At 40.7% G+C, this 144179-nt stretch overlaps 1 protein-coding gene and 1 non-coding gene across 2 annotated transcripts; one reads left to right on the plus strand and one right to left on the minus strand.

Moving 5' to 3' along the window:
- Positions 1-29417: 29417 nt before the first annotated feature.
- On the minus strand, positions 29418-115429 carry SEC63 (SEC63 homolog, protein translocation regulator). Its single transcript, XM_038001057.2, has 21 exons — positions 115101-115429; positions 85512-85611; positions 80670-80784; positions 79182-79294; positions 71169-71230; positions 70515-70573; positions 69152-69202; positions 66857-66965; positions 63970-64064; positions 63732-63864; positions 61880-61972; positions 60379-60533; positions 58925-59072; positions 54815-54897; positions 50659-50718; positions 50301-50474; positions 41042-41200; positions 39220-39321; positions 34215-34313; positions 30779-30883; positions 29418-29832 (listed from the first exon to the last, which is right to left on the minus strand). The coding sequence occupies exons 1-21, from the start codon at positions 115222-115224 to the stop codon at positions 29689-29691; spliced, it is 2283 nt and encodes a 760-aa protein (XP_037856985.1). The 5' UTR covers positions 115225-115429; the 3' UTR covers positions 29418-29688.
- On the plus strand, positions 86150-86253 carry LOC119625460 (U6 spliceosomal RNA). Its single transcript, XR_005241656.1, has one exon. It is a non-coding gene; the product is annotated as a U6 spliceosomal RNA (small nuclear RNA).
- Positions 115430-144179: the final 28750 nt, after the last annotated feature.

The raw sequence follows: 144179 nt of genomic DNA on the forward strand, positions 1-144179 counted from the left end.
AATAAAATAAATCAGGACCACATATTCCAGGGCTCACTTAGAATCTCTCTACATTTAGCCATTTCCTTGTGTACGTGTCTTGTTAAATCCCATACATCTCGGAAGTAGCCTGGGATATAAATGCCACAGTCATCCCAGCCAATGTCACATACTCCTCCTTTTTCAGCTAGGATATGATCTAAGGCCACAAAGTTTTAGAGCACTACATTTCTCAAAGCCATCATTCTTATGATCCATTTCCAGTCTCTCGTGTGGCCTTTGTCCCTGCATATATTTGGAATTGTATATCCATACTGTTCCAGAGCTTATCCTGAGTTCCTGACTCTCAGTCTTGGTCTCCCCACCACCACCATCTCTCGGGGAGACATCAGATATCCATACATGGCACATATATCCAGTAGGTAGAATTCGGAGCAGGCCACCATTCTTGACCTATTACCAAGTCTACCTTGTAGGATCTGCATTGAGAGGCAATGGTATGGAACCATTAGGAACCATCACGGTGTTCCAACAACATCTTCCACCTCCTCCTGGGCTTATGAAATGTGTATATCCTGAACAAGGGAGTAGCCTTACAAGGGTGCATGTCTTAGTGTGTTTGGGGGATTGGGAAGCCAGTCATGAGTTTTAAGTGCTTAGATTTTAGGCATTATGGTCCCTGACCCCAGATATGTGAAAGTTAGTAAGCCGAATGCACTTTCGATCACTTCACCTTCACCTCGAGTACAGGGTTTTGGTTGTCCCCCAACACCCATAATGGCAGGTGCCTTTTCTGCCATTTCCTCTTCATTTATGATATTTATGAGGTTTACCACTGGAGACAGGTCACTCAACAGCCTAACTGGTGGCCTATGGCTCTTGCCTGGTTTAACAACAGACACCATGATGGCCCATCCCTCAGGGATTCTGGAGTGAGGGGTCTTTTTCTGACTCTGTGGAAGGCTATTTTCCCTAAGCGTTTGTTGAGTATAGATCAACTGTCATGGTCCTGACTGCCCTAGGAGTGCCATAACCCTGCCTACTGGGTTCTGATTAAATTACCCCTCCAGTTGCAACTGACCCTCTACATAAGACAAGCTATTTGGCTTGCATTATATTCCAATTGGTATCATAGCCCAGTGTGTCCCAGAGTAACCTCACCATTATTACTACTATTTTCTTTCTTTTTTTTTTTTTTTTTTTTTTTGAGATGAAGTTTCGCTCTGTTGCCCAGGCTAGAGTGCAGTGGAGCAATCTCAGCTCACTGCAATCCCTGCCTCCCAAGTTGAAGCGATTCTCCTACCTCAGCCTCCCGAGTATTTGGGATTACAGGCACACACCACCACACCCAGCTAATTTTTGTATTTTTAGTAGAGATAGGGTTTCACCATGTTGGCCAGGCTGGTCTTGAACTCCTGACCTCAGGTGATCCGCCCACCTTGGTCTCCCAAAGTACTAGGTTTACAGGTGTGAGTCACTGCACCTGGCTGACCTTACCATTATTAAGAGGGTAGTAGGGGCTTCCTTAAGTTTCTCTTCACAGGTAACAGGGCAGGGCTCACCACACCTGGTCGGGGCTGTGGCTCTCCAAAGCCCCAGAGTAACAACTAACCCTCCCTTTCTCCCCAGGCAGCAAACACCAGGGATTGCAAAGGAAACCAGATGCCGAGCTCTAGTTGGGGCTTTCGTGAAGCACAAGCACAGGAACTTGAGCCGCACTGACAGGCGTGCTGTCAGGCCACCCTTCCGGCCTCCCCCAGTGTCCCCAAAGGCCTGATTCAAGAGTGTCTGAAACGGACACAAAAATGTAAATCATCACCCTCATAGGTCAGTCAGTAGGAGTGATTCATTCTAAAGTAACAGCGAGAGGAATTCCAGAATGACACTGATACTCCATGATATGCAATGGACCTAGAGAGTTGCCCATCCTTGAGGTATCTCCCCAGACGGAAAAATCAAACAAGGAGGTAAGGCAACGCTTGCAAGTAACAAGAGTTACATCTCTGGGGGATGGTTTAGGGATAAATTTGTGATAGATGCTTAGAAAACCAAACAACAAGAAATAGAGACACATGCAAATATTAATAATTGCATATGAAAAAATAATCACTAAAGATTGATTTCACTAAAAGTTATTCTGTAATTTTATTGGGAGGATGAAGGGAAGAAGGGTAGAATGAGGTATTCAGGAGTTAAGCCCTCATCTTCCAAAGTAGAACGTTAACAAACTATGTCTACAACAAAAACTAGTCCAGAAATAGCAGTTTATGCTGGTTAATTGAAATTTGGAGGCAAAGCCAGGTGTAGTGGCTCATGCCTGTAATTTCAGCACTTTCGGAGGCCAAGGAAGGAGGATCGCTCGAGGCCAGCAGTTCAAGACCAGCCTGGGCAACATGGTGAAACCCTATCTCTACAAAAACACAAAAATGAGCCGGGCATGGCGAAATATGCCTGTAGTCTCAGCTATTCGCGAGGTTGAAGAAGGCGAATCACCTGAGCCCTGGAAAGTTGAGGCAGCAGTGAACCATGATCATACCACTCCAGCCTGGGTGACAAAGACAGACCCTGTTAAAAGAAAAGAAGACAGAGAGAGAGAGAAGAAGAAGAAAGAAAAATGAAGGAAGGAAGGAAGGAAGGAAGGAAGGAAGGAAGGAAGGAAGGAAGGAAGGAAGGAAGGAAGGGAGTAAGGGAGGGAGGGAAGAAAGAAAAAGAGAAAGAAGGAAGAAAAGAGAGAGAGAGAGAAGAAAGAGAAAGAAAGAGACAGAGAGAGAAAGAAAGAAAGAAAGAAAGAAAGAAAGAAAGAAAGAAAGAAAGAAAGAAAGAAAGAAAGAAAGAAAGAAAGGAAGGAAGGAAGGAAGGAAGGAAGGAAGGAAGGAAGGAAGGAAGGAAGGAAGGAAGGAAGGAAGGAAGGGAGGGAAAGAAAGAAAGAAAGAAAGAAAGAAAGAAAGAAAGAAAGAAAGAAAGAAAGAAAGAAAGAAAGAAAGAAAGAAAGAAAAGAAAGAAAGAAAGAGAAAGAAAGAGAGAGAAAAAGAGAGGGAGGAAAGGAGGGAAGAAAAAGAAAAGAATAGGAAAGAAAAGAAAAGAAATTTACAGGCAAATATCAGAAGAACCAACTAAAAACATGATTGCCATTAGAAAGTAGGGATGGAGGAACAGAGAACAACTATGTCTGATAAAAATCTTATAGAATGATTTGCTTTTTAAATCTCCTTATTGATAAAGCTAGACTCATACACAACTGATTTTTAAGAATTAAATTAAAATTTTTAAGCATCCTCGTTCAAAAATGTGGAAGACACAAAAAAGTAGAAAAAGAGAAAATCGGCCGGACGCGGTGGCTCACGCCTGTAATCCCAGCACTTTGGGAGGCCGAGATGGGCGGATCACGAGGTCAGGAGATCGAGACCATCCTGGCTAACACGGTGAAACCCCGTCTCTACTAAAAACACAAAAATTAGCCGGGCGCGGTGGCGGGCGCCTGTAGTCCCAGCTACTCGGGAGGCTGAGGCAGGAGAACGGCGTGAACCCGGGAGGCGGAGCTTGCAGTGAGTGGAGATTGCGCCACCGCACTCCAGCCTCGCTCGACAGAGCGAGACTCCGTCTCAAAAAAAAAAAAAAAAAAAAAAAAAAAAAAGAACCCGGTGAAACCCTGTCTCTACTAAAAAATACAAAAATCTAGCCGGGCGAGGTGGCGGGCGCCTGTAGTCCCACCTACTCGGGAGGCTGAGGCAGGAGAATGGTGTGAACCCGGGAGGCGGAGCTTGCAGTGAGCTGAGATCCGGCCACTGCACTCCAGCCTGGGCGACAGAGCGAAACTCCGCCTCAAAAAAAAAAAGAAAGAAAAAGAAAAAGAGAAAATCATTGGTTCTCTACCCCTGAGAGTGAGGGAGCTCACAAGTACTATAAATATGACTTTTAAAAAAGTTCTTTTTTGTAAAGATGGGATCTTCCTATGCTGCCCAGGCTTGTCTCAAATTCCTGAGATCAAGTAATCCTTCTGCCTCAGCCTTCCAAAGTGTTGGGATTACAGGTGTGAGCCATCACACCCATCCAAATATGACTTTTTAAATATCTAAGTTGTAATTTGTAAAATACATAATAAAATTTAATCCCAAATTAAAATAAAAATTATAAACACAATTTTAAAAATAAACCGAATTTGACTGCTTTTTACTCATAATAAAAATTTGTTATTGCATATGCTTTATGAAAATCCTTAATCATGGCTCTGTAGTTGGATGCTATAATTTTTTTCTTGGAATGTTTCTATTGTAAACAGAGATCCAAGGAAGAGTACGGTGCCTAAAATAGTGGCTGCAACATGGTGGGAACTCAATAAATGTATGTGAAATGGTAAACGAGTGAATGAGGAATCCTAATTCATTAAACACTTGTGAGCATCTAATAACCTACCTTCGGGGCTCAAGTTCATTGAACGCATAGACCGTGCCATATTAATGATTGGGTTCTGGTCTGGGATAAATGATGTGACCCACCAGGTGCCTGGCACACACCTACCACAGACAGGGATTCCATAATAAATATGACACTTTTTGAGCTACCTAACATATTATATCTCACAGATTCCTGAGTAGACTGAGTAGAGTGTCCTTCTAATCTATGATAGCTGAAACAGGGAATCTTCATTCACTTATTTGACAAGTATGCAGTGAATGCCTTCTGAGTGCCAGGCACCGTTCTAGGCTTAGTGTATGAAACACACCCAAATCTCTAGTCTCATAGAGTTTAATTTCTACAGTAGGGAGAGATAATATACAGCACAAATAAGTAAAATATGCATATGTTACATAGTGATAACTGCTACAGAGAAAAATTAAGTAGTGAACAGGGACAGGGAATGTCAGAAATGTGATGACAGGGAGAAGGGTTGCAATTAAAATTAGTCGCTAAAGTCCCATGGAGGTGAAGGTGCATTCAGATCTGAAGGCAGCAAGAGAGGAGCCATCTGAACCCGTGCTGCTCCGAGGCAATGCAGAGTGGGAAGCGGTGAGGTGGTATCCACCTGCTCTGTGACCCCTCATCTACCATACATGGCAGAGCAAGCTACTCAACCTCTCTCTGGAACCCTCAGAGTGGGAGTAACATTAAATCCTAGAATACATAATAGTACATGAAGATTCCAGAGACTGAATTTTTTTTGCTATCCTCTGTGATTTTTGTGATTCATCAGAGAAACATCTCTCCCCACCTACCTACTCAATCCCCAATCACCATCTCCCTCCTCTCAACCATCATATTGCATCATACGGTATAAAATGAAGGGTCATTGGTATTGACCGACAGCAGTAACTTATAAACTGCTAAAAAAAAAAAAAATAAAAAAATGAGTTAACTGGGAGAGGTGGGATGCACCTGTAATTCCAGCTGCTCAGGAGGCTGAGGTGGGAGGATGGCTTGAGGCCAGGAGTTCAAGACCAGTCTGGCCAACACTGCAAGACTTCATTAATAAATAAATAAATAAATAAATAAATAAATAAATAAATAAATATAGTGGAGTTGTAGTCATCACCTTTCTAATAGGTTAACATTCTTGCCCGTTTTATTCTAAAGTGGTTTCAAGTTGTAAATCAGCCAAGTACCACTTATCCAGAGGTTCCCCATGCCAGACACTGTGCCAGCACTGGCGAAATAGCTGCTTCCGTCATGCACCACCTGCTCACAGCTAGAAGTGAAAACACTCCTTTACAGCTGAGCTGTGAAGCCGGGCTGCCTGGACTCCAATCCAGGCAGTAATGTGGCAGATTACTTAACATCTGCATGCTTTCCTTCCCACATCTGTAAAATGGGGATCAAAATAGATTGGTTGTATGAATTATTATAGACAAATACATGCAAAGTGCTTAGAACAGGACCTGGTGTATCATAAGCACTCAACAAATGTCAGCTTTAAAAATGATACAAATAGAATATAGTATTTTTTAAACTATGTTCTACATCTAGTTTCACAGAGATCCTGGGTAGGAGAGGGCTGATACCTCCAAGTCTGACCTGTGTAATTGGATAAAATCCTCCTCCCCTACACACCACTATTTGCATGCACTGATTTTCATAGAGACTTGGGGCTCTTGTGGGAAAAGGTAGGGAGGTTTTTCTCGTTTTAATATTATTGATGTAGGCCTTTTATTATTTCCTTCCTTCTGCTTGCTTTGGGTTTACTTGCTCTTCTTTCTCTAGTTTCTTATGGTAGGAGCTTAGTTTATTGATTAGAGACATTTCTTCTTTTCTAATATAAGCATTTAATACCATAAATTTTCCTCTAAAGCACTGCCTCAGTTGTAATTCATAGATTAGATATAATTTGTTTTTATTTTGTTTACAATAATTTTTTCATTTGCCTTGAGGTTTTCCTTTTGGCTCATGGATTATACGGAAGTGTGTTGTTTAATTTCCAAATATTTGGGGATTTTCCAAATATCTTACTTACTGATTTCTAGCTTAATTCCATTATGCTCCAGGCACATACTTTGTGAAATTCCCAGTTTTTAAAGTGTTTTAAGATTTTCTTTATGGTTCAAAATATGTTCTACCTTGGTGAAAAGTCTACATAGAAGATAAAAAATTATGTATTCTGTTGCTGAGTAGAGTATTGTATACATGTCAGTTAGGTCAAGTTGGTTGATGTTATCCAGAGTACAGTGGCACAATCTTGGCTCACTACAACCTCTGCCTCCCAGGTTCAAGCAATTCTCCTGCCTCAGCCTCCCAAGTAGCTGGGATTGCAGGTGTGTACCACCACGCCCAGCTAATTTTTGTATTTTGAGATGGGGTTTTGCCATGTTGGCCTAGGCTGGTCTCAAACTCCTGATCTCAAGTGATCTGCCCATGTCAGCCTCCCAAAGTCCTGGGATTACAGGCATAAGCCACCACACCTGGCCTGGTCTTTTGTGATTTTCTGTCTACTCTTTCTTTCAACCATTGAGAGAGGAATGTTGGAATCTCCATCTGTAAATGTGAATTTGTCTCTTTCTCTTTTCCATTCTAGCAGTTTTTGCTTCATGTTTTTTTAAGCACCAATGTTAGGTATGTACACACTTGTTATGTCTTCTTGGAGAGTTGACCCTTTTCTTATTATGTAACGTTACTATTCCTGATAATATTTCTTATTCGGAAGTGTACTTTACAGATATTAATATAATAAGCTGTTCTGGCTTTCTTGTGGTTAATGTTTACATGGTGTTTATTTTTCGTTCTTCTCCTTATAATAAATATGTATTTTTATATTTAATGTGAGACAATATAAAATTGCCTAATATGCATACAATCAAAACACCAAAAGGAGAAGAGAGATTGAGAAGAAATATTGGAAGAACAAATAGCCAAGATTTTTTCCAAAATTCATGACAGATACCAAACCACAGATCTAAGAAGCTCAGAAACATCAAGCGAAACACTAAAACAAACAATTGATCAAAAATGTCGTACCTCGGTATATCATTTTCAAACTGCTGAAAGTAGAAGACAGGAAATCCCAAAGATAGCCAGAGAAAAAAGGCATATTATATTTTTGGGGAAAGGCAGGAGACTCCCAAAGAGTGATCAGAAACATTGTTCCAGTGCCCCTTTAAAGGTCATCAACCTGAAATTTAAAAACAAATCTAGAATTGACTTCACCAAACTTAGAGCAACCTATTTTGCACCAATCTGAAAACTTTCAGTAAAGTACCCTTTGACCACCAGGAATTCCAAAGCACAGAGAAGTGCCTTATTCAAAATCACCCAGGAAAACAACTCCCACACACGCACGTACAATTCTGTCACCCGCCCACGTCTTCATCAACCTGCCTGCTCTGCCCACTGGCCCTGCCGGTAATATCTGTGCTGTATCGCCCACAGGCCCTGCGGAGTGGGGACTGCAGAAGAGCACTGCCCCCAGAGACACATTCAACTTTGGGGGAGAAGGAGATTGAACATGTTTCCAGGCAGGGATAACCCACCCAAACTTTCAGAAACCAGTTAGAGGGTGTAGGTAGGGGCTTTACCACACACTGGTGTTCACAGAATTAGGGAGACCCTAATAAAGAGATGGGAAGGTTGGCCAGTGCAGCTGCCAATGTACTGTTGGCCAGCTTTGGAAAATGCACTGTGCTTTCTCCACCACTGACAGGGAGGGAGGGAGAGAGAGAGGGAGAAGCAAAACAAAGCAAAAACAATGGGGGAAATGTTTTTAAAGTTTAATGGCAAAGAGAAAAATAATGATGGCAAATTGGGTGGGAGACGTCTTCAAGGATACAGTATGAAAAGACAGAACAAAATGAGTATGTACTTGCTACAGGAAAGCTAGATGGTAGACAGAGAAAAATTTAAAAATAAAATGTAAACCATGCAACAAATCTATTAAATGATGGGAAATAGACATGAATTTGTGTAAGAGAAAGGGAGACGATGAGTTTGACAGCAAGAAAACTCGATGGGATATTTGTTGTGGAGGGAGGGTGCCAAAGAGGGAAGGCAGAAAAAAGGGTGCTGGTCCCCAAGTACAGAAATAGAATGGTCTTCTATCACAATCTCTTTTTACCTTAAACGTATTAAGAAAAAATTACTAATGCGTTTACAATGTATCAAGAAGCCAATGATTCACATGCTCTGCAGTTGGGCACAGAGACTTATGCCTGTGATCCCAACACGCTGGAAGGCCGAGGCTGGAGGATCGCTTGAGCCCAGGAGTTGGAGATCAGCCTGGGCAACAGAGTGAGAGCCTGTCTCTGTATAATATTTTAAAAATTTGCTGGACGTGGTAGCACGGGCCTGTAGTCCCACTAATTGGGAGGCTAAGGCAGGAGGATCACTTGTAGCCAAGAGTTCGAGATCACAGTGAGCCTCTATCCCCAGCGGGGAAGGCAGGCAGCTTTCCCTCACTGCAGTCAATTCCCCACCCCATTTCTCCTCATGTCAAATTTTGTACCTCTAACACTCAATATATATTTTAGGGAGACTAAGAAATCATCCCTGGCTGAGTGTGGTGGCTCATAACTGTAATCCCAACACTTTGGGAGGCCAAGCTCAGAGGATTGCTTGAGGCCAGGAGTTCGAGACCAGCCCGGGCAATATAGTAAGACTCTACAACAACAAAAAAATGTATAATTATAAGGCCAGGCATGGTGGCTCACACCTGTAATCCCAGCATTTTGGGAGGCTGAGGCAGGCTCATCATTTGAGGTCAGGAGTTCAAGACCAGCCTGGCCAACATGGTGAAACCCCATCTCTACTAAAAGTACAAAAATTAGCCGGGCATGTGGTGCATGCCTGCAATCCCAGCGACTTGGGAGGCTGAGGCAGGAGAATCGCTTGAACCCAGGAGGTGGAGTTTGCAATGAGCTGAGAATGCGCCACTGCACTCCAGCCAGGGGGACAGCGCTAGAAAAAAAAAAAAAAATCTTATCCCCAACATAGTAACACAAAGGATTTCACGTCAGCAAAAAGGATCATCTGAAATTAGGCTTAGAGGTCAGTCTGTCCTAATACAGTGGACCCAGTGGCCCTGACCACCAGCTAACATTGCTGGAGCCTAGAGACGCTCTGGGGCCTGGCGATAGGAGGAGATGGCATGTACTGTTAGCTTGTTTTCACCTTGGCCTTAGCAGCTACTGGAAAGGTGATGGTTCTCCGGAAATTACGGAATGATTGCCTGGATTATTTTTTCTTTAAGAACGAATGGAGGAAAAGGGATTTTCTCACTTGCTTGAGAGATTTCCTGTTACTAATGAGAACATTACAATCTTGAGAGGATAAGGTGACCCAGGTCTGAATTTGAAACTCTTCATGATGATGCTCCCTTAGAAAGAAGTGGACAAGGGTGTTCCTTGGGATCCTCAGATTTCAGTTGTGTGTGACAGAACACAGTTACATTAGAGTTTTATCATCTGAGCAAGAGGATACGGTGTGGAGACACAGCACTTTATGAGACCCAAATTACTGTGAACATTTACTACATTTATATTTTTACCTTGTATCTTCCAGATGTTGGGCCCTTATTTTCTTTCCTCGAACAATGCCTGGCTCCCCATTGAACTTGGGTGCCACATGTGTTGGGCAAATCTGTGGGGAATGTTCCAGCGAAGGTCCTGTCCCTGCAGTGACAGGAGACAAGTGGGCCTCTGATGTGGAGAGAGAAGGACGTTCCCTGAGTGAGCCTCCTGCCAGCAGTCCGGGGCTGGCTTCAGGCTCCACTCTCGCAGAAGACCAGCAGTCCCCAAGTTCTAGGACCTTCCTGGCCAAAGCCTTAGCCTGGCAGCCTGTCTACTAAGAAGTTGATTGGATCCTGAAAAGCGTCTTTGTCAAGCACCAATGAACTCCTCCTCCATCCATCAGAGTTTCCTTGGTGTTATGGGTTGAACGGTGTTCACCCCAAAAAAGGTATGTTGGAATCCTAACACCTAGTACTTCAGACAGTGACCTGATTTGGAAATAGGGCCTTTACAGAGGTAATCAAGTTAAAGCGAGGTCATTAGGTTGGCTCCCATGTGATCAGTGTCCTCATAAAAAGAACAAACTTGGTCACAGAGATGGGCACGCATAGAGGGAAGCAGAAGTGCAGAGACACAGGGAGATGAGAACCATCCCGGAGCCAAGAAGAGTCTGGAACAGATCCTTCCCTCATCAGCCTCAGATGGAGCCAACCCTGCTGACACCTTGAGTGTGGACTTCTGCCTCCAGAACCGTGAGACAATCAAGCTCTGTTGTCCAAGCGCCCTCGATTACGACATTTGTTACATCAGCCCTAGCAGATGAATCCCTTGGCCTCCTCTCCTCTGAGACCCAGGCAGGTCACGGCCAAGGAGAAGAGCACATCTGCATCTGAGCCACCCATCTTTGGAGCGACAGCAACGAACTCGAGCAGGGCCAGGCAATGTTATTAGGAATATTATAGGTGGTTGGGTTCCTTAGGACGTTTTGAGACCCTTGGTCTAAAATCTAAATGTGATAGAAACATATTACATGTTTGTTGTGTGTGTGCATGTGTGTGTGTCCCATAGGATAGTGGGTGTGAAATAGTTACCCAGGAGTTAAGGTCCCCAGGAGGGTCTTGTCTTGAACAAGGTCTTGTTCAGGCTGGTGTACAGGTGGTACCTGTATCATTTCGTCCCTATGTCTACCCCACAGGATCATTCCTATTCAGTGTGGACCCCCATCAAAAAGTAAATCCCTGCCAAAAATAGCAAAATATAGATTTGCCCATAAACAGAAATTAATATAAATATATTCAGCTCCTCTGAAGAAAATGTTCTATAGACATGAAGGGCAGCAGCTTTAGCTACGTGCCATGACTTAAATGATCAGTCACTTCTTTTAAAAATCTGCTAAGAAAACTAATGACTTTTTAAAAAAGTTGTGGGGTGGGGGGCAGTCATGGTGGCTCATGCCTGTAGTTCCAGCACTTTGGGAGGCCCTGGTAGGAAGATTGCTTGAGCACAGGAGTTCAAGACCAGCCTGGGCAACAGAATGAGACTTTGTCTCTAGAAAAAAATTTTAAATTAGCTGAGCATGGTAATGCACACCTGTGGTCCCAGCTACTCCAGAGGCTGAAGTGGGAGGATTGCTTAAGCTGGGGAGGTAGAGGCTGCAGTGAGCTGTGTTCGTGCCACTGCACTCCAGTCTGGGTGACAGAGTGAGACCCTGTCTAAAATAAAAAAATAAAAATAAAGTCACAGACAAGGTTGTACTTGATCTTACCTGAAACAAAACAGAGAGAAACAGGATTTTTAAAAAGCTAGCTGAGTTTTTATAAATGGAATTATATAGACAGATTTTCAAAAGACCAAATAGAAATAAGTACTTTGCATAGTGAGGGTTTCCCACGTTCTTTTATTTCTCCTCAAGCTTCCCGCTCCCTCCCTGCACCTAAATCCGTTCCTGGCTAGAGCTGCCAGAAAAAAATACAGGACACCTAGTCAAACCGGCATTTCAAGAAAAACAGTGAAAGCTTTTTCGAAGTGTAAGTACATCTCAAATATTTCATGGGACATGTTTACACTAAAAATTCATTTGTTGTTTATCTGAAATGCAAATTTAACTGGGCATCTTTTTTGGGGTGCTGGATCTGGGGACCATCTTATGCCGGAACGCACGGGCTGTGTGACGGGCGTCCTACTGAGGGTCCGGCTGACGGCCCGGGACGGTTGTATCTGTCCCCCGGGTAGGAGAGGCTCTGAGGCAATGACTGCAGCTGTTCCCCTCCCCCAGGACGGGGGTCGGGGGGTCGGGCCTTGGGGAGCCCCCTTAGGAGGCAAGGCGCTAGAAACTAGAGAAGCGACAGGGACCCCTTTTTTGCATCTGAGTCCAAGGAGAAACAGCTGGGTCTAGGGGAGACGGTCCGGACTCTGGGTCTGGCTCAACGAATGCCGGAGGCCACCCTGAGCTCCAGAGTGGTGGAGCCCGGGACGCGACTGCGAGGGGTCCGGGAGAGCCGGGGGCACCGCAGCCTCGCTCCAGCCCCACTGGCCGGCCCGGGACTCCAAGAAGAGGCAGCGGATCTCCCAGTTCCTGACCAACCTGGCCGGGCCCCGGTCGGCCACCTCGCGCCCCCTGGTGGCCGCAGAGGGAGAAGCCGCCCGCTCATTTCTCCTGCAGCTGCTGGAATCTGGACTCGGGGGGCTGAGCGCCCGGACCGGAAGGAGGGAGGGGACACGACAGAGTCCTCGAGGGAGCTAAGGCTTCATGGGGCAGGAAGAAGACAGTGGCCGTTTCCACCGAAGACACCACGTGCAGTGTCTTCACGGGCAAAGCAATCCCAGCTGTGAATCCCACGGAGCATCTACCTGCTCACCAAATTCTGGCGGCAGAACGAAGCCTCTGGTTGACGTCCCCAGGGGAGATCCCTCGCCGCTCCTGAGAGCACCTTTGCTGACTCCCCTCTGCAGGCATTAGGCCATTGGGGAACTGAATGCTTTCCTGGCCCCACCAGTTAGCCACCTTGTGTGATAGGGAAATCTCATCTTCTCAAATATAAGACTTGTCAAGCTGTAAGAAAAATGCATGGGTACATCCTCCTCACTCAGCAGTAACATTCTCAGGCTCTTGCTGCTAACCCAAAATGAAAAGATCGAGGTCTGAGAACTTGGTTTACATTATTCACACAATGATTTAATCCTCTTTCCCCTTCCCTCAAGGCTGTGGAAATGTTCTCTAAGAGGGGGAAGAATCCAGACTCACGTGTTCTGAGTGAAAATCAAGGGCAAGAGTTGTCCTTACGACTCACGTGGCTCTTCCCCCACCCCGCCGGTCCCCAAGCAAGTTAAGAGCAGAGTGGTTAGAGCCAACACTGTATTCAAGATGGCTAATTTTATTGGTCAATTTGGCCAGACCAAGGTACAGAGATATTTGGTCAAACATTGGTCTGGATGTTGCTGTGAATGTGTTTTTCAGATGAGAATAACATTTAACGTGGGGCTGAGGCAGAAGGATTACTTGAGTCCAGGAATTCAAGACCAACTGGACAACATATGAGACCGTCTCTACAAAAATTTTTAAAAATTAGCCAGGCATGGTGGCTCCACCTGTGGTCCCAGCTATTGACTGCTTGAGCCCAGGAGGTTGAGGCTGCAGTGAGCTGAGATTACACCACTGCCAGCCTGGGCGACAGAATGAAACCCTATCTTCAAAGAAAGAGAGAAAGAGACAATTAAACCAGTAGATTGAGTAAATTACCCTCCATAATGTGGGTGGGTCTCATCCAATCAGTTAAAGGTCCTTTCCTTTTAAGAAAAGGAAAAAGCTTGACCTTGCTGAGGAAGAGGGAATTCCGCCTCCAGGATGCCTTCGGTCTTGAGACTGCAACATCAGCTCTTCCCTGGGTCTCCAGCTTTCTGATCTACCCTGGAGATTTTTGGACTCCCTGGCCTCCAATCACATAAGCCAGTGCCTTACAAATCAATCAGTCTTTCTCTGCCTCTATTGATAGAAAGGAAAACAGATCTACCCATCTATCTATTATCTATCTGTAGAGAGAGGGACATCTATATGTCTATATGGATAGATTATCTATCTAGAGAAATAGAGGGAGATTTATTAACAGGAGATATATATGCATCTGTGTGTGTGTGTGTATCTGTCAATCTCCTGTTGGTTCGATTTATCTGGAGAGCCCTGACTAAAGGTCCCTAGGGCCTTGGCATCAGCTCAGCCCAGGCCCATTCCCCTCACCCACTCCAGAGCATGGCTCTAGCAATCCCCATCTCCCGTCTTATCACCTTCCTTTCCAGTGGGTGATTTCCTTCTGCGGAAAGCAACTGTTGTTTCTCTCATCCTTGAAAATCTTGATCCCACTTCTCTTCCAGCTACTACTAGTTTTTGTTTTTGTTTTCTATCCTGTCTGCAACAAAATTCCTCTAAAAAGTCTGTACTGTCTCCAAGTTCTCTCCTCCAATTCTCTGTCATTTTATTGTGAAATATAGCACACACAGAGAAAAAGGGCAAAACCAGACACATACAGCTTGATAATTTCTCCAAAACCCTTACAACCACCAACCAGATCAAGAAATAGCACACTGGCAAGAGTTCAGAAGCCTTCCTCATGCCCCTCCCGGTGTCCACCCCCTTCGCCCCCAAGGGTAAACACCATCCTGACCTTTATGATAATCAGTTCCTTGATTTATTTTTTTGTGCCATCTGGGCATGCATCCCCTAACACTGTACTTCATTGTTACCCATTTTTTTGATCTTCAGATAATGAAATAACACAAGATCTTCAGATAATGAAATAACACAATTTTACAGATGTAAAATTTAGTCAACATGTATAACTACATTTCATTTGTTTTTGCTAAATTGTAGAATCTTTTTTGTTGTTGTTGTTGTTTTGTTTTGAGACGGCGTCTCGCTCTGTCACCCAGGCTGGAGTACAATGGCATGATCTCAGCTCACTGCAACCTGGGCCTCCCGGGTTCAAGCGATTTCTTCTGCTTCAGCCTCCCGAGTAGCTGGGACTACAGGCCCCCTCCACTGCGCCCGGCTAATTTTTGTATTTTTAGTAGACACTGGGTTTCACCATGTTGGCCAGGCTGGTCTCAAACTCCTGACCTTGTGATCCGCCTGCCTTGGCCTCCCAAAGTGCTGGGATTACAGACCTGAGCCACCATGCCCAGCTAGTTACTTTACGGAATCTTAATGCATTATTTACCCACTGCTGAGTAATGTATTACCCCAAAACATAGCAGCTTAAGACTAACGTTTATTATTTCACATATATTCTAAGAGTCAGGAATCTTGAGAGTGGCTTAGCTGGGTGCTCTGGCCCAGGGTCCTCTCATGCAGTTGCAGCAAAGCTGCCACCTGAAGCTGTCGTCTCTGAAGACTTAACTGGGGCTGAGGGAGCCACTTCCAAACTCACTCTCAAGGCTGTTGACAGACTTTGGTTCCTCACTACTTGGGCCTCTCCAGAGAGCTGCTCGTGACATAGATTGCCCAGAGCAAATAAGCCAAGAGACAGAGTGTGAGTGACAGAGCTCCCAAGATGGAAGCTGTAATGTCACATTTCCTGTCACATGACACACCATCACTGCTGCCCATAAGCCACTGATCACACAGGAGAACCCTGGCCCACGTGGGAGGGAACCACACGAAGATGTGAGCACCAGGAGGCAGGAATCGTCTGAGAGGCTGCCTACCACAACCCTTGGATAAACATAGAAAAATGTATCCATTCTATTAGTGGTAAACATTTGGGTTGTTTCTAGTTTAGGGCTATTGTGATAGAGCCTCTGTGAACATTCTTGTTCATGTCTATTGGTGCATACGTGCATGCATTTGTTTCGGGTAAATATCTAGAAGCGTAACTAATGGCAAACTGTTTTACAGAGTGATCCACAAATGTATGCTCCCTCCAGGAATATATGAGATTTCCAGTTGTTACATGTTCTCAATTCCACTTGATATGGTCCATCCCTTTAACTTCAGCCATTCTGGTGAGCTTGAATTAATATCTCATCGTGGCTTTAATTTGCATGTCCCTGATGGATAAAGAGCTTGAACAGTTTTTCGTGTATTTCTTGGCCATTAGGATATGCTGTCTTGGGACATGCAGTAGACATGGAGCTAGGGCGTTCAAGTCTTCCTTCCAGCAAGAACTTGCAACCCAGCTGTGGGGAGTGTGGTTTGCAGATGGTCACCAGCTCCTTCAGGGTCTGCCCGAACAGCAGAGAACCACCTTGTCCAAAGTCATGCTCTTCCTGAGTATGACTGAGTGTTGACTGAGCAAGGGAAGGCCAAAGCACAGCCGTTCAGCCTGAATGGGGCAGATTGATAAGCAATTCCACTCCTGAGCCCCACCAGGTTGGCCCAGGCTGTGCTAGGCTACATTGCAGTTCAACTCCTTTCTCTGCTCAATCCTGCTTCTTCCCTCTTGGTTCACAATAAACATCTTGATTCCTAATAAACATCTTGCACCGCAAACTCCTTTTCAGGGTCTGTTTCTGAAGAACTCCATCTGCGGTGTGAAGTGCCTTTTTGAAAAAAAGCCTATTGCCCATCTTCCTATGGGATTGTCTGGGTTTTTTCTTACCAATTTGCTGCTTTTTGTTTAGTGTGGATACAAGTCCTTTGTGAATTACATGTGTGGCAAATATCTTCTCTCACTGTGTCTTGCCTTGTTAATTTCTTTATTGTGTCTTTGAAGAACAGAAGGTCTTCATTTAGATGTAATTTAATTTATCAATTTATTTCCTTTCTATATACGTTCTTTGTATCTTGTTTAAGAAATATTTTCCTATCCTAAGGTTATGAATGTATTCTCCTATATTATATTCAAAAAGCTTGTATTGTTTCACCTTTCAGATTTACATGTATACGCTACCTGGAATTAATTGTTTTGTAAGGCGTGAGGCTGGGACCGTGTAACATTTTTTTCCGAAATGGATATGCTATTGCCCCAGCACTATATTTTGAAAATGCCTTCTTTCCCCACAGTGCTGTAATACCAACTTGTCCTGCACATCAAGTGTGAGTCTGCCCACATATGTGGGTCTGTTTCTGGATTTCCATTCTGTGTCATTGGCCTATCTGTCTGTTTTTGTCCCAGTACCACTGTCCAATACCCACTGGTTTTTTCCCCCAATTTTTAAAAGTGTGGTAAAATACACAAACATAAAATTCACCATCTTAACCATATTTAAGAGTACAGTTTAGGCTGGGCACGGTGGCCCACGCCTGTAATCTCAGCACTTTGGGAGGCCGAGGCGAGCAGATCACCTGAGGTCAGGAGTTCGAGACCAGCTTGGCCAACATGATGAAACCCCATCTCTACTAAAAATACAAAAACTAGCCAAGTATGGTGGTGCGTGCCTGTAATCCCAGCTACTCGGGAGGCTGAGGCAGGAGAATCACTTGAAGCTGGAAGGCAGAGGTTGCAGTGAGCCAAGATTGCACCATTACACTCCAGCCTGGGCAACAAGAGCAAAACTCTGTCTCAAAAATAAATAAATACATAAATAAATACGTACAGTTCAGTGGTATTAAATGCATTCATAATGTGCAATCATCACCACTTCCACTTCCAGAACTCTTTTCATCTTGTGAAACTGAAACTCTACACCAGTTAAACACTAACTCCCCATTCCTCCTCCCATCCCAGCAACCACCATTCTGTTTTCTCTCTATGAATTTGACTACTCTAAGCACCTCATGTAAGTGGGGTCATACAGTATTTGTCTCTTTGTGACTGGTGTATTTACTTAACATAATGTTTAGCATAATGTCCTCAAGGGTCATCTGTGTTTTAACATGTATCATAATTTCTTTCCTTTTTAAGGCTGAATAGTATTGCATTGTATGTCTATATCACATTTTGTTTTATTTATTCATCCATTGATGGACACTTAGGTTGCTCCACATTTTAGCTATTGTAAATAATGCTGATGTGAATAGCTACGCACATATCTCTTTGAGACCCTACTTTTAGTTCTTTCGGGTATATACTCAGAAGTAGAGTTGCTGGATCATATATCATACAGTACCTCTAATTTTAATTTTTTGAGGAACCACCGTACTATTTTCTAAAGCAGACACACCAGTTTACATTTCCACCAATGTTTCACAAAAGTTCCAATTTTTCCATTGTCATGAACACCTGTTATTTTCTGGGTGGTGGTTGTTTTTTTTGTAGTAGTAGCCATCATATCAGGTGTGAGATGTTATCTCATTGTAATTTTGGTTTGTATTTCTTTAATTATTAGTGATGTTCAGCATCTTTTCATGTGCTTATTGGTTATTTGTATATCTTCTTTGGAGAAATTTCTATTCCAGTCCTTTACCCATTTTTTTAATCAGGTGGGTTTGTTGTTGTTATTATTGTGTTGAGTTTTAGGAGTTCACTAAATATTCTGGATATTAATCCTTTATCAGATAAGTGATTTATAAATATTTTCCCCCATTCTATGGGTTGCCTTTTTATTCTGTTGGTAGTATCTTTTGATGCACAAAATTTTTTAATTTTCATGAAGTCCAGTCTATTTTTTATTTTATTGCTTATGCTTTTTATGTCGTATCCAAGAAATAATTGTCAAATCCAATGTCATAAAGCTTTTGCCCTATGTTTTCTTCTAAGAGTTTTATAGTTTTAGGTCTTACATTCAGGTCTTTGATACATTTTGAGTTAATTCCTGTATGTGGTCTGAGGTAATGGTCTACCTTCATTCTTTTGCATGCGAATATCCAGTTTTCCTGGCACCGTTTGTTAAAAAGACGGTCATTTCTCCATTGAATGATCTAGGGAGCCTTGTGAAAAAATATTTTACCATATATGCAAGGTTTATTTCTGGGCTGTATTCTATTCCGTCAGTCTATATGTCTGTCTGTATACTGGTACCACACTGTTTTTATTATGTAGCTTTGTATTTCATTTTGAAATAGGAATGTGAATCCCCCAGCTTCGTTCTTCATTTTCAAGATTGTTTTGGCTATTCAGGGTCCCTTGAAATTCCATATGAATTTTAAGATGAGTTTTTCTACTCCTGCAAGGAAGTTACTAGATTTTGATAGGGATTGCATTGAATATGTAGATTACTTTTGATAGTATTGACACCTTAATAATTTTGTCTTTCAATCCATGAATGTTGGGTGTGTTTCCATTTATTTATATCTTCTTTAATATTTTAGCAATGTTTTATAGATTTCATTGTATAAGAATTTCATCTCTTTGATTCCTAAGTATGTTTTATTATTTTTTTTTTAATTTTTTTAAGACAGGGTCTTGCTCTATCACCCAGGCTAGAGTGCAGTGGCACAATCTTGGCTCACTGCAACCTCCACCTACTGTGTTCAAGCAATTCTCCTGCCTCAGCCCCCCAAGTAGCTGGGATTACAGGCACCTACCACCACGCTTGGCTAATTTTTGTATTTTTAAGAGTTGGGATTTCACCATATTGGCCAGGCCGGTCTCGAGCTCCTGACCTCAAGTGATCCATCCATCATTCTTTTTGATGTCACTGTAAATATAATCGTTAGTCCATTTCCATGCTGCTAGTAAAGACATACCTGAGACTGGGCAATTTATAAAGAAAAAGAGGTTTCATTATAAAGAAAAACAGGTTTAATGGACTCACAGTTCCATGTGGCTGGGAAGACCTCACAATCATGGTGGAAGGTGAAAGGCACATCTTACATGGCAGCAGGCAAGAGAGAATGAGAGCCAAGAGAAAGAGGAAATCCATTATAAAACCATCAGATCTCATGAGAGTTATTCACCATCACAAGAACAGGATGGGGGAAACTGCCCCCATGATTCAATTATCTTCCACTGGGTCCTTCCTGCAACATGTGGGAATTATGGGAGCTACAATTCAAGATGAGATTTGGGTGGGGACCCAGCCAAACCATATCAATAATTTTTGTCATTTCCTTTTCAGATTGTTCATTGTTAATGTATAGAAATGCAATTGAATTTTTGTGTGTTGACTTTGTATCCTGCTACTTTGCTGAGTCGTGTATTGGGTCGAACAGTTTTTTCTTGTTGTGTGTGGAATCATTAGGATTTTCTGCACATAAGGTGATAACATCTATGAACAGAGATAATTTACTTCTCTCTTTCCAACTTGGATGCCATGTCTTGCTTTTTCTCACCTAATTGCTCTGGCTGGAATTTCCAGCACTATGTTTAATAGAAATGGTGAAAGTGCGCATCCTTGCCTTGTTCCTGACCTTAGAGAAAAAGCTTTCAGTCTTTCACCATTGACCATTATGTTCACCTGTATTTTTTATATATTGGTTTTATTAATTCTCATTCTCTTTTAATCCCACTTAGATGGGCCAAATAAAAAGGCCTAAGAATATTAACTTCAGGTTGATTTTTCTGCAATCAGAAAATCAGGAATCTAGAGTCATGCTGGAGTGGGTCTGTGGCCTCACAGCAAAAATGCTGTCTGTAAACGGTCCTCTAGGTTTAGAGAAATCAGAGAGAGACCATCAGTTCTTTCACCGACATCCCTGAATCTTGCCGTGGTTTATATGCTCATTTGAACACAAGTGTTCACCTGTACCACAGGCTCCTCCCCCACCCTGCCCCAGCTCTGTATCCTCCTTAATTGCTCAGCAGCAGAGATGCACTGGCTCCCAGGGGTCAGGGATTTCAGCTTCAGAGGTGTTGGATCACTTGCACACAGTAGGCTGGAGAAATTCTCATGATGCCAACTGGGTCACTAGGCTAGGTTGCCTTGCCCAGGCAGAAAGCCACAGGCTATACCCCAGACACTGGGCAATGATCCAGTTGCTCTTTGAAGCAGAAACTTTGCCTGCTCTTGGGATAAGAGCACTTCCCAGCAAATTTCTGTCTCCAGAGGTGACATCCAAGGAGTAACTGTAATTAGGTCCTTGTCCATCAACTCTTCCACCATGGGTGCACATGTGAATAAATAGTAGACTATTTAGACTGAATTGGGAAAGGCTTATTGGCAGCAATAGGAGGAATCTAACCTTCAAATATTCATTCTGCTAACTCAGAATACCTGCTCAAATTTCAATTCAATAAATATGTGCCATGCAGCAAGTTAGACTTCAGCAACCTTCAGAGTTCCTTCAGAGTTCCCACACTGGTGGAAAACAGAAGCAAATGCAAAAAATTCAGGACACTGTAAGCAGTGTCCTGGAAAATTCCAAAGTGTTTTCATCTTATTTTATGTTGCTATATTGCTAGGGTGCATTTTAGTAACTGGATGGCAGCAGAAAGGATTTGCAAGAAGTAATTTTAGAGTGCTCGAAATTAAGCCTAATAGTCTTTTCTAGAACTCCATTCTTCACAGAACAGGTGTCTTCATTTTCCCTCAGCTTCTGTCCTCAGTCCTGATGTAAAAAGTAATATTTAAATACAATCAAAGAAATTATCCAAGAAACACATATTTGGCCCAGTAAGAAGGCTGCTAAGGTTTAGAATTAGAACCTCAAATAGATCCTTTAGAATCCCCACTCAATAGAAAAAAGAGGGTGAATAGATGCAAGGAAGCCAGACTGGGCAGTCTATGACACTATCTTGGCCTTGTAAGGTCAAAGATTGGACACCCAGGGGATGAAGCCCTGCTCTACCTCAAGGTAATCACATTCAAGGCTGAGGAAGAATATATTGCTTCTGTCAAGACAATTACCTAGAACTGTAACACTTGGAATCATTTTTCTTCAGCAAGCATAAAGCTGCAACGCTTTAGATTGTGATGGATCTTAAAGGTCCCTTTGCCTGTGTGTGTGAGTGTGTGTTTGTGTGTGTGTGTGTTTTAAAAACAGTCTAGCTCTGCTGTCTAGGCTGCAGTGCAGGGGTGCAAACACAGCTCACGGGAGGCTTGACCTCCTGGGCTCAAGTGATCCTCCCACCTCAGCCTCCCAAAGTGCTGGAACTATATAGGTGCATGCCACCATGCCTGGTCCCCCTTCACCCTTTTGGCTAACATGAAGTCACCTAACCTGGAAGCCCATGGGATCTCATTTCAACACAGCATGGGGGCTCTGAGATAGAGGGGAGGATCTGACTCAAGTATAACCATGCGCCCATTCTCCAAGAACATTAGCAGCTGTGGTGGGCTACATACAGCAGGTGGTCACACTAGACCTGATCCGGCCAGCTTCCACTTTAATAAGGGCTGCGTGCGTGTGTGTGTGTGTGTTTGTGTGTGTGTGTGTTGGTTTCCTTCCTGGCCTTCCATAATGGAAAGATGGAGAATGAGGGTTGTGGAACGGGGTGCAGCACGCTGCAGGGGAAGATGCCTGGGTCCCAGCTCCGGTTCATCAGCGGTGCCAAGTCACTCCTCGTCTCTGGGTCTTCGTGTCTCTATCCCCCCTTCGTATCAATGTCTGACCCTCTGTAGGCACAACAGGGACTGCAGTTTGCTCCAAATCAGAGCTGCAGCGTGGGTGCCCCATAAATACAAGTATGCAGCACTTACACACATGCTTTCATTCCCTTCCCATGATGACGCTGCCCATGGAGGCAGCAGTCTATTCCATGTAGCTTACCTCCATGGGCAACATAATCAAGACTAAAGTCGGGGGTTTTGTTTCTATCCCTACATTCCAGCTCTGCTTCTATTAGGCTGTGGAGGGGATCAGGGAGAAGGGACTTGGTTCAATCAGATGCAAATGCAGAGAAAACTTTAGAAATCATACTGAGTGACATAGAGAAAGGCTTGGGTTGTTTTAAAGATTTTTTTCTCACTCTAAAAAGAATTCCTTTTAACACACTGAAACATTCAAAATTCTACTCAAAACTCAGTTTTAGTATTATCAAACTTAAACAGCGTCTACAATGTGCTGTTCCTGAAGTGTCACTCCTGACATTTAGTGTGATACCCTGTCATTAAGTCAGCAGACTTGAAAGATGTGGGGGTTTTCAGTGTATAAAGAAATAACGCTGAGGATCATAACACTATAGTTTCATCCCCCATTCTCAAAAGCACTTTGCTGCTAATCACATTAATCCTTATAATTTCCATGATAATAGACCCAGATCAGTGTTTTGTGAGTAGGGGTGGGTAGGTGGGGCAAGATTTCCTTGGGATCGTGGGAAAAAGAGTGACTACTGAGTTCTGAACCTGGAGTTAGGCTGCGGGAAGAGCAGCAACTCTAAGATACTTGAAAGGGGGTGCCTTGCCATCTTGCAAATTTAGCCACCTCTCCTGGCGCTCTCCCTGTTTAATAGATGCTGTCAGGTCAAGAAGAGGAACAGTAAGCTTTGGGAGGAACTTGGAAAGTGACACAGAGCCTAGCCAATGACTGGAGTCCCAAGAACGTGGCGGAGAATCGGGAAATAAAAAAGCTGCGGAAACGTTGGATATGATTATAAAGCACACAGACTAATCGGACAAAGATACAGATGCAGGCTAAAGCATATGAATGAGGGAGGCTATCACGATCCCACAAACACTACTGAATAATGATGTCTCCTTGGGAATCGTCAAACCTGATTGGAAGATCAGGATTTTTTAAGTCTCTCATTGAATTTTTGTCACATGCCTTTTTTTTTTAAATCAAAATACCCATCAGTGCATTTGATCCCTCCTACTGTGTATCATTTCTAAATGAACTTTTGTAGTTAAAAACAAAAACACATCTCCCCCTAAAGGATGACTGGGTACCAGGAAGACTGTTCAAAATAGTATTTCAAAGATTCCTCAGTTACTTCAACCAAAGGTCTGCAGCCTCCCTAACTTTGCGCAGCATATTTGGAAAATGAACACTAAAGGAATGGCAACTATTCTACAAGGAACCAGACTCCCTTGGAGGCAAATGTTCAGTTTGTCCAGAAAGGAAGGGTATGGGTTTTATGTTTTGCGGGGAGGGGTGGAAGGTTTGGGGAAGGAGTACAGAAAGCAATAATAAAAATCTCTTATGGTTACCACGTAGAAGAGGTATAGTGCTCCTTCTTCTATACACCCTGTTTTGCATTGTCACAATGGACTGGATTCAACTTTAAAAATTCTGGATATTTTTTAGTTGGTGCACGGGTAAGTAAATTATCTTCAATTGCAACATAAACGTGTTTATCTTTGACAATAAAACATTTCCAAGGGGTTTAAATGTACATTATTCTCAAGGAAACTGCCTCAGTGGTCCTAGTTTTCACTAAATAGACCTCATTCCCTTTGAAAAATCAGTGTTCTATATCTCTTTGTAAATACAGGTCCTACATGTATTGAATTCCAACTGTTGAGAGTTTTCCATGGATCTCTCATGTTTCTGCATGCCTGTGATCAGAGGCACACAAGCTTTTGTTCTAGACTATCTTTCAAGGGTGTCTGTATAGCAAACAGCCTTGGAAGGCAGTGTGTCCCTCCCAGAAAGAGGGCGAGTTTGTTTGCTGTCCGGGATAATAAGATCAGACAGGGTTGCTTGCAGGCCCTTGACAGGGTTAGGTCTCCCAAGCTTGGAGTTCCTCAGCTGTGATATGAACAGCATCTGCCTGGCCACTCCACATCGCCTCCATGGGAATTTGGGGGGACAACAGGAACAGATGGGGAACATGAAGCTCATGCCGCCTACTGTGCCTCTGTCTTTGGAGTCTTCTGTCAGCATCCATGACACTGGCAGGTTAACTTGTTAGCTTGCATGTAAAAACTCTGGACTCTTAATAGCTGACACCTATCAAGCAAACAGATTAGATTTTGTAGAGTTAAGGAATTTCCATGTCCTATTTGTCCACCTCTCTCAAGCAAACAAATGCAAATTGCAATTCCAGCACACTGAATACATATGGATTGTCTTTTGGAGTTGGTTGCAAAGGGACTTAATGTTTCCAGACAGTAAATTTAATGGGTTAAAGGACACACAGCCAGGTGCGGTGGTTCATGCCTATAGTTCCAGTACTTTGGGTGGCCAAGGGTTGAGGCTAGTTCAAGGCCAGCCTGGCAAACATAGCAAGACCCTCGTCTCTAAATAAATAAACACAATGAGCCAGGTTAGTGCCTGTGGTCCCAGCTACTTCGGAGGAGGATGATGTAGGAGAATCACTTGATCCCAGGAGTTGAGGCTGCAGTGAGCTATGATTGCACCACTGTACTCCAGCCTGAGTGACAGAGAATGACCCTGCCTCTAAAAAAATAATAAATAACAAAGGACACATGTAAGTAAGACGGAGTTTAGGGGGAAACATAAAAGATCAAGAGAGGGAGGTAATCCCAGAAGATGCAGATAGAAATAAATTACAATGCATTTCTTTAATCGTGGTTTTTAGTCTCAAACGAAACACACCATTCTTTGTTAAAGAAAATTACAGCCCTATCGCCCTCTACTGGAACGAGGCTGGAAAATACAGAGAAATAGCTTGAAGTTAACTCTTAATGGAATCTCTTCACACTGAAGTCCATTGCTGCTATTATCCAGATGTAAAAGTGTAAACCTCAGGTGTTTCTGGTAAGGTATGAGGGATACAGCTCCCTTTGTGTACCCAGGCTGATAGGTTAACCTGAACAACTTCGCGCTGAACAGAGTGGCCAGTCCTTCCCACACGCACCTTCCATTTGCAGCCGTCACTGATTGCCAGGACCAGTAACAGGCTGTGATTTGCTCAAAGTCCCAGCAAGTCGATCCCAGCACTGCTCCTCCACACCTGCTCCACCTGCATTCCACAGAAAACCGCTGTGCAGAATCCTCCCCTTGCCTATCAATCCCACCTCCGGACCTACTCAGCTCTATCTCAGAAAAGTCTCTCTGCTCTTGGGAGCTACAGTAGGGCTGGACGCAGTGAATGCCAACCCACCAACTCCAGAGTACATCACTCTGTGATCTCAGATGGTGTCAAACGTCACCCTATCAATACCACAAAGCAGTGGTGCCCAAATGTTTTGATCATGCACCCAAATCAGAAAAAACAATGTAATGCACCAATAAATGTATATTTATTTATAAATAATAGAAGTGTACAATTGTACAATATATTATGTACATTATAAAACACACAAAAATAGAAATTTAAAAGGATGAGATTAAATACAAATAATCATTTTAATACTTCCTCAATGGATTGATCATCTCCACGCCCCTGGGATGTATACACCCCCACCTGAAACAATAGCCCTAAAGTATGTCAATGATTGTTATTTGGGTTTTCAGCTCAGGTTACAGAAATATGTACAAGATCACATCTTTTAAGTTTTGCAAAATAGCCCTAGCATCAAGTTTAAATGGATGAGAATGCTTGGTGCTAACTTCTTGAGACATATTTGGACTGGTCACTACACAGCTGGTAAAATGTCATGTTATGGTTCGCCAATAGTTATTTCACTTTAAGGCAGTCTAAATAGGGGATTTCATGGAGTTAAATCAGGTTATTTGTGGGAAAGTTGTTTTAAAAAAACATTTTAAAGCAAAGGATCATGATTTGCTTTTTTTTTTTTTTTCCAAAAACACCCAACTGGCTGGGCACAGTGGCTCATGCAGGTAATCCCAGCACTTTGGGAGGCTGAGGAGGGCTGATCACTTGAGGCCAGGAGTTCGAGACCAGCCTGGACAACATGGCAAAATCCCGTCTCTACTAAACATAAAATTAGCTGGTGTGGTGGCACGCACCTGTAGTCCCAGCTACTCAGGAGGCTGAGGCAGAAGAATCGCTTGAAGCTGGGAGGCGGAGGTTGCAGTGAGCTGAGATTGCACCACTGCACTCCTCCAGCCTGGACGACAGAGCGAGACTCCATCTCAAGCAGAAAAAGAGAGAGAGAAAAAAAAAGACCAGCAAATTAAATAGCCCCTAAAGAAATAATTCTTCTGCCTACAGTAGACAAAAAAAAAAAAAAAAAAGCATTCCACACAATGGCCAAGGCAAATGGATTTAAATGGATTGCCACTCATCTACCTGATCTAACACCAGCAAGTGAGTTCTTAACTTTTTTTTTTTTTTTTTTTGATAGCTCTAGTATCCAATCACAGAGCCTGGCACATAGAAACTCAGTAAATATGTGATGAATGACAACTCCTCAAACATTATGTAAGGTGCTGAATTACATTTGAAATAAGAATTGTGACTACAGAACACTAGTATATGGTTTGGATTGGCTGAAGCAAACTGAACAAAACTTGTGGTCAAAAATAACATGCCTAGAGAGCCTTATTATATCTCTCCCTCCCTGTTTCATCATCAGTTGTTTGACATCTACGCCCCCCTGCTTCCACCAGAGCCTGAGCTTCCCCGCACACAGTGGGACAGTACAGCTGGACAGGCCTGTCCTTTTCCAGCCCTCAGTGCAAGCTGGGAGAAGCAGAGCAGAAGGTATTTTCTACACAGAGAACTTCACTCAATGTGCTCCCTAACTTAAAAAAAAAAAAAAAATTCATGAAAAATGTTTAAACAATTCAAAAAGGACATGAACATCTAACTCTGAGATTGACATATTAACACCTCAGGGCCTCAATCAAATATTATAATGCTAAAAATCACAACTGCTACACTTTTAATTGTGGTAACTAAGTCTCCTCATGAACAGCTGTATTTTAATAGGTACTTTACCAATTAGAGAAAAATATCACATAATTTAAGTAACTTTCAATTTCACTTCCTATACACTGTATCATCTATAGGCTCATCAACTGTTGACAACGTGTCAGTTTTTTTATAGGAAGAACACTGAAACTTCACTCAAGTTTCCATTAGATTAAATGCAAACTAGGATACATAGTTTGCTATTCTCATTCCAGAGGAAAAACAAAGGGATGTGGATTTCAGCGACTCGCTGGACAGATAAGAACTATCAACTGAAGGCTCAGTTCTTTCACTACTGCCATATGGAAAGAGGTTACCTAAAGTACTCACTAGAGGAAATTTTATTTTACTTAGTTGGGAAGTACATACACATCACACAAAGAGAAAAGGAAAACCAACTATTGGAATTTTCTGGTGATGGTGGTTTTTTAAGCACTGTGGTGAGTTACTAGGTTACCCTCCTCTCCAGAATCTTAAACCCAGAGAGAAGCCAGCTGTGTGAATGAACTTACAAAGCCTCTTTAAGGCAAAGTAGCCACTAGAAAAAACAGACTTTTCTTGAAATCTTTCAAGAAAACTAGGAAATATGCATTCTACACATTGTTGTGTCTTGTCTGCTCTATTTCCTTGCCTTTGTGCCACACCTGTTTTCTCTAATCCCTCCTTTCACTTGACACCAGCTGGCTCACCCCGCCACCACACTTAAGTAATCAGTAGCTGCCTCAAGACACTAGTGCTTCACAGCAGAACCTGATTTGAAAATTAAACCCACCCTCTTACTTGTTCAATGAAGTAAATGAAAAAAATCCTCAGTGACACTGCCTCCTGCCTGCCAAGAAAGGGTCTCACTAAACTGGTGATTGAGGTTATAGTGAAAAAAACTGCTTTGACCATTTGATAGAAAATATTACATCCTAAATTTAGAACCAAAAAAACCATTCATGGTTTTGGTAATTTTCAATTTTTATTTCCAACTACTGCAGTAATAAGATACCAGTGGTAATTCTGCACTGAAAGTGGCAACCTTTTAAGTAAACAAGGTTGCAAATTGTAGTATTCCAACAATATTTTGACCTATGGAAATTTTGATGGGAAAGGATTATTATAATCAGTTTTATAATACTACAGACTTATGCTTCCTCCACATCTAGGAATAAAAATATCCACCCTCCCTCAATGATTCATCATGTATACATCTCTACTCTTTACAAGCACTATCTTTCCAGCTGTACTACAAGGGGAAATCCCTCTTACTCCTGGGTTTTTCTATACTATACAGAAATAGCAGTCACTTTAGCAGTAATGTACAATACTATTCAATTTTTAGTTGAAAAATAAAGAAATGGATTGCCCTATTTATGCCCTGACAGTAAAAAGACACACACCATTGAAACATAAAATGAGTCAACAAACTTCTATTTTTATTGACAGGAGTCCAAAATGAATACAAAAAAAGCTTCCTTTGCATGTTATACTTACTTTCCTTAAAAAGCTCCTGATAGAGTCAGGTAGACTGAAAACTAAGGATGTAGTTCAGCTTTTAAAGTGAACCTTTTTAATAAAAGGTTTAATAACATAAGCCACCAATATCAGAAAACATATGGTCCCACTATCACTTTAGAGCTACAGCTTATCAAAAGAATTAGATCCTGCACTGATCTGCTAAGATACAGGTTTAGAAATGTTTTAAGCCATTAAAAGCCATTTTTATAATCTGTCCGATAACTGGACAATTAAGAAAATTCCAAAATGTAGCCCTCTATATCATGTGGAATGTGAGAGAATGACAACTTATGACCAAGATAAGTAAAAATAAAAGTTTAAATCTATGAATGGAGCTGTTACAGTCTTGTATCACTGCAAAATGTCAATAATAGAGCTTATCAAGAGATTATAAACTTGAGCAATGTTACTTAAAACATATTTGTGGTGTTTGCTAAAACTAAAGCTGAACAAAGAAAAGTCGCTCATTTATAGACTGTGTTTCCTGCATCTTTACTTTTACTGGGACCACAGACTGATAATACATAGCCCACACTTTTGGACAGTTATAATAACAAAGGATTTATTATCATTTGCAGATGAAATAAATGCACCATCCCATACTTGAAAGGTTTCAATAAGCCTTAACATTTTTCAGGTTGTACCAAGGCACCACTGCCTAGTTATATTATGCACCCATTTCTAGAGTAAAAAAAACTACACCTCCCTCAACATCAGTTCTGTACTGTCTCTGGTTTATTATACACTTCCAAAACAGCAAAAAATTGCAAATATGTGCAAACACTGTGGTCCGTTCAGAGTACTACTTAGTCATCATCTTCCTCTTCCTCCTCTTCTTCCTCAAAGCTATCTTCAAAGCCCTCACTGTCCTCCTGGTCTTCATCCCCTTCTATTGCTGTATCCCACTGTGGGTGATTTTCTGGCACAGGCTTAGCCTCATGAACTTCCAACTAGAAAGAAGAATTAAATGTAGACATCAGAAATTTGGGGAGAAATAATGGAAGAAATCTTGGTAAACAAAAGGTTTTCTTTGACCATAGCAATTATAAAGAAATAGATTTCTATGGATACAATTCTAAATTCAACTCATTCATTTAGAATAGACAATTCATCCCAGAAATAAAACAAGTAAATCTAACCATAGGTAAATGTAATCAAATTTCTAATACAGTTTGATATTTTGATTCTATATGTTATACTACTTATGAATGTATTTCTGTGGCATAAAACAATTGTGATTCTTGAGCAAGAACACTGAGTCATATTTTAACAGAAGCCTTCTGCTTTAAGGAAGAAAAATCTGAGATATTTTGCAGTCGCTAGACTTGTGACGTAAAATTCTACAGTTAATAAAAAAAATATGGAACCCTCATGGAAAAAAAGGTTTGCCTTTACGGGCTACTTTTACCCTTTACAATGCAATAATACTTTTAGCACCATCTCTCTAATATAATAGGACACCTTGTATAAAAAGTTCAAGTGAATTGGTAAACAAAGATCAAAGTGTGCTGCAAATGATACAGAAGTGTATGCTGTAAGATGACAAAAATAAATTAGTTTCAGAAATTAATAAACACTCCAAATAGAATCTGTGGTTTAAAAAAAAAAAAAGTGCCTTTCTAAAGAAAAAAGAACCCATTTGCTGAGGCCTTATAAAGTTACAACACATTAAATGTATCCCTAAAGTAATTTATATTCAATGTTCTAAGTTGTTATACTCCTTAAAACCTAAAACTTTATTATTGAAAGACTAGTCCATCAAGTATATCACATATAAAGCAAGAGATGATTTCTTTTTCCTTCCATAACTCTACATTTCAAAACTAGAATTGTTTTCCTAGTATATTAAACATGTATACAGAAAACTCTTATTTACTGAAGAGTCACTATTCTTACCTTCAATGGTTTAATCTGATCCAAACCCATATAGGAGTCTGATCTCAGAAACACAGTATACTGATAATTTCCAGGCTTGCCTGGTGCGGGAAACTTCAGCTCTACCTAGAAGATAAAATCAGAACTTAAACATCTGTACTATGGGGAGGAAACAGCTCACTCCCTAAAATTCCTAGACCACAGTATTTAACAGCCAGGTTTTTTCTGCAGATGATACAGAAAGCCCAAACAAATGTTACTGAAGTCCTTATAAACAATAATAAAGAAAAGTGAAATGTATTACATATTATAAATACCTCACAAAGAGGAGATCAAATTATGCAGAACTGATGAGGTTAATTTGTATCTCCACAATTTAAGAAAAAAGTACTTAAAGCAACCAAATTCTATGCTATCACCTTGAAGAAATTAAGTAGGTATAAAAGCATAAATGAAATGTTGGGATAAAACAACAGACTTCACTAGATAGGAGATACTTCTTGCCAAATTTTCTTATTTCTAGAATAAATGCCCAATGCCAAAGGTCAAGAAGATATTTTACTTACCATCAAATCATAAACTTCAAATACAAATAACAAACCTTTAAAAAGTTTCTATTCCACTTGGACAAAAGAAGAACAATTTTTTTTAAATGACATTTTAACCTCTGGTGATCTGCCTCTAATCTCCAAAATCCAGATTTTATAGTCAAGATTAAATATTAAAATATGCCAATTTTAAAAAAAACTAGAAAAAATCATGAAGGAATCTTTTTTTAAAAATTAATCTCAGTTTGGCCTAACTATAACACAAACCTAGAAATTATTAAAAAAAAAAAAAAAACTCTTTAAATCATACTACAAAAAATAAATAAGAAAATGGATAAACAAATAGGTATTTATATTTCTGCCTGGTAGAAACAACCAGAATAGTAAAACAAACTGGGGAGAAATATTTGTAACACATATCACAAAGGGCTGATTTCTTAACATTAAAAAAAAAAAATCCCAATTTTTTAAGACTCAAGAAAAGTGAACAATGGCCACAGACACATTAAAAAGATGACTCAAACACACTGAAAGTTAAGTTTCACTCTTCAGAGAAATAAAAACTACACTGAATGGAATAAGCAGAGTAAAAATTGATTCAGACAAGAATCATGAATATATGCTTAAAATGACTGGCTAAAACAATGTTGGAGAATAGGACATTCACACAGGGCCCAAATATCACCCCATAGATTAGAGGGGGAGAAAAATACCTTTACAATAGAGAAAAACCACAGCTAAATGAGCAACCTTAATTAATATCACCAACATAGGGCAGAGGCATATACTGTACCTCTAACATAATGCGGTAAGAAGTACATCACCAACATAGCTTGCTTGCCAAAAACACGAAGATGAATAAAGAGTAACCAACGAGACAAAGTCATATTAAATGATATTGTACACAACACTTTGCCTGGATTCTTGAAAAATGTCAGCGACATGCAAAGATTAAAAAAGAACAAGGACAAGAAAGTATTCAACACTAAAGAGGCATGACAACCAAATACAATGTAAAAAGGTCTTTTTTTCTTTCTTTCGAGACAGGTCACTCTGTTGCCCAGGCTGAGTACAGGGGCATGATCATGGCTCATTGCAGCTTCAACCTCATGGGCTCAAGTGATTCTCCTGCCTCAGCCTCCTGAGTTAGGCTGGGACTAAAGGCACGAGTCGCCACACCAGCTACAATGTGTGATCCTTGATTAGATCCTCAGTTTAAAAATAAAACCAAAAACTGTAACAGACATTAGTGGAATTGTTGAGGAAATTTGAATACAGACTGCATATTAGATAATTATGCCATACCAATGTTAAATTTCCTGAGTATAATCATTGTAGTGGGCCTATGGAGAAGGTCCTGGTTTTTGTTTTTGTTTTTTAAGAGACAGGGCCTCACCATGTTGCCCAGCCTGCTCTTGAATTCCTGGGCTCAAGTGATCTGGCCACCTTGGCCTCCCAAAGTGCTGGAATTACAGGTGTGAGCCACCGCACCCAGCCCAAGGCTCTGGTTCTTAAGGGATACATGTCAAGTAGTTAGGGGTGGCATGTCATGGTATCTACAAGTACCTCAAATGGTTCAGGGGAAAACACACACACATGTGCATGTTTTGTATGTACACATACAGTGAGAGAAAGATAAAACAAGTAACATCTAAATGTAAACAACTGGTGAAGATAGGTGGGGATCTAGGGAGGTTTCATGATACTGTGCTTGTAACTTTTCAATAGGTTTTAAAACTTAAAAGATCAGAGAGGCCAGGCACAGTGGCTCATGCCTGTAATCCCAGCACTTTGGGAGGCCAAAGCAGGCGGATCTCTTGAGCTCAGGAGTTTGAAACCAGCCTGGGCAACATGGGTAAACCCCGTCTCTACAAAAAATACAAAAATTAGCCAGGCATGGTGGTGCATGTATGTAGTACCAGCTACTTGGGAGGCTGAGGTGGGAGAGCCTGGGAGGCGGAGGTTGCAGTGAGCCAAGACTATGCCACTGCACTCCAGCCTAGGTGACATAGCCAGACCCTGTCTCAAAAAAATGATCAGAGGAAAAAATTAAAAAAAAAAAAAAAACCCAAAGATCTAAGATGCTATTTTTCACCTTTCCAACTAGCAATGATATTCAAAATGTATGACATGCTGAGAGGCATTAGGCATATTTAGACATTCATTCTTTTTATAGAGAAATAAAATATCTAGCAATATAGATCAAAATTACAAACATACAGAGCCTCTGGCCCATCAATTCAACCTCTATAAATTTATTATTAACCTATTTCATGCATTTACCACTTGATTACAAAGGGTTAAAAAATATGTACTAAAAATCAACATCATAGGGCTATCTTGAAAAGCTTTTGTCCACCAAGTACAGGCAGACAGAACCTTCTTCCTATAAAAAAAAAAAAATCAAGAAAAACAAAAATGCAGTTCCCAAAGGTAAATATGTTCATCACAATGTTACTTCACTGATGTCATTAACAGTGAACAATATCATGTAATCAAAAATTCCACTCAAAAAATCCACATCATCAGTTCTTATATTTTTTAAGACAAAAGATCTAATACTTAACACTAATCCAATAAGAACAAAAATCCTATTACTAAATTCTGGAGAGGAGGAGGAAAGGCATATGTTCTTAGACACTAACAGTGAAAACTCCCAAAACAAGCTAAGAACAAGTTTTTAAAACATTGACTAAGTTGCCTACCTTTAACAATTATTGATACATTTCCAACGAGCTCACCCCCAAAACATCAGAGAACAGTTACAAAATGCAGTCAACGAACAGAATACAATATGCTAAATATGATAAACTGCTTTTTTAAAAAAAGATATATGAAGATATATGAAGCAGCATGATGGTGACAGCTGTGCCTCGTTAAATACTGAAATCATGTTGTGTGATAGTTACCTCCTCTGTATCTTTCAGTGTACACACATGATATGGCATAGATATTAATGTCTGCTCCTTCCTATCTGCAATGTAAAGCCACCACCATTCTTGTTTTTCCTGGAAAGAAAAGAAGAAGAAGAGTATAAATAATCAGAAAGAACTAGAGAGAACACAATTTTGGCCTCTCTTATCTTAGAGATTCTCTGCACTGACAAAGTGCTTGGTACAAAATAGGTGTTCAAATGAACATTTACTGAAAGAATAAGCTGTTCTTAACATTTGTAGAGCCATTGCCTAAAAACATTCCGTATCCAATTTTGGGGATTTCAATAGCTCCTTGAAACCTATTGATTGGCCTTCATATTAAAAACCCCATGACTAACCTTAAGGAACAAGCATTATTCTAAATATATACAACTATTACAACAGCATGTAGCAAATAATCTTAGTAATCTTACCTAGAATAAGCAAAAGCCACAAAGTAGGAGTGGAAGGAACTTGGGCAGCCAAATCAAAAATCAATACATTAAATACTTTATATACTTTTAAGAGGATATTTCAGATTATAAGAGTCTATTTATACTTTCCACTGCCCATGATTGTACTAAACTTGGCATTTCTAGCTGAACTCCAAAAAAATTAGGAACAGAAAAAAGAGCTGGGTTTAAAAAAAAAAAATTCACCAGAATATCAGAATGTACACAATGACAGCAAGGAAAAATCAGAGAACAAGAGACAGAAAAGTATTAAATATATACATAAATTTTAGGCAGGGTGCAATGGCTCACGCCTGCAATCCCAGCACTTTGGGAGTCCGAGACGGATGGATCATGAGGTAAGGAGATCGAGACCATCCTGGCTAACACAGGGAAACCCCGTCACTACTGAAAATACAAAAAATTAGCCAGGCATGGTAGCAGGCGCCTGTAGTCCCAGCTACTCGGAAGGCTGAGGCAGGAGAATGGCGTGAACCCGGGAGGCGGAGCTTGCAGTGAGCCCAGATCGCACCACTGCATTCCAGCCTGGGCAACAGAGCAAGACTCTGTCTCAAAAAAATATATATATATATACACATAAATATATATGTATGTATTTTAGAAGGCCAAGTCTAAAAGCACCAAACCTCCGCGCATTCAGCAACAACTGCTCTATTACAGTACACTTCAGTTAACTATTTAGTCATCTGCTTAGTAACACCTGTTTAAGAGTTGGGTAGGGAAGTATCTTTCTAAGATGGTTTAAAGAAAAATGTTTTACAGCTTAAAACAAAATAAACTCTAGGATGTTCTAAATATTTATTTAACCAAAACAGTACTAGACTATTCTAAATTCTCAATTGTCTGAAATGGGTTAAAATATCATCTTACTGAAACAGTTTCTTTGAGAAAACATGGGGGTTTTTTGTTTTGTTTTTTGTTGAGACAGGGTCTCACTCTGTCACCCAGGCTGGAGTGCAGTGGCACCATCTCAGCTCACCTCACTGCAACCTCTGCCTCTGGGGCTCAAGTAATCCTCCCACCTCAGTTTCCCGAGTAGCTGAGACTACAGGCATGCACCACAATGTCTGGCTAACTTTTGTATTTTTTATAGAAACAGGATTTCATTTATTTTGCCCAGGCTGTCTTGAACTCCTGGGCTCAAGCAATCCTCCCACTTAGGCCTCCCATAAGTGCTAGGATTACAGGCATGAGCCACCACACCTGGCCCATATTTATGTTTTTAAACTAAAATTGCTGCACTTTCTATTTTAACTATAAAAATAGATTAAAATTTGGTTTATCTTTCAAACATTACTATACTAAGCACAACTAAAAACTCTTCTGTTTAAATACCTTAGGAGATAAAGCACTGCAACATTAATAAGCCTAATAAATGACAAGTACATGTTGACATGAGCAGCAGCTAAAAAGAAAATTAAATTCTGCTTAAACCAAGGGTTAGGACTACTACCGTAGGCATATTTGTATATATAACTTATGTGTGTAAATACATAACAGCCTCAAAGTGGAATATTAACACCTCTGTTGTGGCTACTCAAATCTGCCCTTGCAGCATGAAAAAAATGAATGTGGCTGTATTCTAATAAAACTTTATTTACAATAAAGCCTCATTGACAAAAACAGGAAGGGAGCCAGATCTGCCTGTAGACTGCAGTTTAAAAATATCTGTTTTAAAGACACAGAAACCTGGGTTATTTCACCTCCCTAAAATCTCATTTTCTTTTCAACAATCAGTGCCTACTTCTGGCCACGTTGCAAAGATGATCTGAGAAAATACAAATAAAAAATGTATATTATAAAGCCTAGCACATGCAGTATAATAAATGGCAGTTATGATTATTAGTGACATGAGGTACAATAACAGTTCTTTTACTTAAGTCATTTTGACATTTGTCAGAAACATCATTACCACAACAAGTAGGGAATGTAAGCAGCACAGGATTATGTTGAAGATTATGCACTTCTTCACCTCCCTACTTAGAGAATGCCTTTCCCTGCAACCTCTCAGCCTATTTAATTACAATGAGATGCACTCAATATTAAGGGCCAGCCACGGTGGCTCACACCTGTAGTCCCAGCACTTTGGGAGGCCAAGGCGGGTGGATCACCTGAGGTCAGGAGTTCAAGACCGGCCTGACCAACACGGAGAAACCCCGCCTCTACCAAAAATACAAAATCAGCTGGGCGTGGTGGCAAATGACTGCAAACCCAGCTACTGGCTCAAAAAAAAAAAAAAAAAAAATTTATTAAAAAGCCAATGGATATCAGTTAATGGCACTACACTTGTGCCTAGACTCTGATGCATATGTTAAAAGTGAAACAGATGTTCTATGAGTTTGCACTTTAGACAAAACCATTTTTCTTGTGTGAGATTCCCAACCATTCTTAACACATTAAATACAATAGATGAATTTCACTAACATGTAAGTCAAATATTACTAAGTGTGTAGTTTGGTAGTTAGGTTACTTAGGTAAGAAACATGGAAATGTAGATACATAAAGAGGTTAGGAAGATCCTAAATAAATTTTGTTTGTTCATTTGTTTTGTTTTGTTTGAGACAGAGTCTCGCTCTGTCACCAAGGCTGGAATGCAATGGCACAATCTTGGCTCACTGCAACCTCCGCCTCCCAGGTTCAAGCAATTCTCCTGCCTCAGTCTCCTAAGTAGCTGGGATTACAGGCACCTACCACCACAGCCGACTAATTTTTTGTTTTTTTGAGACAGAGTTTCACTCTTGTTGCCCAGGATGGAGTGCAATGGTGCCATCTCGGCTCACCGTAACCTCCACCTCCTGGGTTCAAGCGGTTCTCCTGCCTCAGCCTCCTGAGTGGTGGGATTACAGGAATGTGCCACCATGCCCGGCCAATTTTGTATTTTTAGTAGAGACGGGGTTTTGCCATGTTGGCCAGGCTGGTCTCAAACTCCTGGCCTCAGGTGATCCACCCACCCACCTCAGCCCCACAAAGTGCTGGGATTACAGGCGTGAGCCACTGAGCCCAGCCCTAAATAAATTTTACCTGATAAACAATGATCTTAAATGTTTACCATGCAGATGCAGATTAAATATGAAAAAGGCATTTTGCTGATAAAAATTATTCTTATTTTTTTTGAGACAGGGTCTCGCTCTGTCATCCAAGTTGGAATTCAGTAGCACAATCATAGCTCACTGCAGCCTCAATCTCCTGGGCTCAAGTGATCCTCCAACCTCAGCTTCCCAAGTAGCCTAGGACCACAGGCATGAGCCACTAATGTGCATTAGTGGCATTTGGCCACTAACAAATGTTCTGAGGGAGTGAATGAATGTTTCTCTTATTAACTAAGCATGGTCTAAAATGAAACTGTCTGTTATATGGGTACACACTAGGCAGCTTTGAGCACCCCATGGCACTTTTTACACCAATCAATGAATGGAATTTACTTGCTTCATTTCAGGATGCCTGGTGTTGGCAGGCTACCTCTGCAATGGGCAAAATGCTCCTAACAGATGGACTAAAGCTCAGGACATGCCAGAAGATCAGCATGTGCATTAAGATGGAATCCTGGGCAGACTTCTCTCCAAGTCAAAACAACAGTCTGTGCAGAGCCACTCATTTATTACTAAGAGAGCCAAATTATTTAGGAATTTGCCTTAAGCAGTCCCCAGAAACTCTAGATTGACATTCTCAAGCAGAAAGTAGATTTATACATGAAATCACCTGCCAAACACAAGTGGTGACCAGAAGGTTCTGTGGCAAAGCTGTGAGGTAGTCTGTGGAACAGTTTCCCGAACTGAGGGAACCAGTTCTTGACCTCTGCTCCAGACAGAATTATACTCTAATGCAAAATGTCAATGGAATCCCAAGGTAATTTGAAAGATGAACAACACAGGTTATCAAGGAGATCTAAAGTTGAGCAGGCTGCAATTACAAAGTAAACAAGGACAAGGCAACAAATAGCATTGTAATGACCTGTTCTGAGCCTGGGGCTCAGTCATGATCAAGCTCTTATGGAACTTTATTTATTAGAGCCAAGAACACAGTTGGTCCCACAGCCATGGGCTCACACATTTCCATGGACTGGGACAACAATAACCAGGGTCAGAGCAATTCTAATGGTTCCATGTGGCCAGCAGGATCCTCAGAGGGAAAATTTAAGTATTTTTTTATCCTATTTAAAACTTGGCAGAGGTGAGAGATTCACAATAGTTAAGTATTCAAAGGCAAAGTACGCATTTTTCTGATGAAGACTGCCTAATCTGCTAATAAGAAATCACCATTATGCACAACACTCAGTAATTAGGGCACAGAAAAGATAGCAGCAAACCACAGAAATACTTAAGAAGCTAACCATCTCTTTTATAAGCAACACGTTCACTAAGTATAATACCTATTGTAATATTCCCTTTAAAAATGTGGCCTTTCAGGACAGACCACATTTAGCACATATGAACTAATATACACGACAGAGGGCTAAAAGTCAACTGACAAATCCCAGAGGAGAAAGTGAATGGAATAAGGAACACACTAGCCTGTATATAACTCACCTCAGGAAAGTAAAGGCTATACACAGGATGTGTTATTTTTGATTTGGTTTCCAGTAGAGCTCTCTCTTTTCGCTGTATGCTTTGTTGTAATTCTTGCCACTCCTAGTAAACAAAAAAATTAAAATATTTAAAATCTAGTATGTGTTTTATCACTTTGAGGAGTTTCCAGGTATTATTCCTGATAATGCTAATTAACTACTTAGGATTACAACAAGTTCAGTTCCACAAATCTGATCATTTCCCTGCTCATCCTTACAATGCCTTTTTAAATATATTAAATCAAACCACTGTAGTATCAACTACATAGCCGTTAATTATCTGACCCTAGTCTGCCTCTCTTTGGTCTCCTGTCACTGCCTCCCTCCTTGTGCTTTTTATTCTAGTCATTTCAAACTACCTATACTTCTCTAAACTTACCAAACTATTTTACTCCTCCTAAACCCTGTTTAGACTTTGGTTTCTCCCTTTCTCTGACTACTCATTATTATTTAGGACCAGCTAAAGCCCAAAGTATGAACTCCTGAGTAAAGCCTCCCATAAATTCCCTTCTATCTCAGGACTGAACTGATCACTCCCTCCTTACGTACCTTGCATAAGATGTGTATAATTTCATATGTACTATAATATTTATTTACAAATCTGCCTGCTCCATTAGCCTACATATCATTCAAGAGCTGCAGCTGTTTCACATTTGGCTTTGTAATTCTTTAATCTCAGATAGCCTTGGGATGTGACAGATAATAAATAATGATTTGTTGACTTAATGAATGTATTTTTGGTCATATGAAGAAATCAGTCTGTCAACACCCTAAGAGTCACTGCTACTAACCCTAATATACTTAGGAATATGTCAATTCTCAAAGTCAGGCCAGGGATATAAGGTATTTGACAGATTTTAGTTTCCTGGCAATCAATTTAATTCTCCAAGTACAAAAACAGCCAAGGTCCTGCAAATGCTAACAGTAGTCGTCTTTGTTTTCTACCATTCCCAAGGCCAAGTGTGTTAGTACTCCCTTATACTTTTATCCTTTGCCCTTTACCTCCTTCCTCCTTTTTTGGCCTCTCGTTTGCCTCTGAGGCTATTCAGGCAATCCCTTTTTATCTCCTAAACTACAGTGTTACTTTTAGATCAATGGCCACTCAAAAAGAACAATGCTAACAAAACCTAAAGGAAATGGCCAGTTTATTTGCAGTGAGACTCTAAGGACCACATTCTTCTCTATAATTCTCCCATAAATCATGTGCAACTTAATGCCATGAGATTTTTCTTCTATACTCTGTACTTTCACACCATATTAATAAATTCTCTAAAGACTTCCCCTGTCCTTAATATATCTTATATACACCCACGAAACAAGGTGGTATTCTACAAAAGTTAGCTTTTCCCTTAACCAACCTCTTGACATCAGGGTCCACAGTACTGTTTCTCTACAGTAAACATGACCTGGAGCTCGTGACACAGCCTTCCAAGTAAGCACTATCCATTTCACAAACACCTTTCCCTACTCATATTTCCAGAGATATCCCCAACACTGAAAATCCCCTTATGAGATCAACTGACCTAACCTCAAAACCAGGTCCTACACCACCTAACAATTTAATATTTAAGAAAATGAGGATTTCCAATCCTTGTTAGAAATCATTTTTCTTTATAACCTTGACTACCATTCCTTAAAAACGTTTTTCAAAGTAATAAAATTATAAAATATACAGGTAATATTTAAAGCAAGCAAGCGAGCAAGCAAACAAATGAACAACAACAACAAAACCCAAAGCTATCATCAGAGGTATAATTCCAATTATTTAAACCTATAAGGCTTACTGCTTCATCATCTTTGTTTTGTTTTTCATCTTGCTCTCTATCAGAGTCTCTGTCACTACCATCATCTTTTTCACTTTGGGAATCTCTATTGGTTTCTTCTTCTTCAGAATCACTGCCCTTATCTGAAACTTCTTCTTCATCTTCCTTTACTGCAGCTTCCTAAAAGGAAAAAGCAAACACAAAGATTCTGCGTATCTCAATGAGCACATATTAATCTGAATCCCTGAAGTTAACTTATTGTCAACAAAACTAAACTGACTCGATGACAATTTCACTATTCATATATAATTTTTTAAAATTATAAACATTCCTACTTATAAAGATGTGGGAGTCAGACTGAAGAGTTTAGTATCTGGCTAGTCTGTCTATTGTTAGTTATTTTATTCATTCTTCATAATTTGTCAAATGAAAGTATTTCTATTTGTAAAGCCCAGTAACACAAAGGCTAAGATGGTTCTGCTTTCAAAAACATCAATTATATTTTATTTAAGGAAACAGGTAGTTTATAGAAAAGTATAATGTTGGGGCTAGCCACAGTGACTAATGCATGTAATCCTAGCACTTTGGAAGGCAGAAGCAGGAGGACTGCTTGAGGCCAAGAGTTCAAACCAGCCTAGGCAACATAGCAAGACCTGATCCCTTTAAAAAAAAAAAAAAATATATATATATATATATATATATTTTATATATATATCACTAGGCATGATGGTACACATTTGTAGTCCCAGCTAGTTGGGAGGTTGAGGTGGGAGAATCACTTGAGCCCAGGAGTTTAAGGCTGCAGTAAGCCGTGACCATGCCACAGCACTTCAGTGTGGGTGGCAGAGCAAGACCCTATCTCAAAAAAGGGAGGGAGGGAGGGAGGGAGGGCGGGTGGAAGGAAGGAAGGAAGGAAGGAAGGAAGGAAGGAAGGAAGGAAGGAAGGAAGGAAGGAAGGAAGGAAGGAAAAGTGCTTCTTTGGAAGTATAGAATCACTTTCTTTAGCAGGGTATGATGCAGTAAGGCAAGGCAGTATCTCTAGCAAAATACTAGCTCACTTCAGGAATCAAAGAGAACAGCAAATTAAATGCAAAGAAAGCAGAAATAGGCAGGACACGGTGGCTCATGCCTGTAATCCCAGCACTTTGGGAGGCTGAGGCAGGTGGATAATTTAAGTCCAGGAGTTTGAGACCAGCCTGACCAACATGGTGAAACCCCATCTCTACTAAAAATACAAACAAAAAAACAAAAAAAAAAAACAAAAAAAACCTAGCTGAGCATGGTAGCACATGCCTGTAATCTCAGCTACTTGGGAGGCTGAGGCAGGAGAATCACTTGAATTTGGCAGGCGGAGGTTGCAGTGAGCCACTGCCTGAGTAACAGAGTATGACTCTGTCTCAAAAAACAAACAAACAAAAAAAAGCAGAGAGAGGTATAGAAAAAGAAACTTAAAACTAAAAGTTGGTTCTTTGAAAAGGTTAATAAAATTGATTAAACCCCTAGGCAAGAATGATCAAGAAAAAAAAAAAGAAACAATAAAAATTACCAATATGATGAACAAAAAAGGCATAACTATATCCAACAGACAATAAAAGAAAATTATGAATAATGTTATGCCAACAAATTTAATAAGAGGAAATAGACAAATTCCTTGAAAAACACAATTTGCTAAAATCAATAAGAAAAATGCAGAATATATATTAAAGAAAGAAACTCCACAAATAAACTCCCTTTGAAAACTCCAGGCCCAGATGGTTTCCCTGGAGAATTCTTCCACAGACTGAAAAAACAAATTGAAGCTTACACATACTCTTCTGAGCAAAAAAGGGAATACTTCCTAGCTTGATTAATAACGCCAGCATAAATCTGATACAAAACCTGACAAGGATATTACAAAAAAAGAGAATGACAAACCAATATTTGCTCTTAAAATTAGATGTGACAATACAAAGAAAATACCGTCAAATACAGATAAATATAAAAAAGGATACTAAGTTATGGCCAAATGATATTTGTTCCAGGAATGCAGGGATGGTTTCAAATTTTTTAAATCCATCAATCTAATTCAACAGAAAGGAAAAAAGTGAAAAACAAACAAACAAACAAAAAAAAACCTTTAATAACATTCACTATTTGCTAGTGATAAAAATTCTCAGCAAACTGGAAATAAAAGGAAACACTTCCTTAACCTGACAAAGAATAGTTACAAAAAACTTACACCTAACATCACATTTAGTGGTAAAATAATGTTTGCTTTCTTCCTAAGACCAACAATAAGATAAGGTTTCTACTATCATAACTCTGAATAAATATTATACTGAAAGTTCTAGTCAGCACAGTGAGGCAGAAAGGAAGAAAGGGTATAAAGATTAAAAAGAAAAAAGTAAAACTGTCTTTATTCACAGATGGCAACACTGTATATGTAGAAAATCTTTATTAAAATATCTACAAATGGTTAGAATTATTGCCAATTCATTAAGACTCTTTGATACAAGGTCAATATTTAGAAGCAACTATTTCTATACACCAGCAACAAACACCAAATAAAAATTTTAATGACATTTACGGTGATATCAGAAAGGATCAAATACATAGGGGTAAATCTAACGAAAGATGTGCCATACCTCTGCCACTGGAAATTACAAAACACTGCTGAGAAAAATTAGGGAAGATCCAAATTAATGAAGATAAACCACAATCATGAATAACAAGACTCAGTATTGTTAACATGTCAATTCTCCCCATATTGAACCATGGATTCAGTGCAATACCAATGTAAATTTCAGCAGCTTTTTCGGGGGGAAATTGTTAAGCTTATTCTAAAAACTGGCAGGAAATGTAAAGGAATTAAAACAGGAAAATTTTGATCAGGAAAATTTTGATCAGTAAAACAGTTGGAGCACTTACACTACATATTTTGAGACTTAACATAAAGCTACAATTAAAACTGTATGGCACTGGCATAAGAATAGACAAATAATCAATAGAATGAACAGGACAGTCCATAAACAGACCTACACATCATATACAGTATCACCTGTTGTTTTCTTTTTAAATTATACTTAAAGTTCCAGGGTACATGTGCAGAATGTGCAGGTTACATAGGTACACACATGCCACGGTGGTTTGCTGTACCCATCAACCCATCATCTACATTAGGCATTTCTATTAATGCAATCCCTCCCCTAGCCCACCACCACCTGACAGGCCCCAGTGTGTGATGTTCCCCTCCGTGTCCATGTGTTCTCATTGTTCAACTCACACTTACGAGTGAGAACATGCCAGTGTGTGGATTTCTGTTCTTGTGTTAGTTTGCTGAGAATGATGGTTTCCAACACCATCCTTGTCCCTGCAAAGGACATGAACTCATCCTTTTTTATGGCTGCATACTATTCCATGGTGTGTATGTGCCACATTTTCTTTATCTAGTCTATCATTGATGGGCATTTGGGTTGGTTCCAAGTCTTTGCTGTTGTAAACAGTGCCACAATAAACATACGTGTGTATGTGTCTTTATAGTAGAATGACTTATAATCCTTTGGGTATATACCCAGTAATGGGATTGCTGGGTAAATATTGCTAGTTCTAGACCCTTGAGGAATCGCCACACTGTCTTCCACAATGGTTGAACTAATTTACACTCCCACCAACAGTGTAAAAACGTTTCTATTTCTCCACATCCTCCAGCATCTGTTGTTTCCTTTTTACTGATTGTCATTCTGACTGGCGTGAAATGGTATCTCAATGTGGTTTCGATTTGCATTTCTCTAATGACCAGTGATGATGAGCTTCTCTTCATATTTTTGTTGGCTGCATAAATGTCTTCTTTTGAGAAGTGTCTGTTCATATCCTTTGCCCACTTTCTGATGGAGTTGTTTTTTTCTTGTAAATCTGTTTACGTTCTTTGTAGATTCTGGCTATCGGCCCTGTGTCAGATGGATAGATTGTAAAAACTTTCTCCCATTCTGTGGGTTGCCTGTTCACTCTGATGATAGGTTGTTGTTTTTTTTTGTTTGTTTTGTTTTTTGTTTTTTGCTGTGCAGAAGCTCTTTAGTTCAATCAGATTCCGTTTGTCTATTTTGGCTTTTGTTGCCATTGCTTTTGGTGTTTTAGTCAAGAAGTCTTTGCCCATGCCTATGTCCTGAGTGGTATTGCCTAGGTTTTCTTCTAGGGTTTTTATGGTTTTAAGTCTTAAGTCTTTAATCCATGTTGAGTTAATTTTTGTATTAGGTGTATGGAAGGATCCAGTTCCTGCTTTCTGCATATGGCTAGCCAGTTTTCCCAATACCATTTATTAAATAGGGAATGCTTTCCCCATTGCTTGTTTTTAACAGGTTTGTCAAAGATCAGATGGTTGTAGACGTGTGGCATTATTTCTGAGGCCTCTGTTCTGTTCTATTAGTCTATACATCTGTTTTGGTATAAGTACCATGCTGTTTTGGTTACTGTAGCCTTGTAGTACAGTTTGAAGTCAGGTAGCGTGATGCCTCCAGCTTTGTTCTTTTTGCTTAAGATTGTCTTGGCTATGCGGGCTCTTCTTTGGTTCCACATGAAATTTAGTTTTTTCCAATTCTGTGAAGAAAGTCAATGGTAACTTGATCGGGATAGCATTGAATCTATAAATTACTTTGGGGAGTGTGGCCATTTTGACAATATTGATTTTTCCTATCCATGAGCATGGAATGTTTTCCATTTGTTTGTGTCCTCTCTTATTTCCTTGAGCAGTGGTTTGTAGTTCCCCTTGAAGAGGTCCTTGTAAGTTGTATTCCTAGGTATTTTATTCTCTTTGTGGCAATTGTGAATGTGAATTCACTGATGGCTTGGCTCTCTGTTTGTATGTTATTGTTGTATAGGAATGCTTGTGATTTTTGCACATTGATTTTGTATCCTGAGACTTAGCTGAAGTTGCTTATCAGCTTGAGGAGATTTTGGGCTGAGACGATGGGGTTTTCTAAATATACAATCATGTCATCTGCAAATAAAGACAATTTGACTTCCTCTTTTCCTAACTGAATACTCTTTCTTTCTCTTGCCTGACTGCCCTGGCCAGAACTTCCAATACTATGTTGAATAGGAGTGGTGAGAGAAGGCATCCTTGTCTTGTGCTGGTTTTCAAAGACAAGGCTTCCAGTTTTTGCCCATTCAGTATGATACTGGCTGTGGGTTTGTCACAAATAGCTCTTATTTTGAGATATGTTCCATCAAGGCCTAGTTTATTGAGAGTTTTTAGCATGAAGGGCTGTTGCATTTTGTCGAAGACCTTTTCTGCATCTATTGAGATAATCATGTGGTTTTTGTCATTGGTTCTGTCTGATGGATTACATTTATTGATTTGCATATGTTGAACCAGCCTTGCATCCCAGGCATGAAGCCGACTAGATGGTGGTGGATAAGCTTTCTGATGTGCTGCTGGATTCGGTTTGCCAGTATTTTATTGAGGATTTTCACATCAATGTTCATCAGGGATATTGGCCTGAAATTTTCTTTTTTTGTTGTGTCTCTGCCAGGTTTTGGTATCAGGATGATGCTGGCCTCATAAAATGAGTTAGGGAGGATTTCCTCTTTTTCTATTGTTTGGAATAGTTTCAGAAGGAATGGTATCAGCTCCTCTTTGTACCTCTGGTAGAATTCGGCCGTGAAACTATCTGATCGTGGACTTTTTTTGGTTGGTAGGCTATTAATTGCTGCCTCAATTTCAGAGATTATTATTGATCTAGTCAGGAATTTGACTTCCTCCTGGTTTAGTCTTGGGAGGGTGTATGTGTTCAGGAATTTAACCATTTCTTCTAGATTTTCTTGTTTATTTGTGTAGAGGCATTTATAGTATTCTCTGATGGTAGTTTGTATTTCTGTGGGATCAGTGGTGATATCCCCTTTATCATTTTTTTATTGCATCTTTTTTATTCTTCTCTCTTTTCTTCTTTATTAGTCTGGCTAATGGTCTATCTATTCTGTTGATCTTTTCAAAAAACTAGCTCCCAGATTCATTGATTTTTTTGATGAGTTTTTTGTGTTTCTATCTCCTTCAGTTCTGCTCTTAGTTTCTTGTCTTCTGCTAGCTTTTGAATTTGTTTGCTCTTGCTTCTCTAGTTCTTTTGTGATGTTAGGGTGTCAATTTTAGATCTTTCCTGCTTTCTCTTGTGGGCATTTAGTGCTATAAATTTCCCTCTACACACTGCTTCAAATGTGTCCCAGAGATTCTGGTATATTGTGTCTTTGTTCTCATCGGTTTCAAAGAACATCTTTGTTTCTGCCTTCATTTCATTATTTACCCAGTAGTCATTCAGGAGCAGGTTGTTCAGTTTCCATGTAGTTTTGCAGTTCTGAGCAAGTTTCTTAATCCTGAGTTCTAATTTGATTGCGCTGTGGTCTAAGAGACTGTTTGTCATGATTTCCGTTCTTCTGCATTTGCTGAGGAGTGTTTTACTTCCAATTATGCAGTCAATTTTGGAATAAGTGTGACGTGGTGCTAAGGAGAATGTGTATTCTGTCGATTTGGGCTTTACAATTTGGTATGTTTTTGCAGTGGCTGGTACCAGTAGTTACTTTCCATGTTTAGTGCTTCCTTCAGGAGCTCTTGTAGGGCAGGTCTGGTGGTGACAAAATCTCTCCGCATTTCCTTGTCTGTAAAGGATTTTATTTCTCCATCGCTTATGAAGCTTAGTTTGGCTAGATATGAAATTCTGGGTTGAAAATTCTTTTCTTTAAGGATGTTGAACATTGGGCCCCACTCTCTCTTCTGGCTTGTAGGGTTTCTGCCGAGAGATCTGCTGTTAGTCTGATGGGCTTCCCTTTGTGGGTAACCCGATCTTTCTCTCTGGCTCCTCTTAATATTTTTTCCTTCATTTTAACCTTGGTGAATCTGATGATTATGTGTCTTAGGGTTGCTCTTCTCAAGGAGTATCTTCGTGGTGGTCTCTGTATTTCCTGAATTTGAATGTTGGCCTGCCTCACTAGGTTGGGGAAGTTCTCCTGGATAATGTCCTGAAGAGTATCTTCCAACTTGGTTTCATTCTCCCCGTCACTTTCAGGTACACCAGTCAAAAACAGATTTGGTCTTTTCACAGAGTCCCATACTTCTTGCAGGCTTTGTTCGTTTCACTCTTTCTTCTCTAATCTTGTTTTCTCGCTTTATTTCATCGAGTTGATCTTCAATCTGATATCCTTTCTTCTGCTTGATCAATTTGGCTACTGGGACTTGTGAATGTTTCACTCGTGCTGTGTTTTTCAGCTCCATCACATAACTTATGTTCTTCTCTAAACTGGTTATTCTAGTTAGCAATTCGTCTAACCTTTTTTCAAGGTTCTTAGCTTCCTTGCATTGGGTTAGAACATGCTCCTTTAGCTAGAAGGAGTTTGTTATTATCCACCTTCTGAAACCTACTTCTGTCAGTTCATCACACTCATTCTCCATCCAGTTTTGTTCCCTTGCTGGCAAGGAGTTGTGATCCTTTAGAGAAGAGGCATTCTGGTTTTTGGAATTTTCAGCCTTTTGGGGCTGATTTCTCCCCATCTGCATGGATTTATCTACCTTTGGTCTTTGAAGTCAGTGACCTTCGGATGGAGTCTCTTGAGTAGACATCCTTTTTGTTGATGTTGATACTATTCCTTTCAATCTGTTAGTTTTCCTTCTAACAGTCAGGCCCCTTTGCTGCAGGTCTGCTGGAGTTTGCTGGAGGTCTGCTCCAGACCCTGTCTGCCTGGATATCACCAGCGGAGGCTGCAGACCAGCAAAGATTGCTGCCTGTTCCTTCCTCTGGAAGCTTTGTCCCAGAGGGGCACCCGCCAGATGCCAGCCAGAGCTCTCCTGTACGAGGTGTCTGTTGTAGGAGATGTCTCCCAGTCAGGGTACATGGGGGTCAGGGACCCACTTGAGGAGGCAGTCTGTCCCTTATCAGAGCTTGAATGCTGTGCTGGTAGATCCGCTGTTCTCTTCAGAGCTGCCAGGTAGGGATGTTTAAGTCTGCTGAAGCTGTACCCACAACTGCCCCTTCCCCGAGGTGCTCTGTCCCAGGGAGGTGGGGTTTTATCTATAATTCCCTGACTGGGGCTGCTGCCTTTTTTTCAGAGATGCCCTGCCCAGAGAGGAGACAGGCCGCAGCAGCCTTGTTGGGCTCAGTGTCATCTGTTTTACAACGAAGTGCCATTACAATTTACTGAGGAAAGAATGACCTTTTCAATGAATGGTGATGGTGTAAGTGGTTCATACCCCCTACCTTGCACCATTCATGAAAAGTTAATTCAAGATAGTTTTATCAACTAAGGTAATGTTTCCAGAAGAAAACAGAAAAATACCTCCCTGACTCTGGAGTAGTCAGGATGTCTTAATTTTTAAGACACAGAAGCATTAGCCATTGATGAAAAATGACCTCATTGATGAAAAAAAAAGACTAATGAAATTGACCTCATTAAAATAAGAACCATTAGAAGCTACCAATAAGAGAGTAAAAATGTAGGGACTCTTACCCAGAATATATACAGAATTCCTACAAATTCAGTAACAAGACAAACAACCGAATAGAAAAAGAAGTTATCCAAATAGCCAGCAAGCACATGAAAAGGTGTTCAACATCATTAGTCATCAGGTAAATGCAAACAAAAATCACATGAAGAGATATCACTACAGATCTACCAAATGGCTAAAAGACTGGTAAAACCAAGTATTGGTGAGTATGTAGAACAAAAGACTCACGTATGTTGTGGTAGGAGCATAAAATGGTACAACTTTGGAAAATAGGCTCTTTTAATGAGTTAAGCATGCACCTACTTTATAATCCAGCAATTCCACTGCTAGGTGGAAAATGACTGTCCACAAAATGCCATGTATAAGAATAAGCATAGCACCCTTTATTCATATTAGATTAAGAACTACAGACAACCCAAATGTCCAACAACCACAAAACAGATAAATGTGGTATATTCATACAATGAAATACTATACACATATACACACACACAAACACAGAATTAACTACTGCTACAAATACAGAGGTATTATCATGAACATAACGCTGAATGAAAGGAGTCATACATAAAATATGACACTTACATGACCTTTAAGAATAGGCAAAACTAATCTATGGCGATTACAGACAGAATAGTGGGAGGTAGAGAGATGGGGAGATGGGTGGAGGGCTCATTGAGAAGGGCACAAAGGAGCTTTCTAGGGTATCACGGGTGCATAAATATGCAAAACTTTTGAAGCTGTACACATAAGATTTGATCATTTTAGTGTTTGTATATTTTAGCTCAATGATAATAACGATAATAATAAACTTACATTCCCAACAACTCCATTTGCCTGCTTTTGTTTCTGTTGCTTTGACTGTGGTAACAGCACAGGTGTAGGTTTTTTTTTTAAAGGTTTCTTTTTTTTTGATTTAGCAGTTTTCTTGGGTCCTTTACTCTTCTGTTGCCATCCTCCTTTTGTCCTGTTCTTGTTAGTTTCCCCCTGCTGTAAATCATAACATGTCACACTTGTAAGTTATAGCAATAGATATTCAATTGAAGGTTACAGTAATTTTTAGGTGGAAATGGCTAAACTGAGTTACTCTCCCAGAGCAATATAAGTCAACTGGAGAAGTAAATAAAATATTTCTTTCACTAGGAAAGATAGGTTCGGAAACCCAAGTTTTTACCCCATCTTCTGCTGGCTGTTCCTCTGCAGCACAGATGGACTGCTCCTTTTCAAATACTTCCTAAGGGGTAGCAAGAAGAGAAATACAAAATCTGTCAACTTATATTTATCTTTCAGACAAAGCAATCTTTCAAACTGTATTTTTAAAGTATTTTTAACTGGCTACAATTGAGGAAGAAGGAGGAGACATTTAGCAATTACTAGCTGATGACTGTGTGCATATGCAAGTAGATACCTTGTATCTCACATCTGTCTTGAACAAGTTTTGAAAGTACAGTCTACTCAAGTTTACAAATGGAGTAAGGATACATACAGTAAAAATATTTAAAATTTTCACTTTTATTCTAATAGCAAGCAAACATGAGTATTTTAATGTTATGAGTATACTATTTTCTGCATTAAAACCTTGACAATAAGACAGTGTGATGTGCAAAATAACAACAACAACAAAAAACCCTTGAGACTAGTATTAGTTTATTCACTATTGTCAGTGATACTACTTAATGGACCTGAGACCTGAGACTAAGAACTGAATCATCACAGGTGGGGCACGGTGGCTCATGACTATAATCTCAGCACTTTGGGAGGCTGAGGCAAGAGGATTGCTTGAGCCCAGAAGTTTGAGACTAACATGGGCAACATAGTGAGACCCCACATCTATTAAAAAAAAAAATCACCAAGAAAATCTACATATCCTAAAGCTATATCCACCAACCATACAATCCATTTAGAATCAGTACAGAACCGATAAATTTAGGATTTAAATCCCAGTAAGCATCTATACCAGATGACACACAGACTATGTTTAATAAACTCCCTAGAATTATTAAAGCTAACAAGTAAAAACAGTTATAATTGTTAGGCTCTATACAATAGAGAGAGCCTAATTCAGAAGTCAACTCTGAACAGTCCATACCACTTGCCCTTTTTTTTTTTTTTTTTTTTTTTTTTTTAAAGACAGTGGTCTTATTATGCTGCACAGGCTGGTCTCGAACTCCTGAGCTAAAGGATCCTCCCACCTCAGCCTCCCAAGTAGCTGTGCCACTGTGCCTGCCCTGTCACCTGCTTTTTAAAACAAAGCTTTACTGGAACATGACCACACCCATTTGTAAGTTCAGTAGTTGCTACAAACACTGTATCACTTATAAAACCTAAGATACTTACTATCTGGACCTTTGAAGAAAAAGGTTGCCACTCCCTAGTCTAATTCTATCATAACTTCCTCCTTTCACTTATTAGCTGGGTTCTGCTACTTGATTACTCCAAGGGACAGTTCATACAAGAATGGGAAGATAAAAACAATTCTTTTCTTTACTCCAGGGCAGTTCCATTCTTTTTTCTACCAATCACTCCAGAAACGTTAATAGTTCAAGAACAAATTTTTGCTCATTTTTCAGGCTGGGAAGTCCAAAGGATATGGGTAGTCTAGATTTGGATTCTAAACCCAGTTTTAGCATTGGTTTCGGTTCCTCTTCTCCCAGGAGGCACCTCTCTCACCCAGAGTCCACGACAAATGCTTCCTTATCACTTGCTATAATAAAACCAACATCTTGGATTCAATATATCCTACTACAAAATATGATTTTCAAGCCGGGCTTGGTGGCTTACGCCTGTAATCCCAGCACTTTGGGAGGCTGAAATGGTAGGATCACTTGAGGTCAGGAGCTCAAGACCAACCTGGCCAACATAGTGAGACCCCCATCTCTATAAGAAAAAAATATATATGTTTTTCCTACCAGCAATTTTAGGCATGGGATACAAATGTGGCATATATTTCTTGCAGATGCTCAAAAACCTCAGGGCAAAAGGCTAAAATCTACCACTAGTTGAATAAATTGAGTAAAAATACTTCAGTCTCTACCAGTTGACTCAGGAGAAAATATAAATAAAAGAAACTGAGAGCCAAGCATGCTGGCTCATGCCTGTAATCCCAGCACTTTGGGAGGCCAAGGCAGGAGGATCCTCTGAGCCCAGGAGTTTGAGACCAGCTAGGCAACCTACAGAGACCCGCATCTCTATTTAAAAATACATAAATATATTAGGCCAGGCATGGTGGCTCATGCCTAAATCCCAGCACTTTCGGAGGCTGAGGCAAACATATCACTGAGGACAGGAGTTCAAGACCAGCCTGGGCAACATGGAGAAACCCCATTTCTACTAAAAATACAAAAAATTAGCTGGGCATGGTGGTGCACACCTGTGGTCCCAGCTACTCAGGAGGTTGAGGTGGGAGAATCATTTGACCCTAGGAGGCAGACGTTGCAGTGAGCCAAGATTGCACCACTGCACTCAAGACTGGGTAACACAGTGAGACCGTGTCTCAACAAAAAATAAAATAGGCCAGGTGCAGTTGCTCACGCCTGCAACCCCAGCATGTTGGGAGGCCAAGGTGGGTGGATCACTTGAGGTCAGGATTTCAGGACCAGCCTGACCAACATGGTGAAACCCCATCTCTACTAAAAATACAAAAATTAGTTGGGCGTGGTGGCATGTGCCTGTAATTCCAGCTACTAGAGAGAGGCTGAGGCAGAAGAATCACTTGAACCTGGGAGGCAGAGGTTGCAGTGAGCTGAGATTGCACCACTGCATTCCAGCCTGGGTGAGAGCTAGACTCCATCTCAAAAAAGAAGATGAAGGAAATATATGCAAAATGATTGCATCAGATTTAACAAAAAAGCATGAGACAAGTATCAATCTACATTTAAGTGCCTATATGTACGTATCCACTATAAAGATCCAGATGGTAAATATAAGCATGGAGAAAGATAGGAGAAGATACAAAACAACAAGATTATGCATTCTGGTCATTTGAGGCTGAAAAGGGGTTTTCCTAAAGAAAATGAGAGATGGGCTGGGCACGGTAGCTCCTGTAATCCCACAACTTTGGAGGGCTGAGGCAGGTGTATCACCTGAGTTCAGGAGTTCAAGACCAGCCTGGTCAACATGGTGAAACCCCATCTCTACTAAAAACACAAAAATTAACCAGGTGTGGTGGTGCGTGCCTGTAATCCCAGCTACTCAGGAGGCTGAGGCAGGAGAATCACTTGAACTCAAGAGATGTAGGTTGCAGTGAGCCAAGATCATGCCATTGCACTCCAGCCTGGGCAACAAGAATGAAACTCCGTCAAAAAAAAAAAAAAAGGTGAGGGAGGGAGGGAGGGAGGGAAGGAAGGAAGGAAGGAAGGAAGGAAGGAAGGAAGGAAGGAAGGAAGGAAGGAAGGAAGGAAGGAAATAAATGGGAGAGAGAAGGGATCCATGACAAAAATATCATTTAGCTCTACAGGTATACATGCATTAGGCTACATTACAGTGATGAGCCTCAAAATGAATCATCTCGAAGTGGTGGGATTTTGGGTAATTTTAATTTCTTCCTATACTTTTCTGCATTGCCTAAATTTTTTCCAGACAACATAAATGTTTCACATTATCAGGAAAAAAACATGTTATTTTTATTGTAATTCTTAAATTTTGAAATGAAAAATAAGAGTCGGCCGGGCGCGTTGGCTCAAGCCTGTAATCCCAGCACTTTGGGAGGCTGAAATGGGCGGATCACAAGGTCAGGAGATGGAGACCATCCTGGCTAACACGGTGAAACCCCGTCTCTACTAAAAAAAAAAAAACACAAAAAAAACTAGCCGGGCGAGGTGGCGGGCACCTGTAGTCCCAGCTACTGGGGAGGCTGAGGCAGGAGAATGGCATAAACCCGGGATGCGGAACTTGCAGTGAGCTGAGATCCGGCCACTGCACTCCAGCCTGGGCGACAGAGCGAGACTCCGTCTCAAAAAGAAAATAAAAAATAAAAAAATAAATAAAAGAATCAATTCTCTATAGAACTGACTAAAAAGAAATGTGATGAAATTCTCATCAGTAACAACTTCTGTATAGCACTTCACAGCTTAAGAACTATATCCACATTACTTTGCTATGATTATGTTTTATAGAGAATTAAACTATCACACAAAGGACTATTTTCCAGGTTTTTTTAGTGTATGTGAAAACTGTTTCATGAAAATTAATTGAAAATTTCAAAAGAGTTAACAGAATTTGCAAAATTAGATCTTGGTATTACAACAGTTTTGACTTTGAGAATGACGGAAATAAATATAAAAGCCTTGACACACAACTTAAAGCATAAAAATACAGATAAGACTACTTACAGCCATTGTTTGCCTTGTCAACTTAACCAACACTGTAACTAAGGATCCTACTGTGATGTTGTTGCTATCTTCATCATCTAACACTGTTAAGATGGAAGAAAAAAAAAAAAAAAACAGCAAAAAATAAAAATCAAGTTCTATGTCAATACAAACAGCAAAACTTGGCTTACCTAAATTAGTTTGGCACTTCAGTATTTCAAGCATATTGTATTTTAAATTTGTTTAAAAAAAAAACTGATTGACTACTCTGTATAAGGCTCTCTAGTAGATGCTTTTAATAATTCATTTAATCTCTAAAATAGCGCTACAAAGTATAGAAACTACTTAGAAACTTTTAGAAACTAAGGTTTAGCTAGGCGTGGTGTCTCATGCCTGTAATCCCATCACTTTGGGAGGCCAACGTAGGCGGATGGCGTGGGCTCAGGAATTCGAGATCAGTGGGACAACATGACAAAACCCTGTCTCTACAAAAAATACAAAAGTTAGCCAGGCATGATGGTGCAAGCCTGTAGTCTCAGCTACTCGGGAGGCTGAGGTGGAGGACAGCTTGAGCCTGGGAGGCAGAGGTTGCAGTGAGCCAAGATAGCGCCACTGCACTTCAGAGCAACAGAGTGAGACTCCAGTTCAAAAAAAAAAAAAGAAAGAAACCAAGGTTCGGAAATATTTAAGTAAAATACCCAAACCCAAACCAACACAACACCTGCATTCGCACGCTAAGCTTCAAACCCAGGTTTTTGAAAACACAGTATAATGTGAGACTTACCATAACACAGTTCTCTCATAGTGACATAAAAATAGGGTTCTGTCACCCTATTAAACTGTGCAAACCTTACATTCACAAGATTTTACCTGTATGATCAATGTCTGTCTGAATAAAATAATGAAAACTAGTATTCCTAACCACACAAAAGAGACTTATTTTTTTAAAGGCAGGAACAAATATATCCTCTTTACACTAAAAAGCACTTTTGAAAAAGTATTTTTTCAATAAACGGTACTAAATACATGTTTTTGCAATTATTTAATTTTTAAAACCACATTTCCCACGCATATCCCCAAAAACTCTACTATAAAGTTAATAAAACAAAATAAATAAAAATAACTCAAATATACGTTCCATTCAAATGTGATCATTAATTTATTTTTTCTACAGATTTTATCTGTAAGATAGTTCTTCTTATATATTTTTACCTACAATTTTAAGTTTGTTACGTTTGCTTTTCATACTGGTCTGGCATTTACTAACATACCATCAGTTGAAAAGAATGACCTCCAATAATCTACAATTGCTATCTCCATTACTGGCTATAAGGTGCAGCAGCTGGGTATCAACAAAGGGTATAATATCCCTTCTTCACCCTGGAAGTCTCCATTATCAAAAATCAAATCTGGGCCACATATTCATCTATATTTTTCATTTTGCACAGTTGTATGTGCACAAGCATGTCATGTGAAATAACCACATGAATGCTGACCTGCTGTTTGGTGCTTTAAAGTGAAGAAAAGGACTACAAGAGATTCTATTACAGATTCTTGCAAGGTAGGGAAGGAGATCCACCATCTCCAGTATTACTATCAGGCAGATGCCCCTTTCCTGCTTCTATACTTCTACTCCTCCTTCATCAACTATAGCACTATTATTAGATAATTAGGCAGCATTGTAAAAATATAAACTGTCTATACAAGATGCTATGGAGTGGAACATATGGTAATATTCGTCGGTGAGGCTAAACACTCTTAAATTTCTACTTCTTATAAGAAAATCTCTTCTAATATTCATTTTTCTAAGAAGCATGTACTTTTGGCCAGGCATGGTGGCTCACGCCTATAATCCCAGCATTCTGGGAGGCTAAGGTGGGTGAATCACCTGAGGTTGGGAGTTTGAGACCAGCCTGGCCAACATGGTGAAACTCCATCTCTACTAAAAATACAAAAATTAGCTGGGCATGGTGGCACATGCCTGTAATCCCAGCTACTCGGGAGGCTGAGGCAGGAGAATCACTTGAACCTAGAGGTGGAGGTTGCAGTAAGCCAAGATAGTGCCACTGCACTTCGGCCTGGGCAACAGAGCAAGACTGTCTCAAAAAAAAAAAAAAAAAGAAAGAAAGAAAGAAAGAAAAGGGTGTATTTTAACAGTTCTTAATATCAAAAAGTATCTCTGTAAGTACCAAAATTTTTATTTGGACGGTTTCATTAAATCAGCACAGTCCTAAATATAGCTTTTACATTAGTATTTTTAAAGTCTGAAAACTCATGGCCCCACGAGGCAACCCCAACTCCTCACCAAAGCAAACCAAGTTTTCTTTTTTTTTGAGACGAAGTCTCGCTCTGTCGCCCAGGCTGGAGTGCAGTGGCCGGATCTCGGCTCACTGCAAGCTCCGCCTCCCAGGTTTACACCATTCTCCTGCCTCAGCCTCCCGAGTAGCTGGGACTACAGGCGCCCCCGAGCTCGCCCGGCTAGTTTTCTGTATTTTTTAGTAGAGACGGGGTTTCACTGTGTTAGCCAGGATGGTCTCGATCTCCTGACCTCGTGATCCGCCCGTCTCGGCCTCCCAAAGTGCTGAGATTACAGGTTTGAGCCACTGCACCCAGCCAACAAACCAAGTTTTCCTAACACGTATGCTACACTCCAGTCAAACTGAAACCAAACTGCACTGACTGCCTTCCTTTACCAAACATGCCAATCTTTGGGAGCCATTTACCTCTCCTCAATTCCTATTAGAATACAAGCTCAATAAGGAGAGGCTTTGTCTTACCACAGCTTCCCCAGGACCTAGAAGAATGCACAGCATTCAATATTTGCTGTATAAACAAATGGTACAACGTCTGTATCATTCATTTTAACACTTAGCATATGTTATCTTGGTTTGTGTGTGTGTGTGTGTGTGTGTGTGTGTGTGTGTGTGTTTTAAATTTTATAAAAACAGGGTCTCCCTATGTTGCCCAGGCTGGTCTCAAACTCCTGGGCTCAAGTGATCCCCCTGCCTTGGCCTCCCAAAGTGTTGGGATTAAAGGCGTGACACCACTGGGCCCAGCCCTTATCTTGTTTTTAATCCTATTGCTTCAACGAGACAATAAGCTCTCTTTAAAGACACAAACCAGGCACGGTGGCTCCCACCTATAATCACAGCACTGTGGGAGGCCAAGGCAGGTGGATCAGTTGAGCCCAGAAGCTCGAGACCAGCCTGCGCAACATGGTGAAACCCTGTCTCTACTAAAAACACAAAAAATAAAATTAGCCAGGTATGGTAGTGTGCACCTGTAGTCCCAGCTACTCAGGAGGCTGAGGTAGGAGGATTGCTTGAGCCTGGGAGGCAGAGGATGCAGTGAGCCAAAATCGCACCACTGCACTCCAGCCTGGATGACAGAGTGAGACCCTATCTCAAAAATTATTTATAAATAACTAAATAAAATAAAGACAGAAACCATTATTAATACATCCCTGTATTCTTGGTAACTAAAAGAATGTTCTCATAATGGTAACTTAGCGAATGTTAAAGCTCAGACCGCCACCACAATGGAAGAATGGAGCAGATAGTCTCTAATTCTCTCAGTATTCTAAGACCATTCAGATATTGAAACAGAAACACAGGGCAATTATATAGGTAGAAAAATAGCCTTTATTTTTTTTCCTCAAAGAAAATATAGAGGTAGAGTAAGAAAAACACGTGAAATGTGGCATAAAACACAGTAATTTTCAACATTTAATTAACATAAACAAGTTGGGTTTTAAAAATTTAATTTTACAACTAAGCAGCTATTTCTTTCATACTAATAATATATTTCAAATATCTCATTCTTTTATCATGCCTGGAAGTCTTCACCATTCTTTGGAAAGTTAAGAAATTGCTAGAAGTTGAACTACAGAACAGAGTTCTCAGGCTTCATCCCATTATGAGGATAATAAAAGTAGGACTCCATCAGTGTTCTCAAACTATTAGGTATAAATCATTTTCCAACACACAAAATCTAACAGGTAAACTACAGTTCTGCAAAGTCTAATAACAAGTTCTGTTATTAAGTACAGTGTTTTGAGAATCTTGAGTCAAATAAATGAGAACCAATCTATCAAAAGGGAAGCAATGTTCAACAGAGAAACCTCCCACTTACCCTGTGATTTTATATCCATGGTCACATATGGAAAACTCCCAAGGACAGCCATAACCTCTTCATATTTTTCATCTTCAAGGAAGTGCAGTAGAGTGTGACGATCTGATTCTTTTAAACTCACCAAATCCTGGATAGTTTTAATTTTATACTGAATTAAAAAAAAAAGAAAATACATAATTCCCTAACTCACAAAGCTTTTCATAAAAAGAAAATTACTCACACCTTAACTACAACAAAATCCAGCAACTTTTAGAAAAATGTTGATTAATGTGCATTTCAAAGCACAAAATAACCACATGGCATTTCATGACCTTTAACTCCAAGAAAATTTGAATTAAAAATTTTTTAATTATAAAGTTAATACAGGCTTATTTTTTTAAATTAGAAAAAATAAAGTTGGAGGGGAAAAAAATAAGAATCTTGACTCAACCAAAAACTTTGTCAACTCATGTCCTCAGTTAATTTTCAATTTTAATAACAAAAACCTTTAATTGCAATTAATAGGTTTACTATTACCAAACCTTTACTAATAAACCTTTACTTTTACCTAACAAAAGTAAAAATAAACCTCAATAAAGGCGCACCTTCAAGGTTTTACTACACAATATTCTCATTTTTGTTATTCTTAAAATATAGCTGTTACTGCAGTAATACCCATCTTGGCAAAATGGTTACTTAGGAGCATGTTCTTTAATTTTCCAGGTCTTTGGTGCTAGTTATTTTTCACTTTCAAAGACACAGATTAGATCATGAGGCATGTAAAATCTCTGCTTTTAGATTCTAAAGTGTTTAATTATGAATTAGTATATAATCAAATTTATAAGGGGAACATGAGTACTTGAAAGGACAGAGAACTCTGATATAAATTTCCAACATGCATTTATTAATTCTACATTAATATACTATCAAATCCAATGTCTATTCTCTGCTTGTTTTATCTATTATATACAAAATAATGTTTAAAATCTCCTACTAGAATTGAACTTCAGTTTCCTGTATTTCCTCATTTATACAAATTTTTGTTATACCTTAAGATTCATTATCATGTTTGTACTATAGATTACACATTCTAAATAAGAATGGTCTTTATTTATTAAATGTTTTTGTTGTTCATACTTAACCAGTAAACAATTGCCCAACGTTTAAGCCAAGAATAAAATGATTGGAAAGTAGACAGTACATTTATTTTTGGTAACATAATATAAGGACCTAACTGTTGACTGTTTAAATGCACCAACCCCCAAAATAGTAAAGCCACTTACAATAGTAAAGTACTGTAAAACAGCTACCTAGTCAAGAAAATGTTAACAGAACCACCTGAAAGTTTTAGAATATTTAAGACATTCTAAATCTAAAAAATGCATAGTAACTATTTCCAGAAAACTTTTATTCATGTTACCTTTAAGTGACAGGACAAACTGCTCAAAACTGACTTTAAAGTAGCAAAGAATTACCTTCTTATGATTAGAAACCCGTCTAAGATTGTCCTCTTCAATATGAGGGAGCTGCAGAAGGGGAGACTTAAATTGCTGAAGTCCCTGAACAGCCATCTGAGAGAGCTTCATGCAGTTTTCTAGGGATGCCAAAGTTGGAGCACGAAACTCCCTTTCTTAGAAAGAATAGGAAAAAAAGAAACAGGGCTGGACTTTTTACATGTTCAGGAGTATACAATTCATCACAAAAAACACAATTCACACTAAATCCTTAACATCTCAAATTTGAGGATCATAATGAAGATTTTCCTTTAAAAGTTATCAGAGAAGATGCTAAAATTACACAAACTTGATCAAATGAACATTTTCCAGCAACAACCATTGATTTTTAAAAGAAAACTTATTTGCCTCACCTCAAATAATAGTAATTTATCAGACATTATCAGTATCACCAACATATGACACCATGACAAGAACCAACATCGCCCGTAACAACAAACCATACCACTATCCTTTTTTAAGGGTATTCCTTTCCATTACTGACCACAAATTTCCTCATTCTTTTCCTTCTATACAAAAAAAAAAAAAAAAAAAAGGCTAGATGCCTATAGGCATGTGGCTCATGACTATAATGCCAGGGCTTTGGGAAGCTGAAGTGGGAGGATTGCTTAAAGCCAGGAGTTGGAAACCAGACCAGTTGGGCAACAAAGTGAGATCCCACCTCTACACAAAATGTAAAGTTAGCTCTGTGCTGTGGTATGCGCCTGTAGTTCTAGCTACTCAGAGAGCTAAGGTAGAAGGACAGCTTGAGCCCAGGAGTTTGAGGCTGCAGTGAGCTATGATTACCCTACTGGACTCCAGCCCTGGTAGATGCTGTCTATAATTAATTAATAAAAATTACATAACATATGAATCACTATTATATCAGTTAAATAATTATTTGAAATTCACTGTTAGAAAAAAATAATGACTCAAAAATTATTCAAAGAAAAAGGAAATTTTAAATCTTTGCAAACAATTGAACAATAAAACAATTAAATTATCATGCCTGTAATCCCAGCACTTTGGGAGGCTGAGGCGGGTCAAGGTCAGGAGCTCAATACCAGCCTGACCAACATGATGAAACCCCATCTCTACTAAAAATACAAAAATCAGCCAGGCATGGTGCCACGCGCCTGTAATCCCAGCTACTCAGGAGGCTGAAGCAGGAGAATCGCTTGAGACCGGGAGGCAGAGGTTGCACTAAGCCAAGATTTTGTCACTGCACTCCAGCCTGGGTGACAAAGCAAGACTCCATCTCAAACAACAACAACAACAAAAACCCCACAGTAGGCTGTGATATAGACTTTAAATAACAGAAAATATAGAAAAAAAATATGAAAAGCCATGAGTAAAACTGAAAAAGTTCACTGAACTGGCAGACAGAATTATACTGAGTACCTATAAATCCTAAAATATGAAGTATAATCTGCATATGCTTGCAATAAAAAGTATAACATAATTAACTATATTTCCTCCTCACCTTCACGGTTCCGGGCCATTACTATCAGTTGGCAGATTACATTAACCATTTCTTGAAGTAGGGCAGGACACTTTTTTAGCATGAATTGCTGATCTACAAAAGAATAAAAAACCTGAAACAGATCATTTTAATTTTACAGTTAAAGCATCTTTACCACTGTGACCCAAAACTAATATTCATGTTATGCCACAAATATTTCACATGACCTCAGAATTTTACAGATTGAATGGAAGAGTTTCTCCTCAGTATCACTATGTCAAAAATCAGCCATAAAACCCTAGCTCAGATTAGACATTTCAAAGACAAATTTTTAATATCATAATGTTAGGCTTAATAAACCAACTCCCAGCCGGGCATGGTGGCTGACGCCTATAACCCCAGCACTTTGGGAGGCCGAGGTGGGCGGATCAACTAAATATGTCAAAATAAATATGTCAACTAAATACAGGGGGAGAAATGAGAGACATAGAAGAGAAGAAGAGGGCAACTTAGAGAAAGAGAGAGACTCTTTCATTTATACTGCATTTAATAACAGTTAACTATTAAGACCACATTAACCTATGGATTTGATACTCAACCTAACAACGATTTGTTTCCTGCTTCTTACAGGTAAGTAAAAATAGAGATGCTTATGCATCTGTACAGAACATTAGCAACAGAATTACTAGTTAATTCAATATTTCAAAGCAACTCCAATGATAATGCCTAAATAGTGCTCCTTCATTCCACCATAAGCATCCTGTCCTATCACCAATTACTAAGTATCACATGGCCTTGTTTTCAGAAGCATTTAATTGCATTACTGCCTTAAAGGAGGTGGGGGATGGTAGGATATCATTCAAAAAGAACATTTATTTCCTAGAGATAATAACTGTCTTTTAAAACTGTAATTCAAATAATGTTGGTGAAAAAGAGATAATTAATGACATCCCTGGAAACACTGTTGCCTCAATCAACTACTTTTCTTTTAAGCAAAATACATGGCTTCAAGTACTTATGAAGCTTTAAATAACCATAAAACAGACACTATTGGTAACCACTGTTGGAGGAAGCTTGCAGATGCTGAGGTGAGAGGTGTCGGTTGTTGTGAAATCCATTTTGCTCCCTCCAAAAACTTACAGAGTCATTTAAAAAAAAATCATTAGGAACTTTTGTATGATCTGCAACTAACTGAACATTTCTCATACAAAGCATTCTCTCACCTTGAAACACTAAATTTTAACACCTGCCAAAATATCTGACTGACTTAGATCTTCAGACCATTTGTGAAGTAATTATACAGCATATACACTTCTTTTTTAAAAAGTCCTTGAGCAATTATTTGCCCAAAAAGGAACAGCAACAAAAAACATTGCACCACCATGCTATGGTTTGGGTCTGTGTCCCCACCCAAATCTCATGTTGAATGGTAATCCCCAATGCTGGAGGTGGGGCCTGGTGGGAGGTGATTGGATTGGGGGGCGGAGTTCTCCCTTTGGTGCTGTTCTCAAGATTAGTTCTCACAAGACCTGGTTGTTTAAAAATGTGTGCCACCTCCCCCAACTCTCTCTTCCTCCTGCTCTGGCCATGTGAATCCGTCTGCTCTGCCTGTGCCTGCTCTGGCTTTGCCTTCTGCCATGAATAAACGTTCCCTGAGGTCTCCCCAGCCACACTTCCTGTATAGCCTGCAGAACAATGAGCTTCCTGTACAGTCTGCAGAACAATGAGTCAATTAAACCTCTTTTGTTTATATATTACCCAGTCTCAGGTATTTCTTTAGAGTAATGGAGTACAAACTAATACACACCATTAAGTCTAATTAAATCTGTTGCTTTCACCCCACTAAAACTGTAGATACCAGAATCACAAATACCTTCTTCAAGGGTCTCAGGAATTTTCATTCTAGCAAGATGAGACAGTAAAAGAACTCTGGCCTTCAGGCTATATGGGCAGGTAAGTGGAGGCTCATTCTTCTTTAAATTAATGCTGCCAATTTCTCTGATTAGCTAGAATAAATAAAATAATTATTCAAAAACAAAGGTTTTTTTTTTAAAAAAGTATTCACTTTAATATTTAACTGCTCATCGGGGGATTTGGGAAATTAGCCTAACCTGTGGTATTAGAATATTATCCGTTGGTCTGCTTGTGGCATCTTTATTATACTGAGGATCAAATTCAGAAGCTCCAGCCAAAACCATGATAAGACCTAAGAAAACAAAATATGAAGGTTAATAAATATGCTCATTTATTAATTCCCCCTCCTGAGATACTTAATTCACTTGAAAGTGAAGCACTTTTCTAAACATGCACAATGCTAAAAATTATCTGAACTCCACTGACAAGTATTCATTCCTTCCATAAAAAAAGTAACATCTCCCTTTTTAAAATGTACACAGTATCAACCACCACAAGTGAACAGAAGTATAGATCAAATAAAGCACACCAAAGCAACCAGAGGCATTAAAATCACTGAAAGTTCCCCAGAAACTTTCTATAGAACATTAGTATTCTGTGTGGTATTAATAACTTACTTGAAAAAAGGGGGCCCTATGGTTAAATAAAGCTGAAAATAATGTAAACAAGTTAAAGTTTCTTTACTACATGACTTCTCAAGGCCTTGTGTAAACTAATATGCACTGTCATTTTCCAAAAAATTGTATTATGGAACCCGAGAGGACTTTGTGGAAATACACATGATTAAAACCCACAGGCCAGTGGTGGCTCACGCCTACATGCCTCCCAGCACTTTGGGAGGCCGAGGCAGGCGAATCACAAGGTCAGGAATTCGAGACCAGCCAGTTCGAGACCAAGCTGGCCAACATGGTGAAACCCCATCTCTACTAAAAATACAAAACTTAGCCAGGCAATAGTGGTGCACGCCTGTAATCCCAGCTACTTGGGAGGCTGAGGCAGGAGAAATCACTTGCACCTAGGAGGCGGATGTTGTGGTGAGCTCAGATTGTGCCACTGTACTCCAGCCTGGAAGACGAGAGAAACTTTGTCTCGGAGAAAAAAAAAAATTCATGTAATGTACTCACAAAAGGCAGGATAGTATAGAAGTTAAGTGCACAGACCTCGGTATTTTGTTACTTCCTAGCTAAATGACCTAGGATAATATTCTTCGTATCTGTGTATCTCAGCTTCTTCATATGTGCCTGACACACAGCAAGCACAGTACTTGTGTGAGCTATTGCTATTACTACCCTCAAATGTTTACTTAATAAAAATTGTTCTGCCGGGCGCGGTGGCTCACGCCTGTAATCCCAGCACTTTGGGAGGCCGAGGCGGGCGGATCACAAGGTCAGGAGATCGAGACCATGGTGAAACCCCGTCTCTACTAAAAAATAGAAAAAAATTAGCCGGGCGCAGTGGCGGGCGCCTGTAGTCCCAGCTACTCGGGAGGCTGAGGCAGGAGAATGGCGTGAACCCGGGAGGCGGAGCTTGCAGTGAGCCGAGATCGCGCCACTGCACTCCAGCCTGGGCGACAGAGCGAGACTCCGTCTCAAAAAAAATAAAATAAAATAAAATAAAATAAAATAAAAAAATAAAAAATAATAAAAAATAAAAATTGTTCCTAAAACAGCTAAAATAACCTAGAATGTCTAAAGAAATCCACCAGCTAAACAATGCTTCCTGACAAAGCTGTGTAAGGATACCATCCTCAGAAAAGAAACAGAAATCAAAATGATTGAGGCAAAAAGCACACTTAAAATTATAAACATGAAACATTTTCATAAGGGAGTAAGTTTCTGTATTAACATTTCAATCCAGCTTTAGGAAGGGTAATATTTTTGGTAAGGCAAAGTAGTATTAACTCATTCAGAAATGTAAAATCTGTTCACACACAGTCATATATGATCGTAAGTCTCTCTCATTACTAATTAGTAAAATTGCCAAATCCAAAATACAGAAAAGTCCATTTTGGTCCCAGAAACACAATTTAAAACTTACATTCTTTTATCACTTTTTTTTAAGGAGGGATGGAGAAGCATCTATGATTTTTGCAGAGCCATCATTCTGAAAGGCAACACTCTATCTCCCAGGGATAAACTACAACGTTTGCTTTATATAATCAAAGAAAGTGAAAATTTTTTTCTTAAATTTTTAAATAAGAAATGGGAATGATATATTCTAACAGTTTTCTTTCAACACACCTAAGACTTTTTATTTTTACTACAATTAATACAATATGACATAATGGTTTAAGGCTCAAGAACCAGACTGCCTGGCTTCAATCCTGGATATCACTTACTGTGTATCCCTGAGTGTGTTACTTTTCTGTGCCTCAGTTTCCTCATCTATAAGATGTACTTAAAAACAGAACTAACTTGGCCGGGCGCGGTGGCTCAAGCCTGTAATCCCAGCACTTTGGGAGGCCGAGACGGGTGGATCACGAGGTCAGGAGATCGAGACCATCCTGGCTAACCCGGTGAAACCCCGTCTCTACTTAAAAAATACAAAAAACTAGCCGGGCGAGGTGGCAGGCGCCTGTAGTCCCAGCTACTCAGGAGGCTGAGGCAGGAGAATGGCGTAAACCCGGGAGGCGGAGCTTGCAGTGAGCTGAGATCCGGCCACTGCACTCCAGCCTGGGCGACAGAGCGAGACTCCGTCTCAAAAAAAAAAAAAAAAAACCAGAACTAACTTACGGGAGCACAGCAAAAATTAAATGAGTCAAGACATGTACAGCAACTAGCAGTGTCTGGCATACAACAAATAATAAATGTTAGCTAGTATTACAAAACTTGCACGCATAAGGCTTCTGGTAAAATTTCTGATGAAATACACGAGTAAACGTGAACAATGGAAATATAAATTAATAAATGTGATAAAGGGTGCTGCTGGCATTTTTCTCTAGCTTTAATTATATAAATTAACTATTTATAAAACTGTACAATGGAATCTCACCAGCACAGAGTTAAGGAATATATATATATCAACCCCACATAAGTGAGTCACAAAATAATGTGATTAATAGCAAAGTTACTTAAGTTTACTTACGTTTCATATCCATATTTCGGGTTTTATAAACAAAGTATGTATAAATCTGTGTTGTGCGTATTAGAATCTGGTCTCCACTATAGCGTATTGAGCGATACCACCAAGACCCCTAAAACACAAATAAAATTAAGAAAGAAAGTATAAAAACTACGATAGGCTGGGAGAGGTGGCTCATGTCTGTAATCCCAGCACTTTGGGAGGCTGAGGTGAGAGGACTGCTTGAGCCCAGGAATTTGAGACTAGCCTGGGCAACATAGTGAGACCCTGTCTCTACAAAAGAAAAAGAAAAATGCAAACATTAGCTGGGCATGGTGGCACATGCCTCTAGTCCCAGCTACTCCAGAAGCTGAGGTGGGAAGATTGCTAGAGCCCAGGAGGTCAGGGCTGCAGTAGCCATGATCACACTACTGCACTCCATCCTAGGTGACAGAGGGAGACTCTTGTCTCAAAAAAAAAAAAAAAAGCAAAACAAAATCCTGATAAATGTTAAGTTTGATGCAGAATATGTTTATGGTCAAATCTTCTAAATATTCATAAAACAACAAAAATACCTGAGTCTTACAATAAGCACCTCTTTGTTGCTATTTCAAGTGATTTCTTTAGCAAATATTTATATTGTCTGAAGCCTAAACACTAACCTAAGTCACTGCATATATATAATTAAAACATTTACCATTTTGGATAGAAATTCCTTAAAGACCAAAAAGGGATAAACTACCCACTGCTATAAGCACCAAGCTGGTTCTTGACACAAAACATGTCTTCAGTAAATACTTGATAAACAAATGTAGGCGTAATTTTACAAGTGACATGAAACTTTCATTCATATTACTCAATATGATTGGATTCTTGCAACAATCCTTTGAAGAAGGCAAAACAAACAACTTAATTATTAGGTTCACTATGTGACTAAAAGGAACTCCAGGATCAGAAAGGACACAAGTAACAAAAGTAATAAATGGTAAAAATCAAATGGTATCTCCATATTATAGTATTATACAGCTGCTTTAAAAAATGAGGCTGTTCTATATGTTGCGTCCTCAATATATTAAGCAAAAAAAACCCAGAATAATGCATACATACAGTAAAATCTCATTAAAGGTTAATTTTTAAATGAATGTGTGTACATGAATGCATAGAAAAAGATTTCAAAGAGAAAACACCAAACTTGGCAATGATTCCTAAATAAACGAAGTTGAGGGTGGTAGTGCAGGAAGACTTTCATTTTAAACTTTAAATGTATCTGTGTCAGCCAGGCATGGTGGTTCACACCTGTAAGCCTAGTACTTTGGGAGGCCAAGGCAGGATAATCATTTGAGTCCAGGAGTTTAAGACCAGCCTGGACAACATGGCAAGACCCCATCTCTACAAAAAAAATCAAAATATTAGTGGGGCATGGCGGTACACACTTGTGGTCTTAGCTACTTGGGAGGCTGAGATGGGAGGATTTGCTTGAATCCAGGAGGTAGAGGCTGCAGAGAGCCATGTTTGCAGCACCTTACTACAGCAAGACCTTGTCTTAAAAATAAATAAATAACAAAAATAAAATTATAATGGACAGTTTTCCCTGTATTTAAAATATATATACATAGATACACATATGTATGTATGTTATATATATACACATATACACATATGTATATGTATACGTACGTATATATGTATCTGTGTTAACTCAATTGTAACTTTTGTGAGTTTTGTTTTTTCTTTGAGACAGAGTCTCGCTCTGTCACCCAGGCTGGAGTGTAGCGGCACAATCTTCGCTCACTGCAACCTCCGCCTCCTGGGTTCCAACCAGCATGTCCAGTTAATTTTGTATTTTTAGTAGAGACAGGATTTCACCATGCTGGTCTCAAACTCCTGCCCTAAACTGATCTGCTCGCCTTGGCTTCCCAATACGCTGGGATTACAGGAGTGAGCCACCATGTCTGGTCAGTTGTGGGTAACTTTTGAATTGGGAGGATATACATATTCTCATGCTTGAGTAATGTCACCTTTAGAAGACTTTTAATAGTATAGTTATATAATTTTTTTTTAAGTTGGGGTCTCACTCTGTGGCCCAGGTTGGAGTACAGTGGTGGGGTCATGGCTCACTGCAACCTCAAACACCTAGGCTCAAGTGATCCTCCCACCTCAGCTTCAGTGTTGGGATTACAGGTGTGAGCCGTCTCACCCAGCAAGATTCTTAAATTCAAGGATCAATAGTCTAACATACATTAAAAATGTTATAGGGAGACTCCAAAACATGTCAATCTCCTTTCCAAATAAACGTTAACTTAAAAAGCTACAACTTACCACCACAACTGGAAGGATAACCATAAATGCCAATCCATACACAAGTAAAACCTAGAATTGAAGACAAAAAGAATTATGGCCTTCATCAGGTAAATTAAAACAACATCCATGAATTTATTTTGAGGCTTACAATGGGGGAGCCACTATTAAAAGGATTCCTCATGTATTATCTTGTTTAATCCTTATTCTCAAACTCCAAGAGTAAGGTACCATTATTAACCTTTCTTTTGTAGGTAGAAAACCTGCAGTACACATTGTTTACAAAACTAGTCCTAGGACACAGTTAGTAAATTGTACAGCCAGGATTTGAACTCAAGTAGTTCAGCTCTATAGCCTATGTTCATATCCACTATAATAAATTACCTTTTAATTTGTCATTTACTGACACAATACAGGTAACACCACTAAAACAGTTTTGTAAATTACATTTCTCTTCCAGTCAGGCAGGTACTTACATAGCCATAACCTCTCAGTAGTGTGCCCTGGGAACAAATGAGATAAGAAGTCCCTGGCCAAACGTTCCTTTAGCGAAATATCAAGAAGCCACTTCATAACGTTGACCAGCAATTTTTATCTACTGATTTTTCTCCTATTACTTGATCCTAAACCTGGTAGTAACTTATTGCTTTTCAACTATTCCTACTAAGCAGAAGCATGATAAACAAGCTTAAGCAACAACTGTATACCCCTCAAGGTAGCCAATTTTAATCTGCCACAAAATAACTTAATAGTCATTTTCAAAACAAATTACAGACTGTGTGGATTTTGTTTTTATTGCCTCAAAGACAGCCTTTAAACAATTATTTTCAAGAAAGTTGAAGTAGGAATGTATCCCTGAGTAAGATAATTCCTGCCATTTTAGGGTGGCAGTACTATCACTGATTGAGACTGATATCCTTCCTCCTCCTGAAATACCATATGGAATATATACAATTTAATTTATCATACATTAAAATTAGGCATAGTGCTCACACTTGTAATCCCAACATGGTGGGAGGCCAAGGCAGGCAAATCACTTGAGGTCAGGAGTTAGAGTTTGAGACCAGCCTGGCCAGCATGGCAAAACCCCATCTATACAAAAAATGCAAAAATTAGCCAGGCATGGTGGTGGGCACCTGTAATCCCAGCCACTCAGGGGGCTGAGGCAGGAGAATCACTTGAACCTGGGAGGCGGAGGTTACAGTGAGCTGAGATCACACCACTGTTCTCCTGCCTGGGCAACAGAGCAAGACTCTATCTCAAATGAATGAATAGCACACCAGTATTTTCTCTGTAATAGTTCTTCTTATATTACCAAGACAGATTGTACACAACAAAAATTTTGTCTAATACATTATAATATATCTTATTTAAATGCACTCACCAGAATTGAATTTTTCTGGTCAACTATCCAAGCAGGCAGGGCAATTCCAAAGCTTGTGGCTGAAATAGAAAAAATACGAGTTTCTGAAGAATCTCTACTTTCAGTCTTAATAAATATATTAAATATATTGGGGATCTATAATATATCCCAAAACTCTCCCCCACAACACAAAAACAAACTTTGAGAAAGACGATCTTATTAGTAGGTCCCCATTACACAAAAGTTCAGGGACATAGTGTATATCTGAAACTTCAAATTTTTCAAGAAGGAAAACAAAACCCTGTGTAAGTACAAATTCCTTCTCTCAAGAAAATGTAAATTATTTTATATGTCCTGAGTTTACATAAACACTATGAACACATAAGAAAATATGAAGTCAGTAAAGAAAAATAGATTTTTTCCTCCAAATTTTTATCAACTAGTAATTGGAAATGATAGTGATTACTCTTCTCTCTGGATCAACTTAAATTATATCGTTCAAACTAGTCTTTAGAAAGAAAAATAAAGCAAAAATTAATGAGAGCTCAATTTATCTATGTTAAGCTCCACGTGAGTATAAGTTTAGTAAGAAAATAATATTATTCCTTTAATCTGGTTTACATTTTTATAATATATATCATATCGCCAATATTTTAAAATCATCATTTACCATACCTTGAGGCCCATCTGGATTTCCAAATTCTTCCCAATTTTTCCGGGACTCTTCATCAGTTAAACTAGCATCAAAAGAACAAAGTTGCAAAATTAGAAAGCCACATCTGAAAAATAAGCACTCATGTAGACAAACTCCATTAGCCAACCAACTCATTTCTTAGAAGATACTGATTCCATGAATCAAAAACAGTCTCTCTGAAATCAGGAGAAAGGGAAAGGGAGGAGTAAGAAATGCTGCATTAACAGAAAATGCTAACTACTGCATCTTGATACTAATTCCTAGTTGGCCCATGGTTCTCAAGCTTAGTCAGTTCAACCAGACCAAACTTTCAAGGCCACCACATTTTCCAAGAAGGCAGGGAGAACTGTACGGAATTTTTTTCCCCCTTATACTCTCACATATTTTCCAAAATTTCTTCAATGAGCATGTTTATACATTAATAATGATAAATACATATTTTTAAAAACATAAATTTAAATCATAATGGTAGCTTCCCTACAAAACAACAGCACCACATTCCGAAAGAAACAAATGACCACCACATGTAAAACTCCATTGCTGTGGGTAAGGTAATTTGCACTGTGCTAACATCATAATTTTCTCCTAAGCCAATTGCCAGAAGAACTAGGAAAATTTCTCCTAAATAGCAGCTTCCTAACCCAGGGAATGTGAAAGTTAAAAGAGTAATTTTTAGATACCTAAAATTTAACCCCTGACTTTGACAATGGCTCAAGGTACTGAGTCAAGAGTAGTTTTATTCCAGTTCCCAGTGAAGACGATAAAAGGCATTAAAATAAATTCCCAATTCCTTAGAAAAATTTACAATGTAGTTAAGGAATATAAGGCAGAACCCCCTCCCCGTCCCAACACACATGCTCAAAAATGACCAATTACATAATAAGGAAGACATTCTTAGAGACCAATTGGTAAAAGATTTTGCATATGGTCAAATCTAATTTTAAGCATACTTCTGCTTCTCAAAACTTAAGAGTCAATGTAGTTTCTATTTAACAAAACTCCAATCTGAGATAGGCGATGCAGAAATACCTTTATAAAATAGCAAAAAGGACATTCATCAGTTTTCAATGACTTGAAAATATTTTTAAATTTATCAATTTAGTCATGTACGCAAACAGGTGCCTTGATATCTTTAATCCTTATTTAATTGGTTTTTTTTGTTGTTGTTGTTGTTGTTGTTGTTTTGTTTTTTGTTTTTTTTGAGACGGAGTCTTGCTCTGTCGCCCGGGCTGGAGTGCAGTGGCCGGATCTCAGCTCACTGCAAGCTCCGCCTCCCGGGTTTACGCCATTCTCCTGCCTCAGCCTCCCGAGTAGCGGGGACTACAGGCGCCCGCCACCTCGCCCGGCTAGTTTTTTGTGTTTTTAGTAGAGACGGGGTTTCACCGTGTTAGCCAGGATGGTCTCGATCTCCTGACCTCGTGATCCGCCCGTCTCGGCCTCCCAAAGTGCTGGGATTACAGGCTTGAGCCACCGCGTCCGGCCTATTCCTTATTTAATTGTAACTCCACTTACACTATTTGATTAAAGGCCACAGAAAAATACAGGGGCCAATGAAGAGCATTACTAGACAGGTTGCAAGTTAATAAGGAATCGTGTTAAGATTTTCTTTTCAAAATTGACGGATGTTTCTGAAAAAAATTTGTCCTAGATTCCCTGTACAACTGTCCATCCAACTCAGAGTTTTAGCTATTGTTTCTTTCACTATTGTCTAATTGGATCCTTCTGCCTAAAATAATCATCTCTGTCCCCTTCTGCCTTTGTGATTATGGCAACAAAACAAAGTGCTCTGTCCTCTATACAATACTCCCAGATTTTGTCAAATAAAGCACAGCTCATATCAGAGACATTCTGATTTTGCAACCTACACGGACATACGAGTTATGATTACATTAACTTACTCATTAAACTGACTTCTTTACATTAACTCACTCATTAAACTGACTTCTACAACTGCTGTGTGATGGAACCACGTTGAACATTCAATCTAATAAAATAAGTCAGCAACTTAAAGTCAGTTTAAGAAGCAAATGATTTTTTGTTACTGAGTATTTCAGTATAATACCACTTCTAAGAGTTAAAATACTTAAAACTTGTGTAATTTTAGTATAATTCACATTTAACAAGCTTAAACAAGATTAATGATGCTAACAGAATTTTTGAAAATTTAATGAGTGTAGTTTCCTAAACATGATTATAACCCTTAACTTTTTTGGGGTTGGAGGATGATTACAGATTCTCTTATGAATCTAAGGAAATCTATGACCCCTTTGCCCTGGGGAAAATGCACATTACAAAGACACATAAATTGTGTATATAATTTCAGGGACTCCAGATTACAAATCCTGATCTAGAGAATGCTTTCACTAAACTGTAAACAAGTGACCGTGAGTTGGCTATGCATAGTTATTATAAGTTACATGCTCATCTGTAAAAACCATATGCTTTTATAAAAATTAACATATCTTTAAGGTAACAATGCTGCCCACTTGCTATAAAATAGCTTTAAAGACAGGTTTTACATCTGAGAGCAAAATCTCAATTCTATCTAGATAATGAACCAGAGAATTCAATGGCATAATTCCTAAAAAATAACCAGACTTACTTTCAAGTTAGAATCTGATAAAAAATAAAAAATAAATGAAATGACCCAGCTGGTTTATTATAATAGGCAACTAAGGAGAGAGAAATGATTTCAAATAACCTACGCAAGTTCTAAAAAACTTTGCACATCAAAGCCTATATAACTGCATTCCAAGGCTGCTAGAGTTATTCACGAGATAGGAACTTCAACTCAAGCACTTAGAACTTATAGTTAGTAAAATATACACCTTTATCTAATTTAGTTATATTTATGCAAGTTACATAATCTCAAGGTTCTAGATCCCATGATCATTTCACTTTTTCATTGGTCTGATAGAAAGTCAACTATTTAAGATATTTTATACATAAAATATTCTATAGTTTAACCACAAAACTGAGTTAAAACTAAAGGCCTTATATTATTCTTGTGCATTTTTCAGAATAGTGACCACACATCACAGATTTCCACAAATCTGAGAACAAAATCATAAACTTGAAAATGTTAAAATACCTTAAGACTGGGGGGATAGGGTGGGGAGATTTCACCAAAGCACTAAAATTAAAGCTACTAATTAAATAATCTTGGCTATCTGACTTCCTCTGGAAATGTCTTTTTAAATTACCTGAAGACAGCAATCAAGGCATACCAATACTTGTGAAAAGAGAGTAAATGCTTGAAGGAGACACTAACTGAAAGACAGCAACCTCAAGGACAACTGCTATGCAGAAAATGTAATACACACTTCAGAAATCCTAATGGCACTGCTTTATGACAGAATCATATAGTAATCCATACAGATAAACAGCAAGCCACAAAACAAGGGAAGAGAAGGGACATAGTCAATATCCTCTAAGTACAAAAATAAGTAAGGTGATATCTCCCAAACTTCTGTCATTCACATGCCACTTTCACAATTTGCTATTATAACTTAGTATCCAATTACAAGTAAACTTCTTATTGCATTTTGCAGATAATCATGTGGTTTTTTTGCCATTTGTGGCAACCCTGCATCAAGCAATTCTATCAGTGCCATTTTTCCAACAGCATGTGCTCACTTCATGTCCCTCTGTCACATTTTGGTAAGTCTCACAATATATCTAATGTTTTCACTATTATTTTATCTGTTATAGTGACATGTGATCTTTGACATTTCTATTGTCATTGCGGAGCTGGCACAAAAACTGCACCTGCAGAAGAAAAAGAACTTAATACACATGTGTTCCGAATGCTCCACTCACTGGCCATTCCCCCATCTCTCTCCCTCTCCTCATGCCTCCTTATTCCCTGAGACACAACAAAATTCAAATTGGGCAAATCACTAACCCTAAAATGGTCTCTAAATGTTGAAATGAAAAAAAGACTCAAATGTCTCTCACTCCGAATCAAAAGCTAGAAATAACTAAGCTTAGTGAGGAAGGCATGTCAAAAGTCAAAACAAGCCAAAAGCTAGGCCTCTTGAGCCAAACAGTCAAGTTGTGAATTCAGAGCAACAGTGCTTAAAGGAACTTAAAAGTGAACACACAAATAAGAGGAAAGTGAAACAGCCTTGTTGCTGATTTGAAGAATGTTTCAGTGGTCTGGATAGAAGATTAAACTAGGCACAACATTCCCTTAAGCCAAAGCCTAATCCAAAGCAAGGCCTTAACGAAGGCTGAGAGAGGTGAGGGAGCTGCAGAAGCTAGCAGATGTTGGTTCACGAGATTTTCCAAAAGAAACCATCTCTACAACAGAAGTGCAAGGTGAAGTAGCAAGTGCTGATTTGGAAGCTGCAGCAAGTTATCCAGAAGATCTAGCTAAGATCACAATGAAGGTGGCTAAACAACAAATTTTCAATGTAGACGAAATAGCCTTATATTGGAAAAATAACGCCATTTAGGACTTTCACAGCTGGAGAGAAATAAATGCCTGACTTCAAAGCTTCAAAAGACAGGTTGACTCTCTTGGTAGAGGCTAATGCTGCTGGTGACTTCAACTTGAAGCCAATGCTGATGTGCCATTCCAAAAGTCCTAGAGTTCTTAAGATCTATGCTAAATCTATTCTACCATGCTCTATAAATAGAACAACAAATCCTTCATGACAGTACAAGTGTTGACAGCACGGATTACTGAATATTTTAAGCCCACTGTTGAGACCTGCTCAAAAAAACAAAACGATTCCTTTCAAAAGATTACTGCTCATTGACAATGCACCTGGTCACTCAAGAACTCTGATGGAGCTATACAAGGATTTTAATGTTGTTTTCACACCTGCTAACACAACATTCATTCTGCAGCACACAGATCAAAAAGTAATCTTTTGACTTTTAAGTCTTATTTAAGAAATAATAACACTTGCACTAAGCAATTTCAGAGGCTGAGGTGGGCAGATCGCCTGAGGTCAGGAGTTCAAGACCAGGCTGGCCAACATGAAACCCTGTCTCTACTAAAAATACAATAATTTGCCAGGCACAGTGGTGCATTCCTGTAGTCCCTAGTACTCGGGAGGCTAAGGAAGGAGAATTGCTTGAATCCAGGAGGCAGAAGTAGCAGTGAGTCAAGATTGTGCCAATGCACTCCAGGCTGGGCAACAGAGTGAGACTCCATCTCAAAAAACAACAACAACAACAACAACAACAACAACAACAACAAAAAACCACAAACACTTTGTAAAGCTATAGCTGCTACAAACAGAGTGATACCTCTGATGGATCTGGGTAAATTGAAAACGTTCTGGAAAGGATTCACTATTCTAAATGCCATTAAGGACATTTGTGATTCACAGGAAGAGTCTAAAATGTCAGCATCAAGAGGAGTTTGGTAGAAGTTTATTTCTTTTTTTTTCTTTTTTTTTTCGATATGGATTCTCACTCTGTCGCCCAGGCTGGAGTGCAATGGCACAATCTCAGCTCACCACAATCTCCACCTCCCGGGTTCAAGCAGAGTCTCCTGCCTTAGCCTCAAGTAGCTGGGATTACAGGTATGCGCCACCACACCTGGCTAATTTTGAATTTTTAGTAGAGATGGGGTTTCTCCATGTTGGTCAGGCTGGTCTCAAACTCCTGACCTCAGGTGATCCACCTGCCTCAGCCTCCCAAAGTGCTGGGATTACAGGCATGAGCCACCTCACCCAGCCAGAAGTTGATTTCAACTTTCATGGATGACTTGGAACAGTTCAAGACTTTAGTACAGAAAGTCACTACATATGTGCTAGAAATAGCAGGAGAACTAAAGAAGTGGAGCCTGAAGATGTGACTGAATTGCTGGAATCTCACAATCAAACTTGAACAGATGAGTTGCTTCTTATAGTTGAGCAAAGAAAGTAGCTTCTTAAGATGGTATCTATTCCTGATGAAGATGCTATGAACATTGTTGAAATGACAATAAAGGATTTAGAATATTACATAAACTTAAGTTGATAAAGCAGTGGCAGAATGTGAGAGGATTAACTCCAATTTTGAAAGAAGTTCTGGCCAGGCACAGTGGTACACACCTGTAATCCCAGCACTTTGGGAGGCCGAGGTGGGTGGATCACGAGGTCAGGAGATTGAGACCATCCCAGCTAATACAGTGAAACCCCATCTCTACTAAATATATAAAAAATTAGCCGGGCACGGTGCCGGGCGCCTGTAGTCCCAGCTACTCGGGAGGCTAAGGCAGAAGAATGGCGTGAACCCAGGAGGTGGAAGTTGTAGTGAGCCAAGATTGTGCCACTGCACTCAAGCCTGGGCAACAGAGCAAGACTCCATCACACAAAAAAAGAAAGAAGTTCTGTGAATAAAATACTATCAAATAGCATCACATGCTAGAGAAATATTTCGTGAAAAGAATTTAACTAATGTAGTCAACTTCACTGTTGTCTTATTTTAAGAAATTGTCACAGCCAGCCCAACCTTCAGTAACCACTATCCTTATCAGTCAACAGCCATCAACATCAAGGCAAGACTCTCCAACAGCAAAAAGAATGCAATTTGTCAAAGGCTCAGATTACTAGCATTTTTTAGCAATATGGTATTTTTAAATGAAGGTATGTACCTTGTTTTTTAAGACATAAGGCTACTGCACACTTAATAGACTATGGTATAGTAGAAACAACTTATATGCAGTAGGAAACAAAAAAATTTATGTGACTCACTTTATTGCAATATTTGCTTTATTGCAGGAGACTGGAACTGAACCTATAATATCTCCAAAGGATGCTTGTATTTACTTGCATGTTTAAAATGAGTTTACAAAATTATACATCACTGAGTCCTCAAAAGACAAACAATCTCATATTTTACTCTTTCATTCAATATAAGAGCTGTGTGGGGATGTACTTATCAAGAGTCCTGAAGAACCTAGTTAAGTTTCATCTCTTGGAAGAGTAATACCCAAGAGATCACTGCATCTAATTTTAACATACTCTGTTTCCCAAAACATATTCTGTTTCCCAAAAGTGTGCACAAATGTTCCTCAAACTTTATAAATACACAGACATATGTGTGTGCATATAATGTATATGTGAATATATGTATCTCACAATAACAATGCAACTTACCTAAGGTGTAAGACCAACAAGAAAAATTATTTGGAAGTTCTAAAAAGATTTGTGAAGAAAGTTTCTGAGCAGTAAAAAAGGAGACCTTAAAAATCCGTATCTCAACAAGCACAGTAGTTATTATCTTAGAATAATCTTGTGTAAAGAAATTCTAAGAAGAAAAAGACACCAAAAATGAAGTACTTAAAAGTCCAAATTAAATTTGTCTTTAAATAGTTTAAATGAGATAAGCTATACATTGTCAAAACAAGAGAAACAGATCAAGCTTAAAAAAAAAAAAAACATAGAAATGATAACAAGATCTAAGTATACCCTCCTCTAATCAATATGCTAATAAAACAGCTCAATTAACTTATCATTCACCACTTAATTTAATCAAGTTTACATGGCAAAAATTAAAGTTTAATTAAATTAAATTACCACGTTAGTGCTGCTGTGTAGTCCCCTAAATACCTGGTAGAATCAACATGAAGTAAGTACTTGGACAAAGTGTATGACAACTATTTTACTATTTTATTAAAACAGAAAACTATCCTTTTTCTTTTTTTTTTTTTTCTTTAGAGATAGGGTACTACTCTGTCATTGAAGCTGGGCTGCAGTGGCACGGTCACGGCTCACTGCAGCCTTGACCTCCCAGGCTCAACCAATGCTCCCACCTCAGCCTCCCAAGTAGCTAGGACTACAGGCACCCACCACCACACAGGGTTAATTCTTTTATTTATTTTTTTTTTTTGTAGAGATGGGGTCTTGGTCTGTTGCCAGGGATGGTCTCAAACTCCTGGGCTCAAGCAATCCTCCTGCCTCAGCCTCCCAAAGTACTGGGATTACAGGCATGAACCACTGCACCTGGTTTATCTGTACCATTCTTAAAAATCTGTAATGGATCCTGATACTTACGCAGCATAAGCTTTTGCTATCCTCATGAACATAACCTCATCACCTCCTTTATCTGGATGATATTTAAGTGACAGCAAACGATATTGTTTTTTAATTTCTGCCACTGTAGCTCCCTGGAAAAAAATAAATCAATAAAAAAAAACAAGCTTTCTGTTAGCAAAAATAAGTACAATTCTGTAAAGAAATAATCCTATTTTGAACTTAAAATATGAACTACTCAGTATTTTGAGAAATATAAGATCCATTTTTCATCCTATATATTTTCCCATAAATTTCATCCCATACATTTTTAAATAAAAACACTTATATTGTCCAATATATGTATTTTATTGAGCACCTATGTGCCATGTGATCATTTGAAAGTGAAAACAGATGACACATTTACATAAAATAATACTGACATTTAAATATCAAAAAATAGGCCGGGCACAGCCTATAATCCCAGCACTTTTGGAGGCTGAGGTGGGTGGATCACCTGAGGTCAGGAGTTCATGACCAGTGTGGCCAACATATGGTGAAACCCCATCTCTAGCTGGGTGTGGCTCTCATCTCAACCTTCTTGGCTCAAACTATCCTCTCACTGTGGCCTCCCAAGTAGCTAGGACTATAGGCATGTTGCCACCACACCCAGATAATTTTTTTTTATATATATAGAGCTTGGGTGTCACTACGTTGCCCAAACTCCTGACCTCAAGGGATCCTCCCACCTTAGCTTCCCAAAGTGCTAGGATTACAGGTGTAAGCCAACGTTCCTGGCTGATATTAGTTATTTCTAAGATCCCCAACCTAGACTTTACCACACTGCTTAAGTGTCAATGAATACAAGGTCATAAGATTTTTATCATTCAACTAAACACAAATTAACCTCCCAGTTTTAACTTTGCATTAACCAATATTACAGATCTCTCTTAAAAATATGCCTTTAGTCCGGGTGCAGTGGCTCACACCTGTAATCTCAGCACTTTGGGAGGCCAAGGCAGGTGGATCACGAGTTCAGGAGATCGAGACCGTCCAGGCTAACACAGTGAAACCCCGTCTCTACTAAAAATACAAAAAATTAGCCAGGTGTGATGGCGGGCGCCTGTAGTTCCAGCTACTTGGGAAGCTGAGGCAAGAGAATAGCATGAACCCAGGAGGCAGAGTTTGCAGTGAGCCAAGGTCGGGCCACTGTACTGCAGCCTGGGCGACAGAGCGAGAGTCCGTCTCAAAAAAAAAAAAAAAGAAAAGACAAAAAAACACCTAAAAAAAATGACCTCTCCTCTCATCTTCAAATACTTTCATTATTTCAGCAATTGAAAACCAATTATTAATAACAATCAACAGTTATAGCTTAAAACAGAATAACAGAGGATTAGACGTCTTATTTTAATAAACAAACTGACCAAAGTCTGATTTCTGTAGGAATGAACAATTTCTTTTAGAATGAGGACCTATAGCATTTTCATGGGATCATTAAACTAATATGCATTATATAAAAATACTACTTACGGGATCCAAATTTAATACTTCATAAGGATTGTATTCTTGGTATTCTCGGTCTGTTTTGGAAACTTTATATGCAAGGAATAAGAACAATGCCCATCCTGCAAGCAGAACTATTTTCCTGTTTAGGAAAAAGGTAAGTGAATCATCAACAAATACATCTGCATAAAGTCTAAAGACATTATGGCAAGGTCAAGGCAAAAACTCTAAAGTAGTACCTTATCACTACGCTACTGACTCAAATTCTACAATCACTGGGTTACAAACTCCTGTTACAGCAAGGACAGTGTCTTTTTTACCTTTGCATTCTTTATAATCTAGTACAGTGTCTACTATGTCATATTTTCTCAGTTACTATTTGCACAATTTTAAATATAGAAGTGAATTCAACTTATTAACTTATTGGACCTATTAAATTAGATCAAAATATATAAATACTAAGTAAACCATTTAATGGAAAAAAGAATTGCTCTGACCCAGCAATTACACTTTTATTAAGGTAAACTAGGAAAAACAATTGGTCAGTTGTGCAAAAATAAATACATAGCCTTGTTTATAGCAGTAAAACTTTGGAAACAACCTAAATGTCCATTCATAGGAACTGATTAAATAAATTATTTACAGAGAAATAATTAAATAAACCATGATACAGTCACACAATGCAACATTTTGTAGCCAACAGTTATAGAAGGATGTTCATAATAGGTTAAAAGTATAAAAGAATGTATCATTTGAAAATAAACTAATTTCTGCTCCCTCCAATGTGTTCTAGTGAGTAAAATTATGTGAAAGATTAACATTACCAGCACTGGAGAGGTCAAAGAAAAAGAGAAACTCTCATACACTATACACTCTAAAGTAATATCTGGCAATAAGGTATTAAAAGCCCAAAGAAATACATACAAATGGATTGTTTTTCTATCAACCCATTTCACTTCAAATAATTTGGAAATAAGTATAAAACTGTGGTCACAGATGTAAATAAGAGAAAGTATTTCACCGTAGAGATGTACCCATTAGTTTATTTGTACATTCAATGAACCTTTTTTTTAGACAGAATCTCGCAACCAGGCTGGAGTGCAATGGCACGATCTCAGCTCACAGCAACCTCAGCCTCCTGAGTAGCTGAAACTACAGGCTCACACCACCACATCCGGCTAATTGTTGTATTTTTAGTAGAGATGGGATTTCACCATGGTGACCAGGCTGGTCTCAAACTCCTGACCTCAAGTGAACCACCCGCCTCAGCCTCCCCAAGTGCTGGAATTACAGGGGTGAGCCACCGCACCCAGCCTCCACAGTGAAATACTTTCTGGCCACTAAAAATATTTGCTGTGGATGACTATCTTATATTGTTAAATTTACAAAATAGCTTTCAAAACTCTATGTATATAAAAGTTATATTACAAATAAGTGTACAAAGTAATATTCTTAATAATAATTAGCTTTAGGTGATGAAACCGAATGACTTTTATTTCTTATACCCTTTGTATGACAATGTTACACTGAGCAAGAACTGTTAGACGACATCAAATGAATCTTAAGAGGCCAAATTAAACAAAATTGGAGTGACCTGTTTTTAAATCACGATTATGGCTCACTGCAGCCTCGACCTCTCAGACTCAAACAATCCTCCCACCTCAGCCTCCCAAAGCACTGGGATTAAGGCATGAGCCATCGCAGCCAGCCTACAACAGCAAACTTTTTTTAACACTTTTTAAACCCAAAATTTCGTAACAGCCTCAATATGCTTAAAAAAAAAAAAAAAAAAAAATTTGAAAATATGCTTTATTCCCACATGAATTAACTCCCCTTTTGTTTTTCCAACTCCTCCAAAAGGCTAAAAAAGCTCACAAAACAAAGATAAAATGAAATTGGAAACCAAAAAAACAAGATTTAAAACCAAGCAAGGTAAAAGGAACAAAACACCTAGGATATGCTAAACCCTATGTTTTACATAGAGCATCTAGTTCTCCAAGCCAAGGAATGAGAAGAGGAAAGGAGAAGCTCATAACAGAATCCCAAGGCTAATGAAAATTACCACAACCAATAAAGCCATGCTCTAGTTTCCTGAGAGCCAAAGCAAAGATAGAAACATAACAGATCACATCATGCTCTGTGTTCAATTTTTTTAAAAAACCCATTTGGTTCCTCTGAAAAGATAAGCGTTTTCCCCACACTTGGCTTCAGTAATTAACTTGAAGTGTCATCTTTTTTTCTGGGTGGGGGACGGAGTCTTGCTCTGTCACCCAGGCTGGAGTGCAGTGGCACAATCTCGGCTCACTGCAACCTTTGCCTCCTGGGATCAAGCCATTCTCCTGCCTCAGCCTCCCAGGTAGCTGGGGGACCACAGGCACGCACCACCATGCCTGGCTAACTTTCTGTATTTTTTTAGTAGAGACGGGGTTTCACCATGTTGGCCAGGCTGGTCTCAAACTCCCGACCTCAGGTGATCCACCCACCTAAGCCTCCCAAAGTTCTGGGATGACAGGCTTGAGCCACCATGCCCAGCCTGAAGTGTCATCTTTAGAAGCAACTTTCAAAAATTACATGCCTTAGTTTTGCAGATGATGTCAGAAGAAAAGCATTACACAACAACTGTTTAACTTTGAAAGAATGTTTCAAGATTAAGTAGTAAAAGTTTTAATGGTTTATGACCTTTATCTAAATTGTTACCAGTATATATTTAATTCTTCCTTATCGAAACTCCCTTAATCTGTACTTTAAGTAAATCAGTTTATTAATCACTAAAAGAGCTTCACAAAGTTTTTCTCCTTGAAAACTGAGGTTCAGATACCCACAAAGTCTTGAACAAAGCCAGACAAGAGACTGGGAGGCCAAAAATACAGGCATCCCTTGGTATCCTCAGGGACTGGTTCCAGGACCCCACAGATACCAAAATCTATGGATGCTTAAGTCCCCAGTATAAAATGATGTCACATTTGCATATAACCTACTTACATCCTCCCGTGTACAATAAATCATCTCTAAATTACTTATAATACCTAATACAATGTACACTGTGGAAACAGTTATTATACATTTTTATTTATACTTTTAATTGTTGTATTGTTATTTTTCTTGCTTTTTTCCCCCAAATATTTTCAATTCACAGTTTGTTGAATCTTCCAATGTGGAACCCGCAGATACGTGGGGGGGGGGGGGGGGGGGGGGCTGTTTTTTGTCTTGCTGCTTTATGAAAATTTAATTTAAAATGAGAACCAACAGCAAAGAATAAACAGTTGAGAGAAAATTACTCAAGACTAACTTTGCCTTTAGTTTCACCTCATTAAAGAACTCAACACCAAAGCTAGAATTTCCCCCCTCCTACAAAGAAACTAAACTGGGTGGCTCATGCAGGGTGGCTCACACCTGTGATCCTACCACTTCTGGAGGCGAGGGCGGGCAGATCACTTGAGCCCAAGAGTTCAAAAACAGCCTGGGCAACACGGTGAAACCCCATCCCTATAAAAAAATACAGGGAGGCCGAGACGGGCGGATCACGAGGTCAGGAGATCGAGACTATCCTGGCTAACACGGTGAAACCCCGTCTCTACTAAAAAAACACAAAAAACTAGCCGGGCGACGTGGCGGGCGCCTGTAGTCCCAGCTACTCGGGAGGCTAAGGCAGGAGAATGGTGTAAACCCGGGAGGCAGAGCTTGCAGTGAGTTGAGATCTGGCCACTGCACTCCAGCCTGGGCGACAGAGCGAGACTCCGCCTCAAAAAAAAAAAAAAAAAAAAAAAAATTAACCAGGTATGGTGGCACACACCTGTACTCCCACCTACTCAGGAAGCTGAGGTGGGAGGATGCCTGAGCCCCAGGAGGCTGAGGCTGCAGTGAGCCAACATGGCACCACTGCACTCCAGCCTGGGCAACAGAGCAAGATTCTGTCTCAAAAAAAAAAATAAAAAAAAGAAAAGAAAGAAAGAAAGAAAAAGAAACTAAATTAGGTAAAGTTAAACCTTACGAAGAAAAACTAAATCCCCTGAAATTATGCTGAAAAAACTATCATTTAAACCAAGACTTTTAAATAACTGATTCTACTCTCACTAATTTCTTTTGCTACATCTTCTCTTCCTACTAGATAAATGTAGGTGATTCACAAGACATAGTAGTCCGATAAGGGTAACTCTCTCACCTCCTGTCAGTTTCATCTATTACCTCTAAACTGATGATGCAGGATAAATGCCCAAAGTCTTGCTCTTAACCAGTACACCCCATAGCCTCACAGAATTAAACTGGTTTGCTATAACTAAACATGTTAATGGCCTGTTTAAGCAGATGAGCCTGCTAAAATAAAGGGTGATTAGGTTCCTGATCCAACACTTCTAACTACATGACTTTGGTCAAGTTATGTCATCATTCTTAGCCTTAGTTTCCTTATCTGAGAAAAAGCAAAACCATCTTCTTTGAAGTGAATACAGAATTAAATTAGATAACATATAAAGCCCTAGCACAGATTCTAGCATACAGTAGGTGCTCAATAAACTTTAATTATCACCATAAAATGCTAACTTGTTCATGTCACCTACTTCTGAAATCTTTTAAAGATTTCCCCATAGTCTTTAAGATAAAATTCAAATTCTGGCACAAGGTGCACAAGGTCCTTCAAGATACAACTTATCTCTCTCTACCCCCGATTCCCAGCAACAGCACATTCTTCTTCCTTTGAACTTCTAAACCAATCTGTTCAGACTGTTTCCACATTTCCTCATATCTTACCCTTACTATAGATAACAATTTCTTTACAGACACAATAACTTATTCATCATTACACATATATTTTGTATGACCTAGCAAAGAATAAGCATTAAGTAGGTTTTTTTCTTGAAATCCATTACTTACTTTACTGTAGGAATAATATTTGGCTGGGGTTTTAATAACCGTAAACGATACCACATACACCTTCCGTATACTTTTCTGATATTCTTTAATCGAATTTGCTCTGTCAAGAAAGAAAAATAAGATGAATTAAAAACCATTTTTCACAGTGAAGGCAAAACCAGAGTTAACTGGTTAACTAACCTTCATCATCACGCTAATAGTTTACTGGAACATGAAATTACTGCCTATTCAAATAGCCTTTAAAAACACTTACAAGATAGGTTAAATTTTCTGCCATTTAGAACAAACAACCTATCTAGAAAACTTCATTCAACCACCAGGTGACCATTTTTCACATGAGACTTAATGAAAATGCAAAAACTGACTTGCACCCAAAATATTCAGTCAGATATAATCAGTAATTTCTGGGAAATTCTCTCCCTCTTTCCCCTGCTATAGAAGGAACGAGAAGTATAAAATAGTTAAAACATGGTTTATTAAGGAAGCTAAGCAGAAATAATACTCTTCAAACACAAAAATAAATGCCTATCAAAATGTCTTCTAATCAACAAAGTTTAGATTTCATCTATTTATGATATAAAACTAGTAAGACTTGGAGCTGTAACATAAAATCAACTTGCAGTTAAAACAAAAGTTGAGTACTTGCTTCAGCAGCACATACACTAAAACCGGAGCAATACAGAGATTAGCATGGTCCTTGCCCAGAGATGATATGCATATTTGTGAAGTATTTTTTTTGTTTTTTGTAGAAACTGGGTCTTGCTGTGTTGCCAAGGCTGGTCTCAAACTCCTGGCCTCAAGCACGCCTCCTGCCTCAGAGCACCCTGTTCCCCAAAAAAAAGCACCATTTAAAAAATGTTATTTAAAAAAAGGGGGCCGGGCATGGTGGCTCACACCTTTAATCCCAGCACTTTGGGAGGCCGAGGCGGGTGGATCATCTGAGGTCAGGAGTTCAAGACCAGCCTCAACATGAAGAAACCCCATCTCTACTGAAAATACAAAATTAGCCAGGTGTGGTGGTGCATGCCTGTAATCCCAGCTACTCGGGAGGCTGAGGAAGGAGAATTGCTTGAACCTGGGAGGCGGAGGTTGCAGTGAGCCGAGATCTTACCATTGCACTCCAGCCTGGGCAACAAGAGCGAAACTCCGTCTCAAAAAAAAAAAAAAAAAAAAAAAGGTAGAGTAAAATTCAGTATCACAAATTATAATTATTTTGTGTTAAGCTGGAAAAGTCTCCTAAACCCATAAAACTTAGGTTTACGGGGTCAGGCACTGTGGCTTACCTCTGCAATCCCAGCACTTTGGGAGGGCGAGGCAGGCAGATCACCTGAGGTCAGGAGTTGAAGATCAACCTGGTCAACATGGCAAAACCCCATCTCTACTAAAAATACAAAAATTAGCCAGGCATAGTGGTGCACGCCTATAGTCCCAGCTACTCAGGAGGCTGAGAGGTATGAGAATCACTTGAACCCAGGAGGCAGAGGTTGCAGTGAGCGGAGATCCCTCCAGCCTGGGTAACAGAGTAAAACTCCATCTCAAAACAAACAAAAAACTTAAGTTTATATAAGAGTTTTGACAAAAGCTATTATTTTAAGGCTGGGCGCGGTGGCTCACGCCTGCAATCCCAACACTTTGGGAGGATGAAGCAGGCAGATCATGAGGTCAGGAATTCGAGACCAGCCAGTGCAAGACCAGCCTGGCCAACATGGTGAAACTCCGTCTCTACTAAAAATACAAAACTAGCCAGGTGTGGTGGCGCATGCCTGTAATCCATTACTCAGGAGGCTGAGGCAGGAGAATCAGTTGAACCTGGGAGGCACAGGTCGCAGTGAGCCGAGATCGCGCCATTGCACTCCAGCCTGGGCAACAAGAGTGAAACTCCATCTCAAAAAAATAAAAAAGCTATTATTTTAAGCCTCAGGAAAAACTTGCAGTTCAATCAAAAAGAAATTAAGCCCAAGCAAAAATAGTATGTATTGTTTTACTAAATTCACCACAAGCACTTGGATTGAATGACTCTCCCAAGTTTAAAAAAAAAAAAATGTATTGGGAGGCCGAGGCAGGCGCATCATGAGGTCAGGAGATAGAGACCATCCTGGCTAACACAGTGAAACCCCTTCTCTACTAAAAAGACAAATAATTAGCCAGGCGTGGTGGCACGTGCCTGTAGTCCCAGCTACTCAGGAGGCTGAGGCAGCAGAATCACTTGAACCCAGGAGGTAGGATGCAGTGAGCCAAGATCACACCACTGCACTCTAGCCTGGGTGACAGAGCAAGACTGTCTCCAAAAAAAAAAAAAAAAGAAAAGAAAATTAAGTTTCGAAATAAAAATCCGCCTTTTTAAGAAGATGGCACCAAAAACAAAGGAGGAAGCCTTTGCCCACCCCAAAGCCAAAGTCAAAGCAAAGGCTTTGAAGAACAAGAAGGCAGTGCTGAAAGGCATCCACAACCACACAAAATAAGACTGGCCACCCACCTTCCAGTGGCCTAAGACAATGCAGCTCCAAAGGCAGTTCAAATGTCGTAGGAAGACCACCACCACAAAAAACAAGCTTTATCATTATGACATTATCAAGTTCCCCTTGACCACTAAGTCAGCCATGAAGAAGACACCAGCACATTTGTGTTTACTATGGATGTTAAGGGCAACCAGATCAAACAGGCTGTGAAGAAGCTCTATGACACTGTCATGGCCAAGGTAAACATACTCATCAGGCCTAATGGAGAGAAGAAGGTGTATGCTCAACTGGCTCCTAACTTATGATGTTTTGAATGCTGCCAACACAATTGAGATGATCTAAAATGAGTCCAGCTGGTTAATTACAATTTTTTTTACCATGTTAAAAAAATCTACAAAACTGCAGTTCTTAAACGAGGTAACAGGTAAGTAAAAGAACTTGGCATATAGAAGGTTCCAAAACCACCATGTAAGAAGTCCAACTACCCTGTTACCACCATGCTTAGATGAAGTCATCCGCATGGGAGGACTACCCAGCAAGAAGCACCAAAACCAAGTATTGGGAAGAGGGAGGGATCCATGTAGGGGAGAGTATGGTAGCAGAAAAGGAAACTGATAATATGCAGGGGAACTGATTGAATAAGTTAATATATTAAAGATACCTGGAGTTAGTTTTCTACTGTCAAGAAAAAGGAGTGAAAAAATAGAAAACAAGAATGAACCCTATACTGCTGGACTGGAATTAAAGATACCACTATGAATGAATATCTTTTAATAAAGAAATACAAATGCAGTTCTAAATACATACATACATACTCCCTAGCTCTATCTACTAAATGGGCCTAGGAGCAGAAAAATCCCAGTGGCAATGAGCACATCTAGCATGCAGATCTTGGCTTCTAAATACCATTCTCCACTAAAAGGAACCAGGAATCCAAGTATCCTCCCACAAAATACTAATTACAAAGGGGAAATGAATGACTTTACAGTTGGGTAGGCTGAATAACTGTCCCCCAAGATGTCCACATCCTGATACCTGGAACCAGTAAATATACTATCTTAAATGACAAAAGGGACTTTACAAATATGACTAAGTTAAGGATCTTGAAATAGGGAGATTATCATAGGAGGACCATAATCACAGGGGTACTTTTAAGAGGGAGGCAGGAGGGTCAAAGACAGAGATGGTGATATCACAGTGAAAGCAGATGCTGGACTAATGCCCTTTTTAAAGATGAGGGAAGGGCCACAAGCTAAAAAATACAGGTTATCTGCAGAAGCTGGAAAAGGCAAGAAAGCAGATTTTACCCTAGATCCTCCAGAAGGAACTAGCCCTGCCAACATCATGACTTCAGCCCAAAGAAACTGATTTTGGACTTCTGGCCTCCAGAATTGTTAAGAGAACAAATCTGTGCTGTTTTAAACCAATGAGTTTGTGGTAATTTGTTACAGCAGCAATAGCAAACATAGAACACCTAAACAGACACCACCTCAATCAAGTGATCGGTGAGCATTGCCAGAGAAAAAGACAACCTAAAATCATGCAATGAGACAGCATGCAATGAGAAGAACACAGAATCAGTTTTGTGAAATTCCTGCTGAAGATACATAACCTGACTCTAATAATGAGAAAACACTGTACAACTCAAACTCCAATTCATTTTACTAAATAACTGGTCTCTAATCTTTAAAGCAGAGGGAAAAGTGAGTAACTACTTCAGACTAGAGACTAAAGAAACACATCAACTAAATGTGGTATGTGATTCTAAATTGAATATTTTACTATAAAGAACATCAAGAAAAGTGACAAAACCCAAATGGAGTCAGACAATGAGATGGCAGTAATGCCAATTTTCTGATTTTCATGGTTTAGTTATGAACACTTGAAAATACCACTAGTGATTTTTAAATATGTATTTTATTAAATTAAGCCTCTACAGTCTCCCACTTTCAAGTATAAAATCAAGGAAACATTTTATGAGGTTTTATAAGAACAATGCTGAAGTCTCTTTATGAAGCAGACAGTTTGATCTACTTAAAGGTATGATGTTCTACTGTTCCTGGTCAAGAGGAAGTACATGTGGTTTTCAGCCCCTTATTCTTGGGGGCCACACAAGGCATGGACCTTTTGTGCCCCACTCTTCCAACCTAAAAATTAAATCTTAACCTTTAAGGATAGTATTTAAATCAATCAATAAGTACTACAGGCCACAGTTTACACGTTAACATAGTAGCAGATAGATTTCCAGCAAAACTAAATATTCATGGTATACATTCCAAATCTCTGTATGAATGACCTCAAGTCAAAGTAACTATTACAAGTCAAGTTATTCCAGACAGTTTTTTAATAAGACACTTAACAGAATAAAATGAAGTTCACTTATAAACTTCTCGCTTATTGAATTACTATTTTCATGGGCACTAAAAATTATGTTAGAAGTATCCTTAACTTATACTGTTTTTAAGGAAATTGTCCACATTTATAGAACAGGAAATCCTAAGATCATAAAACAATAAAAACAACATGTCATAACTGCTCTCAGCAGCTGAACTTCATATAGTAAAGCTGCAAGGATAATCTAGATTTGGGTTATGGCTGTGCTTCATAAACCATATAGTGCCTTTGCTAAAAAAGTCACTCTGTCCATGCTGGATGATCTGCCAGTCAGCAGTATTACTGATTGAACTCTTAGCACCATAATCATAAAACCCAAAGAGGTAAAGGAATGTTAGTCAGATCTAAAGTCTTCAAACTTGTTTGCCTACTTACCACATAGTATCCAACAGTTTTTCAACTCGTCTCCTTCCCTCTCTCTAGTAGACCCCAGTGTGAATTGCTGCCATCATTATGTCTATGTGTGCCCAGTGTTTAGCTCCCACTTATAAGTGAGAACATGCAGTATTTGGTTTTCTGTTTCTGCATTAATTCATTTAGAATAATACCCTCCAGCTGCATTTATGTGCTTTAAAGAACATTATTTCATTCTTTTTAATGGCTGTGTAGTATTCTACGTGTATATGTACTACTTTTTTTTTTTTTTTTGAGACAGAGTTTCACTCTTGTTGCCCAGGCTGGAGTGCAATGGCGCAATCTCAGCTCATCACAACCTCTGCCTCCCGGGTTCAAGTGATTCTCCTTGCCACAGCCTCTCGAATAGCTGGGATTACAGGCATGCGTCACCACATCTGGCTAATTCTGAATTTTTAGTAGAGATGGGGTTTCTCCATGTTGGTCAGGCTGGTCTCGAACTCCTGACCTCAGGTGATCCACCTGCCTCGGCCTCCCAAAGTGCTGGTGTGTCCGGAATTGGTAGGTTCTTGGTCTCACTGACTTCAAGAATGAAGCCGCAGACCCTAGTGGTGAGTGTTACAGTTCTTAAAGATGGTGTGTCTGGAGTTTGTTCCTTCAGATGTTCAGATGTGTCTGGAGCTTCTTCCTTCTGGTGGGTTCATGGTCTCGCTGTCAGGAGTGAAGCTGCAGACCTTCGTGGTGAATGTTACATCTCCTAAAGGCAGCACATCCGGAGTTGCTCGTTCTTCCCGGTGGGTTTGTGGTCTCGCTGGCTTCAGCAGTGAAGCTGGAGACCCTCCCTGTGAGTGTTACAGCTCATAAAGGCAGCGTAGACCCAAAGAGTGAGCAGCAGTTAAGATTTATTGCAAACAGTGAAAGAACAAACCTTCCACAGTGTGGAAGGTGACCCCATCCGGTTGCCACTGCTGGCTTGGGCAGCCTGCTTTTATTCCCTTATCTGACCCCACCCACATCCTGCTGATTGGTCTATTTTCCAGAGAGCTGATTGGTCCATTTTCCAGAGAGCTGATTGGTCCATTTTGACAGAGTGCTGATTGGTGCGTTTACAATCCTCGAGCTAGACAGAGTCACAGGGTGCTAGTTAGCTAGATACAGAGTTAACTAGATACAGAGTACCAACTGGTGTATTTACAAACCTTGAGCTAGACACAGTACTAATTGGTGTATCTACAATCCTTGAGCTAGACACAGAGTGCTAGATGGAAAAGTTCTCCAAGTCTCCACTAGGTTAGCTAAATAGAGTGTTGATTGGTGCACATATGATCCTCCGGCTAGATATAAAAGTTCTCCAAGGCCCCATCCAATTCAGCAGCTCACCCAGTGGATCCTGCACCAGGGCTGCAGGCGGAGCTGCCGGCCAGTCCCGAGCCGCGCCTGCACTGGGATTAGAGGCATGAGCCACCATGCCCAGCCACTACATTTTCTTTATCCAGTCCACCACTGATAAAGACACCTGGGTTGGTACCATGTCTTTGCTATTGTGAGCAGTGCTGCAATGAACATGGGTGCACGTCTTTTGGTAGAACAATTTATTTTCTTTTAGATATATACCCAGTAATGGGATTGCTGGGTCAAATCACAATTCTCAGTTCTTTGAGAAATCTGCAAACTGCTTTCCACAGTGGCTGAACTAGTTTACATTCCCATCAGCAGTGTATAAGTGTTCCCTTTTCCCTGCAGCCTCACTAGCATCTGGTTTTTGACTTTTTTATAATAGCCATTCTGACTAGTATGAGATGATCTCTCACTGTGGTTTTGATTTGCTTTTATCTGATTAGTGGTGTTGAGCATTTTTCATGTTTCTTGGCCACTTAAAAAAAAATTCTTTTAAGAAATGTTCATGACTTTTGCCCACTTTTTAATGGGGATATTTTTTGCTTGTTAAGTTCCTTATACATTCTGGAGATTAGACCTTTGTTGGATGCATAGTTTGTAAATATTTTCTCTTATTCTGTAGGTTGTCTGTTTACTCTGTTGATAGTTTCTTTTGCTGTGCAGAATCTCTTTTAATCAGGTCTATTTGTCAATTCTTGCTTTTGCTGCAACTGTAAAGCTGATATATTAAAATAATTACATCTCTTTTAAATGCATCCAAAGAAAGCTAAAAACCACAGCAATTTCATACTCATCATCACCCATTTACAAAAATGTATGAACAGTCCTTCATTCTACTTCTCCCATATAATATTATCCTAATGTAATATATTTCATCCTGGTGAGTTAATTCTTTTTGTTTGTTTGTTTTTGTTTTGAGACAGGGTCTTGCTCTGTCACCAGGCTAGACTACAGTAATGCCATCATGGTTTACTGCATCCTCAATCTCCCAGGCTCAAGTGATCTTCTCACCTCAGCCTCTGGAGTAGCTGGGACTACAGGAGCATGCCACCATGCCTGGCTAGTTTTTTTTTCGTAGAGACAAGGAGATCTATGTTGCCCGGGCTGGTTTCAAACTCCTGGGCTCAAGCAATCCTCCCTCCGCAGCCTCCCAAAGTGCTAGGATTACAGGTGTGAGACACCACACCTGGCCCCAGTAAGTCATTTCTCTTTTTTTTTTTCCTGATGGAGTCTCACTCTGTCACCCAGGCTGGAGTGCAATGGCGCGATCTCGGCTCACTGCAACTTCTGCCTCCCAGGTTCAAGTAATGCCTCAGCCTTCCAAGTAGCTGGGATTACAGGCATGCAACACCACACCCAGTTAATTTTGTATTTTTAGTAGAGATAGGGTTTCGTCATGTTGACCAGGCTGGTCTCAAACTCCTGACCTCCAGTTCCACCCACCTTGGCCTCCCAAAGTGCTGGGATTACAGGTGTGAGACACCACATCTGGCCCCAGTCAGTCACTTCCTTTTATTTATTTTTTTTCTTTCTTCCTGATGGAGTCTCACTCTGTCACCCAGGCTGGAGTGCAATGGCACGATCTCAGCTCACTGCAACCTCTGCCTCCCAGGTTCAAGCAATGCCTCAGCCTTCCAAGTAGCTGGAATTACAGGCATGCACCACCACACCCAGCTAATTTTGTATTTTTAGTAGAGATGGGGTTTCGCCATGTTGGCCAGACTGGTCTCAAACTCCTGACCTCCAGTTCCACCCACTTGGCCTCCCAAAATGCTGGGATTACAGGCATGAGCCACTGCGCCCAGCCATCCCCAGTAAGTCATTTCTTATAATACCAAAATACACTTCTTAAAATTACTTTTTTAATTCCCTGTGACTTTAAAGTTTTCCCCAATTTTTTTGTTTTGAAAATATTCAAGTCATCATAAAAGTTGAAAGAATATTACAATGGCCAGGCACAGTAGCTCACGCCTGTAATCCCAGCACTCTAGGAGGCTGAGGCGGGAGGATCACTTGAGCTCAGGGGTGCAAGTCTATCCTGGGCAACACAGGAAGACCCTGTCTCTACAAAAACTTTAAAAATTACCTGGGCATGGTGGTACATGCCTACAGTCCCAGCTACTCAGGAGGCTAAGGCAGGAGGATCATGGGAGCCCAGCAATTCGAGGCTGTAGCGAGCCATGATCACATTACTGCAGTTCAGCCTGGGCAATGGTGCAAGACAGTGTCTCAAAGAAAAAAAACAACTAAAACTTATTTTTGAAAACAAAAGTACACTTCTGTTAGTATGGCTCAATCTTTGCCGAAATAGCTTTACCTTGTACTTCAAGTGTATTTTGTCAAAACCTAAAGCTGCAGATTAGCTTATTTGATTTATAGAAAACATGTACCATATAACCTAATTGGCAAAGGCAGTTTTCATTATTAAACTAACCAACCAAATTGAACTGTCAAAAAAAAAGGCTCATGCCTGTAATCCCAGCACTTTGGGAGGCCAAGGCAGACAGACTGCGTGAGGTCAGGAGTTCAAGATCAGCCTGGCCAACATGGCAAAACCCCATCTCTACTAAAAATACAAAAATTAGGCAGGTGTGGTGGTGAGCACCTGTAATTCCAGCTACTCGGGAGGCTGAAGCAGGAGAATCGCTTGAACCCAGGAGGCAGAGGCTGCAGTGAGCCAAGATTATGCCACTGCACTCCAGCCTGGGTGAAAGTACAAGATTGCCTCAAAAACTAAAAAATAGTAAAAAATAAAAATAAAAATAATTTTTAAAAAAATTTTAAAAAAACAATCTTTCCTTTAATTGTGGTTTCCCAGAATGTTTCAGAATATGAAAAGCATGAAAATAACTTGGAAGTGAAAAACTGGTAATCACGGCTCTAGATGACCAAAAATAAAAGTCATCCAGTAATCACTATGCTCTTAACTTGAATCTGAATAGTTAGCCATGATGTCTCATTCCCAAGGCCAGTTCAGAACCATTTGGATTTGGAATATAGGCTTCAAAAGACTACATACTGTTCACCATCACCACCACCCAGGATACACAATCACAGATTACCTAAATCAGAAGGGTTACAGAAACGTGGGATCTACTTAACACCTATCCACTACACATACTCTGGCAATGGAGGAGGGAACCTAGAAGGCAACTGAAAATGTTCTTGAACCAAAAAAAAAAAACAAAAAACCACTGGATCACAGCAGAACTACCCCTCTACCACCAAAGTTCACAATTCTCAGGAATTCCTGAACAATCTAAGTGCAAACCAATACAAACCAAGAAGTTCAAATAAATCAACAGTTTTGTCTTCCCTAAGCGGGTACTTGACAGCAGCATACAATTATATACTATCTCTTTTTCTTTTCCTTTTATGGTACTGAAATAAGTACTACAGAGCAGGGCTTTTCAACGTCAGCGCTACTGACATTTTGGACTACACAATTCTTATAATTTAATGTTTCTATGCATTTTAGGATGTTTAGCAGCATCATGATCTCTACCCACTAGATGCCAGAAACAGCTCCCCAGTGGAGACCAAAAAAATCTTCAGAAATTCACAAATATCCTCTGGGACACAAAATTGCCCCCGATTTAAAGCGCACACACACACACTCACATACACAGGCACACACACATAGCTACAGAGGGTTCATGAAAAACAAGTTAAACGATATGACCTACATATCAGGAACACAGGGAAACAATGGATTGGAAAGGTTGGCAGAATAAACCAGGCAGGCAACAATTGTCTTTTTCCATTACCCTAAAAGTATTCTTTAAAAAAAAAGACTCGTTGTAGTAACTTTCAGTACTTACCTGGGAGGAGGGGAGGGAAGAAGGGAAAGGAGGACCTGGGAAGCTTCATTATTAATGTACTAACCACCCTGTTAGCTCTGTCCTCCTATTTTTCTTTTACTCTTAATCTTATAGTGATAATCCATAGCCTAAGTAAAAGGTTAACCAAAAACAGGTAAAACAAGAGAAAATGGAAGAGAAACTCAAGTACTAGGAAAGTAAATAAATGCTAGCTAAGAAGGAAAGGCAACTTAACACACAAGAATGTATGTCCCACCAGAACTTTAAACACCACATACCCCAAAGTAAGAACAATTCATTGAGCTGAAAAGGCCTCTGAAGATGAGTGCAGAGTGTGTCTTGCTCAAGATCACAATGCTAGCCAGAGATTGTTTTAGTAAGATTTTGAGTGTTAATACAAATTCATGTGTTGCCTGGCAACATAGCAAGACTTCATCTCTACAAAAAAAAAATAAAAATTGGCCGGGTATGTTGGCACACACGCATAGTCCCAGCAACTTAGAAGGCTGAGGCAGAAGAATCAGCTCCTTGAGCCCAGGAGATTGAGGCTACAATGAGCTGTGATCGTGCCACTACCCTCGGCCTTGGGAAACAGAGTGAGACCCTGTCTCAAAAAAAAAGAGAAAAGAAAAAAAAGGAGGAAAAAGAAAATCTGGCATATAGTGGAAGAAAAAAAATCCACCAATCCAACACCCAGCTAGTAATCATTAATACCACTGTAGTATGTTTCCTTTTAGTTATATTTAGGAGAATATCTGGAAAAGGCAAAGAAGACAGGAGAGTTGGCAAGGTTGAAGGTACACCCTTAGAAGAGAAACAGCTCTGTGAAGAAGGAAGCTCCAGCAACTGACTTCCTGAGGAATGAGCTTCAATCAATTAAAGGGCTGCCCTGCTGCTTCAATCAGGGCCTGTAAGGGCCCTTTTGCAGTGTTGACGATACCTGGTGCTTATCCCCACTGCAGCAGCTGCCCAAGTGAGCTTCTCAAAGAGAAAAATGGGACACATAAAAGCCCACTTAAGGGTAGCATTTCTATGATGTATCAGTGTACAAACTGAAAGAGACAAAAACAAAAAGCTGAAGTTTGTGTTAAGGTTGCATTAGCAGTAATTTTTAATTTTTAAAATTTCTAAACATTTCCCTGTGTTTAGATCATTATAAATATCACTTAATGACTACTAATAACCAAATGAATAAAGATACCACAATATACCTACCATTCCATAATTAGATACATAAAATGTTTCTAATTTCTTGGTATTATGGATCTCTCTGGTCCTAGAAGTATTCAGAACACTCTATCCTTAGAACACAGCCCCAGAAGTATAATTACTAGGTTTAAGAGCATTAACACTTTTGTAACTCCTTTCTAAAAAAGCCAGTAGGACTATACATTCTCTTCAGCAGTTTGCTCGTTGGCACCACCATTCTTCAGCAGCCAGTATTAAAAGCCAATTTTGATTCCTCTGTACTGAAGTTCAAGGGCAGAGACTGTATCTTACCCACAGTGTTCACCCTCCTTTTTCCAGTTTCCTGGAATAGAGGAGGCACTATATAAATATTTCTTGAGAATGATGAACTCCTTTATTTAACAAACATTTAGTGAATATCCACTACGTACCCGGACTTTTCTGGACACTGAGGATATAGAAGAAAACAAAACAGAAAACCCTGCTCTCAAAAACCATAGCAATAAACAAAGTAAATTATATAGTATAGTTAACCCCTGAACAACATTGGGTTTAGGGGCCCTGTCCCCACCCCCTGTGCAGTCGCAAATCTGCATATAACTTTTGGTTCCCCCAAAACTTAACTACTAATAGCCTACTGTTGACTAAAAGCTTTATGGATAACATAAACAGTTGATTAACACATATTTTGTGTATGTATTATATACTGTATGCTTACAATAAAGTAAGCTAGAAAAAAGACAATGTCAAGAAAATCATAAGAGAAAATACATTTACAGTACTGTATTTATTAACACCTTAAGTTTATGTCATCTGTTGATAAGCTGCAGACCTCAATCTATAGTATATATCAAGCAATTCAACTTTCCTTCTGTTATTATTATGACTTTTTTCTTCTTCTTAGGAGCACTTAGAGCATCACTAGTGGCACTTTGTATGAGTCCCATGGTGTTGCAAGGTTTATGGTATTGCACTAAATACAAAGAAAAATACAAGAGAACCTCAAGAGATCACTTTTTATGGTGATAAGGAATTTACTGAAGGGACAAACTGCTTACACAGAGATGATTAGCATCACACAATGTTTTAAGCGGATACTTGCAACACTTGAGCTCACTGCAATAGCAAAGAAGATGGCTATAAAAGTATTACAGTAGTATACACTAATTTTATGCAGTTATGATTTAATACTACATTTCTCTCAACTGCAAATGGCTCCATGTCCTGCCTATAGTGTTTGTGTGCATAAGTTTTGATAAATTTTACCTTTTACAATAGATACGTGCTTCTTTTATGGTAGCGAATGATAAAGCAGACTAGTATCTACATACATTTTATGCATTTATAACATCTTTTTCTTAATTTCGTTTTGATATTTCCAGGCTACATTTCTTCTGCAAAATTTTTTCAAGCTGTAACAAGTCTCCAAAAAGTTTTGCAATATATTTACTGAAAAAAATCCACGTATAAGTGGACCTACATAGTTCAAACCCATGTTGTTGAAGGGTTCTTTGAGAGAAAATTAGTGAGGTAGGGGTAAGAAACACTACAATTTAAAATAGGATGCTCAGGGAAGATGGCATCTGAGCAAAGACAACAGAGATGAGGGAAGAGGTAATGTGACTATCTAGAGGAAAAGCATTCCAGGCAAAGGGAGCAGCAACAGTAAAGGACTGAAAGAAAGAGTGTGGCTTCGCGTGTTCACAAGTGCAGTGAGGCAGCTATGGCTGGAATGGAAACAGCAAAGTGATCAAAGAGACCATGAAGGACTTTACTCTCTAAGACTTGAGCTTCTTGTCAGATTGAGACAGACAGCCCTGAAGAGTTCTGAGCAGAATCGTATGAGCTGATTCCTGTTATAAAGGATCCTTGCTACTATTTTGAGAAAAGACTACCCTCAGCCAGGGTAGAAACAGACTAGCTAGGAAGTGAATGATAATCCAGGCAATAAACCAGGACAGTGGTGTTTGTGGAGTGATGAGAAATGGTCAGACACGATGTATTTCAAAGGTAGAGCCAAAAGAACATACTAAGAGTCTGAAAGTGGAATATGAAAAAGAGAAGAATCAAGAATAACTTCTAATCCAGTCCACCAGAGCTTAAAGGTAAAAATTTAAATAAAAAATAAAGAATGACCCCTAAACTTCTTTTCTGAACAGCTGAAAAGACAGTTGTGATTAACTAAAGATTATGGGTCAAGAAGGTTAGGCGGGGAGGGGAAGAAAGTAATCCTATCAATTTTGTGCATATTAATAGAAAGATCTCTATTAGATATCCAAGTGGAAATGTGGGTTAAGCACTTTTACACATTAAGTCTGGAGTCTGAGGAAAGAAGTTCAGACTGGGCTAGGTGCAGTGGCTCATGCCTGTAATCCCAGCACTTTGGGAGGCCGAGGTGGGCAGATCACTTGAGGTCAGGAGTTCAAGACCAGCCTGGCCAACATGGTGAAACCCGGCTCTACTAAAAATACAAAAATTAGCCACAGGTGGTTATTATATGCCTGTAATCCCAGCTACTCAGCAGGCTGAGGCAGGAGAATCACTTAAACCCAGGAAGCGGTGGTTGCAGTGAGCCAAGATCACACCACTGCATTCCAACCTACATGACAGAGTAAAACTCTGTCTCCAAAAAAAAAAATGAGAAGTCCAGTCCAGCCTGGAAATAGAAATTTGGGAGTCTAGGAGTCCTCATCATATGGTTGGTTATATTTAAAGCCATTAGGTTGGATGAGATCACCAAAAGGCATAACTGTAGAGGATAATGTCAAGGACTCAGCCTTGAAGTACTCTAATATTAACAGGCCATCATAGTGAAACTATGTTCAATTAGTTACCCCATAAAAAATAGTTCTACCTATACATCTATGGCCAACTGATTTTTGACAAGATTACCAAGCCATTCAATGCTGAACAGACTCTTCAACAAATGATGCTGAGACAACCGGATTTCCACATGGAAAAGAATGAAGTTGGACCCCCTTCTCACATTATTTACAAAAATTACCTCAAAATGGATCAAAGACATAAGAGCCGAAACCATAAATCTTTTAGAAAAAAAATACGAACAGATTTTTATAAGCTTAGAGTTGCCACAGGATTCTTAGATATGACACCAAAAACCCAGGCGTGGTGGCTCACACCTGTAATTCCAGCCCTTTGGGAGGCCAAAGCAGGCGGATCATGAGGCCAGGAGTTCGAGACCAGCCTGGTCAACATGATGAAACTCCGTCTCAATTAAAAATACAAAACTTAGCCAGGCATGGTAGCACATGCCGGTAATCCCAGCTACTCAGGAGGCTGAGGCAGGAGAATCACTTGAACCTGAGAGGTGGAGGTTGCAGTGAGCAGAGATCGCGCCACTGCACTCCAGCCTGGACAATAGAGTGAGACTCCATCTAAGAAAAAGATAAAACACCTAAAGCATGAACAAAAAAAAAAAAAATAGATAAACTGGACTTCATCAAAATTAAAAGCTTTTGGTTTTTGATTCATTGAAGGACGTTATCAAGAAAGTAAAAAGGGAACCTACAGAATGAGAAAATACTTGCAAACTGTGTATCTAATAAGAGATTTATATCCAGAAAACATAGAGAAAAAGATAACCCAATTTAAATATGGGCAAAGGATTTAAATAAACATTTCTCCAAAGACAAATGGCCAACATGAAAAGATGTTCAACATTATCAGCCATTAGGAAAATGCAAATCCAAACCATAAGATACACTTCAAATCTATCATTTAATTTTTAAAAAATTAAAAAAATAATTAAGCCAGGCACAGTGGTTCATGCCTGTAATCCCAGCACTCTGGGAGGCTGAGGCCAGCAGATTACTTGAAGTCAGGAGTTCAAGACCAGCCTGGTCAACACGGTGAAACTCCGTCTCTACTAAAAACACAAAAATTAGGCAGGTGTGGTGGCACGTGCCTGTAATCCCAGCTGCTCGGGAGGTTGAGGCAGGAGAATTGTTGGAACCTGGGAGGCAGAGGTAGCTATGAGCTGAGATCACGCCACTGCACTCCAGCCTGGACAACAAAGTGAGACTTCGTCTCAAAAACAAAAAAAAATACACAAAAATTAGCCAGGTGTGGTGGCATGCACCTATAGTTCCAGCTACTCAGGAGGCTGAGGCAGGAGAGTCGCTTGAACCCGGGAGGCGGAGGTTGCAGTGAGCCGAGATTGCGCCACTGCACTCCAGCTTGGGGGACAGGGCTACACCCCACCTCAAAAAAGAAACAAAAACAAAAGTATTAACCATAATTTCATATATAATTTTAATATAATTAATATTATAGCTATACATTATTAGCTATAATTTTTCTAAAAAACATAAAACAACAAGCATTGGAGAAGAAGGAACATTGCTTGGAGGAATGTAACATGGAGTTCACAACCAGCCTGGACAACACAGTGAAACCGCATCTCTATTTTTAAAATAAGGAATGTAGCCGGGCATGGTGGCGGGGGACTGTAGTCCCAGCTACTCAGGAGGGTGAGGCAGGAGAATGGCGTGAACCAGGGAGGCAGAGCTTGCAAAGAGCCGAGATCGCACCACTGCACTCCAGCCTGGGCGACAGAGTGAGACTCTGTATCAGAAAAAAAATAAATAAAAATAAGGAATGTAAAATGGTGCAGCCACTATGAAAACAGTTTGGTGGTTCCTCAAAAACCTAAATGTAAGGCTGGGTGGGGTGGCTCATGCCTGTAATCCCGTCCTTTGAGAGGCCGAGGCAGGCAGATCACTTGAGGCCAGGAGCTGGAGACCAGACTGGCCAACATGGTGAAACTGCGTCCCCACTAAACACAGAAAAATTAGCAGGGACTAGTGGCGCACACCTGTAGTCCCAGCTATTCGGGAGGCTGAAGCAGGAGAATCGCTTGAACCCGGGAAGCGGCAGCTGCAGTGAGCTGAGATCGCATCATTGCACTCCAGCCTGGGCGACAGAGGAAGACTCCGTAACAAAAAAAAAAAAAAAAAAAAAAAAAAGGGTAAGCATAGAATTAGCACATGACCCAACAATTCCACTCCTAGGAATATCCTCGAAAGAACTGACAATGTTCACTGCAGCATTATTCACAATAGCCAAAGGGCAGAAACTGTCCAAGTGCTCAACAAATAAACAAAATGTGGTATATCCTACAATAGAGTATTACTCAGCCATAAAAGGAATGAGATTCTGATACATGCTACAACATGGATGAACCCTGAAAACATTATGCTAAGTAAAATACGCCAGACACAAATGGACAAATTTTTAAGATTCTACATACATGAAATATCTAGAACAGGCAAACTTACGGAGACAGAAAGCATAGAAACTTGCAGCTGGGCATACAAGATTCTCCATGATTTAAATCTACTTTTGGTCTTTTCTCACATTTTCTCACTCTATGAATCCTGGTTCCAACTAATTTGATATGTACTTTGAACATGTTCCATACTCATGCTATTTCTTCTTTGCAGTCCTCCTCCCCTCCCCCTTTCTACTGATTAAAATCTTTATCCTTCAAAACATGATGTAGGTTAAATTGTGGAAAAAAAAAAATTAAAAATCTTCAGCCAGGCGCTGTAGCTCATTTGGGAGGCTGAGGCGGGTGGATCACGAGGTCAGGAGTTCAAGACCAGTCTGGCCAAGATGGTGAAACCCCGTGTCTACTAAAAATACAAAAATTAGCTAGGCGTGGTGGTGGGCGCCTGTAATCCCAGCGACTTAAGAGGCTGAGGCAGGAGAATCACTTGAACCCGGGAGGCAGAGGTTGCAATGAGCCAATATTGTGCCACCGCACTCCAGCCCGGGTGACAGAGCGAGACTCCGTCTTAAAAAAAAAAAATCTTCTTCGTCCTCAAAAGTCTAGTCAAAAATTCACCTACTGTGCAAAGCCTTTCTGGACCTCTAGATCCCCACTATCACAGCCAAATAGATGCAAATACTTCATCCAACTACCTCCACAGCACTTGTTTTCACTTCTCTTACACTTTCTTTCTTGTGTTCTGCATATAATAATCTGTGCATTTGTCTAATCCTAATCCTGTCACCCCACCCGGGTTACAAATTCTACCAAAACATGACTATGTTTATACTGCGTTCATCTTTGTATCATCTGCTGTACCTGTACGGTCAAATAGTGAACATTTAATCAGTAACTACTAAAACTAAACAAAAATCTAAAGCAAAAAAAGATTTGGAATCTACACGAGAAAATTCCTACTGACAAACACAATTCCAAAATGTAAAGAATATTTTTCTTTTTTTTTTTTTTGAGACAGTCTCACTCTGTCGCCCAGGCTGGAGTGCAGCCGCACGATCTCGGCTCACTGCAACCTCCACCTCCTGGGTTCAAGTGATTCTCCTGCCTCAGCCTCCTGAACAGCTGGGACTAAAGGCATACCCCACTACGCCCAGCTAATTTTTGTATTTTTGGTAGAGACAGGGTTCACCATGTTGGCCAGGATGGTCTTGATCTCTTGACCTCGTGATCCACCAGCGTCGGCCTCCCAAAGTGCTGGGATTACAGGCTTGAGCCACCGTGCCTGGCCAAGAACATCTTTTTAAAAGAATGAACAGCAATGCCTATCAAAGAAACAATGTGATGGTGAAATAGTGTAACATTTGTCATCAATAAAGTCTGGTAATAGGAAAACATTTTTAAAAGCAAGTCCAAGCAATTTATGAATACATTTGTAATCACCTTCTTTATGTCTAAATAAAAAGTATGATTAAGGGAACAAGCATCTAAGAAAAGAAAATAAGCCTATCTTTGTTTCTCACGTCCTCCCGAGATCAAGCAAATATGCAACGTGACCTTTAAATAAAAGCAATTTTACATAATGCAGGGTATTTTTTTTTCGGGTTTTTAAATTTATTATCTATTTTATTTTATTATTATTTTTTTGAGATGGAGTCTTGCTCTGTCGCCCAGGTTGGAGTGCAGTGGTGCGATCTCAGCTCACTGTAACCTCTGCCTCCCAGGTTCAAGTGATTCTCCTGCCTTAGCTTCCTGAGTAGCTGGGACTACAGGCGCCTGCCACCACGAGCAGCTAATTTTTGTATTTTTAATAGAGACAAGGTTTCACCATATTGGCCAGGCTGGTCTCGAACTCCTGACCTCATGATCCGCCCGCCTCGGCCTCCCAAAGTACTGGGATTACAGGCACGAGCCACCGCGCCTGGCCTATTTTTTATTTTTTTAGACAAGACTCTCACTCTGTCGCCCGGGCTGGAGTGCAGTTGTGCAATCTCAGCTCACTGCATCCTCCACCTCCCAGGTTCAAGCAATTCTCCTGCCTCAGCCTCCCAAGTAGCTGGGATTACAGGCAACCAACTAATTTTTTTTCTATTTTTAGTAGAGATGGAGTTTCACCATGTTGGCCAGGCTGGTCTCAAACTCTTTACCTCAAACAATCTGCCCACCTCGGCCTCCCAAAGTGCTAGGATTACAGGTGTGAGCCACCAGACTCGACCAAAATAATGCAGTTATTAATCTAATGTTTGTCACCACATCTATAAAACCTTCATGTAGTCCTGTAATTCCTACTGCCAAGTTCACAACTGCTTTCCTCTGCATAGGACTTAAGTGTGTATATGTGGCATGTCTGATACACCCCTCTCTCAGGATAGAAAAAGAGGGAATGACTTTTTAAAACAATTTAAAGTTTTCTCAGATCTCTAACATTCCTTTAAAAGCTAAAGCCTGAGAAAACTGTAAGCTCTACACATTGGGAGGTTGAAGCAAGCAGATCATCTGAGGTCAGGAGTTCAAGACCAGCCTGGCCAACATGGTGAAACCCCGTTTCTACTAAAAATACAAAAATTAGCCAGGCGTGGTGGTGGGCTCCTGTAACCTCAGCTACTCAGGAGGCTGAGGCAGGAGAATCACTTGAACCCGGGAGGCAGAGGTTGCAGTGAGCCGAGATCATGCCACTGCACTCCAGTATGGGTAACAGAGCAAGACTCTGTCTCAAAAAAAAAAAAACATCGACCATAAGCTCTAAATATGAACATTAAGACATATCCCTTTGAATACAAAGCTGATACAAGTTAGTTTTTTCTAATGTCAAGAAACACAGCCTTGGTGACACGGTGAAACCCTATCTCTACAAAAATTAGAAAAATTAGCTGGGCATGATGGCGTACCTGTAGTCCCAGCTACTTGGAGGCCAAGGTGGGAGGATCACTTGAGCTTGGGAGACAGAGGTTGCAGTGAGCTGAGATCATGCTACTGCACTCCAGCCTGGGTGACAGAGTGAGACCCTGTCTCCAAGAAAAAACCAAACAAAACAAAAAACAAAAACACTCATATCAGACAAGAAGTTATTGTCAATAAAAGAACAAAAAAACCAAACCACTCAACAGGAGACTGAGATAACCCATTGTACTGTAATTACAACTCTATAGAGAGTGACGGTGTGCATGTGTAGTTCCTGCTACTTGGGAGGCTGAGGCAGGAGGATGGTTCAGCCCAGGAGATTGAGGCTGCAATGAGCAGTGATGGTGCCACTGCACTCCAACCTGGGTAACAACATGAGACCCAGTCTAAAAAAAAATTCATCCCCATTCTTTTCCCTGAACTTAATCCTCAAACTGATCATTGGGCCAATTACCAAACAGCTTTCAAGAGGATAAGAAATAAGTAATCCTGGAAATGAGTGAAAATTCAAAATCTGCACTCCATTCTCATTCTCTCCTCAGTACTTATATTCAATAAACAGTCCAAGCTTTCTTAGAATTCTCTTCCTAATCCGATCGCCTATCACTGAAGAGAGCCTCTGAAATGTACACCCCCTCCATCTAGTTTCCCACCCAGCCATCACCAACCTCCCCCTCCACCCACCAAACCATTCTCCACACAATACTCCACAAAAGCCAAACTGACCATGTTTTATTACCATACTTTAAAACCTCCATTGTTTACCAAATAACTTGCAGGATAAAGTATAACACTCTTAAAATAGTTAACTTGGTTGTAAGTGCCAATCATATTCAAATCTTTACCATATACTAAACACCTCCACGCTTTTGCATATACTTTCTCCTATATATGGAACGCCCTTCTCCCATTTACCGTTTAAGACCGCTCTCATGTCACCTCCTCTGCATGAAACACTTCCCCAAATCCCAAAATGTATTTACTCCTTCCTATGTGCTCCCAAAGCACTTTCCACTAGCCATTTTAACACGTATCATAATGTGTTATATTTACTTAATTACAGCAGGCAGCAGAGAGTAGTGGCTAACAAGAGATGCTTTGGCATAAGACAGAATTGAGTCCAATATACAATCTTCCACCTGGTAGCTATATGACTTTAGTAAAGTTGGTAACCTCTTCTAGGACACAGTTTTCTCATGAATAAAATGAGGTAATACGTCAATCCAACTCAAAGTGCTACCGTGAGTGCATTCCACACTACCCACCTTCAGGCTAGCACTCACTCACTGAACAGCAGCAGAGCTGAGTCTACATGAGGAAAACCATGGTTATCTATCATCGGACTGAAGACGGAAGTGGGTTTTCCTCCTCCAAGGAGGGACTATGTCTAAAGTTATCCCCACAGAGAGGATTCTGGGAGGACACTGGAGTAAAAAACACCAGGAATCCATCTCCCTATCTAGACAACACTTCACTGGCAGAATCTGTCTTACATAACTATTTTGCAACTCTGGAGTCTACTGAAGGCTTGCAAGTTTCAGGGAAAGGCTTGGAGGGTAAATTATGAAGACTTTTGGTCAATTTTAGTTCCTTGGTTTGTACCTCCATGTTGGGGCTCAGTGATACCCGAAATATGGCATTTTGACGTGCTGAATGAACAAGCCTCAAGGTCTGACTTTCCTCCCTGCCCTCCTGATACCCCCACCATATCCCAAAGCCTTCATCTGCCTAAGATTCAGACCCACCAAAATGAATAACTGCTTTTCTTCTCCTCCTGTAGGACCAAGAAGGTAACCACACCTAAACAGACCCTTCACAAGTTAACGTACAAGTTCATCTCTGCTCTCTGATCCATTCTCCCTAGCAATCCTATCAACAGAATTCCTCTTCTCCCCCTTCCCATAACCTGTTTCACCAGGATGGTATATAAGCTTCTGAACTACATTGGAGTGTGGGGAATCACTTTGTGGTTCGCCCCATGTACACATCAAATACATTTGTATGTCTTTCCTCCAATTAATCTGCCTTGTCTGAGTTGATTTTTCAGCAAATCTTCAGAGGGCAAAAGGGAAGTTTCCCTTGGTCCCTACATCCACACTTTGTTTTCTAAATAATAAACTAATGCATTTAAAAGAATTATGAGTTTACGCTTTGGGGCACACAATGTACAAAGATGTAATTATGTGAAATCAAACACTGAAAGAGGTGGGGATGGAGCTATAAAGGAGCAGAGTTTTTATATGTAAAAGTTAAACTGGTATAAATTGAAATTACAATATTTAGGATATTTAACGTAATCCCCATGGTAACCACACAAAAACTACAGAATATACTCAAAAGAAAATGAGACGTGAGCAGTGGCTCACGCATGTAATCCCAGCACTCTGAGAGGCTGAGACGTCGACCACTTGAGCCCAGGAGTTCGAGACAAGCTTGAGCAACATGGCAAAATCCAGTCTCTATTTACAAATAAAATAAAATAAAAATAAGAAAATGCAAAGAAATATAAACATTTCACTACAAAAAAAATCAGCTAAACAAAAAAATAGTAATGCAGGGAATAAGGAACAAAAGGCTATATGCCTATACAAAACAAATAGCAAAATGACAGAGGTCCTTCTTTTTATTGTATGTGACAGGGTCTCCCGTCATCCAGGTTGGAGTGCAGTGACATGATCATAGCTCACTGCAGCCTCAATTTCCTGGCTCAAGTGATCCTCCTGCTTCAGCCTCCTGAGTAGCTAGGACTAAAGGTGCGCGCCACCATGCCTGGCTAATATTTTTTTTATTGTTTGTAGGAACACGGTCTCATTATGTTGCCCAGGCTGGTTCAAACTCCTGGACTCAAGTGATCTTCCCATTTCAGCTTCCCAAAGTGCTGGGATTACAGGAATGAAACACTACACCTGGCCCTCCTTCCTTAACAGTAATTACTTTAAATGTAAATAGTTAAATGTTCCAATCAAAAGACAGACTGGCAGAATGGATTAAGAGCACCTGATCCAACTACGTCCATTTACAAGAGACTCACTTTAGATCCAAAGACACAAACAGATTGAAGGTGAAAGGATGGAAAAAATATTCCATGCAAACAGTAACAAAAAGAGAGTAGGGTGGTGACTATAGTATTAGACAAAATAGACTTTAAAACAAAAAAGATTACAAGAGAAAAAAGACATTACATATTAGTAAGAGGTTCAATACAGCAAGAAGATAACATTTATAAACATTTATGTACCTAATGCCCATCAAAATGTACAATGCAAAAACCAACAAAAATAGATAGTGCTACAATAACAGTTTCAGACTTCAATATACCCTCCATCCCCAATAATGAATATAACAACCAAAAAGAAGGTAAGGAAACCAACTAGATCTAACAGACATCTATAACACTCACTACCCAACAGCAGCAGCACTCACATCATTCTGTAGTGCCCATGGGACATTTTGCAGGACAGACTATATGTTAAGCCAAAAATTAAGTCTCAGTATATTTTAAAAGATAACTATCATACAAAGTATCTTCTCTGACCATAACAGACAAGTATGACCAATACAGATGAGTACACTGAGATACACAGAAGTTAAATCAGTAACCAATACAGATGAGTATACTGAAACACACAGAAGTTAAATAACTTACAATAGGCCGTAGAGCCAGGTTTCAAAACCAGGCAATTTTGAAAAAGTACGGTCAGAGTAAGGTTAAATAAGTTTTGAAAAGGGAAGATCAAGCCCCAAAAGTAAGATCAAGGAGTCAAAACAAAAACTTTTTTCAAAAACTTTTTTGAAATTATACATTTTATCTCAATTGAAAAGGAATTATTTCCATAACCTACGGAAAGAATAAAAGCATGCTTTTGATTATTTAAAATTCTAATAATTACAAGCAATCAGTTATTTTCTCGCCAAATATACCAATAAAAGCCTAATGATATACAATGTTTAAAGTCATAACTCTTCTATTGTTAATCAAAAAAGTAGTAAACAAAATTATGCACGTAAGAATAATGGTTGGATTGAAATTCCACGTAAACATTAAGAATACTTGTTACTTTAAAAGCACTAAGCAAGACAAACATTAACAATTACTAAGAAAGCACAAAGTGGGCAGTGCACACAAAAGGTATTGTTGGCAACACCAAAGATGGGTAGTGCTAAGGTAATTACATGCAATTATTTCAAAATGTTAAGGATATCCAAATTATATAAGACTCCAATCATGGCACAATACTCTGGAAGCCATTAATACACAACTATGATAAATTGATTGTAAACTTGTATCATTAAAGTTGTTTGACAAAAATATCTGGCTTTTAACTCCCAGAACTTTACAGTACTGTTCTGTAAGTGTTTCTTAGCTATATAAAACAAAAATGCTAACACATTAGTTTTTTGGATATTTTTGTTGTTGTTACCAAAGAGCACATATCAAAATAAACTACCTCCCAAAATGACAACTACAGCAAAAGACCATTACTAAGGAAGCTCTCCTCCAAGCAGCACTTCTCAAACAGCTACAATTTAGACTCCTACAGGGATCTTTAAAAAATACCAATACATAGCACCCACTCCAGACCAAATAAATCAAGAGTATCTGGGGATGGGTACAAGTGTTTTAAAAAGTTCCCGAAGTGATTCTAATGTGTAGCCAGGGTTAAGAATCACTGTGCCAAGGAAATCTAAGCCCTCTGTGGTATCATTTCATACAGAGCTTTTGTCCTTAATTGTCTGAAAAACTATTCATTTTATTCAGCCAACTTGCAAACCAAGAGAGTAAAACAGGCCGGACGCGGTGGCTCAAGCCTGTAATCCCAGCACTTTGGGAGGCCGAGACGGGCGGATCACGAGGTCAGGAGATCGAGACCATCCTGGCTAACACGGTGAAGCTCCGTCTCTACTAAAAAAAATAAATACAAAAAACTAGCCGGGCGAGGTGGCGGGCGCCTGTGATCCCAGCTACTCGGGAGGCTGAGGCAGGAGAATGGCGTAAACCCGGGAGGCGGAGCTTGCAGTGAGCTGAGATCCGGCCACTGCACTCCAGCCTGGGCGGCAGAGCGAGACTCCGTTTCAAAAAAAAAAAAAAAAAGAGAGAGAGTAAAACAAATAGGACCCTTTACTAAAAGGGGTGTTAATCAGAAGTACACTTAGCTAAACACGTTAGGCAAAAATCAAGGCAAAAGGAGTCCATTAATGTTTTAGATAACAGATACGTTCAATTAACATGTCAAATATGCCAATAAACAAACTGCGGATTTTTCAAACCACAGACTTTACAAGCTGTGAAACGGTGCTATGCTTTCTGGTGCATTCAAGAGCCCACTAATTCCAAAAGAGCCGTGCTGAAACAACTGTCAACCTTAAAAACTGAAAGTCCCAAATGTGTTGCAAAAAACACAAACAAAAAAACCGAAATAAAGATTAAACTGGGCCGGGCGCAGTGGCTCACACCTGTAATCCCAGCACTTTGGGAGACTGAGGTGGGCAGATCACTTGAGGTCAGGGGTCGGAAACCAGCCTGACCAACATGGTGAAACCTTGTCTCTACTAAAAATACAAAAATTAGCTGGGCATAGTAGCAGGCACCTGTAATCCCAGCTACTTGGGAGGCCAAGGGGGGAGAACTGCTTGAACCCGGGAGGTGGAGGTTGCAGTGGGCCAAGATCATGCCACTGCATGTGAGCCTGGGCGACAGAGTGAGACTTCATGCCAAAACAAACAAAAAAATTACTTAAACTGAACTTTAAGGTTGCATAACTGCCAGAGCAAACCTTTTCATGCTTTCATGCACACGCTATCTCTGAAAATACTGTCAGAACTCTGAAATTCAAACACATGCCTACATTTTTGTATTTGGCTACTTAACTGTTTCACAGGACGACTAAATAAATTAAGCCTCAAAAACAAGTATTAAAATATGCTGTTGCGGCCAGGGCACAGTGGCTCACGCCTGTAATCCCAGCACTTCAGGAGGCTGAGGCAGGTGGATCAATTGAGGTCAGGAGTTCAAGACCAGTCTGGCCAACATGGGGAAACCCCATCTCCACTAAAAATACAAAAATAAGCCAGGCATGGTGGCTCACACCGGTTTTCCTAGCTACTCAGGAGGCTGAAGCACGAGAATCGTTTCAACGCGGGAAACAGAGGTTGCAGTGAGCCAAGATCACGTCACTGCACTTTAGCCTGGGTGACAGAGCGAGGTTCCATCTCAAAAAATAAAAATACTTTATATATATATATATATATATATATACACACACACATATACATATATACATATATACATATACACATATATAGACACACACACACACACACATATATATATATATATGCTGTTGTGTTTCCCCAAAACAGTACTACAGGGTCCTCATCTTTTATTTAAAATCCTAAAGAACAAATGTGCTTCAGAATTTTTCAGATTTTAGAAAGATAACACAGCATTTATACCCAAACAGACCCTGTAAGGTCTAAAATAGCACCAATAACCAAATAAATTAATATTCCAAGAGCAGAACATAACTATTTCCTAAGTGAGATAAGGATTATTAAGTAGCCTCCTGTCAGTACAAGTCAGCAAATTATTTTGCAAAAACTTCTGAAAAAACTTCCTTTTTCAGAGCTTTGAATGAAGCAGTAATTCAAGATTTCTCTTTGATATTCAAGATACTGCAACTGGGCTGCAGAAAAAAGTCACTATGATGAAAATATCCTTTTAATACAACTGTAATTCTACAGAAACAACTGAAGTTATTAGAGTCCAAGCGGTGCCCAATAATTTTCATAATGATTAGAATAGTATTTAAGTGTTCACCTTAATTTTCATAACACGATTTTGAGCAAGACCAAACAAATACATCAAAATATGCATACTGACTAAGGCAAGCCTGAAGCAGAGGGCCCGATGTAAAACAGGGGCAAACTGACACCCATAATAGTTCACCTAACTTTCTATCTAGCAGTGTGGAAACCACACAGGGCTCTGAAGCTAAGTGATCAATGTTCTAATCCAAGCTTAACCATACAGGAAAATTACTTACATACTCTACCCCCAGTTTCTTTACCTGTAAATGGAGATAATAATAGAACCTACCTCACTGCATATTTTTTGTTTGTTTGTTTGTTTGTTTTTGGAGACAGAGTCTCACTTTGTTGCCCAGGCTGGAGTGTAGTGGCACGATCTCGGCTCATTGCAACCTCCACTTCCCGGGTTCACACAATTCTTCCTGCCTCAGCCTCCCGGGTAGCTGGGATTACAGGCGTCCACCACCACGCCCAGCTAACTTTTTGTATTTTTGTAGAGATGGGGTTTTCCCACGCTGGCCAGGCTGGTCTTGAACTCCTGACCTTAGGTGATCCGCCCACCTCAGCTTCCCAAAGTGTTGGGATTACAGGTGTGAGCCACTGTGCCCAGCCAACCTCACTGCATTTTTAAGAAGATTAAATAAAGTAAAAGTTTAACTCATGATTTACAAATAGCATTAATCCCCTCCACCTAAACTACCACCACTTTTTCAAAGACACTTACATACTGAAGGGGGTCAAGTATGACTTGTTGGCAGGGCGTGGTGGCTCACACCTGTAGTCCCAGCACTTTGGGAGGCCGAGGAGGGAAGATCAGTTGGTGTCAGGAGCTGGAGACCAGCCTGGTCAACATGGTGAAATCCCATCTCTACTAAAAAGACGAAAACAAGCCAGGCACAGTGGCGCATGCCTATAATCCCAGCTACTCGGGAGGCTGGGGCAGAACTGCTTGAACCCAGCAGGTGGAGGCTGCAAAGAGTCAAGATCGAGCCATTGCACTCCACCCTGGGCAACAGAGTGAGTCTCTGTCTCAAAAAAATAAATACATACATAAATACATAAATAAATAGTATGATTTGTTTATGAAATCAGGTGAATTTTATAATACAAAACTCACCATGAAAATATGACTTTCAAATTTCAAAAATCCGTCCTGACGTGGTGGCTCAAGTCTGTAAGCCCAGCTAGTTGGGTGGCTTGAGGCAAGTTCAAGACCAGCCTGGGCAAATGAGACTCTCTCCACTTTAAACAGAAAAACTTCAAAAATCCAATGTAGATTAAAAAATGATGGCTAATTTCTGAAATCAGGGCCGTTTCTCAAAACATTTTTTATACCTTTGCTCTGCCTGATCAAAATTCTAGCCAAAACCACCGACTACTCTCCCAATATCTTTTTGTCTTCTACACTACCAATTGCACACATAATGGTTGTTAGGTGAAAATAAAACTACTGAAAAGTGAACCCTTTTAATTTGAAATACAACAACCACAAGAATGACCTAGGTTTTGCAGACAAGAAAAGTCAATACAGTATTAAGACTTCACTTATACACAACCACTGTCCAAAGAATCTACCCAATACTTTTTTTCCTTTTTCAACATCAAGGAAGAACCTATACAATTTAAACGCACTTAGGAAATAAGGCACAACAGTCCAAAATCCAAATTTCATAAACTACCTATTGAGTAAGAAAAGTATCAAGACTGGTAACTGTGCACAGAGTTTTGCATCTAATGGATTTTTTAACTTACTGTCAAAGGTGCAAAATGATGGAATCCTTTACTATTTATCCTAAATTTATTTTAGTTCTATTCCAAGTCAAGAGTGTTAGTTTCCTGCAGATCACAAGGGGCGCGGGGGGGGAGGGGGGGAAGAATGTTACAGGGCATTGAATCCATTCAGCGTGACAAGTTCTGAGCTGATTCAATGCTTCACTGTTAACAACTTCCCCGAAGTAGAATATATAACCTGGACAACACAGACCTCCAGCACACCCAGTTGAAGAGAAGATATTTAAGCAAGTTAGCACAGCTCTTGTGAAACAGAAAGCCTTCTCTAAGTTGTTAATACTCAAAACCTACTCCTTACTGTTAACACTACCATAAATAACCCATTAGGCCCTCGCAGTTACATCAGCTTTAAGAATATCATCTGCCATATGTCCTAGTAGAGTGCAACAAATGGATGCAAACATTACCCAAACATAAAGTGAAATATGAAAAGAATCTGTTATTCTGTGCTTTAATTCGATGTTGTTTAACGTGAAAAGGCTTAGAACCAAAAGCAAATCGACCCACTACCTCAAAATTCCCTATAAGATTAATTAAACGAGACTTAACCCTTCATACTTGCACTTTTTCCGTCACAAATAGGAAACTCCAAAGAAAAGGAAATAGAAAAAAATCCTATTTTTGCTAAGAGGAAAAACAGCATTGCTTCCAACCCCCACAGTGAGTGAACAAATGAAAAAGCAACGGGAGGAAGTGACGGGGGTAGGCGGTGGAGAGCTCAGTTGGAGTCCTAAGCGTGCCACCCGGCTCAGAGATGCCTCAAAACATCTGTTAAGAGCAGCTGCAACAGGGAAACAGGAGTCGGGGGAGGAGGGCCGCGAACTGGAGGGACTGAGAGTTGTGCCCGCACCTTCAGTCTCTTCCCTGGCCAACTCTTTGCTCACCTCCCAAGTCCCCATCCTCCCCATCCCATCTCGCTTCCTCCATAAAGAATAAATCCCCAATAAAAGCAGAGGCAGAGAAGACAAAGAAGCAGGAGGAGACTGCAAGGAGCGTCCACAACAATGGAGAAGATGGAGCGAGCGAAACTCCTGAGGACAATGAAGGGAGGTGGAGAAGCGCCGAGGGAAACGCCGCCGACCCGGGCCCCGCCAGTGGCAGACGCTGGACACAGGCCGGGCCGCACGGTCCTTGTCACCCCGGACGCCGAGGGCTGGGGCCGGGCGCCACAGGGCCTGGGGGCGCTGGTGGGGCCTGCGCGGGTCCGCGGGCAAAGGCCGGCGGGACTCACCGGCATTCTGGTCTCGGGGCCAGAGGTAGTATGTCGCCGGGATCACGATGAGCCCCACGAAGGAGGTGAGGAAGTAGAAGAAGGTGTTCCCACTGTCATCGTACTGGAACTGCTGCCCGGCCATGGCACCCCCTCCTCCGCCTCGCTCTTCTCACCGCCGCCGCCACGACCACGCTCTGCACTCCCGCTCCCAACGCCCCGGCCCAAGTGGCGTAGCTTGGACGCTGCCGCCGCTGCCTCTCCTCCCTGCCCCCACGCCACTCTCACGGACACGCCGCCGCCGCCGCCGCCGCCGCCGCTGCTGCCGCCGTCGCCAGCTCTCGCGAGAGGAGATAGTTCCCGCCCCGCTCAGTTTTTTCCCTCCCCCTGCCTGTCCCCCACAAGCTCGCTAAGGAAGACGTGGCGAGCGCAACGGTGGAACTCGGCGAGGTCTCGCCCTTAGCCCCGCCCCAACGTCAAAGCCCCGCCCCCTAACTCCTCCCCTAGGACCCCGCCCCTAACCCCTTCGCCTTCCTCCACCGCTCAGTTCCCAGCGTCCCACGCCGGATCCCGGGCGTCGGCTTGTGGGATCCCAGTGAAGGGTTCCCGCCCGAGCAGCGGCCGCGGGTTCACTTGGCTGCGACTGGGGTCCCAGATATTCAGAGAAGAACTGAGGCTTAGCCTGTCCTGCCCTCTCGATTAATTGCCCTGGTTGATCATGTTTCCTTGGGTTCTGGATCTTCTCCTCCAGCCCCCATATTTTGGATGACAAATGTCATTTAGAATAAGGGGTGGGAGGCCGGGAGCAGTGGCTCACACCTGTAATCCCAGCACTTTGAGAGGCCGAGGCGGGCGGATCATGAGCTCAGGAGTTCGAGATCAGCCTGACCAACATGGTGAAACCCAGTCTCTAATAAAAATACAAAAATTAGCTGGACGTGGTGGCTCGCGCCTCCGTCTCAAAAAAAAAAGCGGGGGGGAGGTGTGGATTGCAGTTATGTTTACAAAGTAATGTTTACTATCACGCCGGGCGCGGTGGCTCACGCCTGTAATCCCAGCACTTTGGGAGGCCGAAGCGGGAGGATTACGAGGTCAGGAGATCGAGACCATCCTGGCAAACATGGTGAAACCCCGTCTCTACTAAAAATACAAAAAAGAAAATTAGCCGGGCTTGGTGGCGGGCGCCTGTAGTCCCAGCTTCTCAGGAGGCTGAGCCAGGAGAATGGCGTGAATCCAGGAGGCGACGGAGCTTGCAGTGAGCGGAGATCGCGCCACTGCACTCTAGCCTGGGCGACAGAACGAGACTCCCTCTCAAAAAAAAAAAAAAAAATTACAAAAACTAGCCAGGTGTGGTGGCACGCGCCTGTAATCCCAGCTACTCAGGAGGCTGAGGCAGGAGAATCGCTTGAACCCGGGAGGCGGAGGTTACAGTGAGATGAGATCGCTCTCCACTGGGTTACAGATTGGAATCTACGCTGTGCTCATTTTGCAGATGAAAATTTCCCCAATCCCCTACAGATGGTTCCCTGTAAGCTGAGACCTTGATTGCTTTGTGTCATTTAATCATCAGTAAACCCTATGAAATAAAGCAAAATATGTCCGCTCTACAAATGAGAAAATTGAGGCTCAGAGAGACTGCCCAAGGTCCCTCACAGTAGGAGAATGTCTGAGGAATCAAACCCGTATCATTTTGACGCCACAAACCCTCCTTCGCCCAGGACCTTAACATTTCCTGACTGTGGCTGGCACTCTTTCCGCAGGCTGTGAACAGGAACCTGCATTTCAGGGAAGGACGGTGGCGGTAGCAGTCGCTCTCGGGAGGCTCTCCCTCCCCTGGCTGTGGGACCCTAGAGGCTGGTGTCTGCTGAGCTGGGAACTGGGCTTCTGCCCAGATCTTGGAATGACCCCACCCACGGTCCAGCAGCAGCTGTGGTTGGGGTCTGTCCCAGAATCCATTGACCCTCCCTGGGTTAAAAGGATAGCCCACCTGGTTGTAGAGATTGAAAGGACTAATTGCGAAAATGGTTTTCAAAGGAGAAAGTGTGTAATATGCAAATACCAAATATTACCCTATATTTTAAAGACTCATTTTAATACTTCATAGTCTGTTAACTAAATGCATCATAATATTCCTTCCATTGTTGGAGGAAAAATCTGGTTGCTCATTGTCTTTTATTTCATGTCTTCAAAACTAGTATCTATCATAATCAGTAATGCTTTCCTTCATAATAGATTGTGTTCATATGTATTCTGTCTTCCCTTCAAATTTCCTAGCTACTTACTTTGAAAGGAAATTTCTGAAATTCATTTCTATGCATTTCCCCCCTCACTTTTTTTCTGCACAAAGTTTCAAAACTATATTATAGGTGAAAAAATAAAACCAAGAAATGAAGGGAAGGTTGGACTGTGAAATCAACATAGTATTGTGATCTCCCAACGCTGATATACCCAGAGTGAACAATTTGCCTTGCTGCAGAAAATTAGTGACAGACTTGTCTCAGCTGAAGTGAGTAGGATCCTGAAGTTCCTTTTGTTTGTTGAATATGTTTTAAGTCTTCCTGGGTTTTAACAATGTTGAACTGTTTTTTTTATTATTACTCCTATTATGTTTTACTCAGCATTTGTGTAAAGATAATACATCAGTTTTGTAACCTTGTAGCAATATAAGTTATTGATGATAAATACTCCCCTTCTTTCTGCAGGAATAATATTTTCACTGCAACTTTGGAGTCATGCCTAAAAGTGGCTTGAACCAAATTGAAATAACAATTTGAAAAAACCCCAGACCAATCTAAAATGTTATCTTTTTAAACCAAAGCATATTTAAGATTTGAAAATGTACCCTCTATTTTCAAAAATATACATATAATTTATCCTAGAACTTAAAATTCCTGAACATAGATAACCTCAGACCACCCAAATATTCTCCAAAACAAATGTTAATCATATCTTTAAATAATTTCATTGCAATTTGTGATTCACACTTTTTTTTTTTTTTGAGACAGGATCTCATTCTGTTGCCCAGGCTGGCAGTGCAGTGGCCCATTCTTGACTCACTGCAGCCTCTTCCTCCAGGTTCAAGTGATTCTCATGCCTCAGCCTCCCGAGTAGCTGGGACTACAGGCGTGCACCACCACACCCGGCTGTTTTGCATTTTTAGTAGAGACAGGGTTTCACCAAGTTGACAGGGTTTCGCCAGCCTCCCAAGTCACTTCTGACCTCATGTGATCCGCCCACCTTGGCCTGGCAAAGTGCTGGGATTACAGGTGTTAGCCACCATGCCCAGCAGATATTTTTAACCCAATAAAATTGTTTCAGGAAATTATTTTAGTGAGATATTTAATAAAAGTAAATTAATATGGCTGGGCGCCATGGATCACATTAAAGACCAATCTGGCCAACATGGTGAAACCCCATCTCTACTAAAAATACAAAAATTAGCTGGGCATGGTGGTGGGCCCCTGTAATCCCAGGTACTCAGAAGGTTGAGGCAGGAGAATCACTTGAACCCGAGAGGCAGAGGTTGCAATGAGCCAAGATCACGCCACTGCACTACAGCCTGGGTGACAGAGCAAGACTCCATCTCAAAAAAAAAAAAAAAAAAAGAATATGGAAGAAGCAAAGCTACAGACGTAACTTGTCTTTAGTCTAACAGCATATAGTAAAAGGCATTTAGGCCTGTAATCCCAGGACTTTGGGAAGCCAAGGCGGGTGGATCATTTCAGGCCAGGAGTTAAAGACCAGCCTGGCCAACATGGTGAAACTCCGTCTCTACTAAAAATACAAAAATTAGCGTGGTGGCGGGCACCTGTAATCCCAGCTACTCCGGAGGCTGAGACAGGAGAATCACTTGAACCCAGGAGGCGAAGTTTGCAGTGAGCTAACATCGTGCCACTGTACTCCAGCCTGGGTGACACAGCAAGACCATGTCTCGGAAAAAAAAAAAAAAAAAAAAAAAAGGCATTGGTCATTTTAGCATTTATCTCTGTCTGTAATTTAATATTTTAATCAATTTTATTTTAATGGCTAGATAGACATTTTCCCTGTAGAAAGCCTGACTATTTCAGGGTTCCTTTTCATACTCTGCTTTTTCCTTAGAGTGACTCTTTCCTTCTTTGTAAGTCATCCTTTTTTTTTTTTTTTTTTTTTTTTGAGACAGAGTATCCCTCTGTAGGCCAGGCTGGAGTGCAGTGGTGCAATCTTGGCTCACTGCAACCTCTGCCTCCCCGGTTCAAGCAATTCTCCCACCTCAACCTCCCAAGTAGCTGGGACTACAAGCATGCACCACCACACCCGGCTAATTTTTTTTTTTTTTTTTTTGAGACGGAGTTTTGCTCTTGTTGCCCAGGCTGGAGTGCCATGGCGTGATCTCAGCTCACTGCAACCTCCGCCTCCTGGGTTCAAGCAATTCTGCTGCCTCAGCCTCCCGAGTAGCTGGGATTACAGGTGCCCGCCACCATGCCCAGTTAATTTTTTGCATTTTTTAGTAGTTTCACCTAAACAGGGTTTCACCATGCTGGCCAGGCTGTTGTCAAACTCCTGACTTCAAGTGATCCATCCGTCTCAGCCTCCCAAAGTGCTGGAATTACAGGCATGAGCCATCGCTCCTGGCCAGTCATCCTTATACTACATTTTTGACTTAAATTTATACATACTAAAGTATATTTCTGTAGCCATAATCAGCATTATTTAATTATCAGCTGGTGGAGTTAGCTGCAAAGAAACTGGAAGGAACCAAATTATGATTAAATAAGGGCATGCAGTTACTTTCAGGCTTTTTCCCTTTCCCCCATGCTGCAGTAGACCATAACCTTTACTGCCAAAGCCTAGAAAATTATCTTTAATGTTAAACGCGAGTTTTAATGTAATCTTTAATGTTATACCAGAGATTTTTTTCATTAAGAGGCTAAATCTCTTTTGATACAAAGTAACCAATCCTGCTTATGACAACATCAACAAAGTAATGTTTGTACAACACTTGCGATTTACAAAAATCTTCCAAAACATTATTCCAATTGAAATTTCAAATCATGACCATATGTTGGAACTTTGACTAGGTAAAAGGTATTAAATCATTGTAATCCTTTCATTTCCTGACCCAGTAAGGCCCTTCAGACCCAACAAAACCACAATCTCCTATCTGGACAGAATGTAAAGAGAGGCATGAGTTGGAAAAACAGCAAAACTAGTTTAAGGTCAACCCTGAAACCATGAAAACAATCCTAAAAGAGGAATTGAGGGCTGTGGTTTTCCTTTGGTATTGGAAGCAGGTTTGTATTTTGACTTCTTTCTTTTTATGAGTATGTTGGACTTTTTAATGTTGTGTGATTTTTGTTTATTTTGGGTTTTGTTGTTGTGGGGTTTTTTGGTGGAGACAGTGCCTCGCTATGTTCCCCAGGCTGGTCTTGAATTATTGTACTCAAGCCATCCTCCTGCCTTGACCTCCCAAAGTGCTGGGATTGCAGGCTCAAGCACTCTACCCAACCTATTGTTCTTTTTCTATCCCTGCTTTTGTGATTATAAAGCTGAGAATTTTTTGCATTAAAGCCAGTTGTCAAAGATACATCAACAAACTCAGGTCATTCCTTTATGAATTAATTTTATACATTAGCAGTTGCTATAGTTTGAATGTGTCCGCTCCAAAATTCAGATGCTGAAACTTAATTGCCCAATGTCATAGTATTAAAAGGTGGGGCCTTTAAGAGGTGATTAGGCCATGAGGCTCCTCCCTCATAAATGGGATTAAGGTCCTTATAAAAGAAACTTTATGAAGTGTTAGTGTTTGACTGTCTTGCCCTTCTCCTCATGCCATGAAGATACAGCAGTCCTCCCCTCTGGAAGATGCAGCAACAAGGCACATCTTGGAAATAGAGACCATGCCCATCACTAGACACTGAACCTGACGGTGCCTTGATCTTGGACTTCCCAGACTCCAGAACTGTGAGAAATAAATTTTGGTTCTTTGTAAATTATTCACTGTACAGTATTTTGGTATAGCAGCAGAAACAGACTAAAATGCCTACATATATAAAGGGCTTAATGAAAAAATAATGATTGACACTGTATGTTATGCCATAAAATAGCACTTACTGAAATTTCCCACCCAGATCAAAATATAACTTGGGAGAGTGGTCATAAATAAATGGAATAATTCACTCTAGGAAATTTCAAAGGTATATATTTGAGTAAGAAGAAAGAAAACTCTCAATAAGGATTAAAACAAGCTTCAGGGAAGATACCAATTATCTTGTGTCAATCATTTTGTTGAAAAATACTGTGGGTCTTAAAACTTATAAAATTAGAGGTCTCTTATCAAGGAAAAGAATATATCTGCGGGACCAGGTATGAAAGAAAAAAGGAATATAAATTATGATTTTAAAATTAGATGCAAAAGTTAATATTTGAGGGAGAAAAAAGTTAATATGTATTTCTAATATATTCTAACTGCTATCAAAGTTCGTCTTCTACAGACAGAAGAATTCTTATAAATTATATTTTGCATGATTTCTATTTTTTAAAATATGAGACACTTGCTACTGTATACACTGCATATTTGTTATCTGAAAGGGGTCCCATTCCAGACCCTGAGACAGGGTTCTTGGACTTCTTCCAAGAAAGAATTCAAGGCAATTCCACAGAGTGAAATGAAAGCAAATTTATTAAAGATATAAAGAAACAAAAGAATGGCCACTCCATAGTCAGAGCAGTGGCATGGACTGCTTGACTGAGTATACTTACGGTTATTTCTTGATTATATGCCAAACAAAGGGTGGCTTATTCATGAGTTTTTCGGGATTAGGGTGGGGAGTTCCTAGAACTGAAGAGTCCTCCCCTTTTTAGACCATATAGGGTAACTTCCTGACATTGCCATTTCATTTGTAAATGGTCATGGCACACGTGGGAGTGTCTTTTAGCATGCTAATACATTATAATTAGCATATAATGAGTAGTGAGGACAACCGTAGATCTCTTTCATTGCCATCTTGGTTTTGTTGGGTTTGGCAGGCTTCTTTACCGCTCCCGTTTTATTATCAGGGTCTTTGTCACCTGTATCTTGTCAACCTATCTCATCCCCTGACTAAGAATGCCTGATCTCCTGGGAATGCAACCCAGCAGGTCTCAGCCTCATTTTACTCACCCCCTGTTCAAGATGGAGTCGCTTTGGTTTGAATGCCTCTGACATATTGAGTACATTTCTATTTGACTAAACCTCAATCAAGAGAACCAAATCCTTAGCTTATAATTTTAGTATGTGATAAGTGGAAGAATTTTCAGAGTAGTTTTTGACTCAGTACATTTCAAACAACATGTCTCCTCCACAGCCTACATACTTCAGGTGCCAGGCCCCATGGGATATATTCATATTGTGAATCAAGGTGTATCATACTTTCATGTTGAGACAGCCAGGTGGGAGGGGGTCCCTGGCAAAACTCCAACCAGCCTGCACTGGGAATGTGCACTGGGGTGGAGCTGCAGAAGCCTGGCCCCTCCTCTTCCCGTGTGGAACCTGGGATTCAAACGGGAGGCCGGAAACACACCAGCAGGGACTCTGGCTTTGTGGAGGATCCCTGTTCCCCCTTTTTGTTTCTTTTCAATCAATAAAATCCTGCCTTACTCACCCTTCAAATCGCGGGCAAGCCTAAATATGTGGCTGTGGGACAAGGACCCTGTCTTCAGCTTAACTAAGGAAAAGTCCTGCAACAATGTTACAAAGCTAGATGAGTTTGCCTGATGGGGGAAGGAGTATTCCTGGAAGCGGCAACAACTATACATGAAAGTAACTGTAAACAACTTAAAGATAGCCCCCTAACTCCACAGGACTGTGTAGCTGGAGTCAGGACAGCATTCTCAGCTCTGAAGGCTAATATAAGATTAGGACAGAATTGGCCGGGTACGGTGGCTCATGTCTGTAATCCCAACACTTTGGGAGGCCAAAGTGGGTGGATCACAAGGTTAGGGGTTCAAGAACAGCCTGGCTAATATGGTGAAACCCTGTCTCTACTAAAAATACAAAAATTAGCCGGACGTGGTGGCGCACACCTGTAATCCCAGCTACTCAGGGGGGCAGAGGCAGGAGAATTGCTTGAACCCAGTAGGCAGAGGTTGCAGTGAGCCAAGATCACGCCACTGCACTCCAGCCTGGGTGACAGAGCAAGACTCCATCTCGAAAAAAAAAGATTAGCACAGACTCATCAGAGTAACTGCCCTAAAGCTGTTTGATAACTAGCCAAGAAGTTTCAGCATCAACGGGCATTTCCAGTCCACCAAAAGCACACTGGTAACATTAATGTGGTGAGCACATCTCTGCCAACACTGACAAATCAGATAAGAGGAAGGAAACTTTGACCTACAGATTGACTAGTTTCAGCCCTCATTTTAATTTCTGATTCACTGGACAAGCTGGCAAAAGACCATAGTGTTAAATAAATGAATAAACTTGCCCTACAGGTTAAATTGTTGTCTTGCATTCATGGCTAGTGAGACAATGGATAGACCTATATGCCCACAACCCTTACAGCAACCAGTCCAGGGAGCCAACCCACAGCCTCTACAGCAGCTGGCCTAGAACATCAGGATGTGATCAATGACTACCAGCTTCCCAATTTTCTACCCCACTTCCAAATCAGGATCAACCAGCCAAACACACATAAACTAATCACATAGGATGCCTTGCTTCTAGTTAGCCTGCCTCCAATTTCCCCATGCCAACAACCTACAATCTAAGCATACCTGAAACCTTCCTTTTTTTTCACTCCAAAGCTTCCCCACTCCCCTGCCTGGTTCTGAGTCTCTGCCAAACACAAGGAACGGTGGCAGAATCCATTGCTATAGCAAGCACTGAATAAACAGCATCTGTTTGTTCTCATTGAGGTGGTCTTGCTTTATTTCTAGGTAGATAAATGCTAAATGAATTACTCTTAACAGTTGTTAAGTATAGTATTACACACATATTAGTAGTTTTGCGGCCGGGCGCGGTGGCTCAAGCCTGTAATCCCAGCACTTTGGGAGGCCGAGGCAGGCGGATCACGAGGTCAGGAGATCGAGACCATCCTGGCTAACACGGTGAAACCCCGTCTCTACTAAAAAATACAAAAAACTAGCCGGGCGAGGTGGCGGGCACCTGTAGTCCCAGCTACTGGGGAGGCTGAGGCAGGAGAATGGCGTGAACCCGGGAGGCGGAGCTTGCAGTGAGCCGAGATCCGGCCACTGCACTCCAACCTGGGTGACAGAGCGAGACTCCGTCTCAAAAAAAAAAAAAAAAAAAGTAGTTTTGCATAGATGTCTTAATGTCCTGCCAAGTACCTGCATCTCCTGTCACTAAATCCCAGACACTCAGGGGAAAAAAGGAGACAACAACCAACCAACCAAAGCTCACTGCTTGAATCTGAGTCAGGACCATAGCAGTAAAGAGCCTGATTGATTGATTGATTGATTGGGACAGAGTCTTGCTCTATTGTCCAGGCTGGAGTGCAGTGGCACAATCTTGGCTCACTGCAACCTCCACCTCCTGGGTTCAAGCGATTCTCCTGCCTCAGCCTCCTGAGTAGCTAGGACTACAGATGCCCACCACCACGCCCAGCTAATTTATGTTTTTTTTGTTTGTTTTTTGAGATGGAGTCTTGCTCTGTTGCCCAGGCAGGAGTGCAGTGGTGCAATTTCGGCTCACTGCAACCTCCGCCTCCCGGTTCAAGCAATTATCCTGCCTCAACCTCCCAAGTAGCTGGGATTACAGGTGTGCACCATCGTGCCCGGCTAATTTTTGTATTTTTAGTAGAGACAGGGTTGACCAAGCTAATCTCGAACATCTGACCTCAAGTGATCCGCCTTCCTTGGTCTCCTAAAGTGCTGGGATTACAGGCATAAGCCATTGTCCCCAATCTCAAACTTGTTTTTGACCATTATTCATAATAAATATATTTTACATTATGACTCAGTGTATTACTGAAAAAAAATCATGTGCAAACTACTGTGATTTTTTTCTTATTCCATACATTTATTTATATAAAATACAAATAAATTATACATATTACTATATAAAATGCTTTTTTAAATAAATAAGCAACTACAGTCCAGAACTTTTCTGCAGGTGCATTGGGGAACTTGGTCATAAAATGTAGCTAAGATCACCTTAGGGTGTTCTTGAACATTCTTTGTATTATCAGGTGGAAAGCTTTTCATTTAAGAAATTCCTCTGGTGCAGTAGTTCTCCGATTTAGCAGCCTGACAATCACCTGAAAGGCTTGTTAAAACACAGATTGTTAGGCCCCAAGCCAGAGTTTCTGATTCAGGCCCTCAGGGTCGAGTTTTGTAGTTCTACCAAGTTCCCAGGTGATACTGATTCTCCTGGTCTGGAAACCACACTGCTCTAGGGAATCATTTCTGTGAATCAAATAATCCTTTGCACAGTGAATAATCACTTCCTAACTTATTTGTTGGTCATATGTCAAGTTCACTGAAGCAAAGTATATTGTACTGGCTGGATATGTGTGAATGTAATTTTTTGAATGTACAGGAGGTCAAAAGTGAGGACTTCAAGGAGGCAGCCTGCTTCCTGGTTCCTTCCTCCAAGCTATTCTGGTGCTCCTTTTCAGAACTATTTAATCATTCATTCATTCATTTATTTAAATATTGAGACTGTGTGCCAAGAGCCATGCTAGGTTCTAGAATACAGTCAGCCTGAGCGTTTGAAAAGAAAACATTGCCCTTAAGAAAGCTGTAGAATGATGCTGAGACCATTTTTTGTCCTTATAAAACCATTTAGTTCTTGATGGTGAGGATCAGGTGCTCTTCCAGAGACAGGAAGATGACAAAAGCAGGCAACTGCTGGCAAGTTTTCAGGCTACTAACCCACTGGTCTTTGAAAACGGTATTTCCCAAGCCTCCCTTTGAGAAGGAGCAGAGCACCTGGGTGCTTGATAAATGACAGCTGTCAGGCCATTGGTAATCCTGAGACAGTGAGCTGGGGATGAGGCCTGGTAGTTATGGTTTTAGCAAGTACTTCAGATAAGTCTTATCAAAGGAGCATGGGAAACAGTTTTAAACTATCTTCGGCCAGGCGCAGTGGCTCACGCCTGTAATCCCAGCACTTTGGGAAGCCAAGGCGGGTGGATCACCTGAGGTCAGGAGTTTGAGACCAGCCTGGCCAACATGATGAATCCCCGTCTCTACTAAAAATATGAAAAATTAGCCAGGCGTGGTGGTGGATGCCTGTAATCCCAGCTACTCAGGAGGCTGAGGCAGGAGAATCACTTGAACCTGGAAAGTGGAGTTTGCCGTGAGCCAAGATCGCACTACTGCACTCCAGCCTGGGCAACAAGAGTGAAACTCCATCTCAAAATAAATACATAAATAAATAAATAAATAAAATAATCTTCAAATACAACATAGCCCCCAGAATTGTATTAACCAAAATGAGAAAGTATTCACAATAGTTCAGTGCTCCTCAAACTTTGCTTCATGTAAGAATTATTTAGGGAACTTAAAAACATTTCCAATGCCTAGCCCTATTCCCTATAGCAATTAAATCAAAATCTCCCCCAGGTGATTCCAATTGGCAGCCAAATTTTAGAACCAGCCCATAAAAGTTAAGCCTCTCTTCATATTGAAGCACCTTTCACAGTCTCTTCCCATTGAAATGGCCTCCTGTTACCATGACAACCTACATCCTGCTTAAGTGCTGGGGGCTTATGTTGGGGAGGTGGAGATCTTGAGGGCTCTTGATTTATTGAGGCCAGCAGCCTGTCCTCTTTTGAAAGTTCTGTAAGGGATCAGGAATTGCCCCAAAGTTTGGTGGCTTCTGGGACTCTGCTCAAAGCTGTAGACCAGTGCCTCTCCAACTTTCATGTGTATATGAATCCCCTGGGGATCTTACTAGAATGAAGATTCTGATTCAGGACTGGTGTAGATTTTTTGCATTTCCAAGAAGCTGCAAGTGATGCTTATGCTGCTGGACCATAAAGGACATTTTAAGTAGCAAAGTTATGCATCCTTCCTGAAAGCCAGTGTCAATAGATAAAAGCAGCAAGAGCATGTAGCAGTGACAAATATGCTAAGATAAAAAGGAATGGTGCCTGTTATGTAGGCAGGATACTGTAAAGCCAATTGGGCTGGGCATGGTGGCTCACACCTGTAATCCCAGCACTTTGAGAGGCCGAGGCAGGTGGGTCACCTAAGGTCAGGAGTTCGTAGACCAGCCCGGCCAACATGGCAAAACCCCGTCTCTACTAAAAATACAAAAATTAGCAGGGCGTGGTGGGACACCTGTAATCCCAGCTACTCAGGAGGCTGAGACAGGAGAATCACTTGAACCGGGAAACAGAGGTTGCAGGGAGTCAAGATGGCACCATTGCACTCCAGCCCAGGTGACAAGAGTGAAACTGTCTCAAAAGAGAAGAGCATAAAAGACAATATTTGAGGAAACTAAAGTGGAAAGAACGGTAAACCAAACTGATGAGATAGATTTGAGATAGTCATAGTTACACTAAAGAGCGGGTAAAACAATACTGAAAGATATGGTAGAAGGGTAGATAAAGGAAAACAGAGTAGTAGAGAAGAGCCTGGGCTTCCAAATCAGTTTAAATTCAAAACCAGGCTCTGCTGCTTACTGCCTATGTGACTTCAGCAGATGACTTAATGTTCTGTAAAATGGGAGTAGCTTTCCTACTAGTTTTGTACCTTTGGAAATGGGTTAACATGAAAGGTGCCCAGCCCGGGCTTCTAACAGTATGTCCTCAATAAATGATTGCTACCATGATATAAATATATAAATGAAACCCAGGTGTCTAGGACTTCACCAGTTGTATGTTCATTCATTCAATCTTGATGGCTTGCTTTCCTTCCTTCCTTCTTTCCTTCCTTCCTTCCTTCTTTCCTTCCTTCCTTCCTTCCAGACAGGGTCTCACTCTGTGGCCAGGCTACAGTGCAGTAGCACCATCATGGCTCACTGCAGCCTTGACCTGCTGGCCTCAGGCGATCTTCCTGTTTCAGCCTCCCAGGGAGCTGGGACCATAGCCACATGCCACCACGCCTGGCTAATTTTTTGTATTTTTTTGTGGAGTTGGAGTTTCACCATGTTGTCCAGGCTCATCTCAAACTCTTGGGCTTGAGCAACCCGCCCACCTCGGTCTCCCAAAGTGCTGGGATTACAGGAGTGGGTCACTGTGCCTGACCCTAGGTGGCTTTCTAACCCTGTTTGACAGGTTGCAGGAAATCCAACTTTATGCAGAAGTTGTGCAAATAACCTGGGTAGCTCTCTTGCCTGCCCGTATTGGACTTTCTCATTGCTCTCTGCAGGCTCAGACCACAATAGAACCCAGAGAGGCATTACCCTTGCCATCACCACCAAGGTTGCCAGTGACTGAATATTGGAGCATTTGCATCTTGATAGTTGAAATCCATGTCATTGCTTTTGCAAAATGAACGTATCTGAGTATTACCTACGTTGTTTGTCTAGAATTTGGTGATGGCAGTAGCGTATATTCTCTGAAATCGGGGTGGAAGTAGAGGTGTCAGGAGAGACATCCACAGAAAGGAATCTTGAGCATCAACAGGTCTCAGAACCTTCACTTCACACACACAGGCATTTTCTCCCCAGAGTACACAAATGAAGTGGAAGTTCCAGTGTAGACATCCACTCTATCCAGAGCTGCTCACTAACCACTCTCTGATAGTAAAGTCTTGTTGCTGATAACATGAACATCTACTGAGGACTTGTATCAGCTATCCTCAACTATCCCTATGAAGTAGGAACTATAACTGCATCGATTTTCCACATGAGAGAAAGAAGGTTTAGGAAGACTAAGAAATAGGCCCAGGGTCACACATATAGTAAGCAGTAGAGGTGAGTTTTGAATAAAGTCATTCTGACTCCAAGACAAGCATGTTCATCTTTGTTTGTTTTTTTTTTTTAATTTTTATTTATTTATTTATTTTTGAGATGGAGTCTCACTCTGCTGCCCAGGCTGGAGTGCAGTGGCACGATCTCAGCCCACTGCAATCTCTGCCTCCCAGGCTCAAACGATTCTCCTGCCTCAGCCTCCCAAGTAGGTGGGATTACAGGCACCCACCACCCAGTCTTGAACTCCTGGGCTCAAGGGATCCTCCCACCTTGACCTCCCAAAGTGCTGGGATTACAGGGGTGAGCCGCTTGTCTAATTAATGGTTTTTTTGGGTTTTTTTTTTTTTTGGAGACAGAGTCTCGCTCTGTCACCCAGGCTGGAGTGCAGTGGCGCCATCTCGGCTCACTGCAAGCTCTGCCTCCCGGGTTCACACCATTCTCCTGCCTCAGCCTCCCCAGCAGCTGGGACTACAGGTGCCCACCACCATGCCTGGCTAATTTTTTGTATTTTTAGTAGAGACAAGGTTTCACTGTGTTAGCCAGGATGGTCTTGATCTCCTGACCTCGTGATCCACCCACCTCGGCCTCCCAAAGTGCTGGGATTACAGGTGTGAGCCACCATGCCTGGCCTAATATTTGTATTTTTAGTAGAGATGGGGTTTCACCATGTTAGCTAGGCTACTCTCGAACTGCTGACCTCAAGTGATCCTCCCACCTCGGCCTCCCAAAGTGTTGGGATTACAAGGGTGAGCCGCCTCTCCCAGCTGCATGTTCAGCTTTGTGTCTGCTCACTATTCTATTCCCTGCACCAGATTCCTCATACTGACCATTTCATTCTCCAAACATCTAGCTTCCACTTGGGGCCCCTAGTCAATCAGATATGTCTGTATATGTCTTAATCCTAATCGTGGACAGTGTTCAAGTATTTTATTCAGAGGGCTTCTTAATTCTGTTGCAAATAGCTACAAGGTAAAGGGAGTTACCAGCCTCCACTCTCCAGGAATATCTGAGTCTCAGTCTGATCTTGAAAGCCCTGTACAAAGTTGCTCCATCATTATCATCTTAATCCCATAACTGGGTGACTTTGATAGGCTGGAACTAAGTTTTCTGGATTTTACAGGCAAATTCTATGACTATGTCATTCATGTAATGGAAGAGGGTAAGGAGGACAAAAAAGGAAGAAAAAACTGAATTTCAGGTTCATTTGCTCAGGCTCTCAGTTCCTGCACAACATGAGTTGCAACAGTAGTGATGAGGGCAGCCCAGAGTGCTTCAGATGTAGTATCAGCAGCTCAAGACCTGCTGCTTGCCGCTCAGAGGTCAAAAGCACAAGAAGCGAGGTGTGGTGAAAGGAAAGCAACTTTATTCAAATGCTAGCAGTTGGGGAATAGCCAGGCTCGTGACTTTAAAAGACCATTCCCAACTCTAGGCTGGGGAGAGGGGCTTAAAAAGGGGAACTTGGAATGGGAAGTATGCAGGAGTGGTGCTGAGTTCAAGGTCTCTGTCTCTTGTTTCCCTGGTGACTGTCAGGGTGATCTGATGTCATCTGAACAATGGCCAGGTTACAGACTAACAGCCTTAAAGTAATCTCTGGTATTTTGCAGCTGGGCCTCCGTGTCTGGTTTATCTCAAGATCAGACCCTGGAACTTCTAAGTAAGCACCTAATTAGATCCAAGGACAGTTAGATGAATGTGCATGGTGTAAGGGAGTGTATGGTAAGAAAGGGAGGGATGTGGTCTTTCAAATCAAGTACATTTCAAGGCTACATCCTAATACTGAGAAGGAAAAAAAGGGTTCTGCAGTAAACTTCAAGGTTACATCTTGAGACTGGAGAGAAAAGAAAAAGAGGGGGAAGAAAAGTTTTGAAATGCATTTTGAAACTGAGCTATTCAGTTACCATAGGGTCCCATCTCCAATAGATGAACCTAAGAAATAAGCCAGCAAGAGAACTGTGGGGCTATCTTTTCTAAGGTGTTACAGCTGCTGTGACCCATCCCTCACCTGCGGGCATCAGAGGGAGGGTCCTAAACTGGAATCAGGCAGAGAGAGAATAAGAGAAAGAGAAGGGATTGAAGTACACTCCAAAATCCTTTATATATTAACAGGCATGTGAATCTTTAAGACGCAGTACAGGATGTGAGGTTTACCATATTATTTGACCACTGCCTCCCTTTTTTTAACAAAATAGGCATAACAAGGGTTTTTTTTTTAATTATTATTTTTTTCTTTTTCTTCCTCCCCCTTTGGTAGAGTCAGGGTCTCACTATGTTGCCCAGGTTGGTCTTGAACTCCTGGGCTCAAGGGCTCCTCCCACCTTGACCTACCAAAGTGCTGGGATTACCGGGGTGAGCCACCATGCCTAGTCAATGATTTAGTATTTCACAAAAACACACTTGGGAAATGCTTGTCTAGTAGATTTTTGGAACACATATGCCAGCAATGGATGACTTTATCAAGTGTAGAGAAACCAGTTTGTCAGGTAAGAAGGGGAAGGAAAGACAGGGAGGAACGAAGGTGCTCAGCGGAAGGGAAGGAACAGGAATGACAGCTGGAGAAAGTGGCATGGGGTGTTTTGTTTTGTTTTGTTTTGTTTTGTTTTGTTTTGTTTTTGAGACAAGATCTCATTCTGTGGTCCAGGATGGAGTGCAGTGGTATGATCACAGCCCACTGAAGCCTCAACTTCCTGGGCTCAGGTGATTCTCCCTCCTCAGCCTCCCAAGTAGCTGGGACCACAGGCCCACACCACCATGCATGACTAATTTTGTTGTTGTTGTTGTTATTTTCTGTAGTGATGGGGTTTCACCATGCTTCCCAGGCTTGTCTCGAACTCCTGGGCTCAAGCTATTTGCCCACCTCGGCCTCCTGAAGTGCTGGGATTATGGGCATGAGGCACCGTGTCCAGCCTGGTTTATTTTCTTTTAAAATATGTGTGCGCCGGGCGCGGTGGCTCAAGCCTGTAATCCCAGCACTTTGGGAGGCCGAGACGGGCGGATCACGAGGTCAGGAGATGGAGACCATCCTGGCTAACACGGTGAAACCCCGTCTCTACTAAAAAAATACAAAAAACTAGCTGGGCGAGGTGGCGGGCGCCTGTAGTCCCAGCTACTCGGGAGGCTGAGGCAGGAGAATGGCGTGAACCCGGAAGGCGGAGCTTGCAGTGAGCAGAGATCCGGCCACTGCACTCCAGCCTGGGCGACAGAGCGAGACTCCGTCTCAAAAAAAAAAAATAAAATAAAATAAAATAAAATAAAATAAAATAAGTTATGTGTGTTTTTGCGATGTTTCTAGAATATGCTCTCAGCCCTTCTGTTTTCCATCTCTTACAGGATGCTTCTACCTGCTCTCTTGGGTGGAACATTACAGAAATCATCCCCTTGCCCCACTCTGGGGCTAGGCCGCTCCTCGTCTGCCAAGAGGTTCCTATGCTGATTGCCAAGGGGCCATCTTATTTTTAGATACAATCTTATCTCTAATCCCTACGGAAGGTTTAAGTAGTAATTTACTCAAAGATTTAGGAAAGAAGTCCAGAACCAAGCTTCACTGGGGATGGGAGTTGGGGTGGGTGCGATTTAAGGTAAATGTCCTCAGACCCCTACCCAGCCACTTTGCTCTCAGTCACCAATCACAAACCAAATCCCCACCAAGGGGTTTTCTGAACTCTTACAGTCTCACAGCCTTTGATGTTGGCCCTCAGTGGCCTGTAAGGGGCCAAACTCTGGTCACATGGATGAAGAGAAGAATAAATGATTCCACTTGTTATTGCTGTGTCTTACATTTGGGGATGTTGCTAGTTTCCTCTGACCTAGAGCATCCAAAGCACATTTAATCACCTTAAGGAGTGATTTTCTTTTCTCTTTCTTTTCCTTTTCCTTTTTATCTCTTCAAGATAGGGTCTCACTCTGTTGCCCAGGCTGGAGTGCAGTGGTGTGATCATGGCTCATTGTAGCCTCCACCTCCTGGGCTCAAGTGATCCTCCCACCTCAGCCTCCCAAGTAGTTGGAACCATAGGCAGGTGCCACCACATCTGGCCAATTTTTTTCTTTTTTGTAGACATGGGGTTTCACTATGTTGCCCAGGCTGGTTTTAAACTCCTGGGCACAAGCAATCCTCCTGTCTCAGCCTCCCAAAATGCTGGGATTACAGGCGTGACCCACAACGCCTGGCCAAGAGTGATTTTCACACCCTGTCTGGTCACCTTAGGAAATCTGTATTTCTCCTAGTAACTGCACCGTGACTATCTTGACAGCTAATGATCCAGTCTCATTCTGTCAGAAAAAGAAATGCCTCTTCTTTACATTAAGAGGAATGGGAAACCTGGGCAGCACCTCCCTAATTCCTGGAGTGTGTATGTGAGGGGGCATCAGCGTCTGCGAGAGTTAGGGAATGGGGAGAAGATGGGAAGAAGGAAGCCTGTGGAGTACATGGAATTGAAGATACAGAAAGAGGAATATTTTGAAGATTTATTTATGAACCCTAAACTGTTTTGTTTTGTTTTGTTTTGTGTGTGTGTGTATGTGTGTGTTCGCGTGTGTGTGTGTGGTTTTTTTTTTTTTTTAAGACAGAGACTTGCTCTGTCATCCAGGCTGGAGTGCGGTGGGGAGGTCTCAGCTCACAGCAACCTCCGTCTCCCGGGTTCAAGCTATTCTTCTGCCTCAGCCTCCTGAGTAACTGGGACTACAGGTGTGTGCCACCTTGCCTGGCTAATTTTCTTTTTTATTTTTAGTAAAGACAGTTTCGCCACATTGGCCAGGCTGATCTCAAACTCCTGACCTCAGACGATCCTCCCGCCTTGGCTTCCCAAAGTGCTGGGATTACAGGCATGAGCCACCATGCCTGGCCCCTAAACTGTTTTTAATTTCAATCATTAATGTAGTTATAAACAAGCTTGGCAAGAAAAATACTTAGTATAATTTATCATCTCAAGAGATAAAAGTACAAAACTTTAATGCTCCTTAAAAACATAAGCTCTAATTCTGAATATGCCATTAACTAACTTTATGACCTTGGACAAGTCACATCACTTTGCACTTTACAATTGTGTGTGTTTGTTTTATCATCTACAAAATGATATAATATTTATATTTTGTTTATCACTTTATCCCCTTTACAGGGATACTATGAAGGTCAAATCAGATTACATTAAAATAGTGATAATTACTTACATTTGCATAGTACTTTATCATCCACAAAACATTTCTGCATATATTATTTCATTTGCATGAAAGAGCTTTGAAAAGTTATACTGTTATAAAAGGACAATGCCTCTGTTTGAATACCAGCTTCATCCTTCTCTTCTTCAAATTGCTAACCGGTAAAATGAGGCTAGTAGTAGTATCTGCCTCATAGGTTGTTGAGAGGATTACATAATATGCTGCATAGGAAGCTGTGGACTCAGTGCCTGCATAAATAAATATTCAGACCGGGCACAGTGACTCACACCTGCAATCCCAGCACTTGCGGAGGCTGAAGTGGGAGGACTGCTTGAGACCAGCCTGGGCAATAGAATGAGACCTTGTTTCTACAAAAATATTTTAAAAATTAGCCAAGCATGGTGACACATGCCTGTAGTCCCAGCTACTCAGGAGGCTGAGATGGGAAGGATCGCTCGAGCCCAAGAGGTCAAGACTGCAGTGAGCAGTGACTGCACTACTACACTCCAGCATGAATGAGAGAGTGAGACCCTGTCTCAGAAAAAAAAAAAAAAAAAAAAGGAAGAAAGAAATATTCAACAGAATCCACTTTCCACTTTGTTCAGGTTTACCTGCAAATGTTACCTCCTAAAGGCCTTTCGGGCCTCTCTATCTAAAACAGTGCCCTCCTTCTGCCATCACTTTCCAGTTCCTTGCCCTGGTTTATTTTTCTGGGTAACACTTAGCACTACTTTATATCATATAGATTTATTTGCTTAAAATCTCTATGAAGACAGAGATTTTGTCTGTCCTGTTTACCTCTCTATTCAGGATAGTAGATAATAAATATTTATTGATTGAATGAAGTTAGCTATCATAATCGCTATAGTTATTATTACCTAATGTCCCTTCCTCAGTTTGCCGTCAACTGTCTTATATCATCGAGGGCACTAGAAATATTCTCTCTGGCCGGTGCAGTGGCTCACGCCTGTAATCCCAGCACTTTGGGAGGCTGAGGCGGGTGGATCGCTTTAGCGCAAGAGTTTGAGATCAGCCTGGGCAACATGGTGAAACCCCATCTATACCAAAAATATAAAAATTAGCCAGGCTCATAACCTGGTCTCAAAATAAACAGAAAAAATAAAGTGTTTAAAGAAATATTCCATCTGAGTTTTCAAGAACTACTTAAATCAAGCAATAACCAGGTTGTTGCAGTCTTCCTGGGAATTTTTATTTTCTAGTATGGAGGACCACCAGCAGATGGCAATCAAGGAATACAAAATCTGAATTTATCCTATTCAGGAAGATTTTGGTAAACAAATTTAAGAATCATAAGATGAGCTGGGCACAGTGACTCACCCTAAAGTAATCCCAGCACTTTGGAAGGCTAACGCAGGAGGATTGCTTGAAGCCACGAGTTCGAGACCAGCCTGGGCAATATAGCAAGCCCTCATCTCTATAACAACAGTAATTTTTTTTTTTTTTTTTTTTTTTTTTTGAGACAGAGTCTCGCTCTGTCGCCCAGGCTGGAGTGCAGTGGCGCGACCTCGGCTCACTGCAACCTCTGCCTCCCGGGTTCACGCCATTCTCCTGCCTCAGCCTCCAGAGTAGCTGGGACTGCAGGCGTCCGCCACCACGCCGGCTTTTTGTACATTTAGTAGAGACGGGGTTTCACCGTGTTAGCCAGGATGGTCTCAATCTCCTGACCTAGTGATCCGCCCGCCTCGGCCTTCGAAAGTGCTGGGATTACAGGCGTGAGCCACTGCGCCAGGCCAACAAAATTTCTTTTTGCGGGGGTGCAGAATCTCACTCTGTGGCCCAGGCTGGAGTGCAGTGGCACAATCTCAGCTCACTACACCCTCCACCTCCCAAGTAGCTGGGATTACAGACGCCACTCACCATCACACCCAGTTAGGTTTTTTGTTTTTTTGTTTTTTGTATTTTTAGTAGAGACGGAGTTTCGCCATGTTTGCCAGGCTGGTCTTGAGTTCCTGACCTCAGGTGATCTGACCGCCTCAGCCTCCCAAAGTGCTGGGATTACAGGCATGAACCACCACACCCTGCCTCAATTTTTTTTTTTTTTTTTTTTTTTTTTTTTTTTTTTTAAGAATCATAGGATGGGCCGGGCACGGTGGTTCATGCCTGTAATCCCAGCACTTTGGGAGGCTGAGGCGGGCAGATCACGAGGTCAGGAGATCGAGACCATCCTGGCTAACACGGTGAAACCCCCTCTCTACTAAAAATACAAAAAAAAAATTAGCAGAGCGTTGTGGCGGGCGCCTGTAGTCCCAGCTACTCGGGAGGCTGAGGCAGGAGAATGGCGTGAACCCGGGAGGCGGAGTTTGCAGTGAGCCGAGATCGCGTCACTGCACTCCAGCCTGGGGACAGAGCGAGACTCCGTCTCAAAAAAAAAAAAAAAAAGAATCATAAGATGATAAATTTAAGGTAAGCAGACCACTGTATTCTACCTCTTGAACATAGGTTCTTCTCAGAGCCACAATTTCTCATGCCCCAAACACATCTTCTACCAGTGACTGGAATTAATGTCTAACCTAGAAAAACTCACCAGGACAAAATATAAGATCCTTTAGGTAATCTAACGGAAACTTAGGCCTGGTGTAGTGGCTCACACCTGTAATTCCAGCACTTTGGGAAGCCAAGATGGGAGGATTCCTTGAGCACAGAAGTTTAAGAACAGCCTGGGCAATGAAGTGAGACCCCATCTGTAATTTAAAAAAAATAAAATAACAAAAACAAAGACAAATGGAAACTTTAGTTATTCTATGTAAAAATGAATTAGTAGAATTTGTTTTTATTTAGGCATTCTGTTTCCTGCTTACATCTTGAGCCAAGGTAAATTTTCTTTGGTATATAAAAAAAATGAACATTTTCCAATGGTAGAAAACTTATAGTTCTGGCAGAATAGAGCTGCAAAATTATCAGAGGGAAGGGATTTACTCATAACATTCCAGTACATGTACATGGGGGTGAGGAAAGGGATTTCACACCAATTTTACAACTTCACGAAAAACGAATTTTACAACTGGTTTTACAGAAAAAGGAATTTCTTCTTTTCTTTTCTTTTCTTTTTTTTTTTTTTTTGAGATGGAGTTTCACTTTTGTTGCCCAGGCTGGAGTGCAATGGTGCGATATTGGCTCACTACAACCTCCACCTCCTGGGTTCAAACAATTCTCCTGCCTCGACTTCCCAAGTAGCTGGGATTACAGGCATGTGCCACCACGCCAGGCTAATCTTGTATTTTTAGTAGAGATGGGGTTTCACCATGTTGGTCAGGCTGGTCTCGAACTCCTGACCTCAGGTGATCCGCCCGCCTTGGCTTCCCAAAGTGCTGGGATTACAGGCGTGAGCCACTGCACCTGGCCCTTTTCACTTTTTTTGCACTTTGCTTCTGGAGACATGTTAGTGAGTAGGTGTTCAATTAAATCAAACACTCTCAATAGGGTAATGGAAGACTTTGTCCTTGTTGACGAATACTGGTATCTATGCTTTCCATTTGCTCAAATTGCTCTGAGTTTCCAGGGAGAGTTGCAGTGCAGTCAAGCCTACAGAATGCTAATATTGCAAATTTTTCTGTTAGGTTGAAACAAAGAGTATTTCAGTTTATAGTTTACAGCTCAAATATATTTGATGGCATAACAAAACCCCTTGAAATATGGCTGGTGGTTCATTGTAGAAGATGATTAACCTGTTTTGTTTCATTTTGTTTTGTTTGACAATACCATTACCAGAAAAAAAGCCTCATAAAACACTTTAAAAAACAAACAAACATTGTACCTGGAGAGCTTGGAGAATGTCCAGTATTTAAGAGAAGTTATGAACAATAAATAATATTTTTGGACTTTTACTATGTATTAGGCAATATTATCTTAAGACAGATAAATTATTTAGCCCATTTTTATAGATTAGGCAATTAAGGATCAGTGAGATTCATAGTCTGCCAAGGTTACATGAGCTGAGATTGGAACCAGGCCTGTTTGGGTAAAGGTAAGCACTTCCCTGCACTATAATTAATTGTTGATCTTATTCTAACAAATGATGTTAAACACTTGGAACCTCCTAGTTAATGCAGAAATTTAACCAAGTCACCTGGGAAACTGTTAAGAATTTCGAGTCCCAGACCATATCCCTAGAGATACTAATTCGGAAAATCTGGTGTGGGGCCCAGGAATCTGAGGTGTGTTTTTGTTTATTTGTTTATTTTTATTTATTTTTTCGAGACAAGAGTCTCACTTTGTTGCCCACGCTGGAGTGCAGTGGGGCAATCTTGGCTCACCGCAACCTCCATCTTCCGGGTTTAAGCGATTGTCCTTCCTCAGCCTCCTGAGTACCTGGGATTGTAGGCATGCACCACTACACCCAGCTAATTTTCATATTTTTAGTAGAGATGGGGTTTCACTATATGTTCGTCGGGCTGGTCTCGAACTCCTGATCTGAAGCGATCTGCCCGTGTCGGCCTCCCAAAGTGCTGGGATTACAGGCGTGAGCCATCACGCCCGGCCAGGAATCTGAGTTTTTAACAAGCTCTCCAATGATTGTGCTGCAGGCGCTCTTCTGACCTCAAACACTTTGAGAAAGCACAGGCCCAAACCTGTGGACCTTAAAGAACAAAGAATTCTTTGAGAACCTGATGAAAGCTCTAGACCTTTTTCTAGATAAATGAACATTTCACATCCCCAAATTTTACATACAACTTAAGGGGGTTCACAGACACTCTGGGCCTATGGATGCCTGGTCTCTTTCCTGTCCCAGTTAAAACTGGCCTGATAAGGAACCTCTTCCACCTCTCCACCGAGAGAGGTCACTCTTCAGCCTCAAACAACCTCCCGGTTTTTTCTTTTTTTCTTCTCAACTACAAAGGGAAGAGTTTTCCAGGAAAACGAAGTGACTGTTGTTTGAAAGGGAGCTTCATCTTGTAAATAGAGCAGCCTCTGCTGCTGTGCTTCCAAAAGTTAAGCTGAAACAGGATGATAGTGTTATGTGCAATCAGGATGAAGGCCGATCTGGATAAAGGTGTTGTGATTAAAACCAACAGCAGGGACCAAAGATTAATAAGGGCACAACCAGAAGAAAGAACCATTAAATTTATTTTCTCAAGAAGCCCTTTCTCTAATGTCTTTTCAGACTCTAGGTTTTCTCTTAGGTCTTTTATTTTATTTTATTTTGTTTATTTGAGACGGAGTCTCCTCTGTCACCCAGGCTGGAGTACAGTGGCACAATCTTGGCTCACTGCAACTTCTACCTCTCGGGTTCCAGTGATTCTCCTGCCGCAGCCTCCTGAGTAGCTGGTACTACAGGCTCATGCCACCATCCCCAGCTAATTTTTTTTATTTTTTATTTTTGCAGAGATGGGGTCTCACTATGTTGCCCAGGCTGGTTTTAAACTCCTGGGCTCAGGCTCTCCTCCCACTTCGGCCTCCCAAAGTGCTGGAATTACAGATGTGAGCCACTGCACCTGGCCAGGTTTCCATTTTTAAGCTACTCTTTGCATCTTTAAATAACTCAAGACTGATGCAGCCCATCTTTTGAAACATAACTAATATTGGTAGAGTCCTCAAAAGTTTAATTGTAATATGTTCTGGATTCTGTAACACTGGAAAGATGTAAGGAGAACATATTGGTCTCTTTGTAAACCAGGGGCTTCAGACACAGGCCCAGAGAAGTTGATAGATAGAAGTTAAGGAAGGAATGTCATATCTGCAAGCACCCTGGTATTGTTCATAAGTTTCGTGTGTTTATGTACTTTTGGGAGGAGAGATTAAATGGCTTTCATCAAATTCTTAAGGGAATCTTCAATTAAAATTTTTAAAAGTAATCACTTATAGAAGAGTCTTATCTCACAAGGGGTAGACAAGCAAACAGGCAGCAAAGCCTGTGGCACAGCCACGGTGACCACTGACTTAAAGTGGCCTATGCACCATTGTCAAAACACCTGTCACGATTTTGATTTATATTTGGGACATTCTGCCAGAAGGACCACTTGTTCAGAAACATGTCCTCCCTGGCTGGGTGCAGTAGTTCACGACTGTAATCCCAGCACTTTGGGAGGCAGAGGCAGGAGGATTGCTTGAGCTCAGGAATTGAGACCAGCCTGGACAACATAGTGAAACCTTGTCTCTACTTAAAAAAAAAAAAAAAATGTCTTCCCTGATGTAAGAACAGAAGCATGTTTTTTAGAGCCAGAAAGACCTGTTGAGTGACAAGGACAGATGATACAAATTATCCTGGACTCCTAATGCGATTTTAAATCAGGAATGATAATTCCCAGTTCATCAGATTGCTGGGAGGCATCAGTGAAATGCCACATGTAAAGCTCCTCGCACAGTGTCTGGCATAGGTGGGCACTCAGAAGTGTTATTGTCCCTCTTCCTCACCACCACACTAAGATTCCCCATGATGGGAATGTTGAGAACAAGTGATCCGCTGCAAGGATGGGGCTGCACCTGCTCAGACAGACCCGAAATCTGGTCTAGGAAACCTGAAGGAAAACAGAGTTGTTTGGAAATTCCTATTTTCAGGTTTCTCACAGGAAGTCACAAGTGATGAAAATACATCATTCTTGTCCTTGGAGTTTTGGACCCTAATAGGGCAGATGGTACAAACAGTAAGCTAGCAGGGGCACAGGGCACAGGACACTCACAGCACATTAATAAGCACAAATACTCTATGCGCTTGATTGATAACAGGTTGTGACAGACAGGACAAAACCACATGGAGTTGACTTAGGAAGTATTCATGAAGGAAATGATTATTGAGCGATATTTTTAAGGTGGGGGAAGAGATATGATTTAGGAGAAAGAAAGGGAGGGGAGAAAGCTGAAAAGGAAGGAGACAGTGCCGTAGGGGCAGGCTTAGGAGCAGATTTGCAGGGCAGCAGGGAAGCCATGCTTGAGGGCCTGTGAAAAGATGACAGCAGTTAGGCGCGGGGGAAGGGAGGCAGCTAATTGGTAGAGACCCTTGAAGCCCGTGATTAGGAGTTTTAATTTAATTCAAGAGGCAATTGGAGCTATTGTAGGCTGCTAAGAAGGGGAGTGATATGATCAAAATGATGCTTGAGGACAATGGTTCTTGCTGTTCTGGCTGCTGTGAACAGGGTGGATTAGATGAAGGAGATCTTCAGGCTAGGGGGCTGATCTGAGGCTGTTTCACAAACCAGGTGTGAGGGACTTGGCCTAGAACAGGATTCTGGGGATGGGGTGGAAGGAGCAGAGCTCGAATATGTTATGTGGGATAAACATTCATTCATTCTTTTTTAGAACCGAGCACTGGGTTGGACACTGGATACCGTGGGGCACAGAGGCTAAGATCAGGGGAGACAATTAAGCTTTGTTAATAATGTGGGATTGAAGTTCTGTGACCATTAAATCAGAGAAATGTGGGAGCACATAGCAGGAGCAGCACCTCACTGAGTCATGGGGAGGGATACGGGGGTCAGGGAAGTCTTCCTTGAGAAAGTGGTGTTTAAACTGGGCACTTAAAAAAGAATCAGGGGCGAGGGTAGTAGCTCACTCCTGTAATCCCAGCACTTGGGGAGGTCGAGGTGGGTAGATCATTTGAGGTCAGGAGTTTGAGACCAAACATAGTGAAACTCGCCTCTATTAAAAATACAAAATTAGCTGCGCATAGTGGCGGGCACCTGTAGTCCCAGCTACTTGGTAGGCTGAGGCAGGAGAATCACTTGAACCCGGGAGGTGGAAGTTGCAGTGAGCTGAGATTGCATCACTGCACTCCAGCCTGGGCAACAGAGCGAGACTCTGTCTCAAAAATAATAATAATAATAATCAGAATCAGGCCGGGCTCGGTGGTTCATGCCTGTAATTCCAGCATTTTGGGAGGCTGAGGTGGGTGGATCATTCGAGATCAGGAGTTCAAGATCAGCTTGGCCAACATGGTGAAACCCCATCTCTACTAAAAATACAATATTAGCTGGGGCATCATGGCGGGCACCTGCAATCCAGCTACTCAGGAGGCTGAGCTAGGACAATTGCTTGAACCCGGGAGGTGGAGGTTGCAGTGAGTGGAGATTGTGCCACTGCACTCCAGCCTGGGCAACGGAGTGAGACTCCATCTCAAAAAAAAAACAAAAACAAAAAACAGATGTTAACTGACTAATAAGTCATTGGGGAAATGTTACAGGCAGGGAGCCTCAAGATAAAAAGGCAGGGGTAGCCACAAGGGAAGGGAAGAATGGCTCCAGGAGAGGCTCAAGGGGGAAGGCAAAGTGGGAGCAGACCGAGAAGGGCCTTTATTTTGCAATATGGACTGTGAACTTTATCCTAAGGGCAGTGAAGGGCCATTAAAGAGGCACGATTCATGTTTCATTTTAGCAAAATCCCTCCAGCTATGTTGTGGAGGAAATGTATTGTGGGAGATTAGAATGGGAATCTACCTGGGAGACATGTTGCCATAGTTTAGGGGAGAGGTGATTGGGAAACTGAGATAGATACATGTGACGGATTCAAGAGATATTTAGAATATAGAACTTAGGGGATGAGAAAAAGATTGAGAGATGAGAAGGAAGGCAAGAGTATCAGAAGAGATGTCATCAGCCCAGGGAGGGAAGAAGTATTGTTTAGGGTCATACAGCCAGCCTGTGGAAGTATCAGTATTAAAATCCAAGTCTCTAGTATTTAAAGCAATAACAACTATATACACAAACACACACACACACACTTATATATGTATACATGTATATATCGTTATGTATACATGTATGTATGTATATGTGTGTGTGTGTATATATATATTATGCTAGGCATGCTCATGCCTGTAATGCCACACTTTGGGAAGCTGAGGCAGGAGGATCACTTGAGTTAGAGCTTAGACTGGGCAACATAAGGAGACCTTGTCTCTACGAGAAAACAAAAAAATTAGCCGGGCATGGTGGCATACACTTGGATAGTCCTGGAACTCGGGAGGCTGAGATGGGAGGATGGGTTGAGTCTGGGAGGTTGAGGCTTCAGTGAGCCATGCTCACAACTACACTTCAGCCTGGGCAACAGAGTGAGACCCTGTCTTAAAAACAAAAACAAAAAACATGATCTTTCATTTCCTTTCTCATCATGTTCATGTTTTCCTTTCCATACTTGAAAATATTTTTAAAATTTATAATAACTATTTTAAGTTCCTTGTCTACTTAATCCATTATCTCTATCACTTATGGATCTGTTTCTATTGGTTGATGTTTCTCCTGGCTGTTAGTTAGTTTGTTTGTTTTTTTCTGCTTCTTTGCATGCCTGCTAATTTGTACTGGTTGCCAGACATTGTGAATTTTATTTTCTTGGATGCCAGATTTTGTTGCAGTCTCAGTCTCTCTCTCTCTCTCTCTCTCTCTCTTTCCAAGATGTCAAAAAGAACCTTTACTACTTTCATAATAGCCTCTTAACGCTTTCTTGCCAGATGCTTTTGGGCAACATGCTTTCTGGGCACGTTGCTTTTGAAATTTCTGAGCTTTCAGAGGAGGCACTGTCTCTAGCCTATGCCTTTCTGGGCAGGAACCTTCTGGGCTGGAGCCTTCTTGCCTGCAGTGGTCATCTTTTTTGCTGGAACTATAGCAGCAGGTACTTTTTGGGGAGAAGGTTTCAAGAGACCTGCCTTTTGAAGTTTCTCTTTCTTTCTTTCTTTCTTTCTTTCTTTCTTTCTTTCTTTCTTTCTTTCTTTCTTTCTTTCTTTCTTTCTTTCTTTCTTTCTTTCTTTCTTTTTTAGACAGGGTTTCACTCTGTCACCCAGGCTGGCATGCAGTGGCACGATCTCAGCTCACTGCAACCTCCATCTATGAGGTTCAAGCAATTCTCCTGCCTCAGTCTCCTGAGTAGCTGGGACTCCAGGTGCATGCCAGCACACCCAGCCAATTTTTATATTTTCAGCAGATATGGAGTTTTGCCATGTTGGTCAGGCTGGTCTTGAACTCCTGACCTCAAGTGATCCACCTGCCTCGGGCTCCCAAAGTGCTGGGATTACGGGCGTGCGCCACCGATCCTGGCCTTTTTTTTGAAGCTTCTCAATGTCGTTCTTGATTATTCTGTTCCCCATTTTCTTTGCCTTCGTGACTCTCCTGTATATTATGAGCAGAGTCCTGTGCTCCCGCATGCCACATGGACAGCGCCTGGGGAGA

Source organism: Chlorocebus sabaeus, chromosome 13 (assembly GCF_047675955.1).
Source record: "Chlorocebus sabaeus isolate Y175 chromosome 13, mChlSab1.0.hap1, whole genome shotgun sequence".
Classification (NCBI taxonomy): Eukaryota; Metazoa; Chordata; class Mammalia; order Primates; family Cercopithecidae; genus Chlorocebus; species Chlorocebus sabaeus.

Coding starts and splice junctions, on each gene's coding strand:
- SEC63 (XM_038001057.2), bottom strand. CDS start 115,224: ATGGCCGGGCAGCAGTTCCAGTACGATGACAGTGGGAACACCTTCTTC. Junction 64,065..66,856: donor CCGAAATATGGATATGAAAC/GTAAGTAAACTT, acceptor TTGTTTTCTTAG/GTCTTATCATGGTTTTGGCT. Junction 60,534..61,879: donor AATGGCCCGGAACCGTGAAG/GTGAGGAGGAAA, acceptor ATTCTTTCTAAG/AAAGGGAGTTTCGTGCTCCA.